We start from the raw sequence: 125,445 nt of genomic DNA on the forward strand, positions 1-125,445 counted from the left end.
TAACCTTTTATTGTTAACTTTAATTATCTTTAATTATTTGGTTTTAACTGGTTTTCATTGATAATTTTAATATTTCTTGTAAACTGTTTAAAGGTTTTTATGAGAGTCAAGCAGTATACAAATCTTTAAATTGTGGGGAAATACAAAAGACCTGTGTGGAAGCCCAACTGCCACCTGCAACTAGATATTCTCTTCAGAGCTGCAGACGCCTTTTCTTCTGCACCTAATTTTTCACCAGGCACAATCATCTCAGTATAAAGGGCTAGAAATAAACTTCCTTTTTCAGAAACAAAAGCAGGTATTTTTCAGGATATTGTACCAAGTGCAATAGTTTATAAATGTATTGACATTTTTTTGAATATTCAGAAGGAACCTTGGTCACTATTTATATAACTGACATTTCAATGCCAAAAAAGGTCTTATGCCATGCTTGTTGAATTAACATTTGTTAAGAATGCAATGGGAACATAGCTCAGCATTCTGAAACTGGCCAGAACTTTTATGATTCCCCAGCATTAAATGGTTAGTATAAATGCTTCTACCCCAAAGTGTGTTTTGGCAGGGGGGGGGGGTGTAATGTAACTCTCTCAGTTCTAGATTTTAGATCCATGATTAAAGTTTACACTCCTTCAAACTTCTCCAAATTGAAGTTCTCTTGTTTTTGGCTTGCCATTGCTTTCATTAAAATATCTAGAGAAAGTAGTTTGCTCTTCCTTTCCTCTGGCTTTGGTTTGTGTTTCGCAGATTGCTCCTGCTGAACTTTGCACCTACAGCAAGCTAATAATATAAACTACTAGCTTTGAGTCACATTGCTAGGAATGCTCTTGGCAGGGCAAACTAGTACTGAAATTTGCTGTTTGAATTGCATCTTCATTGCACTTGTGTATTTGGATGAAAGGTTGTTATGGTGTACTTTTTTGGAGCCTTGTATTAAATACTTCTTCACAAACCTAAAGCTTTAGTTCTGAACCTACTCTTAACCTGAATTTTATTGAAACAAGCCAGCTCCGTAAGTCAGTAAACAAAAGTTATGACTAACCACAGTTTGTCTAGCTTCAGACAATTACAGTTAGCCAAAAATGGAAGGGAGTTTCCGACCTTGCAGCCATACTGGGTGCTGCAGGCTCTCATGTTACATCCAAATGCAGCTAGAACAGGGGTCAGCAACCTTTTTCAGCTGTGGGCCGGTCCACCGTCCCTCAGACCATGTGGTGGGCTGGACTATATTTTTTTTGGGGGGGGGGGAATGAACGAATTCCTATGCCCTACAAATAACCCAGAGATGCATTTTAAATAAAAGCACACATTCTACTCATGTAAAAATACCAGGCAGGCCCCACAAATAACCCAGAGATGCATTTTAAATAAAAGGACACATTCTACTCCTGTAAAAATACACTGGTTTCCGGACTGTCCGTGGGCTGGATGGAGAAGGCGATTGAGCCCACGGGCCTTAGGTTGCCTACCCCTGAGCAAGAATAAAGGCTTATAAAATGAATCCTGCAGATTTTCCTCAGAATAGTATGCTACTCAGTTAAGTTTTATTTATAGCAAAAGGACATGACACACACACAGCTTTGACTCTTTAATTCTTCTCCCCCACTTTACACAAATACAGTTTTTTTTTTTTTTACAAATTTTCATGCTAAAGAAATCCCTTATTTCCCAGAAGAAAATATATCACAGAACACTCTTCAAGTAATTTCATTCAGTAGTTTCTAGTGCTTGTGTGTTCAGAACTTGAGAACAACTCAGCATTAAAAGTTCACATTCTTTCATAAAAGACAAAAGACATTTGACAAAAAAACCTCTATAAAATCCAAGATTAAAAAATGGAACACCCATTTTGTAGGTTTCGATCCAACTAAAGTTGGTTGTGACCAAGACCTATTAGAATTAATAGGGCAGACAGCCCCACTGTTTTTATTGGGTCAGTTATAATTAACATTTGCAGCATGGGAACAGATTATTTCTCACAAATTACTTCATTTTAAAATATATATATAGAAAAGATTAAGAGATTTTTTTTCTATTAATGTCAAATAGGCAAATACAGACAAATAAATTAGAATCTTTTTCTATTCAAGTCAAATGCGAAAGTACAAATAAATTATTAAAAATCAAGTGGGAAACCCTTGCAGAGTTCTAAAAGCAATTCCATAAGCCTAAAACACAGAAACAATGGTAAAAGTATTCATTAGTCATATTATTTCGTTCTGAAACAGTACAGAAGAAACAGGTTTGATAGTCAAATGCTCCGCACACTAAATGCAAATATTTCTCTTGTTCAGGCCAATAATACATATTAAGACACCGTTACTTCGCAGAATGTCTATGTGTCTAAAACATTTGATTAGAGATCAAAAATAATTTTAAAAATTTATAGTGTTCTTGGATAATTGGGGGGGCAGGGGAATCAATAGCTTGGTTTCATTGCTTTGGCAGATGGATTTAATGCACCCTAGAATTCCAACATGTAAACAACTTAACTTTGTCAGTTGAAACTTTAAGGGAGATATGCAACCAAGTAATCGTCAGTGTAGATCCAATGAGGTCAGTGTGCTTAATGTACACAGTAGTGGATCTAGTCTGAATATGACTCAGTCGGATACCATCTATAGTTTTAAGGCACTTGAGAATCTGTTGTATAAATGGATTCAGGTGCATCTAATTCACATTAAAGTAATCCTTAAACACTGAGATTAATAATCTGACATGCTATAATTGTTGGCAGAGGCAAAAGTAAACTCCACTGGAATCTGGGGTGAGCTGAGAGGCAGTTTGGGGGTCGATGCTGGAGCTGGTAGGAAGTGGTTGGTGAGTAAACAGCTGGATGGCTGCCACTTTTGCTGCTCGATACAAAAAGGACCTAAGTACGGAGACCTTGAAGGCAAAACCTGCCCACAAAAAGTCCATTTCCCTAAAGGAGACCAGACACAAGGAGTTTAATAAAGGCAGGCAGTTTGGACTCATTGATGTCAATGCACCGGCATCAAGAAATGGTGAGCCTCCACTGCTGGAGGAGACAGGTGAAGGGTACTTACTAAGGAGCAGCACACAGTCAAGCCAAAAATCAAGTGTTTCAGCTAAGTCTCATGCCTTCCCTGCCTTCCTTTCAAAATCAACAAATATACTGGTGCTTAACAAGCCAAAGGAGACGGTAACAAAAGGAGCAAGTGTGGAAATGCAGTAAACAAGGTCAAAGATGAAGAACCAATTGCAAGAATCAGTCAGATCACTAGCTAGACCACCGCATTCAGTGATGGTACCTAGCAAGGGCTCCACTCTGCAAACAGCTCAGCATAACCAGAGGCAGATCTACATAGACAAACCCCCCCAAAGAGAGGAAAGGGGTGCAGACTACAACTTCCACAACTGCCGCTGGAAGAGTTACAGGGGCCACAGCTGCTGCTCTGACCAAAATATCACAGATATCCCGTCCTGCTGTGAATGTAGGTCTTCCGCTGCAGAAAACAGAAACAAGTAACAGAAAACAGCAGCAGAGAGGGGTCAAAAATGCAAAGGCAACAACAGTGTTGTGTGGCATGAAAGAGAACCATTCAGTGAAGCCTCTTAAAGAAGGTGTGATCACCCAAATCCCTTTGGATACAGCCACAGAGCTAGGAAAAGATAACTTTCCAGCCCCTATCATCCTGGCTCTTGCACCACAAAGGAAAGAGTGCTCATTTGCCCCTGAGAATTTTGTGTTCAAGCCTCCGGAGGGTTTGACCACCTACAAAGTCAAGCCAATGTCAGATGTGTTCCTGTCGCCCAATCTTTGCTGGAGCCCTGCAAAAGACCACCAGCAAAGTCCCTGGAGAAGGTGCTCTGGAAGTTTTGCCACAGGGCTGTGGGCTTAAACAGAAGGTCTCTAGCCCAGGAATCGCAAAGGCAGTTCTTCAGGAACATCCACCTGTACTTGAATTTCCAGGTGCTAACACAGAATGTGTAACTAAAGAAACAATGGATGCTACTCCCTTTGAAAAGCAGATCAATCCACAGAAAGTGGACCTGCCAGCAAGTGATTCATCTGACCCAGCAGGAGAGCCACAACAAAACTGAACCACTCAGGTCCTTCCCAGATTCTCTTCTTGGTGACTTCTCCTGCGATGGTGCAGTGTTTGAGCTCCAGCCCAGAGTGGATGGCAGCCTTTTCATCACTCTGAGGAACCAGGCGGAGAAATTTGTGGCCAACCCAAGCAACGGCCTCATTGTTTTCTCTCCCCTTACTTAATCAGAAGGGGCGAAATACGTTTGATTTTTATTTACAAACCGGGGTGGGCGGGGGGAGTGGACAGAAAGAAAATTTACTGTGGTTTTTATATGTTAAGTACTATTGAATGTTTAATAAAGCTTGGTCTGTGTCTTCGGGGGGGGGGGGGGGAGTAAGCTCCACTGTTTTAATGGGGCTTACTCCCAAGTAAGCATGCAGAGGATTGCTGTGTAAGGCTGAAAAATCTAAATATACTTACAAAGTGGTAAGCCTCAGTGAATAGTGAGACTTAATTGAACATACATAAGGTTCATTAATTAATTGAACACACACAGGACTGAACTACAGAAGCAGAAACTGAATATCTACTCAAGGGAATATTCCACTATAACAGCAGCATAAGATTGCAAACAAAACCCATACATTTTTAAGGCATTTCCCTTCTGTCCATAAAGCAAGGCTCTGAGGAGATGCCAAATGCTGGCAAGACCAAAGTTTGACCTACTTTTTACCCCACGCAATAGTTACGGGTGTTCACCTCTATCAGTTTAAGAGCAGCATCCACAATCCCCTCAAGAGGAAAAACTCACGTAGAGGTACCACTCCGAGGCCATTTGCCAAAATTGCAATTTTCGCTTTCAAAGTTGTATGCAAAAGATCCTTAAAGATTAAGGATGCAAAGGAGACAGAAGGAAGAAGTGCTATATAAAAAATTAGTGTCTTCTACAGAAGTGTAGACCAGCTTGACGCTCCGACTGTATGCTTTGAACAGCTTTGTAACAACAAAAGGGCTCTCACAATACAGATGAACTGAACCAGGTCAAAAGCTTCTCTCTTAAAGGTCTGTCTTGTCTTCATACCGACACATACATGCTGCTCTTTGACTGTCAAGATATGGCTTGCATCCTAAATGTATGACTGCGTCAAACACTAGTTGAACTGTTGATTCACACGCTGCAAGGAGGAAAAAGCAAATCAATTTTTAAATTCTTGTACTGAGGCCCAGTTGTCACTATAAAGAAACAAAGCATCCACTTAGCTTAGACCCAACCAGTGGTGTAGCGTGGGGGGTGCAGGGGGGCCCGGCCGCACCGGGCGCAACATCTGGGGGGGCGCTCGCACTCGCAGCTCTCTGCCCCTACCTGGCTCACTCACTCTCTCTCACTGCAGTGCTGGCTGTGCGAATCCGATCCAAGCCGCCGGGTCGCCGCCCACTGTGGAGGGGAGGGTGCCAGGCGTGCGGTGCGGAGAGAGAGCGATGGACTATCTGGGGGAGGGACAGTGCAGCGGGGGGGGGGGGCGCAAATTACTTGCCTTGCCCCGGGTTAGGGGGCGCAAATTACTTGCCTTGCCCTGGGTGCTGACAACCCACGCTACGCCACTGGACCCAACGCAAGGTATGCAGCTTATTCTGCTGATTGACATAAGATGAAATTTCAATTTATTGAACAACCAACTTATACTTGTCACTTCCATCACCATCATTGCTCAGAGTAAGGCCACCACCATGGGAATTTGGGTGGATGGGGAAATACGATCCATGTAGAGGTACCAGCTCCACACGTGCTTGAGATAATGACATGTAGTCAGCTGTAATGTTTGGGCAGCTATATCTGTTTGGGCAAGTTTAAGGTTTAGTGAGCATCAGGTTCATAGCAATACACAAGCAATTCAGCTCCTGCAATAGGACAGAAGTTGCTTGTATTTTGCACTGCGCTGATCACAAATACAGCCTACAAGATTTGGCTAACTCATAAGTGTGACTGTGGCCTGTCTACACTGTGTCAAAAGTAGAATTAGCCCCAGAAAAAGAAAATATTGTGACCTTCTTTGCACCAAACTTGCAGAAATCAAAACTGCAATGCAGGCCTAAAATTAAGAACTGGCAGATAATAAACCATCAAGAGAAGCTTTTTATTCATTCATCATATAGTAAATCTAATGTTCACTCTCCACACTGCGATAGCAATTCAGTGGAACTGATACATGCTAATGGCTTTGCTTAGGTAGAACATCTGCTAGGAGGACATGTCTTTTTCACATTCTACTGTAAGGGGAGGAATGTTCAGTGGTGACACAACATAGAACAGCATTTGCAAACAGGATACCCTCCAGATGTTTCGGACCACAGTACAAAACCCATTCCAGTCCAGGACTACACTCCAAAACCTATTGACCCAGCCAAAACCTATCCCAAAACATCATCTTACAGAGGTGCACAAGGAGAGAAGAATTCGCCCAAACTGGGCAGCATAATCATGCATTGCTCAATGCAACATTTCCAGTATCAGGCAAATCCTTCCACTTTTCTGCAATGATGAACACAATCCATATTTCATCATCTGTTAGAAAGTGCTCTTCTTTAGTAGCTGCACCCAGGCACTGGGAAAACTGAACAGAGTTAAGTCACGTTACTTTGTGCCTCCTGGTTTTATTCTTTCTAATAAAACACTACCTACAGTTATATGTAAGCTCTGTAAATATCCGTTACAGCTGCGTTATTCCAGACAAGCTTACCTTGTACGCTCTCTGGTATTCCCAGTGTCTTCTGTACATCTCTACAGATCTTAGAGAGGCAATATTGAAACTCCTCGTCGCAATCGTGTTTTTTGTTGCCACAGGTATCATAACACCTGTCATGTTGATTGCAGCATTTTGTCATTGAAGGAATGCCAATGTCAAACTGAGAAACAAGTTCTAATAGTTAGCATTCCTTGAGAACAGTTGTGAGACCTGTTATTATTATTATTTTTAATGCACTAGAAGATGAAATTGTGTCTCCTGAGGGAAACTCATGTATTTTGTGGTTTTTATATTGTAATTTTATATTGTGAATCACCCTGAGATCTGCAGATGAAGGCTGGTATATAAATTTTAACAACAACAACTCAGAACCAGCTAGAAGAGGGATGAATTTATGCTCCAAAAATATATCAAGAAGTTAATAAAACAGATCAAGTCTTAAATGAGAATTTTAATAAACTAAATAAAGAAAGGCCCACAGGAAATTTAAGATGGAAATTGGAAAAGGATTTTCATCAGAGAAACCAAATTATAAAAGTTTCTCTAAAGCAGTCATGGGAGCAAAGATATTGTTGGATTTGAGCTCCCATCAGCCTCAGCCAGCATGGCCAATGGTTAGTGATGGTGGCAGATGTAGTCTAAAACATCTGAAGGATCACGCATCTTAAAGTAACTAGGAAAGGGGGACCCTAGTTACTCAGTCTGGAGAAACTAAACATGGCACTTTGTTGTTCTAGCTAAGCATATATTCCAGAGGAGCAGAAACCTAGAATTTGCACATTCAGAAACAAACTGATAATCACATAGGAGTCAGAGAGGACTTTTTGACCATATTGGCTGATAATCTTGTAATGTGGTTTCTTGTAACAAAATTTACTAGCTTTTGCCATACAGGATAGTTCTATTATCAGATTCTCAATGCATCCTGCACCTCGCCTAATACCCTAAGCAAGAAAAGAAAAGAAAAGAAAAGAAAAGAAAAGAAAAGAAAAGAAAGAAGAGTTGATCTCTCTACAGGACTAAGAGACAGCCTTTGCACAACAGGAGCATTTAGGCTGCCAGAGTAAGGAGTAGATGTCTTGACATGTGAGATGACAATGCAGGAGAAACAATTCCATGGTGCTTCTTCATGCAGTACATGGTTAAACTATGGAATTTGGATTCATGGGAGGCAGTGATCCATGATCAACTGAGATGGCTTTAAAAGAGGATTAGACAAAACCATGGAGGGGAACGCTGCAGATGATGGCAGTAATGCTTCAGAATACCAGTTACTGGAAAACACAGCAGTGAAGAGTGCTGTTGTGTTCAAACCTTGCTTGTGCGTTTCCCACAAGCATCTGGTTGGGCCACCGTGAGAATAGGATGCTAAACTAGATGGGTCATTGGCAAGACCCAGCAGGCTCTTCTTATGTGTTGTGGGATGGGATTCAGCTGGTGGAGTCGGCTGAATGCGGACAAGGTGCTGGCAGCTTAGACGCCTAACTGCATTCTCTCTAGACTTCTGCGCCTCTTGGCTTACTGAATCTAGCAAAGAGGGTTTGACTAGTTGGGTGCAAAGTGTGGTTAATGCTTCAATGCATGAACAGGTGGTCCCTGCAGCCTTGAAAGAGGCGGTGGTGTCACTACTTATAAGGAACCACCTGTGGACCCCTTGGACTGGAATAACTACTGACCAATCACAAATAACCCCTTTCTGGGGAAGGTAGTGGAGAGAGTAGTGGTGGAACAGCTGAAAACCTTATTGTATAGCATAATCCCAATGTGGGTTCGGGCCTGGCCATGTAACTTTTTGTGCTAAAGCACCTGCACAAAGCATTTTTGTTTATCAAAGCCTATCTAGACACAGATGTTGACTAGTTCAATCTTTTTCCTGTTAATTTTAATTATCTTTAAATGTTTAAAATCATTATAAACTGTTTTTATTGATATGATCTGTAAATCATTTAGAAGTTTTACTACAATCAAGTGGAATAAAATATAATATATAATACTAATAATAACAACAACTGGCCACGGTCTCAGAATGAAGGTTCTCATATTTTAGGCCTATAGTTCTGAGGCTGCGAAGACTCCTCTTGGGATACTGAGATATTTAGTTTTTAAAATTTTACAAAAGCGATTTTGAGAGAATAATCACAACACTTTGTGCTTAGACAAAAACAGTAGCCTACTATTTACATAAACTAGTTGCACATATACTATTTATATATTACAGTCTCTCCATATAAATGTGAGTGTTTTCATAAATTTAATATAGGTGAATCCAGTTACATTGCCATTTAAGCATCTTTCCTTCTTTTCATCCAAACACAGGTGTAGCTAGTGAGCAGGAAGAAGTACTTGATAAGAAGATACTTACGTGAACTCCAAAAAGAGGAGAACCGCAGCCGTTGGGTGGCGAAGGCTTATAGCCATAGCGAGGTAAAGGCTTATATCCTGTAAAATATAAAGAATTCTGAATACACAACATGTTTCATTTCTACCTGATTAGATGTCTCAAGGCAAGAGCCCGTGAATAATATCCAACTGGTACAGATGTATATAAATTATCTGTACCGCAGAATTCAATAAAATAACCCAGTATAAGCTGTTATATACAGTTGTGTTTGGAGACTTTAGAGTAAGGAAAATTAATTTATTACTACATTTAGATTCCACCTTTCCTCCAAGGATTTCAAAGGGGAGTCCACATTTTATCTTCACAAAAACCCAGTGTTGGTTAGACTGAGATGTGGTGATTGACTAAAGGTCACCCAGGGAGGATCATGGCTGAGTGAGGAAGTGAATCTTCACCTTCCAGGTCCTAGCCCAACTCTAACCACTACACCATTAGCTTGGAACTATTCTGTACTAAGGGAGCAATCCTATGTTCCCTGGGAGGGCAGCTGAGTGGGGTGGGGAGGGACAGGATGATGGAGATCTTTCTCCCTGGGGGTGGAGAGGTGTTCTTAGGGCAACAGAAGAAAGCTCTGCTGCTCTCACTGGTCCACCATACCCAGATATAAGCTGTTTTACGGGGATGTCAGAGGCGGTGAATCATCAGGATCCTAATTCCCCTCATGTGGCCCTCAAGAGGTTGCTTTCCTGCTCCTCCAGAAGTGGCATCTCCTGCATCACAGAATCTCCCTTCCCTTAGGATTCTTTAAAAAGATGCATTTCTCAAAACACATAAGATATCTAACAATTTAGGGAAAAGGTATACAACCATAGTTATGAAGTTTTATTTTTCAGCAACACCGTTTTAAAAGTAGCTAGTTTTCCACATAGCCATCTTCTCATCTCCTTGACCAGAGATAACTAGGGGTAAACCTCAATCAAATTGGTTTTAAAAACTGGGCTCCAACTGGTTAACCTGAACTTTCAGTGCTGATGAAGGAAGAATGGATTATTTTACACAATGATTTCCAAATACTTCAATCCACAGTTTATCAAAGTGGTGCCTAAACACAGAAGGATGTATTTATAAAAGCTTAAGTCTTTCTGTAATACAATCATTTGGCACCATTACAAGTTAACCTCAGACCTGACAACACTAAGAAGCTAACACTAAGACAACACTGCTGGATTTGATCAAAGGCCCATCTAGTCCAGCATCCAAAACAAAGAGAACTTTGAGGTCATGATAAAACAACCAACAATACTAATACAGGCTTATTAAGCATCCAGGAACCAAGACAACAATGCACTAATCTTTACAGTCAACATTTTAAAAGGTCACTGTTGTTGGCTAGCATCACAAGTGAGATCCTACGGACTCATGTAAGTATGCAAAGCTTCAAGATTGAACTGCCATAAGGTTGGCAAACGTATTTTAAGCTGCAGCTTTTACTCCTTTACATAGAATATGCCCCATTAAAGCTCAGTAGAACTTATAGGTCTGCATCTTTCAACCAAATGCACCCAGTGTGCACCTTCTGATCTAAAGAGAGTTTATTTATAACATTTATACGCCAGTGCGGCATGATAGTTACAATGTTGGACTAGGACCTTGGGAGAGCAGGGTTCGAATCCCCACTCTGCCATGAAGCTCAGTGGCCAGTCACCATCGCTTAGCCTAACCTACCTCACACCATTGTTGTGAGGATGAAATGGGAAGCAGAACAATGTACACCACCTTGAGATCATTGGAAGATAAAGGTAATAAATAAAAAATACCTTGCCTTCTGGAACCCAAGGAGGTACATACAGGAGATCCCTTATCTGATGCACCTTCCAAACCGTTTAGACTTGAACCTAACACTTTTAAGATTCGGTAAAAAAAAGGTAAAGGTACCCCTTACCATTAGGTCCAGTCGCGAACGACTCTGGGGTTGTGGCGCCCATCTTGCTCTATAGGCCAAGGGAGCCGGCGCTTGCCCGCAGCTTCCAGGTCATGTGGCCAGCATGACAAAGCCGCTTCTGGCGAACCAGAGCAGCGCATGGAAGTTCCATTTACCTTCCCGCCAGAGTGGTACCTATTTATCTACTTGCACTTTGACGTGCTTTCGAATTGCTAGGTGGGCAGGAGCTGGGACTGGTACCAACCGGGAATTACGGTGTTAACCTCCCTCCCGCTCTCCCCACTTCTTTAGGACACTATCAGCATTACCATCGCTGCACTTATACTGACAGAGCCCATCCTCTCCTCCCAGGAGATCCAACGCAGCATTCAGGTAAGTGTCGATCTTGTGGACGCCGTTCCTGATGGTCTTCAGCGTCATCCTCCAGTCCGGGGTCTGGGCCTCCTGGCACTGGGCGGGCAGGGGCCGCATCCCCAGCAAGCCGCAGGTCACCAGAAGCGGCAGCAGGGCCCGGCTCATCGTCTCTGCCGAGCGCGCAGGGGCCAGAGTGCTAGAACGCCGCCCACGCGCAGCGCAACGGAGCTCCACGGATTCGGAGGGCTCGGGAGGGAGGCGCGCACGCTGCCGGCCCGGCTAGTCTCCCGTTCCTCCCGCGGGCAGCTGCATTACGCACGCACAGTCGCCGCCGCAGGCAGCCGCCTCGCCTCCACGGCGCTTACCGCTCGGAGGCCACGGAAGCGCTACCATCCCGGACAAGCCCCTCCGGTCCCTGTTTGCAGCGCGCCGTCCGCTTCCAGCAGCCCCGCCTCAGTCGCGCTCGCGTCAGGGCGCTTCGGGCGCAGAGAAGGAAAGGGGGCGCGGCTAGCGCTCTCCCGGTAGGGAAAGAGGTCGTGGCGGTTGGAGGTAGGCGGTGCGCGGTGGGCAGGCGCTTGAAGCTCTTCCAGAGGCCTTAAAGGAAAAGCGCGCATTCTTTCCCTGGATCCCACGGCTTCCACTTCGGGGGTGGGTGGGTGCCGGACCTGTATTACGGGGACAAAAGTCACCTTTCCTTCCCCACTGCGGGCGCAACCGCGCGCGATAGAGAGCGCACGGATGAGCGAATGTAGTTGTTCTGCCTCCACCGCCTTGTCTGAGCTCTTTTCACGCCACGCTGTTTCTATTTTTCTTTTGGGGCTAGCTACCACAATTGGTAGAGTCTCTGGCTGAGGGAAAGACACAGAAAAATGGTTTGGGAGGAGCTAAATCCTTATTCTGGAGGTATACATTTAATGCGCGATAAATACAACTCTGGACAGAAGAGGCTTTTGCTTTTCTTTTAAATGATTTTTTGCATTTTTAAAAAATTAATTTTTTTATACGTGTGCGTATTTAAAGTTGTCAGCCCTAAACGATAGCATTTTTAAACTACATAGTGACTGTGAAACAATTCTAGAAACTGAACTATCCCTATTTAAGTGCAATAGATGAGTATTTCACTCTTTCCCTTCCAAGAAGCTGTTGGTGACTTAAACAGCCCAATTTCCTCCCCTTGTGTTGTCTATGTTCTTCCTAACATTTTGTGTCCAAAGTACTATGAACCATAAACTTGCACACACAGTCTGGCCAGTTTCTGATTTCTTTAATTCCCCCGAGCACACAATCCTCACCACTTTCTAGGCTGAAATTTCAGCAGCCTGCAACTCAATAGATATTGTCACGAGGCTTTACAATTTATTTTCCCCTTTAATTCACAAACTTCTAACTCCATGTGCGAACTTCTAATTGCAATGAGCTAGTAAGTTCTAATTACCTTCACTGAGTCCCCAGCCAGACACTTTGCACTGGTGGCTGCCTCTGAATATGTATTGTGACCAGGGAATTGACACAGAGCCCTACAGAGAACATGTTGGGCTGGTAGGCTTGTCCTTGGGTCTCATCTCCAGGAAAGCAATGCCATTTTCGTATGTCAAAGTTCTCATGATCTATCACTCTGTTTAAAGCAAATGGTTCTGTTGGGGAAAGGCTTACCACTCCAGTCAAGATTTTATAAGTATGCACATTTCTGCCCCTGCAAAGAAGAAAAGGATTTTAAAAGTGCAAGCAAATGTGTAAACTTTGGCTTAGTATAAATCTGAAACATAGTCAAATACTTCATATGCACAGGTGTCCACTTTTAGCAGTAGTATCCTGCCCAGTTTTCTGGGGCTTTCTGAAATTAATTAGATGAGAAAATATTATACTCATCTGAGACACAGCAATAATAGTTGAGTCCTGACTGCATATGCTAATAGATCAGTGTGGGTGGCTGACTTAAAGCAAGATTTGCTTCTGTGCACTGGTATGCTTTCAAACTGCTAGGTTGGCAGGAGCTGGGACAAAGCAATGGGAGCTCACCCTGTTGTGCAGATTCGAACTGCCAACCTTGTGATCGGCAAGCCCATGAGGCTCGGTGGTTTAGACCACAGCGCCACCCACGTTCCTTTTACCTATGCTTCTGTGTCTATATTTGAGGTGGTATAGAGCCTATATTGTATAGACCTGTGTTGTGCTTTGTTTGACGATGGAGAACTGGTAGAATGTGTAATGTAGATGGAGCCATACAGCACCAAGGCCTAAAAGGCCACTTTGTTCTGTATCTTGATGCAAGGCAAGGCCACCTGCCCACCATTCCCATTTGAGAGTTGCCCAAGCCTAACAGTGCGCAGATGTCAAAACCCAACAGCCCCCTGAATATAACCGATAGCTGTCAACTGTCCCTTAAATTTCCCGGGTTTCATGCTCTCCCGGCTCAGGAGGGAAGCAGCGGCTCGGGGTCCTCCACTGCGAGAGCGCGTGCACGAGCTGCCGCGTCTCCATCTCTTCCTTTTCCCGCTGAGGGGCGTGTCGTGAGGAGCCGGGTGGCGGCGGGTGGGCAGGCAGCCCCTCTCTTGCGAGACTTCTGCCGCACTGCCAGGGGAAGCCGGAGGTGGTGGCGACGGTGGCGGCTGAGGAAGGAGGAAGAGGAGGGGATGGGGAGGGACGCAGGAGGGCAGCACTTCAGTGGCAGCCATGGCACCGCAACCGCCTCATGCCCGGCTCGCGGGCGGCGTGGGCGAGAGTCTCTCTCCCTCCCTCCCTCTCTCTTGGGTGGGGAAGGGCCGATGGAACTCCTCGCGCCAGGACGACGGCAGCCCCGACGTGCTGCTTAGCATACCCTCCAACCAGTGCAGCATCTTAATGTAGTGATTTCCCCCTCTGCATCCCTTTCATAACTCTTTCATAACTGCAAAACAGCATGGCTCCACCAGTGCCGGATTTATGTATAAGCTAAGCAAAATCCCTTATTTTGGCTGCTGATCCCTTATTTTCAAGGCTGCTGGTCCCTTATTTTCAAATCTGTAAATTGACAGCTATGATATAAACTCAACTGCAGTTCACTGTGGTCCATTCACCTCTAGTGGCCTCAGCTGCTTTAGCTAGCTATATTAAAGGCTTGAATCATGTTCTGCATTTGCTGGCTTCTGAAGGTTAGAATAATGATAACCTAGTTGAGGAACATTCCCCAGAGCCTTCTTGCTCATTGGAGGAGTCTGAAGTCTACTCCTCTGAGTCTGGGTGGTGACGACAGTGATGTTGTTTTGATACCACCCTGCCATCTGAGGATCACAGGGGCAGTTTACAGAACTTCCCTGGGTTTTATCAGGTTGGGTGCAGGATCCAAGCATAAGTCCTCCCCTTAAATCAGGCCCTGATTTTTCTTCTGAGCTACTGCTGCATAACTAAATCCCTGAAGTTTATTGGCCCAAGGCATTTTTATTGGTCCATGCATTTTTGGAACAATAGGGAAAATAGCACCTAAACAGGACTTCAGAGTTTTAAGGATTCTGCAACTGTTTGAAATGTTTGAAAATAGTCTGTACAGTAAGATACCTGAATATTCTCCGTCCATAGCTATTGTGCCATCTTGTGTACGGTGGAGCCTGCTTAGCAAATCTCAATACAAAACCCACAATAAAAACAAACATTTCCTTGGTGGTATGCATGACTTTTATTTGAATATACAATGAGTACAAAAGAAATGCAGTAACTGTTTAAAGAAGCACACATACTTTAAAATTTATTAAATGCAAAATTTCACAACTCATAACTGATGATCTTTCGCAGCATAATCCAACCAGAACTGAGCACTTCTAACTTTCACAGATGAGAGATGCGAAATCAGTGGCCTTCCACATGTTAATGGACTACAAATCCCATCAATCCTGACTGCTGGCCATGCTGGCTGGGGCTAATGGGAACTGGAGCCTGAAACATCTGGAGGGCCAAAGGTTCCTTCCCCATCCCTGCCACAGTTTTCAGCAAGCTTAAAGCTACAACTGCACACATATTTACTTGGGAGTAAGTTAGGTCTTCTGAGTAAACTTGATCGTGCCATACATTTCTTTCATTGAAACCACTAGGACAATGCTTCACTTTGGCTGGATTGAGCCACAAGTTCTGCAGCCTATCTTTAGCTATTGCCAAGGCAAAAAGAGGTAATATTTACATTCCAAATCACATTCCAAATCACAAGTTATATCGTGAAATGAGATTCAGTCCAGTGTGACGGCCAATCCAATTGAAATAATGTGCCACTTTTGTATAAACCCCAGGGTGTCCTTTTTCGCCACAATTTTCACCCCAGCTCACAACACCCCAAACATACCCCACATTATTAGAGTCAAAACAAACTAAGGGTCCTCCTGAGTCACCTTTACAGGAATCCACAGAGCCATCATGCGTTCCTGAAAAGAGAAAAACAAAGTATTTTTGTTACAGATACCCTCACCCACAACAAAGGCAATTATGGGTGCAGTTTCATTCCCAAACTATTCTATTGATACTGGATACTCTCAAAATAGAGTAGAAAGCCCAAAGTGTGTGTATGACTATGGCTCTGTGGTGTTGTTTTATCTTGTCTATAGCTCAGGCATTTGTTTTTTGCCCATTTGGGACAATTAATCAATTCCCCCATATCCAGAGCCTGAGTTCGCTGAGCCTGATCCTTGTCAAAGACTGACATAATTATTCAGTGAACTGGTGTTATTCTGGATAATATCTTTAAATGCTGGTGATTTAGGGAGCAATCCAAACTCCTACTTGTCCAGTGGAGTCACATGGAGCAATGGGGCCATGGCTGCATCCACAGTCTTGCCATGCATGACAACCAAGGCAGAAGAGAGCAGGCTGATAAACATCCCCTCCTGTTAACTTCTTAATACTCATATGGGGAGCTATATGTGTGTTTGTTTTGTCTCCGGCACTGATATGTGTTGACCCGTCTCTGCTTACTTAATACTGTCTCATGAGTTTGCATCCAGATGGGTGTCAAAAATGATACAGTTCATATTCACCTGCGCATTCCATGCCTTCAAAGTACCGGTTCCCATAGATTTCAGAGCAGTTTTCCATTAGGTAAATGTACCCCCACTTAAGGCCAAATTGCCTTGAAAACGCTAAAGAAGAAATAAATAACAGTTGGTGTTTCATTTTACTATTTATTAATTGTTCACAATTCAGTACTTTCATTCACCGTCCATAAACTTATCCCATTTCAACCGTGGTTGGGTTAACCTGATTTTTTTAAGTATCTGATGAGATTCTTTTCTAGTGCAGGACAAAACAACTTGCATTTTTTTTAAAAAGAGAAAATTTCACATAAATTTTAAAAAGTGAAAAATGTCACATAAATTTTAAAAAGTGAAAAATTTCACATACATTTTAAAAAGTGAAAAAATTCACATAAATTTCATTCAAGTCACTGAATGAAGGGGTTGTGAAGACTTGGCCAACATGGACTGCTGAACCCGTTAGCAACAGTTATCTCCAAAGAGCTCACACTGTGCTAGCTGAAACTTGAAGAGACTCCCAAATCCATCTGCGGATTTCACCCATGAGAATTTCACAGGCGTTTTCTTTCCCCTTTGATAATTTTGGAATGTAATTTCTTATGCCTTGATGGAGGATGGAGGGGGGGGGAGAAGAGGGGGAGACAAGTTCAGCAGTATACTAGCTGAGACCAATAGGAAATGCTAGTGAAACAACTTTTAATGAGCTGCTATAAAGAAGAGTTGAAAGGAAGTGCTTTTGTAGCTTAGCAAAGTTTGAGGCCAGAAGAGATGAGGAAATTGTAACCATAATTTAAACAAGTCATTAGCCTATTCCATTTACCTTCATTGAGTCCCCAGCCAGACACTTTGCACTGGTGGCCACCTTTGAACATGTATTTTGACCAAGGGACACAGACTGGCGCAGAGTCCACAGGGTAACATGATGGGCTGTTCGTGTCCTTGGGTTTCATCTCCATCAAAGCAATGTCATTTTCATATGTTTTGGTGTTGTACTTCTCGTGAACTATTACTTTAACTACTTGAAATGCTTCTATTATACCTTCCTGTACTACTGTGTTCAGCATTCCAGTCCACACCTGATAGGTATGTGCACGGTTCTCTCTGCAAAGAAGAAATGTGTTTCAAAGAGTGCAAGCAGAAACACAAACTTTGGATTATGAAAAATTTCCCAGCTAATTAATCAAGTAGTCAAATGGATTATATACACAAGCGCCCACTTTTAGCAATAGGCTCCTGCACAGTTTTCCGTGCCTTTATGAAATCCATTAGATGAGAAAAGCTGAGATGCATCTGAGATACAGCAAAAATAGCTGAGGCCTGGCTACATGTTTATTTATTTATTTATTTATGCATTCATTTTAAGATTTATTTTTTTAAAACCACTTAATTATTTGCATTTCAATCCACAGAAAATGGGACAATCAAACAATTAAAAAATCACAATAAAACCAAAATGCCAGCTGGAACAAGAAAGTCTTCAGTCATGAACCTGAGGTTCAACAGAGAGTGTGTCTCTCTAATTTCAGTTGCGAGGGAGTTCAACAGTCTTGAGCTCACTCTGCTGAATGTACAGCTTCTACTAGTTATGAGCTGTGTGTCTGAGCCATGGGGGACCACCAACAGAGATTCCCCCAAAGATCTCAAAGAATTTCGGGGGGGGGGATATATATTTTTTTATTTACATGATGGGGGGGGGACTGTCCCTCCTGCGCCCCCCCCCCAGCTACACCTATGTCAATTAAGTCAATATAGAATTGCTAGACGGTTGTAACATAGATGGAGCCGCGTTCGTCCCAGACCCTAAAAGTTCATTTTGTTCTGTCTCTTGCTGCAAAGCAATTCCCACTTGAGAGTCGCCAAATCCACTTACCTAACACAGTGTGCAGCCGTCAAAACCCAACAGCCCCCAATATAAACACCACCGCAGTTCACTGTTGTCCGTTCATCTTTAATGGCCACTTGCCAAGGAAATTCATCCTGCAAATACATGAGGCATGATGTTACACTTTTCTACACCAGTTCTACTACCAATATTACCTGTGTCTATCTATGTTTGTGGTCTCCAGATGGAACTGGAAGTAGGAGCAAAAATCACTGTTGGTTGACAAAGTAGATATTTATTTCAGAACCTACTGTTTCTACTCTACCTTCTTCAGGAAAAGTCAGAGAAACAAAGGTTCAGCATTTTGATCTGCTGCTTCTTCTTTTCCTGTTGGATAAAGAAATAGCTCTTTCGTCTATTCCACTTTTTTGGTTCGTACTTCTAGTTGGATTTTTAAAAATAATATTTGATGTACTAAAATGTCCTATAGCAAAAAAAAATCCACGATAGGCCCTTAACTGGAGTGTTTCACTTGTTTCAACTGTACTGCCGATTCAGATTCCCTAGCTTATGATTGGAGGGAGGGAAGGTTGAGAAGTAGGAAAGGGGAGAAAATATATTGCTGTGCAATATTTTAAAAGACTGAAAATTAACTCTTTGATTTCCTACTTTATACTCAAAAAGCTTATGCTTCACCATAGATTTCTAGATTGTCTTATCCATTGTCACCGTTCCTGCAGGTCTAAAAAATGCATTAAAAACACAGACTTGATATTACTCAACAGACTCAACATTACAGTGCTACCTCGGGTTAAGTACTTAATTCGTTCCGCAGGTCTGTTCTTAACCTGAAACTGTTCTTAACCTGAAGCACCACTTTAGCTAATGGGGCCTCCTGCTGCTGCCGCAGCGCCATAGCACGATTTCTGTCCTCATCCTGAAGCAAAGTTCTTAACCCGAGGTACTATTTCTGGGTTAGCGGAGTCTGTAACCTGAAGCGTATGTAACCTGAAGTATATGTAATCCGAGGTACCACTGTATAGTGCCTGTATTGTTAGCTACACCTGATTTTCCTTTTACCTTTCCTGCAGTGAATCCACCTACGATTCGCTTCCGACGAGTAGCCGTGTGGTTTGCAATGCCGCACTGTAATTGGGGTAACAGTGTTTTGATCTTTCTTCTTTCTTTAACAAAAGAGATAAGCAGTGTCATGCTTGCAACTCGCTCACTTTGCATTCGTTGAAATAAACTACTTTGTGGTTTGTTTTTTATGACTTCTTTGGGCATTTAGATGACATACGTGCATTGATGATAATTGAACAAAGGAGTCGGGTGCACTGGCAAACTGCACCTCCTTTGGAACATCACATCCCCTGTTCTTCCAGTCCTTCACAAGATGGATTGTGAACTTCTGAACCGGGGAGCTGCCCCTTCTCGTGGAGGCCGCCTGTGCAATCTAGAGCCCCCACATATTAGGGATAATTGCTTGCAAAAATGCACATTTTAGAGGAGGTGCACCCAAAAATGTGTATAAATTTTTATACCTACTTTTCCTTTGTTTAAAAAAATTGCAAACTAATGCAGAAATTGGGTGTACTGAAGATTGGAAAAATGAGAAACCAAAACCAGCAGATTCACCTAAGCCTACATAATAATTCTCATTAAGCATATATCCTCCAACATCTTGGGGACCAAAACCATGATGCTCTTTTTCTGGTCTCGTGAGACCAAAAACCAAGCGGCTTTCATTCCGGCTCTCTGGCACAAGTCTACTGATTCTTGCCAGAGTGCCAGACCAAAAAATGGGACATTCCAGGATCCAATCAGAAGTCGGGATTGGCTGTTGTAATTCTGGGATATCCCGCTTAAATCAGGACTGTTGAGCGAATGTAAGCAACTTTTTAAAAGGTTTCCAGTCAGGGAGTTGGTGCATGGCACTTTCCTGAGAAAAGAATAAAGACTCAGGGGTTTCAAGGCCAGCTCTTTCGTTTGATTGTTGTTTTCAAAGGTGGAAAGGGGGTTGTTAAGCAACATACTCCTGTGTAGCCTTGAAGGCTTCATCCTCCGTTCATATATTCCTGTGCTTTACACAGCTGTTCATGTGAGCAGCTTCCAGTACATTTCTGACAGCACACTGTCAAAAGTGCCCCAGAAGAGGTGATAAACCAGCATGGAAAATCACTGGATGATTTGACACAAGCAGCTTCCCCATGAAGTAGTTTCCCATTTTCAAGAGCGATTAGTGAATGCATGTAATAAGTTCCATCGAGCAAAGCAGACTTCACTTATGATTAAGCATGCATAGGACTCGACTGCTGAATCAGTCCAAGCAATTGTCATATTGTCTATTGATGATGATATAGTGTATTTACCTTCATCCATACCTTCAGCGACTTCTGTTCCTTCTGAAATAAAATAACTACTTTAAATTATTGTAACTGAAAACCTAGTTTCAGATCCCTAAACCTATGAACATTTTGAACTGATCCCCGCAGCTGAGCCTTCACAGCTCTTTGATCTATACAGCAATTGCAAGTGAAAATGTTTATTTTCATGCTGCAAAGAACTTAGTGATGTCCATGAAATAATATCAAAACACAAAATGTTACCTCTTGCATTTTGTTGAGCTCTTCTATTGCCTATTTAAAACATACACACATATTATATATAAGTAGGGTGTACACAGGGGAAAAAAACATACACCAATGCACAGTATGCTATGAATTTGCTGTATATTGGGGTTTGAGAATCTAGATGTTGGACGTCTAATAACGCCTGCATCAGACTTGACCATTGGCTATGCTAGTATAACCTTCCAGGTTTAGCCTTGCAGGGGTGAAGTTTTTGAAGAGTTCTTGAAGAGAGCTGGGAAGCCAAATAAGATTATAGGGTAGATCACCCTGTACAACTTAAATTGCATTTTCTTATATGCATGAGTAATTAGCATGGGGTTGCAGAGTCTGTTCTCGCAGAGCTGCAATTTGTAAGTTGCCGATTGCCGTTGTCCTCTCTTTGTGGGACTAAAGCTGATTGCAGAGAGCAACTCGGAAGCCTTCTGCACCTTGGTAGACAAGAGCAGCCTCTACCAACCTTGGGTTTCCAGATGTTGTTAAACTACAACTCTTATCAGCCTCAGCCAGCATGGCCCAATGGTCAAGGATGATGAGCACTGTAGTACAGCAACATTTGAGGACCGAAGTTTGAGAATAGACAGAGGAACATTTAAATGGGCTGATCACAAAATTTGCAAGTAATAATATATACATTTTCTCTTCTGACTCAGAGAGACCATTGATTGCATTGTTCTTTTTTCAAATACTATAGTTTCAAATAGTGCATTTATTTATTTGTGGAGAAACTGTTGTGTTGCTCTGTATAACTGTGGTTCCATGAATGGGCTGTTTTTTTCTGGGCTATTGCTGCCCAATAAGCTGAATTATAAAGAATATGTCACTCCTGAGGGAACCCTGGGAGAAACATAAGAAGAAAGTTATAAAATAATATATATATATAAATTACCCGTGCTTTCATTGTCTTCAGCTCTTTTTTTATCACCTATTTAAAACATGCAAATATACATAAAACAAGAAAGGTGAACACAGAAAAAAACCAATCCACCAACAAGCAATGAATTAGACTGGCTTCCATTATATTAAGGGTCTATAGTCCTGCAGATGTTGTTAAACTCCACCTCTAAATTGGAAGGATTGTAGGGAGTGGCTCAAAACTACATATGAACCTTGCTCAGTAATACGGATGACTAAGGGCCAAAGTAGACATTGGGAATCCCTATTAGCTTTCCTCCTGGGGCTAATAGCAGTTGTGCTGATGGGGTGATTTCTTTCTTTTTGTGCTTCACTTGCTATTAATTTTTCTAGCATCATGTTTAATATGGACCTAGGCTCCATTCACCCCTTTTGCTCTGCAGGGTGAAGTGACTAGATAAGCATGATATGTACACCAGACACATGCTCACTTTTTGATGAATTTTAAATGAAATTGTTAATAGTTGGATGGGTAGGGCTGCATTGCAGTGATCGTATAACTTCTATTGTGTTTTATATAGATATAGATACATACATACCTTTCTACCATGATACCCAAAGTGGTTTACATTTTTTTAAAAATGTGATTAAATTATGATTCATTACGATTATCACATTAATATGATTATGTCCTATTGCTGTGGACTGCTTTGTGCACAAATCTATTTGTGGAAAATGCAGAATATTGAACAGGGATGATTGCCTTTGTTGAGAAAATGCATAGATATGCTTGCAAACTGCTTCTGCTTCTACTATGAGAATGAGAAGGGTTTGGTTTTCAATTACCATAGTACAAATCAACCTGCGATATCCACCTGGGAAGGTGACATGTGTTTTTAGCTTACTGTTAATTTTAATTATATTTTGAACTTTTAAAAATAGCTGTTTTCAGCTGCCTTTTATTGACAATACCGCTATTTATGTTTCGTTTCATTTTTGTAAATTGTTTAGGGGTTCTTTTTACAATAGAGAGGTATATATTTTTGTTAAATAAACAGAAAGCATTGCCTTTATGAGCCCCATTGAAATGAATGATGCTCATTTTCTTGAGCTGTTTTGTGTGTTTTTAGCTACAACAACCTCTTTGGATGGGGCAGGCTGTACATCTAAGATGAACAAAAACACAGCTGCAAATTATATATCAGTAAGTGGAGCACAAACTTCAAATCAAGTAAGCTACTAGGTTACAGAAAGCATCCCTCCCCCCTTTCAAGCTGCAATGTTGTACTGTGAGTTGTGCGTGAGCACTCCGTTTAGGTTTGCTCATATATTGCTCATCTGTTAATGAGGGACAAGTGGACATGAAGGATGGGCTGTGCAATGGTCTCAGATATCACCACAATTTGAGATAGCTAGAATGTTCTAAGCTTATCCAAACCCATTACATAGTATGTGGGGTGGGGGGTGGGATTATTGTCCGAATGCAGCCACAAATAAATAGAAAGGTATACTGTTACACTGTGCGCGAGTCTCATCTTCTCCTGTTAAACAGTCCACTTCGTTGTTACAGACGTATTTTCTTGGAATGCACACATCTGAATGACAGTGGAAGCTTTTCCCCCTACATGCTATCGGAAAGAGATCAGTCAGAATGTAAAACACAAAATGGTACATCAATAGCACAGTGGTTTAAGGCTTAAGCATGAAGAATTGTAGAGTTGGAAGGGACCTTGAGGGCCATCTAACCCAACCCCCTGCAATGCAGGAATCTTTTTGCACAACCCTGAGATTAAGAGTCTCATGCTCTACCGATTGAACTATTCAGTTATTTTTTAAAATTCAGCAATGTAACTTTGAAATATTCCAGCTTTTCTGCTGCTTTGTGTGTATAAAGTTGAATGCTATTCTCTCCTTTTTGGGAGCAATGAAAACACCCCCCCACCCCATATGTTCATAGTACTGTTTTTACTTCTGATCCATTGATTTACTTCTGATCCATTGACTTTGATTGGTGAAGCTTTAGTTTGCTTTGTTATAAGCCACCTTGGGGAATTTTGAGTTAAAGTTGGTATATAAATCTAACTGATACCTAACATGACTGAAGAAATATGACTTGAAACTTTTAACCTTTTGCTCTTAAGCAGAGTTTAGAGATGTTTAGAGCTTAGAGATGTTTACAAGCATTTCTTTGACAAACATATAGCTTTAAAGCATCTTTCAGAACCATTTGTGTGTATATGACTGATAATACACACACACAAAAAGAATGATTACATAGTATAGAGCATACCTTTGCAACATACTTCATCACTTAAGTCTCCACAGTCGTTGACACCATTGCATGTCTTAGAGGAAGGGATGCATTTTCTATTGACACAACGGAAATCTTTTGGTAAACATACTGTCAAGTGGGATGAGAAACAAATAATGTTTTGGTTAGATATTCTTCAGCAGAAAAGGAAATACTGTATAGAAATCCATAGGATTGTTTTCTGGGATGGGTGCACAGTAGCTGAAGGCATGAAACTATTGTGTTCAGCATAATTATCTGCCTCTGGTTTAATTATTAAGAGCATTTCTATGTTTCCTTTCCATCAGTGACAAATCCAAGACAGCAAACAAAAAAATGAATTCAGCATAGCATTCACAAGGATTTAAAAAACAAAAAAGAGATTTAAAACTGTATGTTGTGGGGAGGGGAACAGGATCATAGCTGTCAACATTTCCCTTTTTTAAAGGTAAATTCCCTTATTCCAAATAGGATTTCCCTTTAAAAAGGGGAAAAGTTGACAGCTATGCACAGGATCTGGCTGGCCCTGGGGGACGGGGTTCACTTCGAAAATTGAGTGGGACCTGTCACCTGACTTTATTCATGATGATGATTATTTAGTCACTTTCCTTGCAACAGTGACCCAAAACAACTAACATTAAAACTAGCTAAAACAAACACGACCAATAAGAACCTAAAAACACAGCAGCATGTCTTCAGGTAACGCAACTGACTGTGCACACTGACTGCATTGTCTCAAAGAATCCACAGTGTAGGGGCCGATAGAGAGAAGAATTTTGGATTTGATATCCCGCTTTATCACTACTGGAAGGAGTATCAAAGTGGCTAACAATCTCCTTTCCCTTCCTCCCCCACAACAAACACTCTGTGAGGTGAGTGGGACTGAGAGACTGCAGAGAAGTGTGACTAGCCCAAGTTCACCCAGCAGCTGCATGTGGAGGAGCAGAGACGCGAACCCGTTTCACCAGATTACGAATCTACCGCTCTTAACCACTACACCACACTGGCTGCCTGAGGTCTGTCACGCACATGATGTGCAAACTCTGCAGATCCCTAAGTGTGCCGGTGTCGGTTGGCATCGGTCGCTGTGATGTTTGGACTGAAGAAAGCTTACGAAGCTCCCGAACGATCGACCAGGAGGGAGAAAACATGCCAGCCAGGCATGTGTCTCTGCCAGGGTCCTACTCGAGTGTAGGCTGAACTCCTGAAACAGGGTACCCTAGTTTTTCTTAAGCCACCCCAGGGAAAGTGAGAGAGGGACTGCACCAACAGATCATTTAAAGCCATATACTAATACTGTGATGAACTCAGGTGCTGAGTTACAACAGCTATGTAGCCACAAGAGAGGTATCAACATGCTGAAACCCTGTGATATGTTCAGTGACCACAGAATGCTGAATTATTTGTTGCAAGGGGAGTTAATGCCAGTGGAGTGGTGAGGAGAGGAGAAATGGAATGGAATGGAGTCTCTTGTAAGTGCAGCATGTCTAGCACACTGAACAGGAATAGTTCATATTGCAGTGTTTTGTTCTTGGTCCCACTTGTCATCTCTACCATCTAATTATCAAGCTAGAAATGGCTTACTACAGACACCCCCCCCCAATAAAACTTATTTTACCAACCTCTGTGTGATGTATGACACGCCACTTTTGCCACTTTCTCATTAGTTTTATTCACTCTAGTTAAAGTACATTCTGCTAGGCTGGTCTCTGTTCCTCTGCATCTTGCCTTAAGGCACTCCATTGAATCAGAGTCTTCTTCTGGATCAACAGTGTCTGCACGATCAGCCCCTCTGAGCAATGCAAGAAAGAAGAAGAGAAGTAATCATTGGTCCTCAACCACACATATTATTCATATAGGACTTACCCGATGGGAAATAGAAAAAAAACATATTTGCAACAGTCTTTAAACCAGCCCACCTTGTGTGCCAGGAGCCAAAACAACTCCAGAAAGGGAAGAGTAGAGATATAAAATGAAGTCATGGGAAAAAACAGAACTTTGGGGAGAAATTGGAAAAGATTCAATCTCCCCCCCCCTTTAGAAATTGAAAGTCCCTTTGTTACTTTTGGAATATAAAATGCATTCTTTATAACTTGGTTTGCTATAAAATTATCATGTTTTATATATTAAAAGTGTATGTGTGTGTGTGTTGCAAATAGAGCTGCTGAACTGTAAGGAGCCTAGCATCTCTTTGGTTTTGCCAGTTTATGGGGAGCAGCCCAAAACACTGGAAGACAGAAAAGACAACAGCAGGCTAGATGGGCAAATAATATGACCTTCTATAAGGTTCAGTAGTGTTCAGTAGTGCTCCGTGGACTCAAAAAAGGTCTTCCCAAGTGCTGCTACTTCAAAGAAGAAGAAGAAGAGTTTGGATTTGATATCCCGCTTTATCACTACCCAAAGGAGTCTCAAAGCGGCTAACATTCTCCTTTCCCTTCCACCCCCACAACAATCACTCTGTGAGGTGAGTGGGGCTGAGAGACTTCAAAGAAGTGTGACTGGTCCAAGATCACCCAGCAGCTGCATGTGGAGGAGCGGAGACGCGAACCCGGTTCACCAGATTACGAGTCTACCACTCTTAACCACTACACCACCACTACCTCCAACTGCATACTCTTGAGTACCTCCTGGGGGGAAAAGCACTGGCTGTATGAACTATGGCCCTGACCTCATAATCCACAGATGGGAATTAGGACCCTCTCAGATGTTGCTGGAGTCCAGTTCCCATCAACTTCAAACCACCATGCCCAGTGGTCAGGGAATCATAACCCAGGGCTCTGCCTCCCCATCCTCAGGGAAAATTGTTACGAATTCAGAGACGGGAGAAGTATGTGCCCTCTGAGCCCACCTTGGGGATCCCTATCTCCTTAGGAATTCCAGCACCAGAGGAGCACCTGATGCCAGCACCTCTCCATCTTGAAGAAGCCACATTACCCTCTTCAGACTCTAGCTGAGAATGCAAAACAGAACCATAGCCAAAGTAAACTAAGTAAACAGCCAGGGCCCCTTTAAGAGAAAGGGCTCCATTAATCAGGGCTGAAAGAAGCTGCCATCCTATTTAACAAACATAGCCACAACGTAACTTGCTGTTTTTAACTATATTAATTCTTTATACATCATATAAACATAACTCTTTTCATATTATCTAATTGAGTAGAAGCAATTAAGGACCAACGTTTAGAACAGGAAATACAAATGGATCAGTTCTTATATACGTAATGTCCAAATAGAAGCTTTTGTGTTCCACGTATGTACAAATGAATCAGTTTTTAAAAACATAATGTCCAAATAAAAGCTTTCTGTGTTCCACGTATGTCTTAGCGAATACAAGTGTCAAATGTAACAACTTTAAGGAGCAGTACTTGCAAAAGATGAACTTTTCTTTGTAATGTTCCACATCTGCCTTTGCAAAGTATGGTTGTTGTATGCAGCTGCTGTATGCAGGTATCAGACAAAGGATACAAAAGATCTTAACATGTGCCTTTGCAAAATATAGTTGTTGTATGCCGGTGTCAGACAAAAGAACTTAAACGTGACAAGGATTCGCGGAATAATACCTTGTTTCACCCTGCCGGGCATACTCATATTTTGTGTATCAGAGACACATACGTAACTATTGGTTTGACAGTGTTGTGTAAGCCATCCTATTTAAGGCTTGGTCTGGATTTGCTCATTGCTGGAGCAACATCCAGCCTGCACTGGCTGACATCCCAGCTAGGTGCTGCTTGGAGCTATCCCCCTTGGCTGTTTGTTTTTTGGCCTTTGCTTTGCTGAACCTTCCTTATCTGGACTTACTGGCATTGCTTGACCTGACTTTGCTTCCTGGATTTGGAAATGGTGCTAGCAGCTAGCAATACACTACCTGGTGTCTCTGGGCTCTTTACTCAGCACATGCTAAAATCCTCCCTTGCACCCAGCTGAGACCCTTGCATGGGAAAGAACACAGGCATGATGGGACTTGGAGTCCAACAACACCTGCAGGGCCACAGATTCCCCATCCCAGCTCAAATCCATCATAAAGATAGATGCCACTAATGCAGAGTTTTTCTTAAGATTTATTTAAGTAACATTTTATACATATAAGCAGCTCTCCATTCCACCCCAGAATCTTACTCTGGAAAACCAAGATGTCTGCAGGCCACATTTGCTTCATTCATACCCCAAGGTCCACACACAGGTGTCTTTGGGGACAGATTCACTTCAACTTGGATAATTCCTGCTGATGTTGCATTTTCAGGCTTCAACGAAACTTGAAAAGTCTCTAGAAAGCAAAGCAAAATCTGCTAATGTTTAGGTCTGTAAGGTTTACAAAAGACAGCAATGTGGACAAAACCCACTTTGTTGTATGCAAGGCGCCATGCGTATAGTTCTGTTGGCGTTGTTTGTCTGAAGGGTGGAGTTAAAATAAGTGAAAGGATAAATTAACCTTGAATGGGAAGGCGGGTACAGTATTATTTAATCAAATGGCACATTCTTTGTCAATTTGGATCCTCTCTGGGATGCCAGATTTGAATTTCCACAACAATTCACACAAATGCATACCAGGAAATGGCTGGATGTTTTATATAGAAACAAAAAGCCCAGAGTTTTTTCCCCATTTACAGGGCGTTGTTTATTTTAAAGAGCCTGGAATGTCACTAAGCCAGTCTTTGAGCAGTGGACTCTGAGCAGAAAGCGAGACTCTCTGCTGCTTTTTGTGTATACGACTAGTAAATGCAGTGGAGGGAGAGTGATAAGGCATGACAGAAACAAAATACTCTGTGCTTTTGGAATGACAAATGTGCAACATTCTACAGGTAGGCCTAGAGTGTCAAGAGCTGTTATACGAGTCTAGGATTGTTCTGCCTGTGTATTTGGCTGTTGTATACATAACACACATTTAAATTATTATATTAAAATTATTCATTGTTTTTCTTTTTTACAAAAATAACTCAAAAGACACTTAACAACAGTAAATAACAATGGGCTACCCCTGGGGTGGGGGTAATAGGGAGTTAATGTGGTGGTGATTTGGTTGAAATCAGGTGCTCCAACTTTTGCAAGTGGAAGCACTATGTGCTAAGGCAAAGCCACAGTTGGAAAGCACCAAAACTGTGTAAGTATAACAGAATTACAGGCAGACATCAATGTCTGCACATGTCTGCACCCCACCCTTAAAGCTTGATCTTTCTCAGGATCAACAATCAATTCAGAAGAAGAAAATGAAACATATTACCTTGAGAGCTGCATCTTCCTCTGTTCATAAATCTGCTCTTTTTACGTTGACATTCCAAGCTCTTTAGCTGGCAGTAATTTAAAGTCCTCTTCTCAGTAGAACAAACCAAGGTTCCATTTTTCGGGCATAGGTAAGGTAGCTTACAGAAACAGGAGCCATCCACACACCTCTGCCATGGCTGGCAAAACACTTTCTCGCAAGAATTCTGAGTGTAGCCATTGTTTACACATTCTTCTATCAGATATGTATTGTCCTAAAAACAAATACTATTCAGTAACAGAAGTTGATTTGTTGTTTTCATACTTCCTTCAGATGCATGCTAAGCACATGAAAAAATAAAATAAAAACAAGCCTTAAAGTAACACCAATAAAACATGTTTCTTACAATGCCAAACATTTTTTTAAAAAAAATCCTTACCTTTTGTTGAAAAATTCCAAGTTGTAAGCATGAAATAAACACGAGAGCTGATAATGATTTCATGGTGAATAGATTCTGTCCGTATTTAGAATATTTTCTTTCCCTAAAATTTCCCCCCAGTCTCAGACTTCTGCTCTGTGTTTAATTTTTAACCATTAGCAAATATTTAAAAAGATGGTTCTGAAATAACTACGAGAGCATCCATGTGCATGGATGGTTCTCAGCTCTTAGACAAGATCCTGCTTAAACCTCAGTTCAATGTTCACTGCAAAAACGATAAGAGAAGCAAACAGGTAAAAAGGCTGGCAGATCCCTGAAGGAATGTGCTCTCCTGTGCATAACTCTCCCACAACTTTCTTAATACTTTCACTTATTTATGTAGCTGCTTTATAGTTGCCTGCTTCTCTGGAACAAAAGATAATGGATGATTTGCATATTTAACTGACAGGAGACTAAGATTTCAAGGTTGTGTTTGGCCAGTTGCTCAATGCTTTGGCAAACGGATAAAAAAAGTATTTGTGCACTAAGCTGTGGGAGTGCCAGTTTCCGGGAATGGCTAATCAACTAGCCCTTCAAAATCAACAAATAGTGGGGCTGTACATTTTAAAAATCCTTCTATTTAATCATAGGAAGGGAAGGTGGTTTGTGTTTTAGTTTTTCTTCTTAGGAACAAACTCAGTCCATTGGTCCATCTAACACAGTGTTGTCTGTAGCCTGTGGGAGCAACCTTTTCACACAAGCCTTCCCACCAGGGGCCGCCTCCAACTTTAACTTACAGTACACAGTCCCTGCCCCCTCCCTTCATCTGTACTTGGGGGACCACACCATAAAACAGTTGTAGGGGGAGTGGAGCAACAAATGTTCTTTGTCAGGGCTTTTTTTCAGCTGGAACTCACCAGAACTGAGTTCCTGCACCTCTTTTTCTGGGAAAATAGCACTGAGCACATTGAGACATACAAGAAGATGGCTTACCTCCAGGAATTTTGTCATGGGCTTAGGGACCCTGGAGGTCTGCATGTCTACATTGTGTAACTTCTCTTGCGGTACACCAATAGTTATTTGGAAAGAACAGTTCTGTTTTGGCCATGCCTGCTTAGAAATAAGCACCACTCAGTTCAATAGGGATTAATCTCAAATCAGTGTGCAGAAGACTTTGGGCTTTGTGTGATTAAAATACACATATTTCTTTCACTTTAAAAACACAGTAGCTGATTTCTCAGTAATTCTTATCACTGACGATTAGGGAAGAAGGAAGTAAACAGAAAATTAGCCCTACAGGTATTTCCTCATTCTTTTTACTGTTATAATTTGATTTATTATGTGATACATAAGGAAACACCAAAAGATTGAGGGAAATTCTATCAAAAAAATTTCCCCCCCTGGAACCTGATTCATCAGATGTTTTGGACTAGGACTCCTATCGGCGCCAACCGGCTATGATCAAGGATACAGACATACATTTTGTCCACAGCAGCTGACAAAAAACTTCACTTTGGAAGTTTCGCTTAAATTTTCGGGGGGATAGCAAGCGTCCCACCGTTGCAGAACCACAAACCTATTGCGACACCAGCTTCCATCAGGTGCATGCAAACAACACAGTAATGTGGAAACAAGCGAATTACGAAAACAGACACGGCGTTCATTTTTTTCGCAATATGATTTATTACAAGGTGCGGCTTTTCCTGCCGCCAGTGACGTCCGAACTGTGCTAAATACTGCAAATTTTATAAAATAATGCAATTTTCTCTGTGTGTGTCTGCTGCACACGAACACACACTCCGTAAGGTAATAATATTCCACGAGACAACCTGCGCCCTGCGGAGCTCCGGGATCCCGTCAATTCGCCTGCCTCGCTTCGCCGATGGGCTCGCCGTTCCTCGGAGAAACAAAACGTCTCTATGGTTGGCTACGCGTCGTAAAACGGAAGCGCGTGATTTTACGGCGGGGCTGCGATTGGCTGGACCGCCGGCAAGCGTGCAAGAAGGAGGAGGAGCGCCGCCGGAAGTGGCCTGCGCGCGTGAGTCCTTGGCGGAAGAGCGGTGCGTCCACGTGGGGAGGAAGAGCGGAGCGTGCTGCGCTTAGGTGGGAGATCCTGTTAGAGTCGGAAGGGATCCCGAGGGTCATCTAGCCCGACCCCCTGCAATGCTGCTTGCAGGGGCTTGCCTCGCCTTGCAGGCGCCTGGAGCCCGTGTGGGCTGGGAGGAGGAGGGGCGGGGGTCGTGGTTGCGGCTGCAGCCTTGCTGTGCTTCTTTGCAAAGCCCCGGGTTGGGCGCCTGCTTCTGAACCTCCCTTGAACCTCCTGGCTGTTTATGGAGCGGGAGTGTGTTGGGAAATACGTGGCTCTTAGCTTGGGGTGCGGAACGCACTTACTTGCGAGTAAACCCCATTCAACTCGGTGAGGCTTACTCCTAAGGCAATGCGTGCTATTAAAACGACCCGCTTCCTCATATGTTGGTTTTTGCCGTTGATTATGAAGTCATAATAAATACAGTGGTACCTCAGGTTACAGACACTTCAGGTTACAGACTCCGCTAACCCAGAAATAGTACCTCGGGTTAAGAACTTTGCTTCAGGATGAGAACAGAAATCGCGGCTGCAGCGGGAGGCCCCATTAGCTAAAGTGATATCTCAGGTTAAGAACAGTTTCAGGATAAGAACAGACCTCCAGAACGAATTAAGTTCTTAACCTGAGGTACCATTGGGTGTTTTTTTTGTCAGGGGCAGGTTTTTGTCCCTACACCCGAAGCACTGTGGTTTGTTGTTATTTTTAAAAGAAACACAACGAATGTTGGAAGCACAAGATTCAGATCGCTTTTTGGGTTTTCCGAGGCTAGGCAGCGTCGCTCTGCACGTTTTGGGAAATGGTGTGGGAGAAGAAAGGGAGAAGATAAGATTTTGAGGAATGTAGCAGCATCAAAAGTTTGGGGTTTAGGCTTTTGCAACACTGCCACTGCAGAGTGGTCGTTTTCCCACCCAAAATTGCCAGGAGCCTCAAGTACCTGGTTGGGGAGGGGCCCTGGTCCCTAGGGACTAAAAATAATTGGTGTTACATGGTGTTGGTTTCAAGGTTGCATAGTTGGGACAATTCTCTGCCCTTCATAGAACCTTAAAACTACAGTTGTTGCAGCAGCAAAAGTCATATCTAAGGCTGTCTCCCTTAATGTAATGTCCTCTAGATACTCTGGACTACAGTTTTCATCACTCCTGATCGTTGGCCTTGCAGGCTTGGGCTGATGGGAATCAATAGTTCAAAACTTCTAGAGGACACCAGGAGGGAAGGCTGGTTGAAGGGCTGAAGAGTAGCTCTTATATAATCGTTTAACAGTTTTCATTACCTAAAAATGAAATTTTTACTATACTGAAGAGTAAATAACACTTCAGTGTAAGTTTAGTGTAGTATTTAAGTAGAAAGTGGTGTAAGGAAGATAGTGGTGGGTGAAGAAATAGCTGTTCCCCTTCTCCCTTTTTTAAAAATAAAAAAAATAGTACTTGCTATATGCCCTTTCACAACACTGATACAATGCCTGTGATGATTTGAGTATTTAGGTAAGGTTTTTGGTTCACTTTCATGAGCCAAATGATAAAGTTGTACCATTTTAAAGAATTATGGTTCAAGCTAAAGGTTGCTTCACTCCTTGAATAGTACTTCATTTCTTAATTTCACCTTTTGTTGGAATAAAGGTGTGTTGTATAACGGAATTGAAATGTAGGGAGTCTTATTCATTTACCAGGTGTCTTAGACCAGGGGGCGGCAAAGTTTACCTCACCTGGGCCAGTTCACTCTAGTGAAGATTACTCTGTGGGCTGGAGTACCTGCGCCCGTGATTTTCTGCGTCTGCGCAGACGTGATTTCCAGCACCACAGAAGTGAGTCCCCGCACCGTGCTGCGCCAGTTTAGTGCAGCGAGCAGGGACTCAAGTGGGTGGCTTGGTTCGGGGGCAGCTTGTGGGACAGTTAAATGACCCCCATGGGCTGCTTGTGGCCCATGGGCCTTAGGTTGCCATCTCTTAGACTCATGGTGGCCCTTGGCAGACTAGTACCTTGCTACTCCCTCATTTAGCTCGTGAATGTGGTAGACTTGCTGTCTAAAACTACAAGTACAGTGGTACCTCGGAAGTCAAATGGAATCTGTTCTGGAAGTCTGTTCAACTTCCAAAATGTTTGGAAATCAAGACATGGCTTCCAATTAGCTGCATGAAGCTACTGCAGCCAGTTGGAGCCGCATTAGACATTCGGGTTCCAAAGAATGCTCACAAACCAGAACACTCACTTCCGGGTTTGCGGCATTCGGGAGCCAAAACCAAGGTATGACTATCTGTTTGATTCATATGCAATAGTACCTCGGTTTTTGAGCATCTCAGAAGCCGAACATTTCAGATGCCAAAAACCTGGAAGTAAATGCTTTTGTTTTCGAACACCTCAGAAGTGGAATGGCTTCCGCTGCATGTTTTTCAATTTCCTCCATTGAATTTGCAGCCAGCCCTTTTGTGCCTCAGTTTTTGAACATTTTGGAAGTCAAACTTCCAGAACGGATTACATTCGAGAACCAGTGTACCACTGTATTACAGCTGCTGTGTGGAAGCCACAGGAACAGCTAAGGAATCAAATATATCTGTGCATCTAGTTTTTGGATGGTTGGTGCAACTGAAATGTGAAAAAAGATTTTTTTTTATGGGAGAAGAAAATCTCTTGTTAACAGGAATTTTATGAGGATTAAATGACTGTTTGATTTCAATATCCTAAAAAACCCAAACTCAAAACCTAACGTCTTATGTCTTCAAGGTAACTGATCTTTTGAAAAGTATTTTGGATGATGTAGATTAATACATGATGACACTAGTGAATGCATGCAGTGAAATGAATGGCACAAGTCTAGAGTGATTCAAGCGCTACAGAGATATAGGAGTGCTGTTGATTTTCATGAATTCTTTATTGAACAGAAGAGAGTCATGTCGTATCGAGGAAGAGGCGGTGGCGGAAGCTTCAATCGTGGTGGTGGCAGCTTCAATAGAGGTGGTGGCAGCGGCGGCTTCAGTCGAGGTGGCGGTGGCTTCAATAGAGGTGGACGGGGTGGTGGAAGAGGTGGATTTGGCCGCGGAGGTGGTGGACGAGGAGGTTTCAACAGATCATATGACCAAGGACCTCCGGAAAGTGTAGTCAGTAAGTTACAGTCATTTCTTAATGTACATGAAATAAAACGTTTTGATCCTGACTTTGAATTCCTGGTCTCAATATGTTTCCCTTTTTTATTTACAGTCCTGGGAGAGTTTATGCACCCCTGTGAAGATGACATTGTTTGCAAATGTGTGACTCAGGAGAGCAAAGTACCTTATTTCAATGCACCTGTCTATTTAGAAAATAAGGAACAGATTGGGAAAGTGGATGAAATCTTTGGGCAGCTCAGAGACTTTGTATCCTTTAGTTGTGTACTTTTGAATGTTTGCAGAAGATAAATTACTGGCATTTTCTCTCTCTTTAATTTTCTAGTGTTCCATAATCTAATTCCAGTATATCTTTTAAGATTAATCTCAGCCTTGTATTTTAACAATTTACCTGGTTTTCATTCAAGCAAATAGGCTGTTGGAGAAGGGGTGAAATGCAACCCCACACATTACCTTTGCACCCAGCATAGAAACTTTTTTTGTGGTTGGCCTGTGTTTTTACTCATGCAAGGGGCTTGTACAGAGATGGAATCATATGTCTGCCATCCCATCCTATGAGTATAAAGCAGGCTAGTAAAAAAAATTTTTTTTGCAGGCATAATTTTGTCAGTTGATTTACAAAGTTAGTTTGTTGGGATCCCCATTTGGTTTCTCTGTCTGTGGGGGAAGACAAAGCTTAATGTCCACATAGGGATGTGTGTAAGAGCATCTCCACCCCCATCATTCAGTTTGGACACTGAGATCCAGCTCCAAGGGTCTTCTGGCAGTTCCCTCACTGCGAAAATCAAAGCTACAGGGAACCAGGCAGAGGGCCTTCTCAGCAGTAGTGCCCTTCCTGCGGAATGCTCTTCCATCAGATGTCAAAGAGATAATTTCTAATATAAATGACAAAAAAGCTGTAATAAGACTCAAACGTTGCTTGAGGCACTTTTCATCCATATGAAAAGAATTGGACATGCATTTAATGTAATCTTTCCTAAACAAGTCAAATAGTATTTTTCAGTCAAATTGTCGGAAAACATGAAAGCTGCTTCCTTCAAAAAGTTGCAAAAGGTAAAGTACCTATTAACCAGTGTTTCAAAATTCTGAACTTGGATAAGGTGCATGAAAGCTCTCATACCGTGGGGTGTATGAAGGCTTACCTTCTAAATGCATGTGCAGTAAGTATTAATGGTATGTAAGGAGTCATTGTGTGTATATGTTTGTGCGTGTGGGTGCGCGCGCATGTCTGCCAATTGCAAAATTATAGTGTACACCAGGGGTTGTCAGCCTGGTCCTTACTGCCCACTAGTGGGCGTTTCTAGGTGGGTGGTAGGGGATTCTATGGCACAAGCTGAATCCCCCTTCCATTGCGCACTGGTGGGCGGTAAGGAAATTTTACCATCAAGAAAGATGCATTAGTGGGCGGCAGGTATAAAAAGATTGACTACCCCTGGTGTAGACCTATTGTTAGCCTTATTCATTTAAACAGGTTGGACCCAGAGTTTCCCTTCCAAGAATGGAAAGCTTCCCTTTGCGAAAGGAACTGACAGAGATCTGGCAGAGGTTCCTGCTGGAGGAAGGGATGTTGATTTCTGTCCATTTTACCCACCCTTTGCACCAGCTCCCACCCTGTTTGATAGCTGTTCTCTCCCAACCCTCCAAAGCAGTTTTTCAGGAGCCGTGGCTGCTGCAGAGCAAAGAAGGGATTAGCAAAAATCCCATGAGTAGAGTTCACATTGTGGCCCCTCTTCATCCAAGCCCTAGGGTATTCTTGCTGCTAAGTGACAAGGGCACATTGAGATGATGTTCACCTTGTTTATTCGCTTGGATTCAGCTACCACAGCAGTCAAGCCCAACATTTTGAGACTGGACTGGGATCCAACATTTTGGACCCTCTGCTGGCTTCTGCCAATGAGCATCCTGTCAGCAGCACTGCATATTTGGTGACCAGAAGCGGGAGGGCTCCATCCACAAGCCTTATGAGGAACGACTGAGGGAGTTGGGTATCTTTAGCCTGAAAGAGTGCAGACTGAGAGGAGATACGATATCCATCTTCATATAACCAAAGGGTTGTCACATGGAAGATGAAGCAAGCTTGTTTTCTCCTGTTCCTGAGGCAGGATATTTATTTCTTTGGTTTTAAATAGAAGTAAAACTATATACGTATGTAATATTAGTGTTCAATTGCTATTTAATTATTGTTTTTTCCCTATGGTGTTACAGGTTCTTATTCTTATATGTAAGCTTCCTTGAGTCCTGTCAGAGAAAAAGGCAGGAAATAAATAAATATCATTATGATGCTGTGAAACTTGATATGTACAGCATTTGTTTCAGTGGGACTTGGTGATGACTTTTCATGGCTCAAGAAAGCAGTGAAACATAGGGTTACAGCAACACCTAGTTCTAATATTAGCTGTTAAATCTAAAGTAAACTTGCTTACTCTAACTTTTAAGTTATATACACATGTAAGAAAGATTTTGGACGAAACCTAACCTCGGCCTTTCCCTCCCCCGCCCCCCCTGCAGTTTTATATCGATCCAGCAAAATTGCTCCCTCTGCAGAGATTTTTGCCAAGGCCTCCAGGTGAAAAAGGACCTCCGAGAGGTGGAAGAGGAGGCCGTGGTGGAAGAGGAGGTGGCAGAGGTGGAGGTGGCAGAGGGGGAGGTAGGTATTGTTGTCTGGATACATGCAGTAAAGTGATAGAGATCTCTCCCCCCCCCCCCCTAAAAAAGTTTGAAAATCCAGGTCTGGAAGCAAGATGTTCCTGATGGTTTTGGAAGTTGTACTACCTCATTGCTGTCATAAAATATACCTAACTTTTATTGTGCTTTTAATTATTTTTTATTGTGCTTTTAATATTCTGTTGGGAGCCGCCCAAAGTGGCTGGGGGAAACCTAGCCAGAAGGGCCGGTTATTATTATTAATTAATTAATTCATTCATTAACTTCTGCTTTTATTTTCCAGGTGGTTTCAGGGGTGGCAGAGGTGGTGGAGGGTTCAGAGGAGGACGAGGTGGTGGAGGTGGCCGAGGATTTAGAGGTAAGTATAATGGCAACATTATGGAATTAATTACCTATGGTACTGTTTCTGGTAGTATAGCTATGCAATATTCAGCTACCTTTCTCTTATTGTGACTTAGGTAATTGTTTTAAACCTGTTTCAGAAAACTTAGGGTTTCTTGGAAATTTATCAAGAGCTCCTGATCCTTACTGGATGATAGGTTTTCTTAATAGTTTTTTCCACAAGTACCTATTTCCCCCCAGCAATGTGCAACCAAAGGAGAGTGTTGGATGTGCTCTGTGGTGCATGTTGAGTTCACGCACAGGGCACTGGTGATGCTCCAAGGATCTGGTAAGGGGTCCAGTGAAATTCTGTACAACATACAGCATACCCCCATAGTGAATGAACAGAGGAGTCCTCTGCAATGTGGACAGTGTTTGTTGATGGTAAAAAGCTTTAAAACTACCAGGAGTAGAGTCAAGGCCATCAGTATCATGCATTATTATTAATTATTATTATTTATTTATTGAATTGATATCCGGCTCTTCCTCCCCAAGGAGCCCAGGGTGGCAAACAATTCCAAAACAGAAGCAAAGCAAAAATGTTTTAAACCGATTAGAGCATTCCAAAAACAACTACAATTGTAAATGTCTAAAAGCACTACAAAATGTCTAAGGCACTACAACAACAACCTACCCTTTCGTTATAAAACTTGTTGCGATTTTCCAGGCTAGATGGTAATGATGATCTGATTTGTGTTTTTCTTTCAAATTAGGCAGAGGACGTTAAGTGAAGAAGTCTGGGATATTCCAAGTTAATGGTTTCATCTTCAGAATATAATGAGAGATCTTTTTTATGAACTTGAATGTCGTAAAATGGACTTTTAATACGTTATTGTCTAAAGGAGCGAAGTACTCCCCCACATATTCCTGGATTTCTGCTGAGATGAACCAATTTCAGATCTACAGATACTTCTCTTGAAATCCCCTTGGACCTCTTGTGCTCTTGACATTAAACAGAATGTTGTTTTTAAACACTTTTTATGAGCTATATTTTTTTAGTCAAAAACTCATCTTGAAGTTGGGAGACCAGTGACTTCCTAAACAATAACTTAGAAGATGGTCTGCTCAATATATTTTTTATTTTTTATTATCCGTCTTTGTATTTTGGTTTTTGTCAATCTTCAAATAGTGTTTCATGGATTCATACAAAATTGTATCAAAACAACTTGAATATGCTTTCGCAGTTGTATTTAACTTGGCTGTCTAATGAATGATATGTCTAAATGACAAAAGTTTTCTTGTTTTTAAAAAATAAAATTGGTAATAACTTAGGTTTGAGCTGAAAAGTATAATTGATGGGCATTTGTGCTAAATTCATTTTTCCATTCACACATCACAGTAAACCATAGGTAAGGTACCCCTGCCTGTACGGGCCAGTCGTGTCTGACTCTAGGGTTGTGCGCCCATCTCACTTAAGAGGCCGGGGGCCAGCGCTGTCCGGAGACACTTCCGGGTCACATGGCCAGCGTGACGAAGCTGCTCTGGCGAGCCGGCACCAGCGCAGCGCACGGAAACGCCGTTTACCTTCCCGCTATAAAGCGGTACCTATTTATCTACTTGCACTTAGGGGTGCTTTCGAACTGCTAGGTGGGCAGGAGCTGGGACCGAAAGACAGGAGCTCACCCCGCCGCGGGGATTTGAACCGCCGACCATGAGATCGGCAGGCCCTAGGCACTGAGGTTTTGCCCACAGCGCCACCCGCGTCCATAGTTAATGGTTTATTGTGTACACATCTAAGATGGCCTTTTAGTTACGATTCCTTGCTTGGTGTTATGTCCAAACTAGGCATCATGGTTTGTTTCACTCCCAGCAAACCATAATATGTAGCCATGGTTTGTTCCTGGGTTACTGATTATGATTTGTTTGGGAGTGAAACAAACCAAGATATCTGGTTTGAATGTACCATAATAACTTGGAACCAGCAGGGAGGAAAGAAACTGGCATTATTTCACTCATACACAGCTATCCAAAATATGTGGTTGGCCTCTTGGCTGCTTGTGCCATCAGGTCCCAGTCTGTGTGTGTCACATCAAGTGGTCTCACCTGGATGTTTTTATTAATGCCATTCCACCAATGAAACTTCAAAGAGTTTCAGCTAGGAGTCTTTTCCAGCCATACCTGGAGTTGCTGAGGATTGAATCTTGGGCCTCAACTCAGCCATTGAGCTACAGTCCTGATATAGATAATGGACTCCATGGACAAATAATCAAAGTTGATGCTCTTAAAGCAGATACATTACAGGTATTCCGAGTTGGGATTTCAAATCAGGATGTGAATCTTCAACCTCTTCTTGCAAATACAGTGATACCTCAGTTTAAGAACAGTCTTGTTTACGAACAATTTGGTTTACGAACTCCGCAAAACCAGAAGTAGTGTCCCGGTTTGTGAACTTTACCTCGGTCTAAGAACGGAATCCAAATGGTGGAAGGGCACTGGCAGCGGCAGGCCTCATTAGGGAAAGCACACCTCAGTTTAAAAATGGTTTTGGTTTAAGAACGGACTTCCGAAACGGATTAAGTTCGTAAACCGAGGTACCACTGTAGATTGAGATGTGTTTTGCCCCGTCTTTTGCAATAGTGGGGTTTTTTTATAGTTATTGTTTTGCTTAATAGCTTTTAAAAACTTGGTTCAGAATTCTCAAATGCAAACATACACATGATGAACAATCAACTCCTGCCGGGTTTTTTGAAACATTAAAAAAAGAAAATGTGAAGTCCAAAGTGTGGGGCCTATGCAGCCGCTAATCTCTTTAGTAATAAGGCCATGAACCGTAAGGATCTTGTTAAAAATGCGCTTGCAGCTCTGTGCTGTTCTTTGTTGAGCTAACAAGCCTTCCCCTTTCATAGTTTGGGAATGTAAACCCCTTTGCTTTTGAGTGAAAATCCATTTGGGAGCTTTTCAGCAGGGAAGAACTTTTATAGTCAGTTTTGCAGGACAAGGATCTGCCTACAAAAGCTGGGGATGTGTGTGTGTTTCGAATGGCCATTTACAGGATAACCCTGGAGGGTGTTTTTCCAATTTTCTTTCCCCTGCAATGTTTTTGAATGATTCTGCTAACTTTTCGGAAAGTGAAAATGAACCTCATTCGGCCTTTTCACAGACTGAGCACAACATAGTTGCAGCTTATTTGATAACAGCAGGTATGAATGTTGATGGAATTTGTGGCAGGGGGGATGAAAAACCAGGATTTAAGACTTGGAATAGGGGCATTCTGTGTTATGCAAGTGCAAAAAAAAAAAAAGCTGTTAATTGATTTTTGTCCAGCGTATTCTATAGATAGGTAAGTTTTAGAACAATCAAATGTGAAATGATAAAACTATGACCTTAAACAAGTAGTGAACATGCACATTAAGGGTGCAATTCCCTATATGCATATATATGGGGTGGATGTGACTCAGATGGCACATGTTAACTTGCAAAAGAAATGTAATTTATTTAGATTTGTAAAATGATGTGTTCGTCACTGTTTTGGGAGCCATTTATCATAAAGATAGAAGGTTGGACCTGGACATAGTCTTGCTTAGAGTAGGCTAACTGAAATCATGACTAACTTTAAGTCCCAATGGCCTCTGTTTGTCTACTGAACATTAATGGCTTTGTCTCCAACCCGTAGCTTTGAGGAATAAAAAGTATGCAGGTTTATTGGCTCTCAGCCCTATGTTTACTTCTCCATATGAAGTTCTTTGTTTGTTAGTTCTAGGCTGGAATGGTCTGAGAGCACAGAGAGTTCACCATTTTGCATTCCTCTCTGCCTTGTTCTTGGTTGTGGGGTCCTCTGCTGCAGCCACAAGTGGCAGCCAGTGAATGATTAAACAATACAGCCTCAAAACTATCCTCAAGAAGCAAGTGGCTTGTTATTTCAACAGCTCTAACTCCATTTCCCATAGCAGTGGTTATGGAATATATTTTAAAAACAACATTGTGCATGGATTGGCCATAATTGATTTCCACCTAATATAATCTTATGTACATTTTATGGGAGATGTTGGAATTGCTCGTGAGGGAAAAGCTCCAACTGTAGGTCCTTGTTTCAGCTATATGTTTTGTTGAAGACTTGTATCTATATTGGATACTCAGAAATAACATTTGTTCCCTAGATGTGCTCTAGGTCAGTAAAGGAGGTGGCAAGTGTGAGCAAGAATTCTCTTTAAAGATTGAGTAGCTTATTATTACATGTACAACAAGCATTGTCATGAGTTTTGCTTCTAAAGGAGCCTGTTGCATAGTCTCAAAAAGGCTAGAGCATCTCTATTTTGGCTGAAGCAGTGGCTGTACTGGGAGATCTGGAGAGCTATTTTATGCAGCAAAGCAACGGAGGAGGTCATAGATGCAAAGGCTGCCTCCTGTCATCAATATAAGATTCCACATTCTGTGAGTAGGTGGTGGTTTTACTATAGGTCGAGTATATTGCATTAACTTTTTTCAATTAAATAATTTTTTAGAAAAGCTTTTTAAAAATTCAAATTCTTACAGTGCTATATTTTTAATGGATGCTTTTCATTGTAGCAGTTGGATCATAAATGCTTCGACCTATTTTGCTTAAAGATGTCACTCTCGGCCAGTCTTATCACGATAAATTGAGTCACAGTTTTCTTACAGGCAAATCTTTTCCTTCTAAGGGAAGACTCACTGAGCAGTATTGTCAATGTGACAGCGTATAACAAATGCAATACCATCTGAGAGTTAATCTTACTGCCAGAGTGCTCAAATTTTAGTCACTATTACTTGTATATTCACAAACTGAACAAATGACAAAATTCTACAACTTTTCTGTTCAAATGCACTTTTTGCAATAGGAATGCTGAACATGTTCTGTTATCTTCTGGGCTTGTGTCTTATGTTACTTTGTGTAGGAGGAGAAAATATATAGATACACTGAGTACCCACTGATGGTCTGACACCTTATAATAAACAGTAGCGTATATGCTGATGAAGAAGTAATGTTTTATTGTTGCTCTATTTGCTTCAGACTGTATTGCCTTAGACGAAAAAGCTTCAAAGAAAGCAAGGAGCTGTTTTCTGAAGTGCAACTCCTTGTTGATGCAAATTAGATGTCACCAACCTTTTTGGACCTGTGGGCACATAGTGATGCTTTGTTGATTCTTACTGCTGAAAATAGGGCTTGATGATCATAGAATTGTAGAGATGGAAGGGGCCTAAGAGTCATCTAGTCCAACCCCTGCAGAAATCTTTTTGCCCTACATAGGGCTCAAACCCATGACCCTGTGATCAAGAGTCTCATGCTCTACCGACTGAGCTTTCCCACTGATGAACTTGTTAAACTCTTTGATTGTGTTCCTAAAGGGTATAGATTTAGTGATCGGATGGTTCCTGCTTATTGATTTGTACACAGGACCATGATTTATTTTGACTGCTTTGGATAAGCTTCAGGATCCAAATGCTTTTTAAAGGCAGCCCTATATAGAACATACTACAGTAATCCAGTCTTGAGGAAAGCAGGACATATGCTGGGTACAATATTGCTTAATGCATGAATAATTCTGAGTTGGAAAGGGTTGAGGTAAAGAAAACTATCCATCCATTTTCAAAACAAACAGGAGCTTTGTATAAAAGCATGCAACACAACATTATAAGACTATATTAACATTAGCATACATTTCCAAGTTTTATAGAAATGTTAAAAAAACAATGCCTTGCTGAGTTATGGATACCCTTAATAAATTAGCCATAATAGAGTTTTTGGTTTTTTTTCCAGAATGTCAATGTTAATTATTTGCTATTGTTTAGTTTCCCTTTTTGGTCTTTTAACAGGAGTCGTAAGTCTTCTGAGTAACATAGTGGTCCTAGGCATCTTTGTTAAGTATAAGGAACTTCGAACAGCAACCAATGCCATTATTATTAACCTGGCTTTCACTGACATCGGAGTGAGTGGGATTGGCTACCCCATGTCTGCAGCTTCAGATCTGCATGGAAGCTGGAAATTTGGCTATGCAGGCTGCCAGGTACTTGGAAGTTAGAAATTAAAGACCAAAGCGTGTTTGTGTTTATCCCTGTTCCAGCTGAAGTGCACATAAGGCCTTTGGTTGATTTGATTGACATCCTATGCCCTTTTAAAATGTGGGGTTTTGGGGGGAGGGGGTGACTGGGTTGTTTTTTCGATTATATATTTGGTGGTTTTATATTTTTATTTTGTTCTGTGAACCGCCCTGAGACCTCCAGGTATAAGAGGGCAGTATTGATTGATTGATTGATTGATTGATTGATTTGAATGCATGTAAACAAGTGAGATGCATCTAGGTCATTCCTACAATTGTTCATGTTCCATTCTGAGCACAAACAGTAATGCAGTCCTAACAGCCACTCCATATGTTACAGCAGAGGCACAGTTATTATGGAATAGGACATCCCTATTTTCAATGGGAAAATGTTGGAGGGTATGCATGCTCCCAAAGAGCGAATAGCTGATAAAATAGGCTCTAGAGAATTTAGTGAACAAAAGTTTATGTCACAATAAATCTGTTAGCTTTTCAGATAGCACAAAGCTGTTTGGTATCTGCTACCCACAGAGCCTAGGACTTGCCGATCAGAAGGTTGGCGGTTCGAATCCCCGCGACGGGGTGAGCTCCCATTGCTTGGTCCCTGCTCCTGCCAACCTAGCAGTTCGAAAGCACGTCAAAGTGCAAGTAGTTACGTAAATAGGTACCGCTCTGGCAGGAAGGTAAACGGCGTTTCCGTGCGCTGCTCTGGTTCGCCAGAAGTGGCTTAGTCATGCTAAGTTAGGGGTCCCTTTACCTTTACCCCTCTGCAAGCTGGAAATGAGGCATTTCAGAATTGTAAATTAAAACACATACTAAATTGGGCTTGCCACTAGATGGCTGCCTAGAGTAGAACGTCTGACTCCTAGCACTGTCTAGTTATTCATAACATTTTTCAGCTGTGAAAACTATTAGGGGCGACAAATGGGCAGAAGACCTGGTGGATAAGGGACCCAGCACATGGGCAAAACACTTCACTTGCCACAGGTCCCACAGTGCCTCCAGCTAAAAGGATCAGGGAGTAGGTGAAAATAAAGAACTCTGTTGGAGAGCTACTGCCAGCTGGAACAGGAAACAGAGCTTGAGATGATGCCTTAGGCCAGAGGTTTTCAAACTTTTTGAATCCACAGCTCCCTTGACGAAATATGTTCTTTCTGTAGCACCCCTGTGGAGCTCAGGAGCCCAGTTATGTCACCCCTTGCATGCCGAACTGGCAGCCTCTCATCCTTTTTCAAACACCCTCCCTTGTGGAGTGTTCCCTCAGCCTCCTCTCCTCTCCCATCTCCTTGGGAGTCCTCCAGGCAGCCATTGCAGCCCCCGCCCCCCATCTCTGAAGCTCCTTAGCTCCTGGCAACCAGCATCCCCTGGCCAGCCACAGAGGCACTAATTGTCTGGGGAGCTTGTAACCAAGGCTGCTGCAACAAACAGCTGTGCAAGCCTTTGGGAGGCATAGACGTAAGAGGACAACAGAGGAGGGAGGGAGGGAAGGAAGGAAGGAAGGAAGGAAGGAATAGAGGCCAGTGTTGCCTGTGGCACACTAGTTGTAAACCCACGGAGGCTGTGAAATATACTTGGAGTTGAGTGTGGATTTCATGCTCTTTATTCAGGTCATAGTAGTGAGGAATGAAAGTTTCCCCAAAATATCTGCTTTATATACATTATTTACACAATGGGTCACACGTGATTGGCTAATTCTGGGATTCTCCTGTAGGCCAATCAGGTTGCGGATTCACTTCCACCTGGAGCTGGTTTGGATGGCTCCTGTGGACAAATCATACTGCTGCATTGTTCTAGGACCAATCAGACTGCTGCATTCTGAATCCTATTGTTCTAGGACCAATCAGACTGCTGCTTTTTTGGATCCTATTCAACTCAGTACATAACAGGCTGAGTCAGACCAGTATTCTTCTCAGTATTATCAGACCAGTATTCTTCTCAGTATTATCAGACCAGTATTCTTCTCAGTATTATCTATGCTGGAATTGTAACAGAGAAATGTCAGATTAGTAAAAATATATAGAGGAAATGGCAATTCATTTACCAGAAAAAATAAAACAGCAAAAAAAGTATATAGATAGCACCATCCACCTATAAAAAGTCACAGAATAAATCTTCAACCTAGTCTACTCTGTTGGAGAGGATGTCGGCAAATGGGGGCTTATCTCAATATGTGGTGGAGCTGCAAGAAGGTTAGTTCCTTTGGGGAACTAATTATGAATGAAGTATATGTTGTTACAGGTCAAACAGCACCCTTTGGTCCCCAAATGGCATGGTTCAGCTTGTTTGCGGATGATTTAAAAGATCTAATGTAGACACTGGAAACTTGCTTGGAAAGTGTATGGAACATTTCCCTTATGGAAAAGTTATCAAAGCAACTTAAATCTCTAAAAAACATGAGACCCAAATACAATTTTTGAGGAAATTATATGTATTACATGTTTATGGCTCTCTCGGGAACAACTTGTTAAGATATGAACAGATAACAATGCTCAGCTAGCCAAAATCCAACACGGGAACTTCAGTGTTACATTTTTTTAAGCTAAACTTGATATTATTTGGGGTGGATATATGCAACAATGCATAATAACTGCAAAAATAACAGTAACAAGGATCAGAGTTCAAAACCTTTGAAAACAATGACGATTATTCCTTGAAAATGATTATATAATCTCTCCAATTTCAGATCTATGCTGCTTTAAATATCTTTTTTGGAATGGCAAGTATTGGTTTGCTTACTGTTGTTGCAATTGACCGTTACCTGACAATCTGCAAGCCACATATAGGTATGTTATATTATTGCACAACAAAAATGTAGTATATTGCAACTACCGTATAAAACACAGTATAGGTTTTGGTTATATTTTATTGCCTAAACTCATGAACTGGTTTTGTACGCAATCTGATTTTTCATGTAGACTTTTTGTTATAGATGCTTGAGTTGATTGTTGGTTACGCATAGCAGGACCAGTTGAGCAAACAAATGCTGCAGAGTTTTGCCATTTAAAGCATCAGCAGTTCTGTTTGCTTTCTTAGTGCTCTTTGGAAACTTTGTTACCCACACAGAGTTAACCAAGTCATATTTTAATAAGGTTTATGAGATCTGGCACTTGAGAAATTGAAAGGGGTGAAGACGAAAGCAGACAATCTTGGTGACCAGTTTTTGTGTGTGTGTGTGTGTGTGTGTGTGTGTGTGTGTGTATGTATGTAGAGGGAGATTAAACTGTCATAAAACAAGATATAGGTAGGTAGCTGTGTTGGTCTGCTGTAGTCGAAACAAAATTAAAAAAATCCTTCTAGTAGCACCTTAGAGGCCAACTAAGTTTGTTATTGGTATGAACTTTTGTGTGCATGCACACGTATCTGAAGAAGTATGCATGCACATGAAAGCTCATACGAATAACAAACTTAGTTTGTCTCTAAGGTGCTACTGGAAGGATTTTTTAAAATTTTGTTTTGTCATAAAACAACATAGGCTGCAGTGCAGCCACAAGGCTCAGAGCACTGATCTGGGAGCAGGGGAACTAAATGATGGTTTTGTGGGCAAAAGCACCATTTTAATATTTTACATGCATATCTTGCATTGGAGATCCAGCACTGAGCAACCTGGGATAGATTACCCAGGTCTCTACTAACTCTAAAATCCTATGATTAGGCACACAATGAAGCTACCTTGCTGAACCTAATCCTATGCATGCTGCCCTGAATTCCATCATGGGAGAAAGATGTGCTATAAATGAAAATAAAGTACAGGGGTAATCCCTGTACTTTTCATGGTACAGGGTTCATGGTAGGTGTGGGGAACCTGTGACTCTCCAAATGCTGCTGGAGTGCATCTCCCATCATCCCTGAACATTGGCCGTTCAGGCTGGGGCAGATGGGACTTAGCAGACCAACAGCATCTTGTGGGCGGTGATAGGTTCCCTACCCCTGGTTTTGGGGGTGGTGTTTTGTCATCTCTTGTCTTTTGGGAGCCAACTTTTGATTGTAAAAAGTTTGTTGATGGAGGGGAAGATAAATGCTTCCATTTCGTTACCTGTATGAAGCCAATATATAATTTGGGTATTAATATGTCTGAGGGCTTTCTTGTGTAGATCTACAATACGTGTAGATTGATTTTGTATTTTTATGGGTTTATACAGTTTTGTTAGCATTAAAGCACTGTGTTTACTTCAGTGTAAAATGTTATAAGCGACCAGAGAGAATAAACTGAGGTATCACTGTTTTGTCTCCATAGGTAGTAGACTTACTGCTAACAACTACACAGTTCTGATTCTTGCTGCCTGGATCAATGCAGTCTTTTGGGCCTCAATGCCGATTGTGGGCTGGGCAAGCTATGCCCCAGATCCAACTGGAGCTACCTGTACAGTGAACTGGAGGAAAAATGATGCGTATGTTTTGACTTGTTGGGTAGTACGTGTGTGTTTGTTCGTAAGTTTGTACTGGGCTTGTGTCAGTGCAGCCTTACCATAAAAGGTGGCAAATATTGAGAAGTTGGTGGGGAGGAAAGAGCTTCTAAAGAGGGCAAGAAAGGTTTCCAAACTCTGTTTTCTCCTCCAAGAATATAAAACATGGGTTTTTAAATATATTGTATTGATTTTATATTTAAATTATTTTTTATTATTTTTCTTCATATCTTAAATAAAAGTAAGGGTTTTTTATTTTATTAAAAAGCCATATTTAAAGTCTTCATAGTGCACTGTGAATAGATTGGAGTTAGAGACTCAAGAGAGTCTGACTCCCTTACTGTTGACAAGGGTAAACAAACCCTTGTGGGCAGTTGTGAAGGTCACAATCCTTTTTTATATTTACTCAGAAGCAAGTGCTATTGGGTTCAATGGGAAATACTCCCTATTAAGTGGACATAGGATTTCAGGCTGTGTGTCTAAACTCAGCCAAAATGGAGCCACTATTGATGGGTACAGTATAAAAAAACACATTTAGAACATCTTGCACAGTACATAAAATGTTTCACTCTAATCTTACAGTTAAACCAGGATGAAAGGTGGTGTTTTTTAGTTATCTTCTTCAGGGTTTTTTCCACTTTCAGATCCTTTGTTTCTTTCACGATGTCTGTGATTGCCGTTAACTTTGTCATCCCGCTATCGGTCATGTTTTACTGTTACTTCAATGTTTCGCGAACTATGAAGCGGTACGCCAGAAGCAGTTGCCTGGAGAGCATCAACATAGATTGGTCTGATCAAGTAGATGTAACAAAGGTATGGTCATTCTGGCAGAGCTCCCTTTTCTGTTTCAGTGGGGAGGAAATCAGTTTCTTTTGCACGTTGAGGTGCTGAAACAACTCATCAGCTCATAAGATGCTGCCTTAGACTGTATCAGACTATAGGTCCATCAAGTTCATTGGATTGCTTGGTTGTGGTTCCCCAGGGTTTTAGAAAGGGTGCTTCCCAGCCATACGTTCTACATGAAAAGCAGTTACTCTACCACTGAGCTACATATGTTCATGCCAAACACAAAAACTAGGGCACTGTTACCCAAACTTGGGTCTCCTACTGCTTTGGGGCTACAATTCCCACCATCCCTGACCATTGGTCTTGCTAGTTAGGGATGATAGTAGTAAAAAAACACTGCATCAGGGGTTGCCGCCCCTGCTCATGTCGCTTGACAACTCCACCACCCCTCGCCATCCACCTTGCCAAACCAAATTCCTTCCTTTACACCTCACAAAACCAAATATCTTCACGGCTCCTTCAAGCCTCCCTCCTCCCACGCCCTCACATCTCTGTGTCTCTCCATCCCTACTTTATTCCAACCTTAGATGGGCTTGTAACAAAAAACGGGGACTGGACAGAATGAAGGTCTGAGGTAACGATCAAAGAGATGCTAGAACAGAACTGAAAATATTTTGGGACATCACACTTTGTTCATTTTCCTTTACAGATGTCCGTTGTCATGATTTTAATGTTCCTGGTGGCGTGGTCACCATATTCTATCGTGTGTTTATGGTCTTCATTTGGGGATCCCAGGAAAATTTCTCCTGCCATGGCAATTATAGCACCATTGTTTGCCAAGTCCTCCACGTTCTATAATCCCTGTATTTATGTCATCGCGAACAAAAAGTAAGTGGTTCACTTCTACCACAACTTAAGAGGTGGAGATTCTGTGGGGAGAGAATGTGTTATAATTGTAAATGTGAGAGTTCCGGTGTGATGCAGTGGTTAGACTGCTGGACTTGGATGGTGAAGCCCTTGAGCCATTCACTTCTTGGAGGTGAAATTCTTGGAATTCGAGGGATTGGCACTGAATTCATGCATCCAACACTGAAAGGATTTCTCCCTCTTTCAGGTTTCGAAGGGCCATCTTTGCGATGGTCAGATGTCAAACACGGCAGGAGATCACAATCAACCATGTCTTCTTGCCAATGAGCACGTCTCAAAGCACAATTACCTAAGGATGCTGATGGAAAGCATTGCCTCTATGTTTACTTGCTTGCCGAATCCCTGGAAAGAAGCAAGTCTGATCTGTTTTGCGGATAGTTGGGTTACAAGGCCTTTGCTTACTTTCAAGTCATTGGACTCCATAGCTGGATCCTGTGGTAGCTATGATGGTAACAAGCACCATATATTTTATTCCCCGAGATGTACCAGGGTCCTGGCTGGCCCAGGCTGTATGGTTGCTGACCCCTGGGGCCAAGCTATCTGCTGCAGCATTGTATTAGCAAAAGGACCCTTGTGGTTCATTGTACAAGCACAATATTTCATAGGCGTGTGCCCTTAGTATCTATAATAAAACATCAATAAAAATCAAGACTTCAGAGATTAGTGTTTTTGACTGGTTTATATCCTTTCCCACAATTATTAGTTTTGTACCTGTTAGGTTGAGGGAGGAGGGGATGGTACATTTTCATCAAGAATATAAACCATATTACAGTAACAAATATATTTTTAAACAGCCAATGTTCCTGTTTCTTTTCTTAAAAGCAAACAAATGTCAACAGAAAAACAGTAGTGAGTAATACACCTTCTCTTCCAAGTTCTTGCATGTTTCAAAGTGATTTTTACAAAACTATTCTGAAAGAAAGTAATTAGATCTGATAGCTAATCTGTGCTTTTTAAAAAAAGCAAATATGTGATCGTTTTTAAAAAAGAGCAAAGGACAAACAGTTAAGTTTTTAATCAACAGGAAGCCACTTTTCAAGATTATTGCACTCAGATTATTGGTACCATCTGCTACTAATTGTAAGTATATTTCATTAAATGATTATCAGTTCCTTTATGCTTCATGGGTCTCCATCTGTATACAGCTAATTTTATTCAGCTGTTAATTTAAAATAATTGGTCTTTTACAATAGCACCCAGTCAAAAAGCATTTTTGCCCCCATAATATGCTTCTGCCAATTTGGTGTTTTATTTTTGCTGCATCATATAGGTGTGCTTCACAGTTATTCAAAGCATAGAGCATTTTTTTAAAAAATAAAAAGGTAGCATTTTACTTGCATTGGCTGTCTAAATTATGAGTTATTCTGGTGATGTTTCCCCACTTTAATTTCAGTTTTTCATTTGATATTTAAAGAGTCCCTCTTTAGGATGGTTGCAATTTAAAGGTAATATATTCCTCCTTTGACACAATAAGGAGCGAGCTGTTTCAACTGATCCTTTGCAGAATACATTTGAAGGTTAAGTAACTGCAGCTCTTGGTTAATCCAGGGTAATCTGCTCTTACTAAATGGATGCCTATGTTCACAGCCGTGGCACACAGAGGGAGTGCCTAGGAATAAAAGATTTTAGGTTTTGGGTATATCAATTGTCCTGGAAGGAAGTCATGTATCTGATTGCTGCTGTCTGCATTGTGATGAGCTTTTTGGAAGAGGTCGATAGTTTCTGCCCATCTCAGTGCACTTGCATCTATCATGGCAGAGGGGACGACACTGGAACAAGGTAGGCTTTTCATTTCTGTTCTGCTCAAAAGAAAATGCTACTCAGTACAACCACAGGAAAGCAGCCGATGAAATTTCAAAAAAACATCCAATGCTACTAGTGATTGGTGTAAATGCTACAGTGGTTCATGCGCTTTGCAAGTTATTTCTGTAGCAAATTAATATACCAGGGGAGAAATTAGAATCCCCCCCCCCTTTGCACTCTTATAGTAAGCTACGTGCATAGGCAGGGTAGTTGGCCGCAAAGTCTGATCTAATTGGATTGCAGTAAAGGGGGCTGAAACTGCAGGGGGGAAATGTCAATGCAAGCCTATACATGTCTACTCAGAAGTAAACCCCACTATACTCATTGTGGCTTTACTGGTAAGTGAGCGAGTTTAGAAGTGTTTCCTTCATTGCTTGGTACAAATGCCCTTAGAATCTACATCCTTCTGCTATGCCAGTATTTTGAAAATAGTTTTAAAGAACATCTAGTCAATGCACATCACTTTTTTACAGTTACTCCTTCCGTAGGGAAGCCAGGTTTGAAACAAAGAAGATACTGATATCCAGGTCCAGAATTCTATGAGAGCAATCGTGCCCACGAATTTTCAGCTTTGCTCCATTCCAAGCAGATAATTGGCGGAATAGAGAAGGATGGTACACTGAGCCAAGAGAAGGTTGAGGGACTTGATTGTAGGCCAGAAACTATTTGTGCAACCCAGGCTTCAGGATGCAGTGGATTCTGTGGCCCCACAGTAACCATTTGCAAATATGGTGGGGCAATCCATTGACAGAAGCCTGTTTCCTTGGTGGGGTTTGGGGTCCTCAGCAACACCACTGGAGTGAAGCCAAGGTCTGGAAACTTCAACACAATTTGTAATGATAGATTCAAAACATGTATTTTATTCTCAGTCTGGAAAAGAAAACAATGTTCATTTAGTTGTATTGTACCTTATTTGGGAGAAACAAAGGACACAAAAGCAATACAAACGTCTGCAGTTTGTATTACATTGTTTCCTAAATAGTTGACTTCTAATTGGTTTTATCTGGTTTTTTTTAATCGTGAGTGGCTTTGAGACTTTGATTTGCTTAAAGTAACTAACAAATGTTAAGAACTGTTGGAAATAATGGATGGTGCAGCATAAGGTAAAACACAAATGAAAGTAAAAATCCAACTGTCTAGAATTTCTAAAATGATATTTTTAATATGATAGGCTTAGCCTTTTTGGACCCTGCCTCAGCAGCTTCATGGAATTCATGAGAGGATGGTTATTTTCAGCACATGCAAATCTCATTTAGTTTATTTTTTTGATATATTTTAGTTTCCTAAAGCCAGATATAATGGTTAGCTAGAAAAGGGGTTTGGTTTTAGGACTTCTGCAGTTCTTTTTTCTTCTTGCACAGATACGCTGCAATCTTATACCGGTTTACAGTGGGAGTAGATACGCTTTGGACTTGCACTGCCTTATCTTCCCAAATGCCATCAAGTGGGGGAAGGGAACAAAATGTCAGCTCAATTAGATGAAGTGGTTTTGAAAATCCTTCCCTCAGAAAATAAATTCAGAAGCATTCCAGACGCTTTTTGAGTCTAGATATGTTAGAAATTGTGCTTGAAGGTTCTTTGGCTCTGGTGCTCCACATTTAAGGTTTCGTTTTCACCATTTGTTCTTACATAATCCTATTGTGAACTCATTAGTCTTTCTCTGGTTGGAGATTCATGGAATTAGGGGTCAGTTAGAAAAGGGGTTTGTCTTTAGGAATTGTGCAGTTCTTCTTCTCTTGCACAAATATGCTGCAACCTTATGGCAGCTTAATAAGAATAGTTAAGTCATGTATGCTGTCAGTCATCTGGCATTGTCCGTGCCCATGTTCCTTCTTGAATCGTGCTTAGCCTCTGCTTCTGGCCTCTGGTAGGTGATACCACAAACGGCAGATGAGACTGTTAGGCACGAGGTGCTGAGCCTTGTTGAAATCCTGAGTAATATGCTTATGGCCCTAGTAGTAGAGGCTATAACTTGGTTTTCAAAACCAGTTTATTTTGGATGTCTTTCTCTTAAAGGACACATAGCACGTCTGATTACATTTTATCATCATCATTATTATGAAGTGTATCATGCTGTTTTCCTGTGTGGTGTTTTAGGCTGCTTTGAATGATCAATTTTTTATTGAAATGTGATGTTAGGTTTTATTGTTGTTTTAAATGTAAGCTGCCTTGTGAGGGCTTTTGCCCTGAAAGGTGGCCTAGGGACAGATAGAAAATAAAAAATGAGGGGCTATATCAGTTCCTAGACGGTATTCTTGTACCGTCAGACGGCAGGTGAGGGGAGCACATGGTTAAGCAGAGGAGTAGAGTGAGGGACAGTGTCATCTGCCCTCCTCTCAGCTCTGACTTTTCTTACACCTGAGGAGAGTAGCTGATGCTCAAGTAAATCTGCCTGAAACATCAAGCCAGGTGAGTGTCTGAGACTGTTGTGCCCACCCAATTTGGAGGAAGTGTGTCATGGGCACTTTGTATGTGTACCTCAGAAGGAGCACAACACCCGCTGAAGGCAATCGGTTTGGTGTGAGACCAGTGGGGATGAAGAGTGGTTGCCGCCATCTGTTTTCAGTCTCCAATTCCTGTCATCCCCAGCCAGTGTTGTTCAGCACCATGTGGACTTCCTCTCGTGTGGGCTACATCCTCCTCTGCTCACTTAACATCAACCTGCAATGAAAGAGCGGACTTGACAGGAGGGTTTGAAAGGTTATTACAGGCTTCCTCAACCTCGATCCTCCATATGTTTTTGGCCTACAACTTCCATGATCCCTAGCTAGCAGGACCAGTGGTCAGGGATGATGGGGATTGTAGTCTTAAAACATCTGGAGGGCCGAGGTTGAGGAAGCCTGGGTCATCATAACCCCCTTTATACTGTGACTGGGTTAGGCTGCAATCCAAGCCCTTGGCTAGCAGCAATGGGGCTTAACTGAGTGGTGGAACCACTGTCACATGCCAGGGCAGAAGATGGGTGAGGAAGAGGAAAATGCCTGTCTGCAACACAGGATGGCAAAGCGAAAAGGCCCATCTTGGGCCCATTGCCATCATGTGACTGTGCTACGGCCCTATCAACACTATACATTTCAAGTAGTATCATGCCACTTTAAACAGCCATGGCTTTCCCTCAAAGAATCCTGGGAACTATAGTTTGTTAGGAGACCCCTGTTACCCTCAAACTCCCAGAGTTCCATGGGATTGTTTGTTAAACTACTATGAGATCTGTAGCTGTGAGGGAAATCGGGTTCCTTGAAAACTTCATTGAAAACAATTCATTATCGCCTCTTTCTTTTTGTTTGACCTTAGGTCTGTGCTGTGCAATGATCCTGATATGTTTGAGATACCTGTAAACGTTCCAGTGGATACAGTGAAACTCCGGATAGAAAAGACTGTCATACGAAAGATCCCGACTGAAGCCTTCTACTACCTGGTGGATCTCAAATACCTGTGGCTTACCTACAACTCTATAGCAAACATTGACACGAGCAGCTTCTATAATTTAAAACTATTGCATGAATTGCGCCTGGATGGGAATTTGCTGTCAAGTTTCCCTTGGGAATCTTTGGCTGAGATGCCTAACCTCCGAACCCTTGACTTACACAACAACCTAATGACCAGCATTCCTGCTGAGGCCGGCAAATATCTGAGGAATCTCACTTACCTGGACATATCTAGCAACAAATTAACCTCTCTGCCATCAGACATCTTGGATATCTTGCTTCCTTTTTCTGAAACAGGATTGCCCAGAAACACAGAACCCAGGAATGCAGACTCCATAATACAGAGGGTCATATTAGGTAAGCTGGCAAATATCATGAAATTCCTTCTTTGAACTGTGCCAGCTGGCATGAATCTTGAATGAGTCCCTGGGCCATTGAAAAATAGTTCTGGCCATACATTTCTTGCACTGCTGTTTCCCTAAATTTTAGTTTGGCATTCTAGCATGAAAGGAATGTGAGAACAGCAAGATCTGGAACTTGGTTAGAATAGTTTGATCAATGCTGTCTATTGTGTTGATTGGAGCACCCACAATTCCTATGGTCTGCTTTGCTGACTAGCGGGAAGCACTGCCACTGCTTGTGTGCCTTGTGAGCTTTTGATGTGCTGACCAGAACCCCCTGCAGATGTGCATTGCTGTGACATGTTTGCTTTAAGCGTCTTAAAGGAACTGACCTGACAAAAGTTCCATTCATGATCCGGTGGGGGCGGGGCATACACAAAGTCATTGGCTTTGGTATTATAACCACACATGTGGGTTCTGCAACAAAATGTAGCAGTGTCATGTGATTCTGCTCACTCTTTTCCAGGACATTCCATTCAATTCCCAACCCCAGTTTTCTGTTTTCTTCAAGAGGCAGTCAGTATTCCATGTCCTTTGAGCTCCTCACAGAGCAGCTTTGGAGTGGGCTCCCTAGTTTTCCACCCCTCTAAAGATTGTACTTTTGCACATGTGTTCTACAATATGCATTGGCAAAATATGGGGGCAACTCTCGAGGTTTCACAAAGCCTGCTGTTACATTTCTCCTGTGCAGTGATGGGCTGTTCAAGTAGCACATACAAATATGTGCCAGGTCAAATATGCACCGTTGTCCACATTCAGAGAATAAGTTTGCTAACTTTATGTGTTATATAGCAGTGTTTCCTAATCCTTCAAGAATTGCATACCCCTGCTGAGAGTTTAGTCTTACCTGAATACCCCTTCTAGGACAAATATAACTTGGGGGTAGTATTAATAATACGATTTAACCATGATAAAGTAAAATAAAAATATTCTGCTGTGCACCCTTTAACACCCTTTCATGTATCCCCTGGGATGCATGCACTATACTTTGGGAAACACGGTTTTTTGGGTTGTCCAAATTCCAAAGTTATCCCTGCGGGTGACTTTGCTAGACAACTTAGGTAGTACAAATCGCTGTTCAGCAGAGGGTGCTGTTCCTTTGATAGTTGGAACTGAGCACCCGTTTCTGAATGCGCCACTCTGAAGGTTATGCTGTACACATGACTTTTAAATCACTTCTCATTTCTCCTGCGGATTGATTCTTCTCTTCTCATAAATCATTGCTGCTGATCCTGATTCAATATCAGGTGCCTCCTCACAAATTATCTTGTTTTGCATGCAGAATTGGCAGTGCCAAAAGCCAACAAAACAAAAGTCTTGCATCTCCAATTCTAAAATAAAACTCAGTATTGGAAATTCTGGGAGGCATTTAAGGTTCCTTGCACTGTTTCTGCACAAGGGGGCTGGTGCCCCACTGCCCTGAATTAGGGATTCATTTATTGAATCAGCTGCAATAGAGATTCATGCCTAGAATGTTGTTTTTGTCTCTCCTTTCCCCATCTTTCTTTCTCCTGTTCGGTAGTGCCTATTCTTTCTGAATTTTTCTGCTGGGCCCTTTCTCAATGTTCAGATCTGCATGAGGTTTTTTTTTGTTTTTTTTTTTGAAATTCTTATTCTTATTCTTTATAATCACACTTTCCTCCAGGCTCATTGAATAACTTACAACAAAATCATTCAGTTGAAAATCTAACTATAACATACATCAAAATCACCCTCCTATTAGTTATGCATTACAGTATATTCTACTCATTTATCCTAATTTTTTCCCTCCCTCCCTCCCTCCCCTATAACCCCTCCCCCCCAATTGTTCTCTCTTCAAATCTTTAACCATGTTCACAGATTATTCATTCTAATTTGGATGCTTGGGTTGGCTTCCCGTCTGCACAGATTTAAATATATTTACTGGTGCTTTCTACTCTAATGATAGCATCAAAGTTTGGAATTAAGTGAACATAGGAAGCTGCCTTCTACTGAGTCAGACTATTGGTCCATCAGTATCGTCTACACTGACTGGCAGCAGCTCTCCAGGATGTCAGGCGAGGTTCTCTCCTGAGATGACATGGATTGAACTGGAGACCACCTGCATGCAAAGAAGAAGCTTTAGCACTTAGCTATTACGCTTCCCAAAGGGCTTGTAAGGACAAACTTAAGAGTTTGCAATTCCAGTTGTCACGACTGACAGATACATCTGAGTGTGAGGGAAAAGGGGAGCAGGCAGCAAAATGAGGCACACGGATTGGTGGGGGACATTGATTGGTTAGTGAGATGTACCGGGACTCATCCTTTTTTCACTGAAGTGTAATGTGGTTCAAATTTTGGAGTGGGCTAAAAGGAGAAAGTACAATGGGAAGATATTTCAAAATATTTCAGGCAGTTGGCCCATTGCTATCTGTCCCCTTTACTTCCATGACTTCCACCTTGACAGAAACATTTCAGGGTGTGGAGAAGGGAGAGGGAGGGAGGGAGGGAGATGTCCTCATCTTACAGTGCTGGGAGAGACCACTGATCCTAGAGAGTCACTGTCAGTCATTGCAGACAGTACTGAACTAGATGGATCAAAGGCCTGGCTTGGTATAACTTAAGCTCCCCCCCCCCCCCCAATGTTGTCAGACATAACTTCAGCTGCTTAAAGAATGAGAAGCAGGATGAGGCTAAAAGAACAGCACCAGATAGACTGGCACTGTAGGCTTATTGCTAAGACATTGCCTCTAGTGTCTAGTGGAGGCTGCTCTGTTAGGGCAAATGGGGCACAACCCACCAACCTGAGCCTTGAGTCCTCAAAGCCCAGTTTCCTACTGACAACCACTCTAGGGCCTGGCACTGCCTGTTGGCTTCCTCCTCTCGAGTCTCAGAGTTGACCCTGTAGAAACTCAGGAGGGAGGAGGATGGGGACAAGGCTAGAATTAGCTTGCTCTGCCTTTCATTGTCTCTACCTGCTGTTGGGCTCCCTGCCCTTTGTCCCAGCTGTGCGATGGTCTGACTCGGTATAAGGCAGCTTCCTACGCTCCTATCCCTGCCAAGAACTTGCCCATGTAACTGATGCCTGCAGAAAGCAGGCTTCACCTCTTCTGCCCATCAGCTTCCTGCATTGGCTGTGTAAGCAAGTTGCCCGCAGAAGCTGGCGGTTGGTATTTTCCTCATGCTTGTGGATCTCTGGAAGGCATTCAGTTGGCCACTATAGAAAACCAGAACCCCTGCCACTGAGCTATGGCCCTTCCCTGTCATTTCTTATGAAATATTGTGTTTCTCCAAAGCTAGCTTTTATCTGAATTGAGAAAAAGAACGGCCTAGCTGTGTTTTAAGCCAGCAATATGTACACTGAGTTGCATTGCTAGCAAGACTATGAGCATACTGTTCTTCTGTTTTCAGGCTTGCAAGACAACCCATGGTATTGTGACTGTCGGATTTCCAAGCTAATTGAATTTTCCAAAATTGTGGATACCGCCATTTTGCTTCTGGACCCTTTTGTGGCTTGCAGTGGACCTGAGAGCCTGGCTGGGATTTTGTTCCAAAGAGCAGAGCTGGAACAGTGCTTGAAACCATCCGTCATGACTTCGGCCACAAAGATCACCTCGCCCCTGGGAAGCAACGTCCTACTGCGCTGTGATGCAACTGGCTACCCCACCCCACAACTCACCTGGGTTAGGTCAGACAATGTGCCGGTGAACTATACAGGTATTGAGTCTCAAGCAAAAGGGAGACTATAGGTCATTTTACCTTGAGTTGACAGTGACCTGTGAGATCACTGAGAACCAAAATAGGGGTGTAGTCATCAAGAGTGGTGGGCTGGAGTTCAAATGCCCACTCAGCCATGAAGCTCACTAGGTAGTCTTGGCCAGCCACTATAGCCCTCTTCGTGCATTACTCATGTGTAGAGAGGAAGTGTGGTGAAATGGATGGCAGGGATATGAATGATGTTTCTCCTGCTGCCCTCTCCTTCCTTATGTTGAACACCACCCCAGTCTCCAAGCGGTGTGAAATTCCAGGGCTTCCAGGCACTTACCCAGGGGCTGTGTTTCCTTTTAGAAATGTATTAGATCTTTTTTATTGGATGCTGCTGGTCTGAGAGGCAGAACAAGAAATCAGTTTTTATAGATCAATGGATGTAGGGCTGACTTGGATCCTGTGCCATTCAACCAGTTTCACATACCTGAAACAGATTTACAGCCCACCCTTGCATATATTTGTTTAGAATCAAGTCCCACAGAGTCCAGTGGATTTTGGATTAAAATACGATATACTGCAGGAGAAATGTTTCTTCTAAGATGGTGTCTGAATAATCAGACTTAACAGTTTTTAACAGGTTGACCTTAATCAACTGATTGATCTTAATCAGTGAAATGTTGTAGCCCTATGAAAAAAGCTCCTTGTCATTTGAAATGTATGTTGTAACACTACAAGAAGCACACTAAGGTAGTATGAATGCTGCTGCTTCGTGTTCAGGTTATCACACTCACCTGCATTGAATTGTTTTCCAGTTATTCAAGAAAGTCCTGGTGAAGGTGTAAGATGGTCCATCATCAGCTTGACAGGCATTTCCTACAAGGATGCAGGTGACTACAGATGCAAGGCCAAAAATTTGGCTGGAATGTCAGAAGCTGCTGTTACAGTCACTGTTGTTGGCGTTGTCACCACAACTGTTTCTCCACAAAAGTATGGGAAAAAGACTGGAACAGACCAGCAAAACACCACCCAGGAAGAGGTCAAACAAGAACCCTTGAATGCAACCACCGCTTCTCCTTCAACATTGCCTACAAGCACCACGTCTCCTACAACAATGGCTACCAGTGAAAGCCCTACAACTGACAGAAGCAGCGACAAAAAACCACCCAAGTCAATGCCAGATGGAAGAAAGAACGCCAAATCAAATACAAACGGAGGCAAGAAACAACCAGGTGATGTCAGCAAGAAGGATGACGGGACATCCCTCAGCGCAGCAGCAGGAGCTGAAAAAAACGGTGCAGTAAAAAACCTAAGAGTAATTCCTGAAACTGATGAAAGAGTGACCTTAACATGGAAAACTGCCAATGTCACAAGCAACTCTTCTTTGACTGTGTTGTACTCAAAGTATGGGGAGAAAGACATGCTGCCCCTGAGCACAGACCCCTCGAAAAACAAAGTCACCATAGATGGTTTGGAACCCAGCACACAATATATGGCCTGTGTTGTTCCCAAAGGGACCCCACCTACGAAGGACCAATGCATCATTTTCTCCACTGATGGAATTACCATGGAAGATGATTATCAGATTCCCATTTTGCTGGTAGCTGGTGGGGTGGCCTGTGCCGTTGTCTTACCATTGATATTTTTCTTACTGTATAAAGTCTTAATGCTTCACAGGAAACCCAAACCTGTCAGGGAAGATGACCTTGAAAAAGAGACTTACGTCAAATTTGAAACCCTTTCCCTCAAACCACGTTCCGTGGTGGCAGGTGGGGAGCTTTGGGCTCGGCGGAATACCGATGAGTCAGAAAGACTACTGCTGTGTTCTAGGTCAAGTATGGATTCTCAGATGACCTTCAAAAGTGAAGGCTCAAGGTCAGAGTACCTCTGCTGACTCTGGGTGTTCTGTGGACCATCTGAAGATCCCTACTGGGGAATAGGGGAGTGACTGCAGCCTTGTTTCAGATGCTGGATCAGTGCCGGTTATAAAATGTGAGGATTAAGCACAGCAGCACTGAATAGAAATCAGAATCGTCTTTGGTGGGACATATAGGGGGGAATGCCTCTTTAAAAGTGACATTTTTGAACTTTTGTATTATTTTTGAAGCATTCTGCCTGTTTATATTCTGTCTTTTTATGAATTTGCTCTTGTTCAAATGAAAGATTTTGTGTAAAACATGTACCACCAGCCTGTCCATTGCTATCTATGTTTCTTGTTTTTATATAAACTAACTTTAGATTAATAGGCATTAAAAAATACATTTTTCATGTGAAGTTAAAATGTTAGATTTCTATGCTTGGACATTTGACAGATAAAAGGGCCACAATCCAGCACAACTCATTGAAATAAGTGTGGATTCGTTGGTTTAATTCTGCTTTTTGAATTGTGGGCGAGATGTCTGGTGATAAAAACGTGGTTTGTGTTGTAGAACACAGTTGAACATTAAATAATACCTTGTTTTGATATGCAGGTTTGATATGCAGGTTGGATCTAGACTAAGTGACCTACTTAGGTCCCATTCATTTCAAAGGAAGGGAAGGGTAACTAACTTACTGTGGATCCAACCCACTTAGTCAAAATTCATGGCTTTTTTTTCCTTGTGAGAAATTATGCGTCAGCTGTATATGATGGGAGAAGTTTTATCTGCATTCTGAATTTAAGGAAAGGATGAATATATAGAATTTTGTAAGATACAAGTGTTTTGTTATACAGAAGTGCATAATAGCCTCCCCAAAATAGGGCTCTCCAGATGTTTTGTACTACAACTCTCATTTCTGCCTGCCTGCCTGCCTGCCAACACATTCATGTTGGTTGGAGGTGATGAGAGTTGATGTTTCCAACATCTGGAGGGACTTGGTGGCAGCTAGCATAGAAGATAGCTACAGTAATATATTCCTAATTTACACTGCAATCCAGGTTAGACATAGGTGCTAAAGATATAAGAGGAAATCAAGGTAAATTTGATCAAACAAATTTTGATCCAGATGTCTAAAGGTACATAGCAGGGCATGTTTGTTTTGCTTGTTTGTTTATTTAAGGGGTTTCTCCTTCCCTTCTGGAAGAAATCTTCCACAGAGCAGCTTGCACTATTTTAAAATACAAATCCATTCAATAAAACCTTTTAAAACACAGCCAAGCAATGATAAACCAACATTAAAACCACAAGTAGAAAAAAATCATTCAGCAATACCATAATAGTTAACTACCGTCTCTCATTCCCCACCCCAATCAAAACTGTTTGAGAAAAGAGATGGGGAATTGGCTTCTAGTTGCAGAGCCACTGCTGAGATGGCCCTGTTAAGTGTGCTAACCAATTTAAAGCCTTTACAGACAGGCACTGAAATAGGCCTTCTGAGGTAGATATTTCGATATAGGCAAGACTAGCTCTCCCTCATTGCTTTCCCTCAGCACCTGCAATTCAGCTGTGGACTGTGGAAGGTCCATTTCAGCTGTCATGACTTATAGCAGTTGGCAGACCATTATTACTCCATTATTTTTGTCTAATCCTGTATATTATTATTATTATTATTATTAAAAAAATAATAGGTTTTCAAGGCCAGGGATACCCTTGGCAATGCAAAACATTTTCCCTTCTCTTTCCAATGTTCAGATGTCGGTGCCACTCCAGATTTATGTTAAGCAACATTATCTGCACAAGAGAGTAATGTCAGCAGGCTGCGGGAAACTCCAGAGTTGGCAGAAGTACAAACATCTTTAGAAACTCCTATTGGGGATGATTCAAAACATAGCTCAATGAAGACAGAGCATGTTCAGTTTCCATATCAACTAGTTTCCCCTGAATACATACTTTACAGACTTTGGGTCCCAATTTTATCAGTAGCATAGCTTGGTATGTTGTTGAAGGCTTATCCACATGTCTGTCATTAAAGACCTTTAGAACTGTTAACTTGAAAGCGGTGTTGTACTGCTTACAATTGCTGCAACTAAAACCTTGTTGAAAGGGTCCACTTCCAGGGACCCAGGAACTCCAGGATAATCTAGAAGTGTTGGATGCAGCACTGAAAAGCAGCGTTGAAGATGTTGGTTAACAAATCATCCTGACTTTGGGCCCGGTTTCCAAAGAGGTTCTCCTTCCTTGGGATCTAATTTTAGGTGGGAGAAAAAGGTTTTCTAATAAAACTCTAGCTTCATAAGGACAGATCAGTTTGGAGGTGCATTGAGAATTATATCTATCTGATCAAGTCAAAATAATAATAGATATTATTTAAAAAACAAAGTTTCATCCAATGAATAAACAGAAAGCAAAATATCTCAAAAATAAGATACACTCCCCATAAATGTTATCTGGAATATTTTCAGGTAGGTTTTTTTTAAAAAAAATCCTGTTTCATCAAAATTCAAATTAAGCATTGACCGCAAATGGAAAAGGCATTCAAAGACCTCATAGTTGAGTTTGATGGAATGATATGTCATCCTGTTTCTTTTCATATTGACCTCAAAGCATCTCACTTATTTTCCACAGATGCAACTGAATCTGGCCTAATTTGGAACAAAACTATCTCACTTCCTGATTAGAAATAAAGCCATTATTTAAATATATGTTTTACTTACAATTGCTTTTTAATTATGCCCAGCATTGAGTTACCTAGTTTATGCCAAGTTTCACCCTTTTTCACTTGAACTTTTTGTAGTAAAGGTACTGTTCACAATGAGCTAATGTTAGGAGAATGTGGGTCTCAGACTGTCTTGAAATAAACAAGACTTGGCCATTGCTAGTGCACTATATCTTATCCTGGATTTGTTTGCTTCGCAAGGTGAAACACTTCCTCCACAGTGCATTTTATACCTCAACTTTCTCATCCCAGTTGTGGAGAATCATCTGTCACATCCACACATACATTTAATGCACAGTTAATGCATATTGCTTCACCCAGAGAATCCTGGGAATTGCTGTTTCCCTCTCACAGCTACAATTCCCAGCACTTTTAACAAACAACAGTTCACAGGATTCTTTGGGGGGGGGGGGAGCCATGACTGTTAAAGCAGTATAAATCACCTAAATGTTTGGTGCGGAAGTGAGTTAGAAGGAACTACTGGGTAGGGATTGGTGGATATGTCAATTTCAGTTTCTGACTGTCAGTTTTTCCAGTTTTACGTTCTCCATATTTTCACATCAGTTTGCATTTTTAAAAGAAAGCCCTCACAAAAGTCCTCTTGAAAATTCACCTGCATTTTAGTGTGAATTTCCCTTAATACACACATTTTTGTATGCCAATTTGCCTGATATTTTTGGAAGGAATTTCCCCCTCATTTAATGCAGTTTTTAATACTACGTTCAATAATATATGCATTTTAATGCACACTTTACCATGGTATATGCATTTTCGTACAAACTACGGTACTTGGGTAGAGAATTGCACTGCAAATGGCAAAGAAGTGCAAATTTCATTTGATTACTGTGTTTTGGTTCGTGTATTATTTCAGAAAGTGCAAATTAGGTAAGTTCACTTTTAAATGTGAACTGAATCAAATCTCCTCCTCTGCCCCATCCCTGTCTCCAAGGTTCCTTCTGGAAATCTGCTGCTATTCCATCCCTGTTAAGTAGGCAACCCAGAGCTCTGCTTAAAAGGCTCTAACAAAGGTCAACTCTCACTACCTTTCCAAAGCAGTCTGTTTCACTGTCAAACAGTGGTCTTCTTGGATTAGTTGAAAAATTTCCACTCCTGTAATTTGAACTGTTTGAGTCAGGTCCTTCTCCCAGGAGCAATAGAATCAAATTTATTCTATCATCAAAGTCATAGCCACTAGATATTTGAAGGTGGCTGTGATATCTCCTCTTAACAGTATCATCTCCGGGTGAAACACAGTTCACTCCTAAAGTAACTGTAATAGTTTCTAGCCTGTTTTAATAACACACCTTATCTTAGCTGTGTAATGTTACTGCCCAGAACCTGATTTATTTATTTAGATCATCTATGCCAGGGGTTATCAACCATTTTGAGTCAGTGGACATATCTGGAATTTTGAGGAAGCGCTATGGGTCACAAAATTGCTGCTGTGGGGGATTGCTACTACATTTTAAAAAGAAGACGAAAAGAGAGTGCCACAAAACCATTTACATTCATGGCTTTGCTGACTTTTGCCTCTGGACACACCCACCATGGGCTGCAAAAGGTTTCCTATCTCTCCAGTAATGGATGGAATGGATTACATAAACAGGAGATTTAGTGTGCACTGATTTATAAACAACAATGAAACAGTTTCGTGCCATTGCTGTTAGTGGCACAGTTTCTAATCTGCTATTTCATGCTATTTCTTCGTTTCCAAGAGTACACGCTTATCAGTTTCTGTCAGTTAAGGTCAACAAAGCTAGTGTTCCTAGGAATGGCTCCATGTACAGCTGCGGCATCTCCTGGGTGCTGCCAGGATTGCCAGCTGCTGTGTTGTGCAATTCCAGACCCCAGTCCTAGGCCCATGTCCCTGGAAGTAAGCCCTACTGAACTCAATGGGACTTGTATCATGCTGCTAATCATATAATAATATACTTCACATTTCACAAGGAGTTGCCTGAAGGGTCTCAACTAACTAATGTACTAAAATACTTCTTTAGAGATGAGCAAATCAGGAAGCACAGAATTATTGCTGTTGTTGTTATATTTTATTATTTATATGCTGCCCATTTGACCAGGTTCTCCCAGCCACTCTGAGTGGCTCCCAACAAAATATTAAAAAACACAGTAAAACACCAACTATTAAAAACTTCTCTGTACAGGGCTGCCTTCAGATGTCTTCTAAAAGTTGAATAGTTATTTATTTCCTTGACATCTGATGGGAGGGCATTCTACCAGGCAGGCGCCACTACCGAGAAGACCCTCTGCCTGGTTCCTTCTCGCAGTGAGGGAACTGCCAGAAGGCCCTTGGAGCTGGACCACAGTGTCCGGGCTGTACAATGGGGGTGGAGATGCTCCTTCAAGAGTTCAAGTCATGTTTAGGTGTCATGCTCAACCCATTCTGCAATATTTGGAAACAAAGGCCTGGAAGATAACAAGGAGCTGTGTCTATTCAAGAGCAAATTAATTTTAGAGGACCCAAGAGACTGAGACTTCAATGTTAGCAAAGAGGCACTGACAAGACAGCAGCTTGTCTGATCAGGCTAAAGGGCCATAGGTGTCTGACAGCCCTAAGACAGGGGTGGAGAATCTCAAGGCTGGGGACCAAATGCATTTCTCCCAACCTGCTCATTTGGGTTTCAGGACTTTCCCAATTTGCAAACTACCCCATAGGCTGCATCATCCTTGAGTATTTTTGCCTGGCTGGAATGTGTCCTTGAACTGTGATAATGGCTCTTGCTTGCCTAGTTGGAAAATGGAGGGTGGGTGTGTGTGTAAGAGTAAGAGTACCATCCATCTGCTCTGCCCCCATTTGCCTCTGGTCTGGATGTTTGCCCATGAGAGGAATCTTTCAGGCCTAAAAAAGGTCCCCAAGCCTGTTGTGAGAAAGAAGCCCTGGTTCCAAGTGACAGAAGAAGAAGAAGAGGAGGAGGAGGAGTTTGGATTTGATATCCCACTTTATTACACTACCTTAAGGAGTCTCAAAGCGGCCAACAATCTCCTTTCCCTTCCTCCCCCACAACAAGCACTCTGTGAGGTGAGTGGGGCTGAGAGACTTCAGAGAAGTGTGACTGGCCCAAGGTCACCCAGCAGCTGCATGTGGAGGGGCGGGGAATCAAACCCGGTTCACCAGATTATGAGTCCACCACTCTTAACCACTACACCACGCTGGCTCTCATCTTGGGCCCATCTTAGGCACAATTTTGCTGCGGTTTGCCTACCAAACTATTGGGCGCCCCTCCAGGCCCAGAGTCAGCATGCAGCATTCTTCAGCAATACTGGAGGCTGCATATCCTCCAACATTTTGGGAGGGCAAAGCAGGACGTCCCCTGCCACACCATCCTGCCCACCTAATCTCTGTGCTCCTTCTCTCACACCTGAGCTGAGTGGAGATTTGAACCCTAGTCTCCAAGGTCCTTGTCCAACACACTAAATCACTACACCATGCTGCTGCTTCCCCTCTCTTTTCCCTTTCTCTTTTCCTTCAAATAGGCAATTAACTGGGAGCGATTGTCTAGCTATGCATTGCCTAACTTCCCTGGACCATGGAGCTGGCTACAGTTCTATTTGCAAACACAAGCTTCACTCAAGTGGCACTAACAATACAAGAAAGAGGGGGTGGGCAAGAAGCTGTAGGAAGAGAAGGACCATCATTCCAGCGTGCGTACAAAAATGGGATCTATCTTTTGGGGATTACAGTGTAAAGATTACTTTAAAAATTAGTGCCTTTGTATATCCATATAAACCTGCAACAAATTCATTGTCTTGGTATTGAATTTTGCAGTAGCACTTTTTGTTTTTTTTAAGCCATGTTAATTTTGTAACGAGGGGGTTAGGCATTTCATACTTCACTTCCAAAAAAAAAAAAAAAAAAAAAGAAGGCAGAAGAAGAAGTGTGTGCATGAGCAAAGAAGAGATCACCCTGGAATTTCTTTGAGGGTGAGAACTGGAGTCAGCCAGCCCCTCTGCTCTCCTAGTGTCAAGTTTAGCCAGACCACGGAATTGAGCTGGGAGGTGATGTGTCTCTGCTGTCGTTGATGAACCTTGGGAATGAGGACACCTGCTTTTTTTTTTATCTTGAAGATGCCTGAAATTGAGCAGTCTCGCCTGTCCTACCGACACTGAAAAAGTGGGTCAAGACTATGTTGCTCACAGATCTTTTGCTTGTGGCTTTTAAAATCAGTTTGGTCAGTCTGTCAGCTGAGAAGCTCTGGAGCTGTCCCAGAGGATACCAAACGCAGAAGGAAAATTCCTCTTGTGTAGGTGAGTGAATTGGTCCCTCCCCCCCCCTTCCAAACGTCAGGTCAGTTAAGAGGCTTAGCAATGCGGTGCTTTTTCGTTCAACGCTATTTTCTTAAAAAGAAACCATGTTTATGTGCCTTTATTCTTTGAAGTCTCTGCTATGTTTGCTGTGCATTTTTAGAAGAAATAGCTAGGACTACAACCTTGATAAGTTTCCAGTGGAATAGTAACAGGTGCTTTGAGACGTCTGCCAAGAAACTTGTCAGAAAAAATAACAAAACAAAAGCATGCAGGAGAAATATTTGGGTGAGGGGGTGTGTGGGTTTGGAGACATTAGTATTGATACATTTCATGGAAGTTAGGTTCATATGTGCCTTGGAGTAACACATTTGCAGCAATTGTTTCTTGAACAACTCAAAAAGCTTTTATTGATTTTCTTTCTACCACTTTAAGAGTTCTTGCTTCCCCATAAGAATACTGGAAACAGTAATTTGCCATTGAGTATTATCTGTGAAAGATGCCTATTCCCCTCTCACAGAACTACCATTTCCAAGGAATGTAAGTCTGCAGTGTAAATATAATAGATATTGGCTGCAATCATACGCATGCTTACTTGGGAGTAAATCCCATTAACTCAGCAGGATTTGCCTCTGAGATATCTTTATTGAGAAGTGTTTCAAAACCCATGAAAGCTAAAACCATAGCAATAAGAGCTCTCATCAGATGGATCAAATAGTTGAAAGGTGTGTTGCTTCTCCATCACTGGGGTGTTTTTTTAAAAAGGCCTACATACTAGCAATCCTTTGATTTCCTTAAACTGAAGGTGAATTCATATGACCATTTTATCCACTACAAGTTTAATTTTTGCAGTTCAAGACCCTATGAAGACACTGATCTTGGGAATAATTCTACATTTAGTTCAAATCCACAAAAGGCAGGATTTAACAGTCAGGATGGGAGTCCATTATAGATGTTGCATGAGGTCCTTTTGTTTACTGCCCACACTGTTTGTTTGTTCATGAAATTTCCATGCTGCTTAATGCAAAAAAGACATAAGAGATAATAATGGGGAAACTCAATATAAATTCATATAGAAGTGCAACATTAACAATCAAATAAAACTTTTAAAAAGCTGACTAAAAACAGAATGAAACTATGTATCGTAGATAAAACTTAAAGGTAAAGGTAAAGGTACCCCTGCCCGTACGGGCCAGTCGTGTCCGACCCTAGGGTTGTGCGCCCATCTCACTTAAGAGGCCGGGGGCCAGTGCCGTCCGAAGACACTTCCGGGTCACGTGGCCAGCGTGACGAAGCTGCAGCTGGCGAGCCAGCGCAGCACACGGAAACGCCGTTTACCTTCCCGCTATAAAGCGGTACCTATTTATCTACTTGCACCCGGGGGTGCTTTTGAACTGCTAGGTGGGCAGGAGCTGGGACCGAAAGACGGGAGCTCACCCCACCGCGGGGATTCGAACCGCCAACCATGCAATCGGCAAGCCCTAGGCACTGAGGTTTTACCCACAGCGCCACTCGCGTCCGCAGATAAAACTTAGCATTGCTCAAAAAGAAAAAAAGGACCACCAATCAGAAAATTGTGAATCAGAGTGCAGCATCTGGGTAAACATTGTGTTGTGAATCTGGGGGCAGGAGTTAGGTTGTGTGCCCGAGTCCCTTCCAATTCCTGATAGCAAAGATTCAATTGCTGGAATAGCCTGGTCAATTTCTTGGTAATAGTCTATGTACAGGTAGGCCATTAAGGCAACAAAGGAAGAGACTTTGGCCAGATATCAAATGGGTGTGCCACCTCCCTCAACTGGCTGGTAGTTAGAAGTACAAAAGCCAGGACTGAGCTAGAAGCAGGCGGCAGGCAGAAGCCTGTGAGGCAGAGACATGCTTCGTTTCTGCTGGAATTCAAGGCTGTGGCTATGGGAGAAGCAACACCTCTTGAGGTGTGAGCCTCTTCATTGTAGTAAAGTTGTATATGTGTGTAAATAAACCATATATCATAAAGACACCACAGTATTTGAGGTCCCTCATACCTCACCTCCAAAAGACTGAGGCTGCATAAACGTTATACATTTAAAGCACATTTGAAGCACATTTCCACCTCACAAAGAATTCTGGGCACCATAGAGTACCTCTCACAGAGTTAAAATTCCCAGCAACCCCTAAGAAACTATGTATAGTGCCCACAATCCTTTGGAGAGGGAGGAAATGTGCTTCGAACATGCTTCAAATAATGTTTGCACAGCCACAGTCTTTTGGAGGTGAGGTAAAATGCATCTGCATTAACATGAAGTATATTTTCTCCTCAGCATATGATTTGAAATTGAAAAGAAGAGTAGGGGAGAGGGGGTGGCAAGAAACTTGCAGCAGCACAGCAGATAACACTCAGCAGCAGCATGTAGCAACCTAAATTTGGAATAGCTGAATATTGCTATCATACTGTATAGGCCTTGGCATTAGGGAGGAAATAAACAAGGGCAGACTCTGGCTCACTTCACAATACACCAATGTGGACTCTGCCTCCCTGACAGGCATACTAATGCTTCTTCACCTTCTCTAACTGGGTCTTTTTTTCGGACTCTTGGTAAATGAGGTTGCTTGTGTATAAAGATGCTAAGGACTGGCTACTAGCATTGCAATGACATGATTCATCGTTTTTGCTCATTCTTAAGACCCTCTGCTGAGATGGCATAAAGAGGCCTTTGAGCTGGGAGCAGAACCTCATTCTTCCATTCTGCGCTGCCTGCCAGAGCATTGTAGGAAACTTTTGTTCTCCCTAAGAGGATTTATTTAACACAGGGAAAGTTCTCATTATGGGGAAATTGTTGCCAGGGTATCCAGAGCAGCTGCAGGAAGATGGCAGCTACTTCACTATTTTCATGGGTGTGCGGTAAAAACAGGCAGCTGATGATGATTAAGACTTGGTTGCACTTGATATTGTGGGATGTATGTTAAGAAGCAGCATCTCATCTTCTCTACAAAAAGATAGATGTTTCCGCTGCTGGTTAAAACGGGCAAGCCTAGAGCTGCCAAATGGAATAAACAAAAACACCACCCCCTCTGTTGTGGAATTGGCGTGTTTTTCAGTCTGCAGAATTATGTGTAACTGGATAAATTCTTGGGATAGGCTTCACCCAAGGTATTGGATGTCTAGTTTGTACCCTGCATTGACCAGAATTGCCTGATTTGTTAGCAAAGCGAACAAAGACAAGTTGTGGCTGTAGGGAAGAAATCACTTGCAACATCATAGAATTGTAACATTCTAGAGTTGTCCATCACAGATATATGACACCATCATATCATCTCACCACCGCCTTTGATCTACAAGCAGGGCCAGCAGGTGATGATGGGATGGGGGAAACTTTTGCTGTTTCTTTTACATGCAATTCTCTAGCTAGTTAACATGCAAAACATCTAGTTCAACCTGCCTTTCTCAACATGTGGGTCCCCAGATGTTGTTGAACTACAACTCCCATCACCCCTAGCTAGCAAGGCCAGAGCTCAGGGATGATGGGAGTTGTAGTCCAACAACATCTGGGGACCAACAGGTTGAGAACCGCTGATCTAGTTGGAGCCTGCAGAACTTGGATGTCTGTGCTTGAATCTTAGCTGCTGTTTGGATTGAATTCCAGGGGTCTGATTTTTTTATCTGCGATTGTCTGAATACAAAAATCTGTAGGATAAAGATGGAAATGCATTGACAGTCAAGCACATGTTTAAAATGAGTTACATGAAACTTTATTGAATAGAGCCTACTGAGCTCCAGATGTAGAGCAAACTAAATAGAGTACCTATTTTATTTAACAAAAGCCAGTGCCCAAATCCAGTTCTATTTGTGCTTTATAATATGTGACTAGTGGACCTGAATGAGGATGTGACATCAGATGTATCTATCAAGTTTAATAGTGACAGCACACATTTTCAATTCAAGGTGCATTCAGATCACATGGCTTTCCATTTCTGGATGAACTGGATGAGGGCCAAATTATCAACACAAATAAATGCAGGGAGAGTGGAGATAGTATGACTCTTTGCCCTCAAAAGGTACCTGAACATTATTTTAGGCTGATCATCAACTCTCATTCTTTGCTTTCTTTACCAGGTGTCATGAACAGCTAAATCTAAGACAATAACTCATACTACTTTATTTACAGGAATCAAAAACCGGCAATTGGTAGTTAACTTATTCCAATACTTGAACAATCAGAAACATGTTTGGATTGTGGTTTACCGTTGTGTTCTAACCTATAAATGATTACTTTATAGATATTGATGAATGTATATTTTGCTCTAGGAGGCTTAGTTTGATCAGAGTTGAGTATACGCTTCCAGAGTTAATGCAAAATACGGTACATTACTTCTGGTAAATGAGGCACCATAGCTGCTAGAGGGCTGTGGAAATTTGTGTCCCAGGCTTTTTAGACTCATCTACCCATGTACTGATGGGATGTGGGTGGTCCTATGGGTTAAACCACAGAGCCTAGGGCTTGCTGATCAGAAGGTTGGCAGTTTGAATCCCCACGACAGGGTGAGCTACCGTTGCTCGGTTCCTGCTCCTGTCAACCTAGCAGTTCGAAAGCATGTCAGAGTGCAAGTAGATAAATAGGTACTGCTGCGTTTCTGTGTGCTGCTTTGGTTTGCCAGAAGCAGCTTAATCATGTTGGCCACATGACCTGGAAGCTCCCTCAGCCATTAAAGCGAGATGAGCGCCGCAACCCCAGAGTTGTCCGCGACTGGACCTAATGGTCAGGGGTCCCTTTACCTTTACCTTTACCCATGTACTATCTGAAACCAAAGGGTGCATTGGTTGTCAGATGTGATTCCGCCCCACCTCTCCTACTCCCACTAATAAAACATATGCAAGGAGAGATATTTTTAAGTGGGTAATTATTACATAATGGTCTCTTGAGTCACCCAAAATTCATGGATCAGCCAAGTGCATGGTAGGAATTTTCTTAATGGGATATCACTTTGGTTTTTAGTGTCCTGTTGAAAATAGATTTTGATGGTGATTACTTGCAACAGTGATATATTGAGCCTCTCAAATTGATCGAGATACATAAGCTGCTGACTTGTTTCAACTAAGGCGTAATGGTTTTAGCTGACCAGTGTTTCTGTCTCTAGGATTCACACGGATAAAATAGCATAAATGTATTTATGCATTTTATATATTTATACTCCTTTCCCCGTATACTCAAAGGTGCCTTATGGCAACATTTTAGGACAATAACTAAATCATAAAAACAGATTTTAGAATATCAGCAAAGCAACAGCAAAAATACTTTTGCCATCATAGCTATTTGCCCCTCCAAAGTCCTGTAGGACTAGCCTACCTCAGTGTGAAATTCCATGTCTCAAACAACTTAGTAACAAAATGTATGTTAATGTTTGGTCAAGGGAGTAACTGGAAAAAGTGCAAGCAGTACAGCTGTCAGATTCCTGAGACAAATCAACTTTGTTGCAGTTCAGTCTTCATTTACCATGTACACAAAGCAAGTCTACATAGTTTCATATTCTCCCAGTGCAAACAGCAGAAAGCAACATCACTTCAAATGCAGGAGCAACTCTGAACGCTCCAAAAACACCTTCCCCCCAAATAAACCACACTTTGTGATGTTTTCTCTTGCGTAGCCAAAAACCAGGACTACCCATTGAATAAAAACTATAAACCAGTCTAATATTTATTAAAAGTGTTTTAGTTAACTCAAAAGCAAAACCTTAGATTTCTGGAGATCATTTTGAGCACAAAAAACCCAAATGACTAGCTGCATGATAGCAATGATGTGCTTGAAGCTCAGATACGTAAAGCAAAACTACAGTTTACTTGAATTTCAGGGTGAAGGCAAAAGAAACAAGTCCCTGAAAGCTTTTCTCTTTCCTTTCCTCACCTCTCCATGCAAACACCTATTTGGAAGACATGGAACAGGTGGAGGTGAAAAAGAGGAAGAAGTCCTGATGTTTGAGTAGAAGTCACTAAAATTCTATAACATCCAAAATTCTCTACTTTTTTGTATTTAACATCTCTCTCTCTCTCTCTCTCCCTCTCTCTCTCTCTCTCTCTCTCTCTCCTTTTTAGATCCTGCACCATTCCTAGTTTTCAGCCAAGGAAATGCAATCTTTAGAATAGACACTGAGGGAACCAATCACAAAAGACTGGTGGCTGATGCTACTTTATCAACATTAATAGATTTTCATTATGAAGAAGATTGCCTTTATTGGGTGGACACTGAAGAAGGTCTTATCCGGCGAGTATATCTGAATGGTTCAAATCAACAGGTAATGAAATGTAATCATCAAAATTCTGAAAACCTCTGCATCTCCCTAAAGCATGCTGATACCTCCATTTGTTTCTCTATTATTATTATTATTTATTAAATTTGTACACTGCCCTCCATAGATGTTAGTGAAATTCACAACATAAAATTACAATATTAAAAAATGCATTTTAGCTGCTGCCCTCTCAGCACTCACCAACTAAATTCACTATTAGTAGGAGTGATGGACAGTCTATTATTAATGATCATAACTAGAGTGATCACTCACCCAACTTTACAGAGAGTAGTCCTCTAATTGAAGGACTGGCAGAGGACCACCCTCTATTTCAATGAGTCCTGTTTTGGAAGTGAAAAAAAAAGCCCAGTTTAAAGATAAGTAAGCGAAGAAGAAGGAAGAGAAAGGGCTTGAAGTTACAGCAGCCTTGAGCAGGCATACACATCGCTGGGTCACAGTTGGTGAGATGTATTGTAGCTCTATATAAACTAGAGTAATTATTTCTAAATTTGCGTCTATACTTACAAATTACAATTTTAATGGAAAGCTGTTTTCTCTTTGTTGCATATCCTTATGTTTGTTTACTTGTTTGTTTGTTGTGTTTATATTTTTAAATTATCTCTCCTTACCTTGTCCTTACTTTAAGCTAAATGTGTTTTGTGCATTTACCTGTACATGTAGTGTGAAATAATATCTTGAGGAAGATATCTGGTAAGCCGCTCAACCAAACTAGACATGATGTTAAATGAGTCATTAATTTTATTGTTTCTCTACTCCTCTGAGGAGGAACAGAGGTTTAAACATCTCCCCATAGCAGTCCTAATGACAATTCCCCCCACAGATGCTAGGAGAAAGCTGCTATTTGTCAGGCAGACAAAGCCAAGGCTAAAATGTCCAAGCAAGGAAGGTCTCGTGATAGAAAAAATAGCATAGCTGCTTACATATTTAACAGGCCTTTTCTTGCTTTTCTGGTAAACACATGAATGTATATCCTGAAGTGGTTATCTCAGGCGGCTTTCCTGAATTGTTTGAATAAGGATCATGAATTCCAATGCTTTGTATGGCATTCTGATTCAACCAGTGATCTGGTGTCTTAGTATAATGACAATTGGGTGACAATTGTCCCCCCCCCAATTACAGACAATTTACCACATAGAAAAAGATGTTTCTGGATTTGCAGTGGATTGGATAAACCACAACTTTTACCTCGCTCATTACCAGAAGGCCACAATTGAGGCAGTTGACATGGATGGAAACCATTCCCAAATCATCATAAATGATGGACACCATCCCACAAGTATTGTGGTTGATCCAAACAGAAGGTAACTCAGATTGTCTTTATGGTTTATAGTGACACAGTGCTGAAACAAAAAGCTTTAGATGAAATGCAGACTGAAGGATCCTCTGTGGTTTGGAGGACTGGGAAAGGGTCATGTACTTTGATATTCCGCCTCATATTCTCTCTCCTTCCTCCTCTTATGTATCAGTTTAATGAGTAATTTCCTGGCATGATTGAACCTAGGTTCCTCTTATGTCTGAACTGCTAAATTTTGGAGAACCTCCAAGTTTGCAAATGAATTAAGTGAGAGATTTATTATCTGCTGCTCTTGAAGTAATTTTAATAACAATAATGACAATAATTGATTTTATCAACAGGTTTTTATTTTGGTCCTCTGAAGGAACCACTGACAGCATCTACAGAGCAGTTCTGAATGGGAAAGACGTGTGGAGACTTCTGAGGAGCAAAGGGAAAATCAGAAGTATCTCACTAGATCTTATTGATCTGAAGCTCTTCTGGATCCAATATGATGCCAATGATGAAGTTTCACATATTGCAAGCTGTGACTACAATGCTAGTTCTGTTCATTTGCACAAATACATAGTACGGTATGTTAATGAATATAACTTATATATATGCTAGTGAATATATAATGCCAAAGTGTAAAATAAATTGCCCCAATCTAGCCAGGAGACATATGTGGTTTACCCCATACATTTAAAGTACACCCAACATGCTTTTAAACCACATGACTTCCTGCAAAGCATTCTGGGAATTGTAGTTTTCACTTCACAGAGCTACAATTCCCAGAAACATTAACAAACTACAAATCCCTGGATTCTTTGGGGAATTCATGTGCTTTAAATGTGTCTGGATGTGTTTTAAATGTATAGTAAGGATCTGCCCTGTTATCTCTGAATTGCTGCCTAACTGGCTAGATACAGTGATAGCCAAACTTGGCCCTCCAGCTGTTTTGGGACTAACCCATCATCACTGGCTAACAGGACCAGTAGTCAGGGATGATGGGAAATGTAGTCCCAAAACAGCTGGAGGGCCGAGTTTGGCCATCAATGGGCTAGAATGTCTATGACTTAATGAACTTTCAGCAAGTTAATGAACAGATGCAACTATTTGCTTTATTTTCCCATAGAAACCAACTTTCTGACATATTCCTCTTTGCTGACCACATGTACTATTCTGACTCAACCACTGGTAGTATTTGGAGAGCCAATAAATATACAGGAAAAGATATAGTTGCAATTAACCTGCAGCTGTCACTTCTTCCACCTGCTGAAATACTGGTAGTGCACCCATTAAAACAGCTCAGCATAAAGATGGGTTCTAAAACATTTGGTAAGTTTCATGTTGCATAATTGTTCTGCTTGGTCATTAGGATCACACCTGAAATTATCTTGTACCACCCTGCTTTTGCTACTATCATGATATTCAAGGAATATACTGTCATGATAATTCCTGTTCACATTTTCCAACCAAACCTTTCAAATGCCTTAACAATGCTGCAACTGAATGTTTCTATATCTAGAAATTCCTTTCATCTCTCTCCCTGTTCAACATTGCTTAGCTAAGCATGCTCATCATGTAAGCATAAAAACTGCAATATCACATTCTCCAGCACCTCATTTTAAAAAGAAGATTGCATGTTTCTGTAAAACAAGCACTCACACTCACACTTGTATCCCCCTTCCCTTGATATTGGCACAAAATAGCTCTTACAACTTACTTTTGTTTCCATTTCCAATAATGTGATAAACATGAATATACCTCATTCTCTTCCTTTTTACATTTATTCATCTGAAGTTTTTCCTCCTCTAAGAATAAAGGTAAAGGTAAAGGTACCCCTGCCCGTATGGGCCAGTCTTGACAGACTCTAGGGTTGTGCGCCCATCTCACTCAAGAGGCCGGGGGCCAGCGCTGTCCGAAGACACTTCCGGGTCACGTGGCCAGCGTGACATCACTGCTCTGGCGAGCCAGAGCTGCACACGGAAACACTGTTTACCTTCCCGCTAGTAAGCGGTCCCTATTTATCTACTTGTACCCGGGAGTGCTTTCGAACTGCTAGGTTGGCAGGCGCTGGGACCGAACAACGGGAGCGCACCCCGCCACAGGGATTCGAACCGCCGACCTTTTGATCGGTAAGCCCTAGGCGCTGAGGTTTTTACTCACAGCGCCATCCGCGTCCCCCTCTAAGAATAAGTCATAATAATACCCATTGTTCTTCACAGACATATTGTATAATAATCAACCACCAGAAATCCATTTGGAACAAATGTTTGCATGTTAACGTGTCCCAAATTTTGTAGTTTTTCAAACCACCCTTCATTATAAATTCTTTATTTTAAAAATAGATGTCACTGAGGATACTTCTGTATTAATTTATTGAGGGAGTATAAAATGGCTGTGAATAAAGGATACTTCTTCCCCACAAACCCACCAATATATAAGATTGAAATTAAAACAATGGTTTACTTTAAGCAATAGGAATAAAACTGGAAGAACACCAAAGGACCTTGGCTTGATGGGTGTGTTCCTGATCATGCTTTTCTTCCCTTCAGCCTAATTTCCAAACCTGTCAGATGACACTCTATGCTTGTGTACTGCTTTCACTGCCGGTGTTGCCTGAAAGTCTGAATGCCGCAGTGTACATGCATCACCATTGTACATGCATAGTCTGCCCATCTATGGACCATTCATATGCAGGACCTTTACAAACAGGAGGAGAGAGAAGGGAATGTTTAGGCAATTGCAAAGCTTATGACACTTCAAGAAATATGTAAAACCTGTCCACCTGTATCCTTGGGGACCATTGCTCTTTTGGATATGGCAGACAGTGAGTTCGTTGCAGTTTATCCTTGTAAATGGAACACTGCTAATCAGTTGTGTGCGCTCAGCCAAATAAAGATGCCAGTGTATTTGCATGTGTGTAAGCTGGGGAACAATGGGACGCGGGTGGCGCTGTGGGTAAAACCTCAGTGCCTAGGACTTGCCGATCGCATGGTCGGCGGTTCAAATCCCCTCGGCGGGGTGCGCTCCCGTCGTTCGGTCCCAGCGCCTGCCAACCTAGCAGTTCGAAAGCACTCCCGGGTGCAAGTAGATAAATAGGGACCGCTTACCAGCGGGAAGGTAAATGGCATTCCATGTGCTGCGCTGGCTCACCAGATGCAGCTTGTCACGCTGGCCACATGACCCAGAAGTGTCTGCGGATAGCACTGGCTCCCGGCCTATAGAGTGAGATGAGCGCACAACCCTAGAGTCTGTCAAGACTGGCCCGTACGGGCAGGGGTACCTTTACCTTTACCTAAGCTGGGGAACAGACAATCAACACTGTAAGTGACATGGGTCACAATGGCTGACAAGAGTGGCAGAGGATTCTGGGAAAGTAAATTGTCCATCCAAATGAAGGCATATAGTAAGGTGCAATTTATTGACTCGTGTGTATGCTCCTAGTAGTCTTTTCTCATGACCTTTTTGGCTACCATAGTATAAAGCTGTTGAGATGAGATGCAATTTCCCTTCTCTCCCACCTTAATAATTAGTTCGCTTTTAAAACGAGCTCTTCGTTGACTCCGGAATCTTCCTTTTACGGCAGGATAGACTAGAGCATAGGAATTTGAAATGGATGTAATATAGGCCTCCCCCACTCCGCCACCAATGACTTCTTATAAAACATTGAGGGGGTGGAAAGAAGCTTAAGTAGCCCAATCCAGATGAAGCCTTTGGACTTTGCATGTGCGTTGTTTAGCTTATCCAGCCCAAGGACCTGGATTGAGGGAAGGCTAATTAGCCTAAAGTACAAATGAGATTTATAAGGGGATCTTTACAACAAGGGAAACCTGAAAATGAAATCATGTGAGCATTAATTCAGTGCTCTGCAGAGGCTAAGTCAATGTGCGCTGGAGTTAAAAGTGCACAATCTAACATTGTTTCCTTTTTCTTTTTTTAAAGGAAATAGCTGTTGCTGTGCTTTTCACGTACAATACAGAAACTGTTTTAGCTGTCAAATGCTTGCTAAGGTCAAATTTGGGTTATTAGTTGCAAGCTCTTTTCCTTCCACTAGATTAGTGCTCTGCTTCCAACAGGTCAAACCAGGATGCCTCCTACTGTTTTACCTGCCATTCCCTCGGCGTTCTGACTTATCTTTACCGGTACTATTTCATGGCACTGCACAGAACTACGTTGGCTTCAAAACCAATGCAATGCATTTGTGCAATGTCATAGCTCTATTCATAAACAGTGCACCTTTATGAAGTAACAGTTGTATACAGTGACAAAGTGGCATTTGAAGATGAACCCACTTACAGCCATGTTCTGCACAATGTTACTATCAAAAGAACCCAAGGCTTCCTCTACTTGAGTGTGAGTGTGTGTCTGTCTATCTATCATCTATCTATCTATCTATCTATCTATCTATCTATCTATCTATCTATCTATCTATCATCTATCTATCTATCTATCTATCTATCTATCTATCTATCATCTATCTATCATCTATCTATCTATCTATCTATCTATCTATCTATCTATCTATCTATCTATCTATCATCTATCTCTATCATCTATCATCTATCTAATCTTCCTACCTATGCCTTAGATAGGTCATTTATCTGTATATGTCTGCACACACACACACACAAATTCATTCATGCATAAACACACCTAATTTTCTCTGCTCAATTTTTTTTACACACAGGCCTTTTTTGTAGATATATTTGCATCCAGCTCAGTTTGCAATTTCCCTAATTTCTAACTGAGACACAGATGGAGCATTGAAATTCAGATTTGTTCTTCAAGTGAATCTATTCTCCAGGAGGACAGTATTGTAGCAAAGGTCCTTGTGGAATTGGGTTATGCTGCAAATCATCAGAAGGGCAGGTTCGGTGAGATGGGCAGTGTGGTAGAGTAGACAGAGGTTTGGGGATGGGGGCTTGGGCAAGGAGTAAGGGGAAGGAGGTTCTGGGAGAAGGGTTGTGGGGAAGGGATTGTTGAGGGAAGCCACCAGGGACACCAGCCCCTAATATATAAATAAAAACTGGGTGCATTTTGAGTCACTCTTTATCTTGATATAATCCTCTTTTCCAGAAAGAAGGCCATGTCTTTCAACTCAAAAAAGCTGCAAGACAAGTACCTGCAAGCGATACCCCAAGAGCAGTCGTTGTAAATGTATGAGTGGGTTTACCTTAAGCAAAACAAAGCAATATTGTGAAGGTAATGAAGGATAACTGCTTGTGATTGAATGATGTGGGTGGGCAGGCATGCTTGTTACTCTCTAGTCTTTAAACTATAAACAGATGCACTAAATTAGAAAAATAGATGGTGTTTCTCCACCATATATATTTTAGGAACAGAGGGACAAAAATGTCAGACCGCAAGGCACCTCTTTTGAAATCTTTCAGTCTGGTTCACAATGCTAGACTAATTTGAGGTGGGGGGCAAGGAGGCCCTTTGTGAAATGCACAGGTCCCAGCTCCTGACTCCCCATTTTTTTGCCAAATCATGAGTCCCTACACTTTTTACATACAGTTACTAATAAGGCTGTCCCTTATAATTCAAGTGCTGGCTTGTTCAGAGTGAAGCAGCACTCTAAACTGATCAGCACTTAACACATAGAAATAAAAAGAGTGCCAGTTTTTTGTAGAATGAGTTGTCCCAAGCATAGGCATGTGTGAACCAAGACAGATGATGGTGTTGGGTCTCTTAGTCTGAGGTGCATGGTTTTGTGGCCAACAAGCTAAACACAGAGCTAGGTACAGATAAGTGATAAAATGTTTGGTTGTGATCATGCTATGGGTTCCTCATGCTTTTTATTGCACATTCATTGTGATTTCTGTGCATGATGCTATTGGGATGGTCACACACAATCACACTTTCAATAGTATTTGCATGGTTACATGGGATCCTGCTTTTAATACTGTTTCGGGGGTGGGTGGAGTTTTGGGGCAGTCATACTGTTTCATTTCCAAATAGGGTGTATCCTGTAACTTCCTGCTGAAACCCCATAATTTTTCATACCACAAATATTCTGGGATTTTTTTGGTTCCAGTTTTGTCGTGCTATAGCTCTTCTGGACAGCACATTAAAAACTGCCTTATATTGAGTTGGGTCCCTTGGTTCATCTAGCTCAGTTTTCTCTCCCATTAGTTGCAGGAAGTTTCCAGTATAGCATTGTTTTATTACTATTTATTGAATTTGCATCCTGCATCTTATCTGAAGATCTCAAGGCAGTTTACAGCATAAAAACACAAAATACATAATAAAAATGAGAACAAAAGAAGCCAATAACCCTCACCTCCCAAAAGTAGCATAGCTGTCTTCTCTTACTCAAGACATCCAAATATGAATATTGGGCCCCTGCAGATGACCTGCTTGCTGATTTTCTTTGCAGTGAGATTAGAAGGCATGGACTATTGAATGAGCATTCACTCTGATTTGTTTGTGCAGAGGTTAGGTAATGTTACATCAAAGCAAGTGTTATCATACATTTTCTAGTGCATTTCCCCATTACTTTCCTTTTCACAGAAGTCTGATCTTTGTGGGGGGTGGGTTTGTTTTGCAGGAACTCCAAATCAGCTTTAATTGTGTTACCTGCATTTGCATGTGACTGAATCCCACGCCCAAATAGTGACAGCCCATAATATCATTAATGATGTTCTCTTACTTTTTTTATTAACCCCCCCCTTGAATTTTTATAATTCTTCTTTCCTCCCCATCAGATGTCAATGAATGTGCATTTTGGAACCATGGATGTACTTTAGGTTGTGTCAATGTCCCAGGCTCCTATTATTGTACATGTCCAAGAAATTTTGTTCTACTGTCTGACAAGAAAACGTGCCACGGTAGGTAGCTGTCAGACGCAAATACTAGCATGTTTGCTCCTGCCTTCTGAAAGTCCTCTTCTTATAGCAGTGGAAGTTTACCAGCACAGCCATGCTAATCCGACAATTTTGTTACATAGGGAAATAGGATGTTGTCTTACGTTGAGCCAGATATTTGGTCCATTTGGCTTAGTCTTGTCTCCAATGACTGGCAGTAGCTCTCTAGGATTCTAGGCCGTGCTTTTCCCAACCCTACCCTGGAGAAGATGTGGAGTGAACCTGGGTACTCTGAATGCAAAACCCAGAGGGGTTTAACGATCAATCCCTCTTCCTAGAGAATTCTGGGAACTGTAGCTCTGTTAGGGGAATAGGAGTCTCTTAACACTGCTCTGCGCTCTTAACAAACTAAACTTCCCAGGATTCTTTGAGGGAAGGCACAAGTGGTATGATACTGCTTCAGATGTATTGTTATGAGTTTGTGGGTCCCAGAGTTCTAATCCCTATAATCCTAGCAAGTGTTAAAATATAGATCAGTCTAGCTTCCTCATAGGTGGTTGCCTGGGGAATGGGCCATTAAGGGAGCAAAAGAGAGGGGCTTGGGGTTCCTCCTCCAGCTTGCAGGTATTAAGAAGGACAAAAGCCAGAATTTAGAGTTGAAAAGTATGTATTATTACTATCAGCCTATTATTTCCAAATTCTAAAATCTTATTCAGCAAAATGAGAAACGTGTGCATTGTGAGATTAAAAAACAACAGCCATGAATGGTCTGAACAGATGGGGACAAATGAGATTTTCCTCCAGATCAAACATCGTTTTTGGATCATGGAGTCCTCCACTTTATCCTGTGTTCAGCTTTCATGTTGCTGACATCACTGTACTTGGGTAGGGCTGGTCTTCTTCCTTCATTCACACAAATGTTGCTTATATGCAGCAATTGCTCTGTGTCCCAGGTGCACCATACAGTATAGCTCAAAAGGCAGATGTTATGATACACACAAGCAATGCTGGAAGAAGAAAAATAAATTGCTTCCATTTATCTGGACATGGGACTTTAGGCACAGTTCCTTTCCCCACATCCTCCTGGTCCATTAGACACTCTATCTCCAATAGCCAGTCTTTTCCCTCCTTACTTACAGCAGTGCCAGTCCTTGCTCCAAAAACCCCAGAGGCTAAACCGTTATCTTGGAGGCAAGATGCATTCTTTTGGTTATAGAGACCTGCGTAGCTTAATTCTAAAGGCAGGGGTACTGTGTATTAAATCATACACTCAGAGACCATCTTGCCATATGTTAAAAGAACTGAGGCTTGAGGAGCCAGGGTGGCTGAAATTTATCCCTTCCTTGAAATTCCTGCAAACCATTATTTCCATTGTTCAATCTGTCCCCCCTTTAACTCTTATTTCCTTTGTTTTAAACTTACTGTAGAACTAATTCCCTGTCCAAGCAGTTACATTCATTGCAGCCATGGTTGCGGGCAGACAGTGATGGGGCCTGTTTGCTTCTGCCCTGAGGGATCAGTTCTCCAAGCAGATGGAAGAACATGCACAGGTAAGCATGTGGAGAGTGAGTCACCTGCCTGGGAGGCGAGTGTGTTTGTGTGTACTCACCACCACTCTTGCACTGTCCAGATTGGTATCCTAGGAATAAGAAACCCATTTTTATTAGCAGCTAAATCATGTAACAGGTAAGCTTCAAGCTGGACTTCAACCCAAATGTTCTGACTGAGATAACTGCTGCCCGGCCTACTACAAGATTTTCATCATCTACAGTAGCAACCCTGTGAAATGGAAAAAACAGAAGGCAAGGAAAGGGTTAAAGCCCCCCCCCCCCAACTCATCATGAGACACGGATTTAAAAGTAAAAGATGCAATAAAACATGAAGCATCCTCTTGACAAGTTTCAGGATCATTGGGTTTCACTGCTTCATTATCCAAAGCCATTTCATATTGCGGTGTGTGAACGACTTTCATTTGGTGTGTCATTAAATGCGGTTCGGGTGCTTAATATCTGCTAGAATTCATTGCTTTTTTGGCAGAGATTCTTCTGTCTGTCATGAACAGGGTTTAACAAAAAATACTGTTTTCCCTGGTGTATGTGTGATATTCATCCATTTTACTGCAAATGTTTTATGGAGCTTATGGATGAAACGTTTTCCTTAAGTCTTTGTCCAGCCATAACATTAATTGTTTAGGGCTGAACTAAATGTTACACACAACTGTATGTTTTAAAATCTTTCTTCTGGTGGTGGAGAGGGTTATGGTTTGGGAAGGGGTGATCTTAAGTGTAGAAGCAGCAGTGTTTTTAACCCTTTATGTACCCACCACTTTTCAGTGACAACACTGCCCCACCATGATGACTGCTTCTTCTCTACTCAAAATCTCTTCTCCCAAAGCTGTTTTTCCTTAAAGGAAGCAGATTTCAAACCATACGTTTGCCTGTGACATGCAGATTGGCCCATAGAGGTTCTTGCTTAGTGGACACATAGGAACTGCAGCAAAAAGTTGCAGCGTTTCAACCTTCCTAAAGTAAGCACTCCTGTTTAGGGTTCTAGTCTTCCATTCCCGCCCCCTCATCACCACTCACCATGTTTCTTTTCCGACTGTCATTCCTCATTCAGAGGGCAGTGCTTGCAGTAGACACGAGAATGTGGCCTTTCAAGTGTTGTAAACAATCACTATCTTCTGAGTTTAAGACTCTGTATACACATTAACTTTAAAGAACACCTCTTCCCTCAGAGAATCCTAGTTTGTTAAGGCCTTATTGGAATTGTAAGTTTGTGAGGGGTAAACTACAGTGTCCAGAATTCTTTGAGGGAAAACAATGTGCTTCAAATGAGCTTTAAATATATAGTGTGTACACAGGTGATGCATGAGTAAGCCTTCTTATACTGAGAATATTCCATATATTACTAAATTAGAGTGGTGAGCAACTACAGCAAATCTTTCTGAAGTTATCTAGAAATTGTGACAAGTGTCCAGACTTGCTAACTGTTGGAGACAGCCAACCATGAGGAATGGACTTCCTTTTTTGGAGTTTGGAAGAACCTCCTTGCCTCGAAACTCCAGTGAGAGACAATATGGTAGAGACCTTAGTCCTTACCTTCCTTGGAAGCAAACACTCACCATTAATAAGGCTTCATTAGGGTGGGTGGTGATGTTTAATGTAAGCCTTGTTGTAATAGAGTTTTAGTGTTCAATTTTTTTCTGTGGTCTCTTAAAGGTTGTTCATCTCCTGATAATGGTGGTTGCAGCCACATTTGTGTCTCTTTGAGTCCATTAACTTGGGCATGTGATTGCTTTCCTGGCTATATTCTCCAGGAGGACAAAAGACACTGTACTGCTGCAGGTTAGTAGCACATCATTTGGTTTCATTAAAAGCAAACATGATTTCAGTAGTGAAGAAACTCTGGAAGTAGACTGAACACGTTCTTGTCTGACATCACTCTTTCTCCTTAAGTTGAGCTAAGAGAAAACCATTTCAACCTCTGAAGTTGGTTGTGCACAATGTTGATTGGCTGACAGCTGTGATGTCATAATTCCTTTGCTCCTCTCCCTCTGAAGCAATTTTCAAATAATAATAATAATAATAATAATAATAATAATAATAATAATAATAATTTTATTATTTGTACCACACCCATCTGACTGGGTTTCCCCAGCTACTCAGGGTGGCTTCCAACATATATAAAAACATAATATAACATTACACATTAAAAAGCTTCTCTATACAGGACTGCCTTCAGATATCTTCTAACGATTATATCTGCCTATGTGGTTTCAATGTACAAGTGGCTCTTTACAAAAATAAAAATGTACAGCTCAGATAAAAGCATGGTGGAGAGATAAGACTGACAGCTCAAGTTTTCTTTGAGTTTGACCTAACAGAGAGAGTTTCTCTAATTTTCCCTAATTGCCTCTAAAGTTCCTTTTCTTCCCTGCATTCTGGCTTTTTTCTCTTTTCCATATGGAAAAAGAAGCATATGCCATACCATTCAAGTGTCACATTCTGTTTTTCTGTAGACTTCATATAAAAAAAACTTTTTAGGGGAAAAAATGGTCTGCAACACCGTTTGTCCTTAGTGTGCAAAAGGCAAAAGTAACTCTGTAATCCTCAAGGTTTCTTCTCTAAAGATTATTATGGGACTAGAAGAGCTAACATGCTATGAAATTTGTCACAAACAGGGCCGAAGCCATTTCTGTTGTTTGCACAGAGCCGAGAGATCCGCCGTATTGGTTTTGATGGAACAGATTACTCAAATTTACTCGAGTGGCAGATGGGAATAGTCTTAGCTCTTGACTATGACCCTGTGGAAAATAAGGTAAGGCATTTGCAAACTAGAGGATTTTGAAGTGTTGCAAGGACACTTGGCTTTTGCTTCTTTGCATTTTAACCTCTTGGTTACTGGTTCTCCTTGATGTGCATTAGTTTAGATTAGATTCATTTAATATATTTAAAAATATCTCTAAGCTTGGTACAGAAAACTGAAGCAAAATCAAACAACTTAAACAGAACATTGTTGCATGCCACCCCGTTCTCTGAGTGGTAGGAGATTCATGGTGTTCCAGGCACTTATGCAAGGTCTGTGTTTCCTCTTGGGAATGAGAAGAGTTCCTGGAAACAGTGGACGACCTGCTATCTCTTCAGATAATGTATTTGAACACAGTTGCCTTGTGCTTATTTCTTATCCTTAAGAAACCATCAGCAGTTAAATGGAATTGCTCATTTGCTTTTGCTTTTTATTTATTTTTTAATTAAGTTTTTAAAATTTTTTATACATATAAAACAAAACCATTTCAAAAATTAAAATACAGAGTTCTTTCGAACCCTTAGACCTTCTCTCCCTCCATGGGTTCCATCTTGCATATTTTACCCTTATCTCTCTATTATATAACCATAATTACCATAAAAAAATTTACATTACAGGTGTCTTTACATCCCCGCCAAAGATTTTAACCATTTAAATAAATTACAAATTCATTTTTTAAAATAAATTACAAATTTATTCCAGTCTTTAGAAAATACTTGATCTTCCTGGTTTCAGATCTTCCCCATCAGTTTTGCCATTTCTGCATACTCCATCAGTTTCACCTGTCATTCTTCTTTTGTTGGTACTTCTCCTTCTTTCCATCTCTGGGCTAGTAGCATTCTCGGTGCCGTCGTTGCATTCATAAAAAAGTTTTTTTTTATCTTATCTTGGGAACTCTTCACCTATTATACCTAGTACAAAGACTTCTGGTTTTTTGACAAATATATTTTTAAATATTTTCTTTAACTGATTATATATCATTTACCAGAAAATCTTTACCAATGTACATGTCCATCACACATGATAAAAAGTGCCCTCTTTCTCTTTATATTTCCTTCATGTTTTATCATACCACAAATAAGTGTGCCACCCAAATCTATTATCATGACCCTCCAAATCTAGTAAATCTGTATTTTTTAACAAGATCCATTCCTGCAACCAGCAGAGACAGGTTGCTTCATAATATAACTTCAAATCTGGCAAAGAGAAGCCTCCTCTCTCTTTAGAATCAGTTATTAATTTATATTTTATTCTTGGAATAAAAAACCAGGAATTCCTCATTTGCAATCTGTAGTTTGACTTTCTCAATGCACTAACATGACTTATCTTTCATACTTGGCATTTCCAGATTTATTTCAAAAGGTATCAGCAACCATACCCACTGTTTTCAGTGTTCAGGGATGAAGGCCAATGTGTATGTAGCCAAAACAGTACCATCAATGCACGAGAGAGGCAGGAGCAGCCTCGAAGGAACCCCATGGTTTGCAGAACTTAAAACAAAAAGAAAAACCGCTGCCCTTTAGAAAACTAAAGGGGGGGGGCCCCTCAGAAATACCCAAGAAAGACTGAGAATGAGCAGTAGCCATGGAATGACTGACAGTTGCCAGGTGGGAAAACTAAGTGGAAGAGGGCGTGGAATGGAGTATTTTGGAGCAGGGGGTAACTAACTGACTGGAGCACTGAACAGGAGCAGTCCATACTGTAACCATTTGTTGCAGGTCCTTAGTGAAAGCCTATCAGATTTCAGAATTATTTTACAGATTACTGATTGTTTCTCCTATTGCAAGTTGCTTGGCTGAAAGAGAAGCACAGGTTATTGAAGAGATGGTATATAGGGCAGTCAGGATTTACTTGCTAAGCATGCTCAGGCTGCAGAAGTCATTCTGGTTGAAGGATAAGTGCCTGCTTATTTGATCTGTAATCATGGGCTACAATTTTGTAATTACTCATTTATTTCCCCCCACCCTAAAGAAATTTCATTGCTGATGGTAAAGCCACTAGCTAAGGAAATCCTGCTCTCTAATAAGATGAGCAATAATCAGCTATAAACCTTCTGTTTTTCTCATTACAGATTTATTTTGCTCACACAGCCTTGAAGTGGATAGAGAGAGCTAATCTGGATGGCTCAGATCGTGAAAATGTTATCCGCGAAGCAACGGAGAAACCTGAAGGACTCGCCATCGACTGGATTAACCGCAAATTGTATTGGACTGACTGGGGGTAGGTTTCTCTCTCACACATATTACAGCAAACTTAATGCTGGCGTAAGACATTGTGGGAAATGAATGACTGGCAAAAGACTGGCGTAATTGAAATGTTGTTCTCAAAGATGCCAGTGTGCTCTTGTGTGCTTAAGTCATAACAGAAAGGTTTAGCAAATGGAAAATGCCATCGTTGCCCAATGTCAAAGGGTCAGACAGACCTTTTTGCTGAACATTATTCTGCACAGAAGTGGTCATGGAAGGCACTTTCCGCATGAAGAGCAGATCCATACCTTTTGGGGCAATAAAATCAGTGGTGGATCAGTGTCTCCTGTGTGTAAATTCTCTTAAGGCTCTTTTCTCTGAAATTTCTACAGAAATTTCTCAGCTCTGGGGCACCATAAAGGAAGGGAACAATTTTTTAGTTAAATGAGGAAATCACAATGGAGTGGGTATGGGAGAAGCTGCATGTTTTTTGAGCCAAGGCCAAAGAATTATGATGTCATGCCATGCCATGATGTCATGTCATTTGCATTCAGTGATAATTCTGTGGTGTTTAAAAAGAAGTGTGCAACATGTTTTAAGGAGATGTGTGCTATGTATCAGCAAATTATGATGCAGGCTAATAATATTATCTCCATGTTATGGATGGGGGTGGATAAGGCCTGCTTAAAACAAACAATGGCTTTTGTGGTTTTTAAACAGGGCAATTCATACTCTTAAAAAAAGGTAAAGGACCCCTGACAGTTAAGTCCAGTCACAGATGACTCTGGGGTTGTAAAGCTCATCTTGCTTTACAGGCCAAGGGAGCCGGCATTTGTCCGCAGACAGTTTGTGCTAAACCGGTTCTTGATCCTGATATAAGCTGTTATAATTACTGTTACAATTATATGCAGTAACATTAACAGAATGGCTGGTTGCATTGCAAAATAGAATAGAAACTCTCTTAGCTAGACAGCTTATGACTTATGTGAGAGGGACAAAGCAAAACTGAGAAGGAGAAATCAGGAAGGGAGATAGGAGTGATGGAGCAGAACAAAACTGGATGGAAATATAGATGGTACCGTGAACTGACTGTAGCCACAAACGAAAAGAGCAACAGTTTATTTTGTTGGTAATAAATTACTGTAGTAACTAATCTATCTGCATGTGTACGCAGGAAGTCCCAAATTGAAAGTAGCAATCTGAATGGAACGCAGAGGAAAGTAATTATCTGGGAAGACGTGTCTCAGCCTCGGGGAATTGCTGTCCATCCATTCACTGAGTAAGAAGTGAAACTTTCTTTGAAACTGACAGCAGGAGGTGTACAGACTAAAGAATAAAGCCAGTAATGCAATTAGATTATTTTAGATTTTGGGCTTCAATGTCTTCTTTAGACTGCAATCCTAGCCCCATTTACCTAGGAGCAGGTCTTGTTGAATTCAGTGAGACTTACTTCTGAGAAAAAGTGGTTAAGACTGCAGCCTTACAGGCTTGTTAGATGGGAATGTTTATAACTTTATTTAAAGAAAATGTGGTTAGCCAGCCCTGCTGTGTTGGGTGGGGCTGGGGGGTTGATATTATGATCATTCTGCTGAGTGGGGTTCTGGATTTCTGCCCCCAAATCCTGCCCAGAATGCACCACTGAACAAAGTATGTGAAACTGTTATGCCTATATGGCATAGATACATGCCTATATGGAGTGTGTCTACAAAGCTAAGCCACTCGGAACATGGATCATTTCTTTCTTTCTAAGTATTTATAACCTGCTCTTGTGTGAGTGTTTTGATCCCAGAGAGGCATAGGAGCCAACTCCTAGGGGCTATGGGGGCTTTGAGCCCCACAATAAAATATTTGAGGGGGCTGAGCACAAACTTTGCCCACAAAGTTGATGGGCATTCCCATTCAAATGGCATTTTTGCACTGCATTATGTGATTGATTATGTGGGGCGGGGCTTATCTGGGCCCCCACAATATTTTATTCAAGTTGGCACCCCTGCAGAGGGTGATGAAATAAAAATAGGCATTGAAATAATTCAAAGGGTTTTTTATCCCTAGAGCATCTGTCCAGAATGACACCTGAGGTTGTGGTGGTCTAATACAGGGAATCACGTTCACATGGGAGATAAGGGAGTCAATTTTTCCAGTAAGGCAACATCAAACTGAAGCATATTGACATACACAGCTTGTAGGATAATTGTGGGTTTATGGCAATCGCTTGTCAACTGTTAGTGTACACAGGAGTCAGACCAATTGGTCTATCTGGGTCAGCACTGCCTACATTGACTTGCAGGATTTCAGGCCATAAACATTCCCAGTTCTACCTAGAGATACTGGGGATTCAACCAGGGAATCTTCTGCATGCAAAGCCAGATGCTAAACCATGGTGTGCAGTGGCATGGCAACGTTGAATTAACCACGTGGGGGTGGGTTCGTCTACCTCAGTTAAACCCAAAGGCTTTCCTCACAGCTGTCATGTGCTGCACTCATCACGAGAAAAGCATAATTGACAGTTTTGATCTGCAGAACTGGCACAGTTATAGGTGCTGCATAATATTCATGCCACACTTGTAAGAAATAAATATTTTCATGTTGTAGCACCTTTCCTTTGGAACTCCCTAGTCTCAGGCAGCCACTTTCACTGTACTCTTTTTGGCACCTGCTTAAAACATTTTTCTTCAGTCAAGGCTATCCAGACATGTAGAAGTCAACAATTCTATGATTCTGGTTTTGGCTTATTGTAGACTATAATCATTATTTCATTAAAAAAAAAAATCATATTTTAGCCCTGTCATTTATTGACAATGCTAATGTTTGCAAATATAGCCTCCAAGCAGTTTTTTAAAAAATAAAACAGTCAAATTATATAAATTCTGTAAAAATAAATTAAAATAAAAATAATTCTCTTGGTGACCACTGTGGCTTGAAATGTGCTTGTTGAAGTTGTCATGTGAATTTTGTTTTGTTTTGTCACAGCTCAAGGATCAGGGAGAGAATTTAACATACAAAATAATAACCTACCTGTATAACTTCTTACATTTATATCATCCACAACAATAAATCCTGTAATGTATACAATGTTTTAAGTATTTTCTCTCTTTCTCTTTACTGCAAGGTGAAAGCAATTTTTTTAAAAAAATAAATCTCTTTTTCTTCAATAAAGGCAACTATTTTGGACAGACGTAGGGATAAATCCACGGATTGAAAGGTCTTCCTTACAAGGCTTTGATCGTCTCATTATAGTAGATTCCAATTTGCTTTGGCCCAGTGGAATAACGATTGACTACTTTGCTGACAAGCTATACTGGTGTGATGCAAAAAAGGCTGCTATTGAGACTTCGAATCTGGATGGTTCTGAACGGCAAATACTCACACAGAATGATGTAGGTGAGGCTTTGGGATTGACAGTTGTCTTACCATAGATGCAAGAGTTTCAGTGCATTGGTATGCTGCACATATAGAAATATCAGTGAAAGGCGACCTTTTGAGTTAACCAGTGCCTTGTGAATTCTACAGATTGATGCCAGTTGAAAAAGGAGTAAATTCTTAACCCAGTTTCAGGAAATCTGCATATTTTTTCTATGCTTTTACTGAAGTTATCACTCTATATTATGAACTGCTTTGAGCAAACCAGGGTGGGGTGGGTGAAAACATACATATATTCAAAGATAACTATAGAAATAAGCTGCAGTTTTGCAAAGGGAAAAGAGATATGTGTAATAATATGAGAGGGGAACAGGCTTTTCTTTTTTAAAATGGAAAGGTCTATAAGAGACAACTAAAAATATACAGTAACTAGTTCTCTGCTGAAAGTTCATGGCATTTTGTTCTTTTTTGCTACAAGCATTGCCATTTCAGACAGAAACCTCTTTCTTGCAGTTTGTTTATCAGCCTACAGCCATTGTTTCCCTGATTTGTTTCAGTGCTACTTGAAAAGAACTTCCTCACTGCATTATCCCAGCCTCTTGAGGAAACAAAGCCATTTCACTGTTCTCACTTGAGTTGGGAATAAGGGAATATGTCCCTATTCCTCTGTCAGCTGAATTGAGGATCACTGGCTTGCCATGCTGTGTCAGTGCTTGTATGACAAGACTTGTATTAGCTGGCACAACTTTCCATTTCTGTGCAGGTAGTCAGTTAGGTAAAGGTAAAGGGACCCCTGACCATTAGGTCCTGTCGTGACCGACTCTGGGGTTGCGGCGCTCATCTCGCTTTTATTGGCCGAGGGAGCCGGCGTACAGCTTCTGGGTCATGTGGCCAGCATGACTAAGCCACTTCTGGCGAATAAGAGCAGCACACAGAAACGCCGTTCACCTTCCCGCCGGAGTGGTACCTATTTATCTACTTGCACTTTGACATGCTTTCGAACTGCTAGGTGGGCAGGAGCAGGGACCGAGCAACGGCAGCTCACCCCGTCACGGGGATTCAAACCACCGACCTTCTGATCGGCAAGTCCTAGGCTCTGTGGTTTAACGCTTCAGTTACTCATGACTAATTGGGCAGTATGTGGATGAGCTTATGCACATCCAGATGTACATTCCACTGAAAGTGGATAACAAATGTATACTATCCACAGTCAGATTTGCATCTATGGATCTGCCATCTGTGATACATAGCTTGGCCATGCCATGCAGCAGGGTGAACTGGTGTACTTCAGGAAGAACCAGGAAGGAAGTATATATGAAGAAGGAGTTGGGCTTCAGTTTATGCTGCAAAGGTCTTGGGTTGTCACCATTATTCTCAACTGGATGTTCCCAGTCCACATCCCCATCCCCCTTTTGCCCCAACTAGTCAACAATCTGTGACTGTATTGGGGCAAAGACTAGGGCAGGACTAGTTAAAATGGGTGGAAGCTACAGGAGCGTGGGTTTTGGTGGAACATCAGGAGGAATGCCTTGACACTGGAACCTGTTTCCTAGAAGGATGATGAGCTCTCCCTTGCTGGAGATCTTCAGGTAGAGACTGAGCAGCCATCTGTTGGAGATGTTTTAGCTCTGGGTTTCCTGCTGTGAGCAGGGGGTTGGGCTAGATGACCTACAAGACCCCCCCTCAACACTATCCTCCTATAATTTTAAGCATTGGTGTGGTTGCCTTGGCAATGGGGATGTATACTTTCCTACCTTTAGCACCTACTTCCTTGCAGTTTTACACCCTTTTGGAAAGAGATGTGAAAAATCTTGGAAAACTGGGCATGTTCTTTCAGGGGAGAAAATGTACAGCCCCATTTTGGCTCAGCAGTACCATTAATATGCAAATGCTTTGACTGCAGATTTATTAGAGCAAGGATTCTTGCTGCAGTGCTACTGCCATCTACTGTTGCTCTTGGTGTCCTGATCTGTGAATAATGAGACTCATCAACTGCAAGAACAGCATGGCTTTACATTCCTTGTTTTGCTGCCCTTGTTATGCGGGGCTGAAAATATATCATAAAATTATAGCTCCTGATTTGGACAAGGAAGGGGGTTTTTTTTTGTCCTTCATAAATTGGCATGGAATTAGGTCATATGAAAACAACAACAACTGAGTTAAAGAATTAAGTCTATGGTGAAACTCAAACAATATGATTGATATAGAATTATAGGGCTGGAAAAGGGATACAAAATCATTCGCCCTATCCACTACCAAAAGCTCAGTTCTCTGTCCAGTTTACCTCTAGCTGCTACTGCAATTAACTTTGGCCATATCAACCACGGTATGCCACAAAGCAGAAATGCAAAAGCAAGGTAACAGCAGTCTAAAAAATGCCACAGAGAAGAAAGAGCAGCTGAGCTCCTATCCGCTGTGCATAATGCAACAAGCAGCAGTTTTGAACTCCAGAAAAGTTACTTTGAACAATGGAACAAGCTGTCAGCATGTTTGTGACAGCTCCTTCCTTGGAGGCTTTTAAGCACTGAATAAGTTCTTGGTGGTGGATCAGGGCTCGGCAATGTGTCATGCCATGCCCTCCCATGGCAGCCATTTTTTTTACAAGCCCCCCCCCCATGTCTGCCATTTTGTGATTGGCATCCAGAGCATGTTCTCAAAATTCCAAACACACTCAGTGGTCTCAAAAGGTTGTCAACCCCTGCTGAATGTGCTTCCTCAGGAAAAGAGGTCAAACTGGGTGACCTGTGGGTTTTGTCCTATCTATGACAGCCCTTGATTTATACACAATGTTAAGTATAATGTGAGGAATAGATGCTTGTGTGCATATTCACTGATGTTTTCTTCAGTATTTTGGTGCGATGGGATTATAAAGAGCATACATATCTATATTTTTTAGGCCATCCATTTGACATAACAGTGTTTGAGGATCACATTTGGATCTCTGACTGGGCAAGGCCTTCGCTGCTGAGAATGGACAAGAAGACTGGCCTAAATAGGGTCCGACTTGGAGGGAGCATGTTGAGACCCTCGTCATTGATCGTCATTCACCCCTTAGCAAAACCAGGTATATTTCAAGGGTTAGGCAGCTGTTTTCCTATTAGCTCCAGCTAACAGGGCCTATTAGGTAGGTTGACTGAATGAGCAGCAGAGTGGTGGGCTAGGTATTATTTGGCGAATGCTGTAGATAGTGAAGACAGAAACGAACCCCTGGTGGCAAATGAGCTAGAGACGAACAACCCATGTGTGAAGTATCTTATCAGTTGAATGTTGTTGCTATTACTCTGAATTTTGTGTGTCACAGGAATCCTGTGTGAAATAAATATGTGTTATTTCACAACATGCAGATCCCTGCAGCTATTACTAACCCGTTTGGTCCCAGAAACAAGCTGCATTTGCTTTCTTTTATAAATTGGAAAGCTGCATATACGACAGTGATATTTGCTAATCACCAGTCAGCTATGCAAGAAATCCAATGCATTGACTTGGCATGCATGAAAGGACTTTTGAAGATGGCCCTTTCCCCCTGCAGCCTCTGAAAATTAACTTTATACAGTTGGGGGACTCTGCAGAATATGGAGGAGGAGAATGTAGGGAAAGGGGAAAGAATGAATCAGCAAAAACTGCCTTTTCTCATCTTCTCTTCTATAAGCATCATCACCAACAAGAAATTTATCCACCCTTCAACATGAAGTTCTAGGGAAGGTTATAACAATTTAAAATTGAAGAATTAAAAACAGTACTACCACAGGATTAGGGAGGGTCCTGAAAACACAAATCTCAGGTGTCAAGAGCAATTTAGGGGCTGCCACAGAGAATGCCCTCTCCTGGGTCACCCTCCCAAACTTCTGAGGGAGGTGGAACTACCGAAAGGGCCCTCTCTCCTGATTTTAACACCTGAGAAAGTCTATAGGGAAAGAGGCAGCCCTTCAGATATTTGGGACCTTGGTCATTTAGGACTTTAAACACTAATGTTTAAATTAGGCCTGGAAACAAACTAGAAGTCAATGCAGCTGTTTCAGAACCGGGGGCAACCTCAACAGTAATCTGACTGCCGCATTTTGGACCAGCTGAAATCACTGAGTCGTCTTCAAGGGCAGCGCCATGTAGAGTGCATTGCCATATTCTCATCTGGAAGTTACTGGTGGAGGCATGTGCTGGATCAAAAGCCCTTCTGAGTGCGTGAGCCCCAGCTGGATGCCACCCTAGACCTAAACTTCAAAATGCTTTGAGTCTTATTGTTATTGTTTCAGGTTGCAGAGTCACATCCAAGGCAGGAGTGCTGACTAACAAGACATTATTAGCCCTGAAAACACCCCACCAGCATCCTCAGAGTCGCAGTTCATACGGAGATAGCAGAGGAGATGCAAAACAGATGAAACCGATGCTGACTGCTGAAATCGTGGTGTCTAGTAAAGATTGCAATTCCCTATTTCATAACCCCAGGAAGTGGTTGATTCATCAAGCTTTGGGCAGTGTGTTTTCAGACAGATATGCCCTGAATAGGCTTACCAACAACTATTGATGTTAAAAGGCAGGGAGTCCCAGGGCATGGGTGTTGCTATTAAACACAAAAATAATTTGTTGCAAGTATATTTGAGGACATGTTTCTGCATAGCAAGAAAATGGAGGAAATCCAGGTTCAGTGGTGGAGAATGTCCTAGTCAGTGGCGTAGCGTGGGTTGTCAGCACCCGGGGCAAGGCAAGTAATTTGCACACCCTAACCCGTGTATTTGCGCCCCCTAACATGTGGATTTGCGCCCCCTAACCCTAACCCCCAAATGTTGCGCCCGGTGCGGCCGGCCCCCCCTGCACCCCCACGCTACGCCACTGGTCCTAGTAGGGCATATCATTTGGGGGGGGGTGAACTTTTTGCAAATTTCTTCAGTGAGAAGTGTATTGAAAGGTTGGCTCTAATTAATTTGTCCTGAGTAATGACCTATTCTGAGCACATGCACTATGAACAATGAGAATGAGCATGCTTTGTTTTGTGCCACAGACCAGGACAATTGCATATGGCTGGGATGTGATATCAACGCCCAGTGCATTTTGAATGAAGATGGCACTACTTGTCAATGCCAGGCAGGGTTCGTCATGGAAGGCCAACTGTGCTATGGTAATTTTAGTGTCATATGTTTATTTTGTTTTGTTTTGTTTTATTTTATTATTTTATTCATGTGGATATTTGTATACAGGTTTTAAGGACTATTTGGCCCTCCCAAGGAGATGTACATCTTAACCCCCTCCCACATATAAAGTTGAATCCCAATAAGAGAAGACCCATTTAAATCAATGGGCTTGTTGTAGTCAAGTCCATTGATTTCAATGGGCCCATGCTGAGTATGACTTAGTTGGGTGCGACCCACAATATACAATAAAGCAAATATCAGTGGTCAGGGATCATGAGAGTCATAGTCCAAAAACAAATGGGGACCCAAGGTTGAGAAAGCTAGATCTAGACTTAAAAACAGTTACATTTTTTAATGCAGTCAACACTGTTTTCAATCTAGTTCTTACCGAAAAAACCAAAAAGACCAAAAACCCTTTCCATTCCTTCTTGCAGCTTTTAACCTTGTTTCTGTTGTAGATGTTGATGAGTGTGCTTTCGACGTGGACACATGCGATCGGAGCTTGTCGAGTTGTATCAATACCGAAGGCAGCTACTTTTGTGAGTGCCTTGTGGGATATACGGGAGACGGGCTTCGCTGCTCTGGTGAGTGGATGGGAGCCTGTTCCTGCTTGTCCTATAAACTCTTGCACTTGGGATGATTCGCTGATATTCTGCAAAGGGATTTTTGTGGCAGGCTTCTGAATGACAGCCAAATTGAACACGAGCTATTTTTTTTAGGGTTGTAGTGATGCAACATTACCTGTTGATTTTGCATTCTAAGTATTCACCTTTTGTGGTACAGTCTAGCCCAGGGGTAGTCAACCTTTTTATACCTACCGCCCACATGCATCTTTCTTGATGGTAAAATTTCCTTACCGCCCACCAGTGCTCGATGGAAGGAGGATTCAGCTTGTGCCATAGAACCCCCTGCCGCCCACCTAGAATCCTGAATCGCCCACTAGTGGGTGGTAGGACCAGGCTGACAACCCCTGCTCTAGCCTGTACCACCAAGCAGCTCTGCCACAAGCTTTGCTTTTCAACCTCTAAGCTAGTGGGTTAGAAGATAGATTTTCCTTGCAACACACATCCAAACATTATGATGTAAAAAATAAATTAAAAAATGCATCAATGTGTTTGTAATTCCTATATAAACTAGCCTTTAGGGCCTTCTGTGCCAAAACTAAACTTCTGAGCTCTGATGATGCTCTCCTTTTGAGCACTTCCTGTTCTTCATGATGTGCAGCCTCAACACTTCATCTGTATGTAAAGCCTTCAGTTGCCACCTTGTCAACTGCATGTTTTCTTCTCCTTTTGTTAGGCAGATCTAATGGAAGGAGGGTGGGGGTGGGGAATGACCCAACAGAGATTTATTGGAAATCATTACCATGCATATAAACGAAAGCAAAGTATTGAGTCAGTCATAATACTCAGCAAATAATTTTATGTTGGTTTAATAGTCATGAGATTCAGAGTGCTGACATTTACAGTCTGAATACATTTAAATCCATGTTCACAATTAAGGCCAGACTCACTGATCCCCACAACTAGGTCTGACATTATTCTATCACTATGCTGTATACGGCTTTTATTCTCCCAGTATCTCAGTATTTTGTTCTCATTTCATTTGTAGCATGTGTGCTGCTTTTCTATGTGGCTACTCAAACAGTAGAAATAACAAGCTATGCCACAATAAATCACATTGTCATTTTAGAAAACTTTGAAATATAATTAAAATAAACAATTAAAACAATTCAGGAATCCATTTTGCAATATAATAGTATGAGGTAATAAAAAAATGTTTTTATTTCTCACATTTCTGTCTTTCTTTTATCTTGAAAGCCCTCTAGGTCACTTTACTGGTCCTTAGAACTTCTCTTCCATGACATCGCAAATGCCCTGCATTATAGTGTAAATCACCAGCTTGTCCAAACCAGTTCTCTCTCTTTTTCTTAAAAAACAAACAAAACAAAAACAATTGTGGAATACTGTGTTTCAGAACCTGCCATGTCTCCTACCACTGCAGCACATGATGAGTCCACAGTATCTGAGCAAGAAAGTTCTGCTGGCTGCCCTCCATCTTACTGTCTCCATGAAGGAGTTTGTGTTTATTTTTTTGATCTCCAAGCTTTTGCATGCAAGTAAGTGGAGAACTCTAGTGCTGCAAGGGCAGCCCAAGACATTTTGTTGCCCCCATCCTGCAAGTATCATAGGCCAGTTGAGTTACTCTGAAACCTAAGGCAGAAAATCCCACAAGCACCTCTCTTTCTCCATGGCAGTAAAAATACAACCATAATAACACATTAAATAAACTAACAATTTGCTGCCCTTTCATGACATCTCAAATTGGCTACCTGAGGCCTCTCACTCTGCCTAATGGCAGGGCCGGCCCTGCTGTGGGTTTTCTGCTTGTTGCAGTGGGAATTCTTTCGTCCATGACATACAATATTTTGGTTGGGGCTCAGTGGAATAACATCTAGGTTAAACAGTGTTGCTGAACATGTTAATAATATACTAGTGTTTAGCAGAGGCATAGGGGACCATAATTTGAGCCAATAATAGTCAGCCATTGGGCACATTCATGAAACCTCATGGAGAATAAGCACATAATTCTTATGTGAAGAGGAAATTGTGATCAGCCAAGCAGCAGGAAGAAGGGAGGTTTGCTTTTCACTCTTTTTTCGTGTACAGAATTCAGCAGATATATTGACCTAGAGAGGCACACAATTCCCTCTTCATGAAATGATTATATGTACATTCTCCATGAGAACCCGCCCCCCAAGTTAATCATCTTAACGATGTCAAGATGTGTGATATCACCAACAACAGATAAGAACTTAATTCACTTCCAGTAATTTCTGAATTTCCTTTCCTTCTGACCTCCCTGTTTACAATTCACCCCTGCTCCTATGCTTGCAACTCAGGATGACACTTCATGCATCTGATTAAATGGAAAGATTCTGCTGTAATAAATATGTTAGTGAATTTTTTGAAAATAAATTCACACTAGGTGGCAGTGTTTCACCATTCTTCACCAACACATGCACACTCTTGGTCCCACAGAAAACCTAGCAGGAAATGCGTGTGCACGTGTGCGTGTCTGCACGCGCGCGCACACACACTCTCTTCTGCCATATGTTTCAAGTAGACAAAACTACATAGTTTCTGACTTACTTTGGGAAGCATACATGAGATATAAAGTTATTAATATTGCTCATGTTATGCCATTCTTACAGAGCAGATGGCATGATTAGTGTTTAGATATCAGCATATATATGTTCCTAGCCTAGTGATATAAACTATCTTGTAAAGCTAACTTAATTCTTCAGATGTGTGTGGTGGTACCGCTAGATGGAAAGCATGATGAATTTACAGAGCTCAACAAAAGTGAAGGTGCTTCTAGATGGGAGTTTAATATTACAAATGGGTAGTTCTGATATTGGAGACGGATCATTGGCAACAGCTACAGGGATGCGGGTGGTGCTGTGGCCTAAACTACAGAGCCTAGGGCTTGCCGATCAGAAGGTTGGTGGTTTGAATCCCCGTGACGGGGTGAGCTCCCGTTGCTCGGTCCCTGCTCCTGCCAACCTAGCAGTTCAAATGCACAAAGTGCAAGTAGATAAATAGGTATCACTCCGGCGGGAAGGTAAATGGCATTTCCGTGTGCTGCTCTAGTTCGCCAAAAAGTGGCTTAGTCATGCTGGCCACATGACCCAGAAGCTGTATGCCGGCTCCCTCAGCCAATAAGGTGAGATGAGCACCGCAACCCCAGAGTTGTCCGTGACTGGACCAAATGGTCAGGGGTCCCTTTACCTTTACCCTAAAACCGCTTCTGCTGCAAGGAAGGCAACTGTGAGCAAGCAGCAGCCTGCAGCGGGGAAGAGATGCAGTGAATAATACTCAAAAAATGTGTAAGCATGAGGAGCGCCTTTCCACAATCAGCATCCATCTGCAAACACCCTTAGTGTTTATGATTTGTTCATGGTTTGTGTTGGGCTTCTCTGCACAGTATAGTTTGGAGTAAAATTGGCTCCAGAGGGTGTCTTTGCTCCGCAGGAAATAGCTCATTTTAATTTCCTTTACTGGTGGTTTCAAGAGAACCTCATTTTAAAAGTGCTCAACTGGTTGCAGTCGACACCCTCCTGGGTCCATTAGCAAAGCCCACATTGATTTTGACTGCTTTAGAGTACCCTAATCCAAGGTTTCTGAAATGGCTGAATTTGGTGGAATTAAACCATGATGGTGATCTTTGTAGTATTCTCCTTTACTGGCTGCTGTGTCTCCTCGTTTGACAGCTGTCCAAAAGGCTACCTGGGAGAGCGCTGCCAGTTCAGTGACTTAGAGTGGTGGGAGCAGCAGCAAGTGATGCAAAGAAACAACCAGAACATGGTCACTGCAGCTTGCTTGGCCATGTTGCTCCTGGCCCTCCTCCTTGGAGTTGCCGCTGTCTACTGCTACAGGTAAAACTATCTGCAAAGCCTGCCACAATGCCCCTCCAGACAACCTCTTTATTGAGCATTCACCCTGATTTGCTTGCACAAAGCTTACACAGAAGTTAGGTTATATCCAGCATTGGTTCTGATTTGTTTGTGGCCATTTCCACCAGCTCCATCTAGCATAGCCAGTGGCCCAGGATGATGGGAGTTGTAGACCAATAACACCTCACGGCAGGGATATCACTATTAAGTGAACAATAGGCTGCAATAATGCAATAAGGTTGGTGAAGTATCATGGAATGCTGTCTGGAGGGTCCATTAAAAGTCCACCACTAATGCACTATTATTACCTCATTGACATACATACACCCACAAAAATGCACCAGTTCAGAGTGGCCCTGAGTCACCCAGTGCATTATTCTAATGCAAAGTATATGCAATATTTTAGACTACGTACGTGTTGCTTTCATACATAGTTCTACTTTTGTGCCTCATAGATTCTGTGGCCTGGTTTTAGAGTTCAATAGTGAAAACTGATCGCTGATTGTTCTGCTTTCACCACTTCCCAACAACCTGAGTGATATACTTGGAATCATTACATGACACTGAGGCTCCTAAATTTGTTGGCGAACTAGCACTAAAAATGTCATTTTAACAACACTGGAAATATTGTTGAGAATATATATATACACAGTATATATAAATTTGGGTGCCTTGATTCATGCACTCTTATTTCTTCTTTCTCCTTCTGCAACCTGTTCTCACTTAGAAACAAAAATAAAAAGTCATTGTTTTGCCCTGATTTACTTTCCTCCTTTACCAAATGGTTTTGATCAATATAACTGTTTATCTTGAAAGCAAGTTTTCAATTACATGCTCGGCTGGGTTTGTACTACAGCTATTAGTAGCCTAACTAGATCAAAATGAAACCACTGATCTAAATCCCCCTTTAACTGGAGTCCAGAAACCAATATTTGGATTGGGATTGCTATTTCATTTTTGCTCATACTCTGCTGTATTTTAAGACCTATCGATTAAGTTCCATGAGCAGGTCAGTAAAAGTCCTTCCCTTCATCCATAAAACATAAACTCATCTTGCCCCTTAATGTGAGGCTTGCAGGAATAAAAAATGAGCTGCTGGGATAAGACTTTTTAAAGACCAAGACCTACAAACATACACACACACTCCCTGCCAACTTCCCTGTATTTACCTATTCAGAACATTTACAGGAGGGTACTGCAACCAACGTTTGCCATGTGGAATACTCTTGTTCAGACATGCCATCTTTAAGGATACTCCTGCTTCCAGGTTCCCCAGAAATAATTAGCCAGCATTCTGTGGGCAGAGAGCATGTTCAGTCCTCATTGGGGTGCCCTAGTTGTTTTCTTCTTCTAAAAAAAATGTACAGTATTTCTTTAAAAAAATGGTTTATACTAAGCCTGCTAAAGCTCCATCTTGTGTGGTCATTGTGCTGTTCAAGGATGCACATTCAAAAAATTAACTCCGTAGGCTTTGGAAGGATGAGCCTCTGTGTCAGCGTAATCCATAGCTAGCTAAATGGTGCTACACTCAGGTGGTTGTTTATGGGGGAAAGTGTGCTGAATTCAAGAGTCCAGCCTCCCAAATTTTATATCCCACAATTTGGCCAGCATTTGGGGATATGGACACCATTTCCCAGAGATTCATATGGAAGGGTATGGCATTTGAAGGTGGAAGAAAATTAGTGGCAGGCTTCTGACAAGGGGATGACCACTGCAGAGAGCAACCACTTTTGCATCTAACTGTAGGTTGAATTGTGTCCCAGCTTGTGGTGCCCTACAGATGCCGCTGCACTACAGCTCCCATCATGTCTGAACTGGGGCTGATGGGAGTTGTAGTCCGCCAACCTCTGGAGAGCCATCCCATTGGCTACCCCTGCAGTATTGAGTGCCGACTCATCAGCTGAAGAGCAATGCTGGACTACGTTGGTTCTTGGTAGTGATGAAACGAAGCTCAGCTGCCAAAACAAATGGAGTGTTTGAGCTGTGTTGTGTGGCCAGTATCCCTTTCCCCTGAGGGCGTTTTATTTCCTTGGCTCCTTTCTCTTTTTCAGTAGACACAGGAGGCTTTTCAAGAAGGAGCCATACATAGAATCAACACAAGAGACTAGCGGCAGCAGTGCTGACAGCAGGAACACGAAGCTCCCCAGCAACGAGCCGCTGGTAATTCTATATTAACACGTGGAGTGGTGAGAGAAGGAGAAAGGATCAAAGGGCATTAGGGATCCACTTGAGATTATCCATCAAATAATTCACATCTTAAATATATTAAATAACTGCTGGGGTCATCAAGTGCTTAGCTATGAACCCCAGTCCCTCTTACCTCATTGTTATGTTATCCTTCTAAGTTCACAGCTGCCTGGGTGCGTTGCAGGCAGGAGACAGTGTTATTGTTAGCTCGGCACACAACAGTTGGAGGGGATGTGTTCTAAATTAAGGAATACCGATGTGATGACATGCCTGATTCTCACAGCAGAGATCTAAACGGGTTCCGTTTCTTAGAGACCGAGCCTGCAATCCTGAAAGCAGTTAGGCATGCTTGCTCGCCACCCAAGTCCAGGAGTCCGAAGCATGCTCAAGTTGGTACCAAATTGCCGCTCACGGATCCTGCGTGCTACCTAGGGATGTTTGGTTTGGAAGGGATGAAATGCCTTTGCACCAGAAGCAGCTTTGAATTTATTTCGGCAGCTGAGGAGTGAAACAAAGAGAATGATAAATGAGCTGATGAGATCACCTCATGTTCCTTGTTAACTTTTACACGGAGGCCAGTTTTATACCACCCTGACAGAATAAAGGTGCCTTAATGCTGCATTTTGCACCAAAGGTTTTATTTTATGACCTGCATTATTTGAGGCAATAGGCAAAAAATGTAATTTGCCATCTCATCTAGAACCAGAATGATGTATTAGAATTGCAACCACCTTGTTCACGTCAAGCTGTTTGTCATCGCTGAATAAGGCTGCCCTTTGCAGTGGTTCCTGCCGCAGTTAATATTGGCTAGTAATATAATTGTCGTTGAGTATGAGGGTTAATTAAACATCTAAACAGTGGACTGAGTCAATAAAATCAAATCTAACTTAATCTGCTGTGATGTATTTTTCACTGTTGATTTTCTCTCTGCTGCGTTGCTTTACTTGATAGTGAAATTATTAGCAGCAGTTGGTAGGATCCAAATTCTGTTAGTCTAGCCTCATCATTGGGTCAGTAGGAAGATCTTCAGGTATACAATAAAATGGATAAGAAGTAGAGATATTTATTTTTTTGGTAGAAGAGTATTCATATGTAAGTTTTTGTGGTCCATGAAATAATAATAATAATTTTAAAAAACTGGAAACCTGGAGAACCTGTGACTCTCCATATGCTGGATGGCTGAATAAGTAGCAGTCCATATGTTGCCGCACTCCAACTTCCATCATCTCTAGCCAGCTTGGGCAGGGAGGTTAGGGATTGCAGTCCAAATCTGGAGAGCTCTTATCTCTGCCATATTGAAATGAATGAGTCCCCTTCATTTCAATAAAGCTTGCAATAAAGTTTCCATTGAAATGAGGCTGTATTTTAATATTTTAATGTTTTAATGTTGTATTTTAATCTTGTTTTTAAGTTGTATTTCAATTAATTTGTTTTTATATGGGGTGTTAGCCGCCCTGAGCCCGGTCTTGACTAGGTAGGGCGGGGTATAAATAAAAATTATTATTATTATTATTATTATTATTATTATTATTATTATTATTATTAGCCTATACAGCCTATACAAACTCACATGTGCACATTGCCTGTTTTGTAGTTCATTATAATGGCATGCGATGACAACAGTGAAGGCAGACCCACTGATAGAACAGACTGTGATATGAAAGATCTTGATTATTTCTGCCTTTCAGAACCCTGTGAGTAGATTTTCTTTATCTCTGGAGAATGTCTTTACCTCAAAAGTATAGCAAAAGGAAAGATAAGCAAAGCTATTCAGGTCAGATTCTTCAGTTTTCTGCGTAGTTTGAGTACCATCACAATCCTTACTTGGAACTACATGAGAAGCGACTTCTGAGAAATGGCTGCCTTGAAAGTAGGGATGGCTGAATCTGTCAATTTCAGCTCCTTTCAGTTTCTCATCTTCACTTCAGTTCTTCACTTTTCCATGTGACTTTGCATTAAAAACCAAAGAACTTGAGGCTATTGCCACTGCTCACTCTAGTTGCCAACCCCACTTAACCCTTTCCCCTTCCACCCATCTGTCCAACCCTTTCTTTTAACACCTCACCCACCCCCTTGCCTATCCTCTCCAGCTCACCCAAAGCCCCACTCTTCTGGCACCATCCCTTACATGTTAAGTATAACTGCACACTGAAATGGAGAATGCCTGTATGTTGCTAAGGGTTTAACATTGGAGAATTCCATTGGAGTATACTAAGCTAGAAGAGGGCTCTCTGAGCTTCTAGCTGAGTTGATAACACTTGATGTTCTCTGCTAGCAGTCATATGAGTGTTTAACCTTGAAACATGTGATTAAGGTATTCAATTGCAAATCTCCATTTTGAAAGGTTTTTTTTGTTCCCAGGCACAGAGAGAGAAGGATGTGATAAGATGCCTCTCCAGCGGCTGCATACCCTTAGCCTGGATGCAGACTAATGCAAGCTGTGGGAGAGACAGAGTTTTGACCTTTGCTCTGATCCTAATTATGTTATTTATATATCTAAGAAGAAGAACCTATGGTTGAATGTGTATATACAGCTTTCTGGGTGCATGATTGATGGTTTTTGTACCTGTTTTGAAAAAGTTCTGGTTAGTAAAGCTTTGAATAATATTTATGGGTCTGGACAATTTTTATTCCAAAAGGATTCAGTTTTTATGCATCCAGTTGTACAATATTAATATCTGCAATACTGCATCACACCGGCTCTCAGAACTGCCATTCCTGTATTTTTCTGGAGCCATTTGCACACTTGTTGGATACATAAGAAAAACTGGATCAGACTGAAGGTCCATCTAGTCCTCTATTCTGTCACCCACAGTGGCCAATCAGATGTCTATGGGAAGCCCATAAGCAGGATATGAGCACACTAGCCTTTTCCTGAAGCTTTTTACACCAAGAATAACTGTTCTCTTTTTTCTTCTTGTCCAGCTTGAGCAATGGAAGTGTGGTCTACTAATGTTGGCAAAGGAATCAACAGATCAGGCTTCTCTCTTAGAATCAGTCTCCAGCTGCCTGAAAACCTTTGCCTTGTAAATCAGAAAATGACTTTCAGCTTGTTCAGTGGAATGCCAGCCCTAAACACCGCCAAAAGTGATCCTCTCTCCACATCCTCATACATAAGGATGGGCGAATCTGTCAAGTTTTCCAGTTTGGTTCTCCACATCAGTTTGCAAAAAGAAAAGAAAAAAAGTTGTCATCAGTATTTTTGTATGAATTCCTTCCACTACACATCTTTGTATGCAGTATTGACTAATATATCCTTTTTTTGCAAATTTCTGCTAATACGACATCTTTGTGCATTACATTTGCTAAAATATACATTTCTAGGCACAGTTTACCCCAGTCATGTATACATTTCTGTAGACACCACTTGGCTGGAGAACTACATCAGAAAATTCTCAGAAATGTGACTTTCGAAGGCTGGCTGTGTATCAGTTCCTGTATTCTTTCAGAAAGTGTGAATTAGGTGGGTCCACCTTTAAATGTGAATTCTGTTTCTTCCCCCATCCCTACTCACACAGCCAGTTCATGAAAGCAGATTCAATAACCTTTCAACTACGCCTTGTTATGTAACTGGAATGTGTGATCTTTCAAAAGAACTATTTTATGAAAATTAATTTGCATGTATGTATAACAAAGGTGACAATATTATCCCCCCAACCCTGTCCTCAAAAGTACTTTTCTATATATGAAGTTGGCCAGCATTTTTAATGCAGGGAAAATAGTTTTCTGGAAAGGAAAATAATGCAACTTTGGAAGGATTTCCAAAGAGGTTAGAAGGTTGCATTTGAAGATGGGAGATTCGCATATTACATGCTCCAGCTCCAAAACAACAATCCTGGATGAAGTATTAGGGCTGGATTGCAGGTTCTTCTTCATCTCTGCCTTATTGAAATGAATATGAGTTTTTGAGCTGAAGATATTAGAAAAGCTTTTTGTACTTGTCCCGACTATCATTTATCAACCCTATACATAGTTGATCACATGGCATTGATTAGGAGGCTAAGGGCTGGCATCTCCCTGCCTTGTACTCATCAAGCACATTCAGGCTGAAATGGAAGGAACCATTTATCTTCCAGCAACTGCTTGAACCACTTTTCTGAGGCCAACGCTGGGAATTCTGGTTCTATATATCATGCACACTGCAGAGAGAGAAGGGGCCATAGGGATCTGTTGAATGGCGAAAGGCTGCTCCAGTGCCTTCAACAAAAGGTTATTCTAAAACTGGAGCAAAATCAATCTTGGAATTGATTTTGAATAGAGCTACTTCATCTATATTGCCTCTGTGAAATCTACAAAACAGATTGCATAAAAATGGAGAGGATTTATATTTATGATTTACATACATATATTTCCAGATTATAGTTCAGGGCATAATTAAAACTAAGAGATTTAGGAAAGTTGGGCTGCAATCCTATTCTCACTTACCTATTCTCACTTACCTGGGAGTAAATCCTCTTGAAGTCAGTGAGACTTACAGAGCAATCCAAGCTATAGGAAACCAGCATAATTTGTGCCTAGGGCAGATTATGCTGGTGTAATTTACCCCTATTCCAAATGCCAGCCACTAGGTAATGCTACCCAACTCAAAAGCTTGCTTGCTATTTTTGTGATCTTTTGGTTCGTATTGATAAAGATATTTCACTACTGTGGATTTTAAATGCTACAGTTCAATAGCCGAAAGCTATATATTTCAATAGCCGAAATATATATGCTAAAACGTTTGTACAACTTACCTGCTTTAAATGTTGTTGAAATAAATGGAACTGTTGATGAATTGATTCCCAAGTTTAGTTGTTCTGAAGCAGGCATTGGAAATCTAAAGCCTGGTAGGGGCCCTAATTTGCCCCATATGGCCATTTCCCTCCAGCCGTGCCCATTTGCCCTACATTGTTCCTCTGCTATCAGGTGACTGATTGATTGACTGATTATATAAGTGCATCATTTTTCATCTTTCTCTCTTTGTGTGTCACACCCATCTATATTTTGGAATACAGTTCCAAGTAAACAATGCTAAAGTATCCAGCTGAAACCTACCAGGTAAAGAACTGTTCTAGTGACCTTGAGAATGGGGCATTTATCTCCCCACACCACCACCCAAGACGTTGTGCCATAGTTTGGCTTTGTAGCTGTATTATTACACACCACCCACTTCACTAAAAGAAAGGCCCTGGGTCTGGATAACCTCTTTAAACAGTTGCTTTTAATGAAATATTTCCAATAACGGGTATAGCAGTGCAGTAGCTTTCCAAGAGACGGAACAGAAAAGGTTGTGGTGATCCATTGGAAGATCAATCCTTGGAATGTAAAGCAACAAGGAGCCGAGATTTAAAATGTGAAATGTTACTCTTTCCACATATATTTGTAGAAAATGGATACGTTTCATGTTCTTTCAATTATAAGCCACGTCTTCTCTCCCTTTCCTATGCAGATTGTGTTACTTATTTGAACATCACTTGTTCTTCAGCAGGTCACCCAGCTAAAATCAGGAGGATTTATATGTGAAACAAAACCATTCACTGTTTTTAAAGGCAGCATTTCAAAGAAGTTCATGTAGACTTCTCAAGGCACTGGGATTTGCACTGAAAGCTATTGTAGAATAGTGTGTGTCGTCTGCTGCCACCTAAAAACATTATTTGCACATTCAGGGATTTCATATTAGAGAAAATCTGCTGCTCCAGAGAAGCGGACACGGAGCAATGGATCCAAACTACAAGAAAGAAGATTCCACCTAAACATTAGGAAGAACTTCCTAACAGTAAGAGCTGTTCGACAGTGGAATTTGCTGCCAAGGAGTGTGGTGGAGTCTCCTTCTTTGGAGGTCTTTAAGCAGAGACTTGACAACCATATGTCTGGAGTGCTCTGATAGTGTTTCCTGCTTGGCAGGGGGTTGGATTCAATGGCCCTTGTGGTCTCTTCCAACTCTACGATTCTATGATTCTATTCTATGATTCTATGAAAATGAGAATGGTCCACAGATATCCTATATAGTCTCTAGATGTCATTCTGGGTCCCCTCAAATCCCACCCCATCTCTTAGGCAGGGGGTTGGATTCTACAGAAAGAGAGGCTGCTAAAAGAGGCCAAACCAATTTTTGGTTAAGTGAATGGCTCTAGCCAAGCATGTTAAGTAATTCCTTTGTTGTGTTAAACTGGGGTCAAAATGGTGCATAGGAACTAAGAGATGGAGACCTTTCCAGAAGGTAGGCTGAGGAGGACACACTTTTTCCCCTCCCCTGGCTGAAGGTGATGTTGTGGGTCTGTGGATGGAGTAGCCAGATTGGTAACTGGAATCTGGAAAAAAGGGAGGGATTGTGGCCCTCAAAATGTAACGGGGACCAGTACCTGTTGGAGTGCTAATGCTGTGAACCACTTATCCTGTATATATGTGCAAATAGAACTGTATATACAGTGGTACCTCAGGTTACATACGCTTCAGGTTACATACTCTGCTAACCCAGAAATAGTGCTTCAGGTTAAGAACTTTGCTTCAGGATGAGAACAGAAATCGTGCTCCGGCAGCAGAAGGCCCCATTAGCTAAAGTGGTGCTTCAGGTTAAGAACAGTTTCAGGCTAAGTACAGACCTCTGGAACGAATTAAGTACTTAACCCGAGGTACCACTGTATTACAAGGACACTGGAATCTCAAATGACCTTCATTCTGTGGAGATAATCACAGTATGTGTGGAGACCTTTGCAGTCTCTTACTGCTCAGGGACTGGGGTCTGCCCCATACAATGCACATAATAGCAAATTCACTCTCTGGGAATGGATGCTTCTGGGGTTGTATGCAAGGCGACTCGGTGCAGACCAACTGAAGTTAATGAACCTTAGTTATGTTCATGAATTTCAGTGTGCCTACTCTGATTCAAACATAGTCGAGTAATAATAATAATAATAATAATAATAATAATAATAATAACAACAACAATAATAATAATACCCCACCCATCTGGCTGGGTTTCTCCAGCAACTCTGGGTTGCTCCCAACAGAATATTAAGAACACGATAAAACATCAAACATTAAAAACTTCCCTAAATAGGGTTGCCCTCAGATGTCTTCTAAAAACCAGATAGCTGTTTTTTCTTTGACATCTGATGGGAGGGTGTTCCACAGGGTGGGGGCCACTGCTGAGAAGGCCCTCTGCCTTGAAGACCACCCTAGATCCAAAGCAGCTCCAGTCACATACATAAGTGAGGGAACAGCAGGCTATGGGGAACCCCAAGATGTGCAAAAGTAAAAAAGCAAAGCCCTTTAGAAAGAAACCTTAAAGGGAGGCAGGGATCCCAAATAGATCAGTGAGGACTGAGCATGCTCAGTGGGCACAGAATGTTGATTGGCTGCTGGCGAAGGAGTATTGGAGTATCCTAGAAAAGGATTGGTTCAAATCCTGAACATTCCAGTAGTGCTCCAGATGGTGCCATTTTGTTGCAGGTCCTGCTTGCTTCCTACAACGTCTGTCTTGTTGAGGACAATGGGGAACCGTTGTGCATGAGGGGTTCAGTGTGGGGAATAGAGCGACCAGATCACAGCCGCAGTATTTGTACATGTGGCTTAGTAACAGCAAGAGAGCTCTTTGCCAGTTACGTTGGGGAAGCAGGCAACCTGATCCATCACCAAGAAGCGTAGAGAGTCCATGGATTTAGGTTGGTTTAGTTAAAGTCTCTGTAAAGCTAACTAAACAAAATCAGCTTAAGTCCACATGCCCCAGTTTAACTATTCTGTGAACTGGGTAGCTGTTGGATGAAATCCAGGTAATCCGCCTTCAGTGGCTTGGGGATCATGACTTCTGCTGGCAAAACGGAAGGTTGTCATAATTCCCAATGACCTGCAGGTTAGATTCCCAGTTCTGTTAATAAAAAGTAGATAGACAGACACCAATGACTGTCACAAGTTTCCAGTAAGGTTGTTCGGGTTTTTCTCCGAAACAAAGAAAAACAAACACAATTCTCCACCCTCATTTCTAGTGAATGGGAACAGTGCTGAGAGATACGACAGGATTAAAAGAGAATGGATTGTTTTCACAATGTGTGGCTAAAAACAGATGCTCAGCACTGTTATTTTATTAATAATGGCATTCATGTTTTGCTTCTCAGAGGTGTGCTTTAGACTGATGGGAAGTAAGAGAACACCTTGCTTAAACTGATGTTTTACAACCCAAATTCTGTACATGAGGAGCAATTTTTGCCTGTAACAACCCAGCAGTGGACATGTGAATCCCCTGTTCTTCTGAGATCTGTAAATTCATAGCAGATGTGATGGAAGGAAGACAGGCTTCTCTCTCTGGGCATCGTTCAGGGCCCAAATGCACCCTCCAGCAGGACCGTTTTACAGATCAATTTCTCAAGGTCATAAAAAATAAATGTAAACGCTCTTGGAAGAGTCCGTTAACATTTGTACTGCTGCATTATGCATAAGTCTTACCCTCTTAGGGCATGGCTAAACTTTGCTAGATTCCATTAGGCTTTCCCCATTTTATGTTGCTAAGAGCTGGCCAAAAAGGAAAAAGAAAAAAGAACTCAAACTGGGAAATGCTGGTTGTTTCATAGCCTTTGCTGAGATCTTTCTAGACATTTTTAATAATACTGTACAACCTTCCTTGGAGTTATATTCCCGCATTGCATTTCAGGTCGAAACTATGTATAATGTGAGAAGTTATTCTTTTATTCTCCTGAAATGTTGTTTTGTTGTTTGCCGTGTTGTTTTTATTGTAATTATCTGTATGTTTTAATAGATTGCATATAAAATATATAAAAGTTTTAATTCTGTTAATGTGTAATTGTTTTTTCATGATCCATCCTATGTTTTAGCTGCTCCTATTTTATCTGTAGGGATGCGGGTGGCACTGTAGGTTAAACCACGGAGCCTAGGACTTGCTGATCAGAAGTTTGGCGGTTCGAATCGCCGCGACGGGGTGAGCTCCTGTTGCTCAGTCCCTGCTCCTGCCAACCTAGCAGTTCGAAAGCACGTCAAAGTGCAAGTAGATAAATAGGTGCTGCTCTGGTGGGAAGGTAAACGGCGTTTCCGTGTGCTGCTCTGGTTCACCAGAAGTGGCTTAGTCATTCTGGCCACATGACCCGGAAGCTGTACACTGGTCTCCTCAGCCAATAAAGTGAGATGAGTGCCACAACCCCAGAGTTGGCCACGACTGGACCTAATGGTCAGGGGTCACTTTACCTTTACATTATTTTATCTGTATGTCCCTGTTAGGGGGAAAATGCAGGCTAAAAACAACAGCAGCAGCAGCAGCAACAACAACAACAACAACAACAACTGACTCATTTATAATTTAAATCAGAAGTGGGGAGCTTGTTGCGAACTTCAGCTGCCAGCACCCTTGGTCAGGGATGAAGAAAGTCTAATTTAGGGTTGACATATGTCCAGAATTTCCCAGACATAGGTGGCAATCAGCTGTTGGAAACTGTGTCCAGATGGGAATTGCTGAAACTTCAATTTTCTTTGGCCAATTTCTTTCCATAAAGCTCATCAACTTTTCTGTTTTTGTTTTTTTAAATATCACAACATCTGGAGGGCCCACATGTTCCCCAACTGAAACTAAGCTAAAGCAGAGGTGATCATCCAGAAATTCCCAGAATAATTTGTGAATTCCCTGGAGCCTAGGGCAAAGGGCATTTTTCAATTCACTGTACCCTGCAGGGAATACCTCCCCTTGGTAGAATGGCTGCTTAATTATTGACACCTGAAGCACCTTAGCAACCTGGGAGGCATTGCTTTGAAGACTGAGGCAAGAACTGGCATCACAATGGCTGAGGAAGCTCAAGTGAGTTTTCAATTAGCCAAAGTAGTTCTTTGATACTAGAAACCAATTTTGCTTATATTTTCAACAACAGCAACAAAGGGGTTGGAAGCAAAAGAGAGAGAAGAAAGTATTTTGTTTCTGTATCTCATTGCACAAGTCTTGTTAGGAGAAAGGGGCCGTCTTGTTTGTGAATACAGTTTATTCCCAGTAACGCAGTAATTACTATTTGTGCATCTGTTTTTTGAAGCCATGTGGATCAAATGTTGGGCCCAATGAAGTTGCATCCGGACAGCACTTTATTCTGTTTCCCTGACATTTCCTTACCTGATAATCCCATCATGTTATATTATCTTTCACTACTGCTTTATTCTACTAGTTTTCCAGAAGTTTGGTACAAATTTCCATGTTACAGTGGTACCTCGCAAGACGAATGCCTCACAAGATGAAAAACTCGCAAGACGAAAGAGTTTTGTTTTTTTTTTTGAGTTGCTTCGCAAGACGAATTTCCCTATGGGCTTGCTTCGCAAGACGAAAACGTCGTGCGCCTTTTTCTTAAAACCGTCAATGCATTCCTATGGGAAACCGTCAATGCATTTCCTATGGGAAACCGTGCTTCGCAAGACGAAAAAATTCACAAGACGAAAAAACTCGCAGAATGAATTAATTTCATCTTGCGAGGCACCACTGTACTTGCTTCCAGAAAATAATCTGTTTCTAACCCCACTAATCTGGAAAAGTGTGGGGATTTCTGCTCAATAGCAGGTATTTTCTTCTGTTCTTTCTGTGCTATTCAATGTCATTTCCTCTCCCATATGTAAAACCAACAGATGTCTTCTTTTTGCTAAGGCTTGAACTGACCCTTAATATCAGATCTTGATTTATGTTTTTGAAGTCCCCAAATTCCTGTTTAATTTCTTTTCTTAAACAAAGCTCTATACTATAGTTTTATGCCATGTTTTTATTTTCATTATATTGTTATATTGTTTCTTATATTGTACAGTATTTAGTATTTTTTTTTACAAAAATGCTAAGCAGCTTATACATGCTTTTAAGTAAACAAATAAAAATATAAGAGTATTTCAGCAAATGAGAACAGCATTTCTCTGCTCCTTGTGGTACATTGAATGGTCACATTCGCGACATAGATTTAAAGCACTCGTATGCCACTTTAATGGTTATGGAGAATCTAGGAACTGCATTTTGTCAAGGGTGCTGGGCATTGCAGATCTGTGAGGTTTACACTCTTAACAAACTATAGTTCCCAGGAGTCTTCCAGGGAAACCATGACTGTAAAATCAGTATATGACTGCTTTAAATCTATGGTGTGGATGTCATCCAAGTTCCATCATACTGGGAAATAGCTTCTCCTTACATGAACCAACCTGGATCCTGTGGTCATCATCTGAGCTCCATCTTTGTGTGCCCCCTCCACAAGAGGTCTGGAGGGTGGCAACATGAGAGCCTTTTCTGCGGTGGCTCTTGTTTGCAGAATGCTCTCCCCAGGGAGGCTCACCTGGTACCCTCTTTGCATATCTTTAGATGCCAGGCAAAAGCATTCCTCATCTCCCAGGGCTTTGGCTGATTGAACAACCTGTGACCTTTTCAATGTTTTGGGGTGTGTTTTTTGGTCATTATGTTATGTATCTTGTGATTTAATTTTCTGATTTCATGTTGTAAACTGCCCTGTGATCTTCAGGTGGAGGGTGGTCTATAAATTTAATAAAATAAAAATGAAGAATTAAAAGGGGAAAGCACGCACAGGTCCTAGTGTAAAACTTAAATATTTCTTGCTGACAACTGGCCAGTGGCGTAGCGTGGGTTGTCAGCACCCGGGGCAAGGCAAGTAATTTGCACCCCCTAACCCGGGGCAAGGCAAGTAATTTGCCCCCCCCCCCGCTGCACTGTCCCTCCCCCAGATAGTCCCTCTCTCTCTCTCCGCACCGCACCACACGCCTGGCACCCTCCCCTCCACAGTGGGCGGCGACCCGGCGGCTCCGATCAGATTCGCACAGCCAGCACTGCAGTGAGAGAGAGTGAGTGAGCCAGGTAGGGGCAGAGAGCTGCGAGTGCGAGCGCCCCCCCAGATGTTGCGCCCGGTGCGGCTGGCCCCCCTGCACCCCCCACGCTACGCCACTGCAACTGGCCAACTACCAGACCTGACTGCAGCAAAGGTGATGAACTGGGAAGAACCCCAGCACCAAGTGTAAAGTTATTTTCTCTCTCTCCAGGCATATTATTATTTTTACCCATTTTAAATTTATCCAGTTGAAATGATCAGTGTAAAGCTTTGGACAGAATGAGGAAGTCTATGCAGTTGTGCAGTTACGTAATAAGAGACTCTGGGCTGATGGTGCTAACGCCTCTACCCTTTTAAAATGGCAGTATGCATTACTCCACCTACTTCAATATTTGGTATCTCAGCCTTGCTGCATTCCAGGATCGCCCTGCTCATTCTCCCCCAAAGTCGTGCTTTTATGGCACCGTTGGGTATATGTCCAATCTTCATATAAGAGTACTTTGTCTTTCCGTTTGTCATTAGAGATAAATAAATGGCAAAGGAAGCAGTGAATTGAATGAGAGCACCCTGCGGATCCCCAGGAGGACTGTCATCTTAGATGAATATTACAGTAAATGTTGCAGCAAAGGAAATCTTGGTGGAAGCTTTGTCTATCTCTTATGCTGACCTCAAAATAAAGGCTGTGAGGCACTTGATGTGACTTAGAGATTCTTCACTTGGAACATTTGTGACAGAGAATACGCAGGGCCAAGTTAAGCATGAGGAAAGAGCACTTTGTTCAGGTCTTCTTTGACACACACACTCTCTATTTTTTTTAATAACCTTTAATTAAATTTTCCAAAAATAACAGCTAAAGCTTCATCAACAAATTTTTAAACCATAATTTTGGTTGACTCCCCCCTCCCCTCTTGGTTTCATTGCTTAATACTCATTCACACACGTCCTTAAAATCTTATAACTTAATATTTCATTTTTTAACCTTCTTCATCGTATTACAAGTGACTTTTAGGTCTTCTTTGACACTCTAGACCCCACATGGGAGATCATACATCTTGTACAAGCATCAGAGAATCCTGACAAAAATGGAAAAGGAAGCAGAAATTGCCACAGTTCAATTGTTTGTCTGTAGTCAGGAATGGAAATCAGTCAACAAAATGCAATCAGTATTCAAGTTCACATTGTTGTTTTTTTAAGTCTGCAAAGGATAATCAACAAATTACTCTTTTAAATAGTTTTAATGTTTCCTTTGCATTGAAATGAATGTAAGTTACATTACCGATAGAGTTATGTAGCTTACGAAACGAGAAATAACAGACAGTGAGATGAATATCATAGAATTTGGTGGAAAGTGAACTGTAGTGGAATAGAAACAGGGCTGATTTCGACAAAAAGTGGCAGGAACAGAAATTGTTGCTTACTTACACCCCTACCTTGTCTAAAACACAAACCAATATCATCCCTGTGGAAAACTAGAATGTCAGGACAATACTTCGTGGATTGTATGGCATTTATGTCTTAAAACAAGAGTGTCAGGAGTGCATGCAGGAGCCAGGCCCTGTGACCAGTAGGATTTTGCAGGGCTAGGACCTTCCTAAGTTTGTTCTGGAGAGGCAAGGTGCGGCCGCACAGGTGAGGCCACTTGGTAACTCACTGCACCTGGTGGCAAGTGCAGGGAAGGGATATAAGGTTACCATTTCCTTTCAGCTCTTTACCACAGCAACAAGTTTCCTGGCTTGCTGCGTTTGGCTCCTTGCTTCCTGATCCTCGGACCTCAGCTCCTTGACGCCTTGCTTCTTGATCCTCGGACCCCTGACTTCTGGGCTCTCGTTCCTGCTCTCACCCTGCCATCTTGTCCCTGGTCCTGACGTCCTCAGCAGGGACTTTGATCACCCATTGACCGGACCGTGACAAAGAGAGACTTGTAAGAAAGTGTTTCTTTCTCAGCCTAACCAGCCTCACAGGTTTTTTGCTTGGGTAAAAGAAGTTGTGGAAAGGAACTGCATGCGTCACCTTGAGCTCCTGGGAAGAAGGGTGGGATGCAAGTGTATTAAATAAAAATGCATATATTTGGAGAGTCACAAAACTTTTGCCAATGCCAATGCACAAATTTATGACCCGAGAGCGTGAAAAGCTGTGAATTCCTGGTTATAGGAAAGTGTACATTTTGAAGTTATTATTTCAGACATTTTTTGGCAGGGCACACTGCCAAGCCCTATGGAAGTGGCTCCCTCATTTGGCTTGCTCTTTGTCATTCTTTAAATCCCTCATACACTTAATGTAAAATGTAAAGAGTGTATCTATTTCCCTCTGTCAAAGATGATTGGATGGTACACACTTGATGTGTTAGCCAAATGGAGATCTTTTCAACATGATTTTCATTTTTCTTATATGAATAATGTAACTCTTAAATGCTGTCAGAAAGCCAGTATATTCATAACCTTTTAAGGTACATTCATATGCTTGTTCATCTGCATTTCGATAATGGTTGTAGTGGTCTGGAAAAGCCTATGTGGTCTATAGGCCTGTTTGATTTTCCATGGTTCCATCAGCCTAGAATCTAGTGTCTAGATCATGGAGACCAGGAACAGATTAATTATTGGATAATGAACGGGCAATTCACCTGTAATTCTGCCTGACGCTGAACAGAAAGCAATTAAAGGCAAAGGAAAGTATTCTTTCTGAAAGAGAAAGTTGCTTATTAAAGGTACAGTAGCCCTGAAACACCTTGATAATGTTTTTCCTGTCCACATTTGAATTGTTTTTTAAGTGGAAAGTAAATCCACAAGCTGGATTTGAGAAAGGAAGGGTAGACAACACAGAAAACAGTGGAACGCAATGTGTTGGATAGAGTGCTGGATTTATTTATAAGCTAACAAGCTATAGCTTAGGGCCCCACTCTCTTGGGGGACCACAAAAAAATTTAAAGGAAAAAAATGCAATTACTTTGATAAAATACATATTTTGTGTTGTGCAAATGGCATTAGATACCTACTAGGTCCATAAATTACCATATAACATATATTCAACATAAAAAACAGTGACAATTTGTTGTTGACAAAGGATAGTGGGACATATAAAGAGCCCCATTACCTTCAGTAGCTTAGGGCCTCATCAAACCTAAATCTGGCCCTGGTTGGATAGCATCTAGGCTCCCTGTATAAAAGTGATTAATTGAAGGGTGTCAGTTTCAAGACCAAATAGCTAGTGTGCAAGCAACCATTAACAGCGAGAGCAGATGAGGAATGGGAAGCTGTGGGGAAAAGTTCTAGGATGCAGGGGGTCTAAAAGGAAATGGAGCTCACCTGGGATAGCAAAGTAGAAAACAGACTGAGAAGCTGTGAAGATGAGTGGATGCAGACCAGAGGGAAAGGCTGACAAAGGAGTTGGGGAAGGGGGACAATAGGAAAGTTGGAGATAAAATGACATGCAGAAGGGACAGAAAGGAAGAAAAACAAGAGGAACTTGTACACTGGAAACTCCAGATCAGGAAACAGAGGAGATGTGTTTTTATGCAGTTCATAATACCAGTGATGCACCACGCAACATAGTTAACACACATGCTGTGTGAGAGTATGAACTACCCCAATGAGATAGCTAGCCAGTCACTTATTTACAGAACATCAGAGCATGGATAGAGCTGCAGAACACAATATGCTGAACATGGAGCTGCAGAATGCAATGTGCTGAACTTGCTGACCTAATTATGGTCCTCTGCTGCTGTTGCAGGGACTGGGAGTGAACCAGTATGAGCTCAGCTCAGCTCAAGGCTTCTTTGATTTGCAGAAATCCCCCAAAGGCCCAATTTGTATGCACACAGGATGCACGAGGACTCGGTCATCTTTCCTTTCTTAAGAATACTTTTATGAAAATTCACATTCAACTTTGCTCTCTTACTGGCATAGTATGCTACAGATGTGGCCTCATAAAAGCAGCTATGAATCACCCAATGACATAGAGCTGCCTGCCACACACCTTTTGGTTTTGTAACAAACACATCCAAATGGCTGCAAATGAATAGGGATAATAAACACTCAGTTCTCGTCCAACCTATAAAAAGAACATTTTTCAGCAGAGGGCAGCACGGCTATTAATCTTTATTTATTTATCAAATATGCTGCTCAGCTCTAGCAATTAGTCCAATTTCCTCAGTTAATGGGGTAAACATCATTGACTGGTGATCTCAGTTTATCAAAAAGGTTGGCCAGTAGTGGGAATAGCTAGCGGGACGCTGAGCAATGAAAGGCTTTAAGTGTTCACCCTGCTTATGCATAACATGCCCTGTTCCCAGCATTCAGTGTCTGTGACAACATTAATAACCTTTTTATCAAAAGCAAAAAAGTGCTATGCTTTGTATATATAAAATGCAATTAAAAGATACCCTGAATACTCACGTTGGATCAATATTTTGCAAAAACTGCAAGGTTTTTAGCTGGGGCAATTAGAATAAGATCTATTATTTGATTATATTGATGTAAACCTCCAAAATGTATTTTGTATAGTAGGAGGAGGAGTTTGGATTTGATATCCCACTTTATCACTACCCTAAGGAGTCTCAAAGCGGCCAACAATCTCCTTTCCCTTCCTCCCCCACAACAAACACTCTGTGAGGTGAGTGGTGCTGAGAGACTTCAGAGAAGTGTGACTAGCCCAAGGTCACCCAGCAGCTGCATGTGGAGGAGTGGAGACGCAAACCTGGTTCACCAGATTATGAGTCTACCATTCTTAACCACTACACTATGCTAGTTAAGTTTTTGCCTCTATCTTCAGTACATTTTAGTTTATTGCTATGGCTAGTAGCTGATGTAAATAAAGACTCTTCTGATCTGACCTTGCAATGGTTGCAAGATATGAAGGCCTCCAGAGTTTCGTATCACTCCCTCAGCTCCCTTTGAACACAAAAATCATGAAAGGGTACAGGAAATGATGTATTTAGTGTACAAGCCATGAGCCTACATGAGAGTAAAACCATTAGGGCCTCAGCGTCTATTGCTATAAACAGCAGAAAAACGTCCAAGATAATTGAGACTAGAATCCAGGGGAAGTTAACTTGATGCCCTCCAATTTATTTATTTGCACTCTTAGCAACCATATGCACCCACACATCCATTCTTACACAATGGAATATTGATAGATAGGCAATGATACTGTTTTCCAGGGACAGTCTCAGGTTTACAGAAACCATCACAGTTTTTGATTTGTTCCCAGAATGTTCTGCTTTTCCATAGGACATCCCTATTTTCATCAGAGATATGTTGGAGGGTATGGAATAGGATGTCCCTGGTTTCATCGGAGAAATGTTGGAGGGTATGGGATAGATAGATAGTGTAAGAAGACGCAGAAACGTGTGCTATTTTAAACCAAAAATCAACATTTTATTTAGAATATCCATATACCAAAAATAAAATTAAAATCAAAAATTTCCTTTGTGTAGTGAAATATCAATATTTTGAAAATGGTAAAATAAAGCTGTTCCTAGTCATTATCTCATAGATATTTTACAGAACTACTTGAATCTGAATGTACATCTAGCTCAAGCGTTAAGACACTTAAGAGCCTAAAGCACTGAACGGCTTTGGAGAAAGCAGACGAGTGAGTGAGAACAAGAAGGCTTACATGTGGCAACCCACATAACAAATAGAACAGCCTTTGCCAGCCCAGCACGCTCCAGATGTTTTGGACGACAACAGCAGTGCAAACATCCAGAGGCACTAGGTTGGCAAAGGCTGATGTAGAGCATTGCAGGGAGGACATGGGGGTCAATGGCTCCATATTTGATACATGGGAAGACAAAATTAAACACTTGGGATACTGGTGGCATCTCATGCCTGGAAATGGACATGCTGAGGCACTGGGACTCCAGCCTACCCAGAATGTCTCAGTCCAGGCATCAGCAGAACTATGGTGGTGTTCCATACAGCACCTCAACAGCTCAGCTGCAGCTCAGACAGACTCTGTTGCACAAGTATGGGAAGCAGCAAATGTTGCTGTATGGAATGACAAGTGAGAGGAGATCATTTCATCTCTTCCCAGTTGCCCATGGATAGCTTTAGCTGCTTTGGTACAAAATATTATCTGTGCTGCAATAGCTAAAGCTGATCCAAAGGGCTGGTTGGAAGTAGCCTCCCTCAGCAAAGCTGATGGAATTAAGCTGAGACAAATAGCTTCTGCTGATTTTGCTAGGTGGTTGAAATTGCTTTAGCAAGGAACACAACATACTACTTGTTTTGACAACAGAATCAAATATACATACATGGACTTTGCAACTTTGAGAGTTGGTCTGCAAAAGCAAAGCGTTCAACAACATGACTTGGCTTCCTGTAAATCTCTGAGATGGATTGAATTGTGGAATTGGAAAAATAATAATTACTAGCATTTTTATTTTAATGCCCTGGGTGTTTTTGTGTGTGTTTCTTGAGCCTTTGAAATGCAATGTGTCTATTTTTAAAAACATCACAGCAACCTACTACAGCACAACCAAGCAGATCTACTCAGAAGTATATCCCACTGAATTCAATGGGACTTCCTCCTAGGTGTGCATATAGCATTGCAGCCTTAGAGAAACTGCTGCTGAGTTTGCTGGACTTTGTACTGACTATTTCATGCACCCATAACTAGACTCGGGGATCCAGTTTTATCTAGTTGTGCTTTGTCACCTGTGACACCTATGGCCCTGGCTGAAGAGACACCCCCAACCTTATTGGGCATGTCGATCAAGTTCAAGGGGTACTGGTAAGAATTGTGCAGCATATCAGCATCCAGATGTGCTTCAACATCAGCTTCCTGTGTGGAAGAGGATAGCCCTTAATAGATTGGGGCAACCTTCTATAACAAAAAAGGATGAAGAGAAATGGAGTTGCAGTCTTAATTATGTTATGAAAACAAGCAGCAAATTGTCTTAAAAGGTCTAGCTCTCATGCTTCTTTTTGATGACTGGGTCACACCTTTTACCCATAATTTCCAAATGGTGAATACTTCTAATAATTGCTCCCAGTGGACAGAAAGGTCTGAGATTGCTTACGACCTAGAGCACCAGACTTGAGCGTTCTTTATGACGTGACTACTACTCATGGTGAGAGAAGTAATGTGCATCAAATGAAAATAATGGGTAAAATTGGCATCAGTGGACATTTACTGGGCTAAGACTGTGACGCGGTGGTAGAGGGCATAGCTGTGACACCTAAATTTCAGTGTCAGTAAGTCGGCTTTATTGTACATGGCCAAGGGCCTTTACAAGCCAGAGGTCTTTTCATTTTAAAGGAATGAAAAGGAATGAAGGTGCTGGGAATGACCTCTGTCTGAGACTCTGGAGAGACATTGACAGAGCAGACAATATCGACAACCGGACCTTGTAAAAATGAAGAGAAACTTGGCTTGTTCACAGATCCGTAGCCTTATCCATCTGAGTCCAAGATACATTAGCGCTTTTCCAAGGGTCAAACTAAGTGTGATGGCACTATTGTTTAAACTGGGACTGCTTCACTTGTGTTAAAAAATGACTAGTTTTAACAGCAAAAGGGGCAAGTAAGTGATGCGCTTACTCCCTGAATCCATCTCCCTGAGCTCTTTTTGCCCAGCTGAGTTTTGGCATTGGAGCTTATCTAAGAAGAAAGGTAAGTCTCACACAGAGTTTGCTTTTCCCATCCACGTGTCCCCATTGCTGCTAAAATCAGACAGCACCCACATCCTTTTAATTGTAGTAAATGGAACTGATGCCATCCCACCTAGTTTGCCCCTAAAGCAGTCTTGTTAACAGAAAGAACTGGACATTTCTTCTTAATTGGCTCCTAATTCAGGGATGCATTTACTTTAGAGGGCACATATCCACTGCTACAAGTAATCTCCCTGGTAGCCTGCAAGGGGCTGAGCACTTTCACAACTCACTCAACCCAATGTGATTTGAGCAGTAGCACAAGTGGCGCTGGGCATAAGAAACTCTTGCCCAGGCCACAGCGAAGTAAAGTGCACAGCTGAAAGATTACTGTTCCTATACACTAATAATAAACTCTCCTTCTCTCAGCATGGAGGCTTATGCAGCCAAGATGGCACTATCCATGCACATGAGTGAGTTATCAGCACATTTTGAGAAAGCCCATGATTTGCAGAGAGAGAGAGAGAGAGAGAGAGAGAGAGAAATGAAGGAAAGGGAAAAACAGCCCAATGTGGACTGAGCCATGCCCAGAGGCCATAGAATGCTGGCTGTTGCTGCCTGGGGGCAGGGGATAGAATGGAGTATCCTGGCAGGCTGGAATGCTGAACAGGAGCACTCTACACTTCGGTTGTAGGTCACATTGATACCTCCTATGACCAAAAGCTAGGGAAATAGTCTCTAAATATGTCCCCCCCCCATTGTATAATGTTTTTGAGTCTTCATTTGGTTTTCTGCACCTGCTTTAAGTATGATAATATAGGTGTGTGAAATACTTATGTCCCCAGGATGCCATAAAACCTGCAGTCACAGTTAAGGAGTTCTAAGCCCATGTGGTTACCAAGAGCAGTCACAGCTTTCCTCCAGATAATAGCTCACGGATGCAGGTGTCATGTGTATAGAGACTGCTGCACTAATTAAGAACCCTTTAAATGTAACACCAGGCAGAATGGAATCCTGTGCAGCTAAATGTTTTATACATACCAAAAGTGGCTCATGTAAATTGGGTTCCAGCCACGAGAGATGGGAAGGAAGGATCCAGATTCTGGATTTCTGACCAACATAAAGCAAAGAGAACTGTTAGCCATAGCTTCAAGCCATTTACTACTTTGGAGATTTTGGCTTGAACCAAGTCTCATTACAGAAAACAGTATTTGAGATATCTATTTCAATGTTAGTTAAAAAATACTGCTTCATACATACTGTGTTGCATAACATTAAAAAAATCGCTGGGATTCTTTTTCTTGCTTTCAGCTACAATTTCTTACTTTCAAATATATGCAACATTTTAAGAAATGCTTTGTGTCCTTTGGCATTCCAGATGTTGGTGAACTACAACTTCCATTAGCCCTAGTAAGTATGACCACAGGCCAGGGATGATGGGAGTTGTAGTTCATCTTCTGGGGGATATCTGCCCTAAATCAATGGAATGATCTTCAAATTATTCTAAAGCGGGAAAACAAGTACACCTAAGTAACCATCATTCATGACAAAATGTCACAGATTTCAGGAGGATTGACTCATGAGTAAGTGTGCTGGAGCCTTTTGCAGTTTTGTCTTGCGAGCTATGTATGCCATTCTACAGAAAAGAACACTTCACACATGCTTTGTTCCACTACCCACCATATTGCTGAGTCTGCGAGACAAATCCTACCCACTTTTAAACATGCATTTTAAATGCAAACTTCCAGTTAAATAGCCTGACTATTGCTAACTTGGGCCACAATTTCCACACCTGAGAAGTACCTATTTGTATAAGCAATGGCAAAAAAAATAATATCAAGATTAATGGAAACAATGAGAGCATATGCTGTTCATATGTTGCTCCAGATGTTGTGTTGGCTGGCAGTGCTTTCAGGTAATTTGGGTTCTTAAGGTGTAGAGATCATTCACTTTTACATTGCATATCTGAATCAAGAGATGAACACATGTGGGAAAGCTCTCCTATCCATAATGTTGTGCAGTCCCAGAACAGTTAAAACAATAGGCACTACAC

General features: G+C 41.7%; 6 protein-coding genes across 18 annotated transcripts; 4 read left to right on the top strand and 2 right to left on the bottom strand.

Annotated features, from left to right (window-relative positions):
* Window positions 1–1,572: 1,572 nt before the first annotated feature.
* Window positions 1,573–11,891, bottom strand: PLA2G12A (phospholipase A2 group XIIA). Of its 2 annotated transcripts, none has more exons than XR_014501804.1 (4): window positions 11,328–11,827; window positions 9,099–9,175; window positions 5,596–6,896; window positions 1,573–5,252 (listed from the first exon to the last, which is right to left on the bottom strand). XR_014501804.1 is itself a non-coding variant. In XM_083398097.1 (4 exons), exons 1-4 carry the CDS (start codon window positions 11,536–11,538, stop codon window positions 5,049–5,051), a joined length of 573 nt encoding a protein of 190 aa, XP_083254223.1. In that variant the 5' UTR covers window positions 11,539–11,891; the 3' UTR covers window positions 1,573–5,048. The 2 variants fall into 2 exon arrangements, 1 of the variants encoding a protein (XP_083254223.1); XM_083398097.1 differs by having other exon boundaries at window positions 1,573–5,167; window positions 6,731–6,896; window positions 11,328–11,891.
* Window positions 11,892–15,001: 3,110 nt separating this feature from the next.
* Window positions 15,002–30,310, bottom strand: CFI (complement factor I). Its single transcript, XM_083457737.1, has 14 exons — window positions 29,598–30,310; window positions 29,180–29,432; window positions 28,078–28,225; window positions 25,587–25,756; window positions 23,965–24,075; window positions 23,192–23,302; window positions 21,709–21,744; window positions 20,799–20,828; window positions 20,562–20,594; window positions 19,270–19,373; window positions 18,238–18,344; window positions 17,188–17,468; window positions 16,371–16,472; window positions 15,002–15,761 (listed from the first exon to the last, which is right to left on the bottom strand). The coding sequence occupies exons 1-14, from the start codon at window positions 29,658–29,660 to the stop codon at window positions 15,544–15,546; spliced, it is 1,767 nt and encodes a 588-aa protein (XP_083313863.1). The 5' UTR covers window positions 29,661–30,310; the 3' UTR covers window positions 15,002–15,543.
* A 1,248-nt stretch (window positions 30,311–31,558) lies between these two features.
* GAR1 (GAR1 ribonucleoprotein) lies at window positions 31,559–39,075 on the top strand. 4 transcript variants are annotated; one of them, XM_083457743.1, is made up of 7 exons: window positions 31,559–31,679; window positions 34,538–34,757; window positions 34,854–35,008; window positions 35,753–35,812; window positions 37,268–37,406; window positions 37,707–37,781; window positions 38,518–39,075. In XM_083457743.1, the coding sequence occupies exons 2-7, from the start codon at window positions 34,547–34,549 to the stop codon at window positions 38,529–38,531; spliced, it is 654 nt and encodes a 217-aa protein (XP_083313869.1). In that variant the 5' UTR covers window positions 31,559–31,679; window positions 34,538–34,546; the 3' UTR covers window positions 38,532–39,075. The 4 variants fall into 4 exon arrangements, with proteins under 4 accessions (XP_083313869.1, XP_083313871.1, XP_083313872.1 ...); XM_083457745.1 differs by having other exon boundaries at window positions 37,268–37,391; XM_083457746.1 differs by having other exon boundaries at window positions 31,662–31,992; window positions 37,268–37,391.
* Window positions 39,076–39,621: 546 nt separating this feature from the next.
* RRH (retinal pigment epithelium-derived rhodopsin homolog) lies at window positions 39,622–50,297 on the top strand. Its single transcript, XM_083457742.1, has 7 exons — window positions 39,622–40,944; window positions 43,577–43,767; window positions 46,484–46,583; window positions 48,035–48,188; window positions 48,848–49,016; window positions 49,699–49,877; window positions 50,104–50,297. The coding sequence occupies exons 1-7, from the start codon at window positions 40,839–40,841 to the stop codon at window positions 50,207–50,209; spliced, it is 1,005 nt and encodes a 334-aa protein (XP_083313868.1). The 5' UTR covers window positions 39,622–40,838; the 3' UTR covers window positions 50,210–50,297.
* Window positions 50,298–50,532: 235 nt separating this feature from the next.
* LRIT3 (leucine rich repeat, Ig-like and transmembrane domains 3) lies at window positions 50,533–61,675 on the top strand. 7 transcript variants are annotated; one of them, XM_083457734.1, is made up of 4 exons: window positions 50,533–50,996; window positions 55,014–55,504; window positions 58,918–59,223; window positions 60,027–61,675. In XM_083457734.1, exons 2-4 carry the CDS (start codon window positions 55,039–55,041, stop codon window positions 61,103–61,105), a joined length of 1,851 nt encoding a protein of 616 aa, XP_083313860.1. In that variant the 5' UTR covers window positions 50,533–50,996; window positions 55,014–55,038; the 3' UTR covers window positions 61,106–61,675. The 7 variants fall into 7 exon arrangements, with proteins under 7 accessions (XP_083313860.1, XP_083313856.1, XP_083313857.1 ...); XM_083457730.1 differs by lacking the exon at window positions 50,533–50,996 and adding an exon at window positions 51,004–51,695; XM_083457731.1 differs by lacking the exon at window positions 50,533–50,996 and adding an exon at window positions 51,706–52,450.
* Window positions 61,676–67,295: 5,620 nt separating this feature from the next.
* EGF (epidermal growth factor) lies at window positions 67,296–108,806 on the top strand. 3 transcript variants are annotated; one of them, XM_083456758.1, is made up of 23 exons: window positions 67,296–67,443; window positions 67,867–68,046; window positions 74,108–74,307; window positions 75,442–75,623; window positions 75,958–76,188; window positions 76,731–76,933; window positions 80,678–80,803; window positions 82,309–82,431; window positions 83,835–83,957; window positions 85,629–85,754; window positions 86,591–86,727; window positions 88,787–88,935; window positions 90,076–90,180; window positions 92,059–92,282; window positions 95,158–95,325; window positions 96,512–96,670; window positions 97,258–97,374; window positions 97,846–97,971; window positions 99,365–99,506; window positions 101,661–101,825; window positions 103,895–104,003; window positions 105,625–105,724; window positions 106,956–108,806. In XM_083456758.1, exons 2-23 carry the CDS (start codon window positions 67,926–67,928, stop codon window positions 106,958–106,960), a joined length of 3,141 nt encoding a protein of 1,046 aa, XP_083312884.1. In that variant the 5' UTR covers window positions 67,296–67,443; window positions 67,867–67,925; the 3' UTR covers window positions 106,961–108,806. The 3 variants fall into 3 exon arrangements, with proteins under 3 accessions (XP_083312884.1, XP_083312883.1, XP_083312885.1); XM_083456757.1 differs by lacking the exon at window positions 67,296–67,443 and having other exon boundaries at window positions 67,675–68,046; XM_083456759.1 differs by lacking the exon at window positions 67,296–67,443 and having other exon boundaries at window positions 67,675–68,046; window positions 103,898–104,003.
* The last annotated feature ends 16,639 nt before the right edge of the window (window positions 108,807–125,445 follow it).

Source organism: Podarcis tiliguerta, assembly GCF_965153285.1.
Source record: "Podarcis tiliguerta genome assembly, chromosome: 9".
Taxonomy (NCBI): Eukaryota; Metazoa; Chordata; class Lepidosauria; order Squamata; family Lacertidae; genus Podarcis; species Podarcis tiliguerta.

What these genes read in the sequence shown, in the direction of transcription:
- CFI (XM_083457737.1), bottom strand. Translation starts at nt 29,660, where the DNA reads ATGAAATCATTATCAGCTCTCGTGTTTATTTCATGCTTACAACTTGGA. An exon ending in GTGGATTCACTGCAGGAAAG is followed by an intron (nt 18,345 to 19,269) that starts GTAAAAGGAAAA and finishes ATGTATTTGCAG; the next exon opens with GATGAATTTCCTTGGCAAGT. An exon ending in TGGCTGGGGACTCAATGAAG is followed by an intron (nt 16,473 to 17,187) that starts GTAAATGGAATA and finishes TTTCTTCTTTAG; the next exon opens with CGTTTTCAAGGCAATTTGGC.
- LRIT3 (XM_083457730.1), top strand. Translation starts at nt 51,484, where the DNA reads ATGGATGCCTATGTTCACAGCCGTGGCACACAGAGGGAGTGCCTAGGA. An exon ending in GGGGACGACACTGGAACAAG is followed by an intron (nt 51,696 to 55,013) that starts GTAGGCTTTTCA and finishes GTTTGACCTTAG; the next exon opens with GTCTGTGCTGTGCAATGATC. An exon ending in AATACAGAGGGTCATATTAG is followed by an intron (nt 55,505 to 58,917) that starts GTAAGCTGGCAA and finishes TTCTGTTTTCAG; the next exon opens with GCTTGCAAGACAACCCATGG.
- GAR1 (XM_083457743.1), top strand. Translation starts at nt 34,547, where the DNA reads ATGTCGTATCGAGGAAGAGGCGGTGGCGGAAGCTTCAATCGTGGTGGT. An exon ending in ACCTCCGGAAAGTGTAGTCA is followed by an intron (nt 34,758 to 34,853) that starts GTAAGTTACAGT and finishes TTTTATTTACAG; the next exon opens with TCCTGGGAGAGTTTATGCAC. An exon ending in TTGGGCAGCTCAGAGACTTT is followed by an intron (nt 35,009 to 35,752) that starts GTATCCTTTAGT and finishes CAAGTCAAATAG; the next exon opens with TATTTTTCAGTCAAATTGTC.
- EGF (XM_083456758.1), top strand. Translation starts at nt 67,926, where the DNA reads ATGTTGCTCACAGATCTTTTGCTTGTGGCTTTTAAAATCAGTTTGGTC. An exon ending in TGAATGGTTCAAATCAACAG is followed by an intron (nt 74,308 to 75,441) that starts GTAATGAAATGT and finishes CCCCAATTACAG; the next exon opens with ACAATTTACCACATAGAAAA. An exon ending in TGCTGAAATCGTGGTGTCTA is followed by an intron (nt 96,671 to 97,257) that starts GTAAAGATTGCA and finishes TTTGTGCCACAG; the next exon opens with ACCAGGACAATTGCATATGG.
- PLA2G12A (XM_083398097.1), bottom strand. Translation starts at nt 11,538, where the DNA reads ATGAGCCGGGCCCTGCTGCCGCTTCTGGTGACCTGCGGCTTGCTGGGG. An exon ending in CTCCTCTTTTTGGAGTTCAC is followed by an intron (nt 6,897 to 9,098) that starts GTAAGTATCTTC and finishes CTTGTTTCTCAG; the next exon opens with TTTGACATTGGCATTCCTTC. An exon ending in AATACCAGAGAGCGTACAAG is followed by an intron (nt 5,168 to 6,730) that starts GTAAGCTTGTCT and finishes TCCTCCTTGCAG; the next exon opens with CGTGTGAATCAACAGTTCAA.
- RRH (XM_083457742.1), top strand. Translation starts at nt 40,839, where the DNA reads ATGTTTTTGAATGATTCTGCTAACTTTTCGGAAAGTGAAAATGAACCT. An exon ending in AGCTTATTTGATAACAGCAG is followed by an intron (nt 40,945 to 43,576) that starts GTATGAATGTTG and finishes GTCTTTTAACAG; the next exon opens with GAGTCGTAAGTCTTCTGAGT. An exon ending in AACTGGAGGAAAAATGATGC is followed by an intron (nt 48,189 to 48,847) that starts GTATGTTTTGAC and finishes TTCCACTTTCAG; the next exon opens with ATCCTTTGTTTCTTTCACGA.